The sequence below is a fragment of the Triturus cristatus genome, chromosome 6 (genome assembly GCF_964204655.1).
Source record: "Triturus cristatus chromosome 6, aTriCri1.1, whole genome shotgun sequence".
Classification (NCBI taxonomy): Eukaryota; Metazoa; Chordata; class Amphibia; order Caudata; family Salamandridae; genus Triturus; species Triturus cristatus.
In genome coordinates this window covers 38,272,594-38,416,772 of record NC_140589.1, presented here as the reverse complement: position 1 = coordinate 38,416,772, position 144,179 = coordinate 38,272,594, and the positions used below count along the sequence as shown (strand labels likewise).

General features: G+C 47.6%; 1 protein-coding gene across 1 annotated transcript; it reads left to right on the top strand.

Moving 5' to 3' along the window:
* Positions 1-81,264: 81,264 nt before the first annotated feature.
* On the top strand, positions 81,265-133,790 carry LOC146813710 (uncharacterized). The gene is made up of 3 exons (XM_085609489.1): positions 81,265-81,634; positions 129,375-129,593; positions 133,109-133,790. The coding sequence occupies exons 1-3, from the start codon at positions 81,265-81,267 to the stop codon at positions 133,723-133,725; spliced, it is 1,206 nt and encodes a 401-aa protein (XP_085465615.1). The 3' UTR covers positions 133,726-133,790.
* Positions 133,791-144,179: the final 10,389 nt, after the last annotated feature.

The window sequence follows — 144,179 nt, the reverse complement described above, 5'->3', positions numbered from 1 at the left end:
GAATAAAGAAGAAATATTCATGTAATCCCACGGCACTTTTCCCGCCTTTAACGTCTGCAAAGTCCAAGCAAATTGCATTATCGAACGCAATTGATTTTGACCATGATACAACACAGACACATCATCCTGGACAATATCTACAACAGATGAAACAATGTTATCCAATGTATATATTCTTGAAGATAAGGTATTAATACTATTATCTATTACCGCCAATACTTTTTCCATATTGGCTTGGTCAATAGCACGGAGCCTGGAAGCAGCCTCAATCTGCGACAACTTCCAAACCTCGTTGTAAACAGCATACACCCATCGTTTGGATCTTCCCAATGCGGGACCTTTAACAAAATCATTCAAATCAATTTTGTCATGCAAACGGGACAAGTGAATTTTAACTGAATCTAATGTGGAATGTTGCAACCAAGACTGACACAATTTACCTACCGAGTAGGTAGTGACAGTGTGTGTGGACAAAAAACGAGGGTCTACCCTATCTTGTATGTACCCGGGAATCAACCCTAAAAATCTACGTTGGCAGGTATCCGAACTTTTCTGCCATTCCAACCAACCTTTAGGGTCCAATGCACTAATATTAAAGGTGGAATTGGAAATAAAAGACTGCAACATAGTAAGGGACAGATCTGTGTGATTCTCCCAACCAGGATAAGCACCCAGATCCGGGATCGAGGGGGAATTTAATTTTTTAGAAATAGCCAATCCAAAACAGGTTGTCTGAAAAATTGTGGAATTTAAAAATAACATGTGGTTTGGGATTAGGCAGGCACGATGTAACGCTTCTGTGCCCTGTACTTGCCAAGACTATATCAATCAATAGCATCTTTCCAAACGTCATACCCTCCAATTGCCAAATCGTCCATGAAGGACTTGGAAAACAACAATTTAGTGTGTGTCAAACACACCTTTGAAATAGGTTCGTCGCTAAGCTTAAAATAAAAAGATGCATTATTGGATACACTGAAATCCGAAAAATACGAAAATTTTTCGATCAATGTTTTTGAACTACCAATCTTCGGGGCTGGGCAATGTTCCCACTGCGTAAAGTTGACTAAACTACGAAATGTGTTCGCCCTATGAAGAAAATGTGTGCCATAATGTTGATAACAAAACTGTTCTGCATAGTTTTCATTATTCAAATACAAATCCTCAGCATCAAATGCGGCATAGTATTTCAAATCAGAAAACAGTGTCTCTATAGTTTTAACATCCCAATCATCAGATCGAATGTCTTGCTTCACTACATCACCCATAGAAACACGATATACAGATGACACATTAATCACTTCCGTGGGCCCATGAATTTGAAATTTAACTGCATCCCATGCTATCCCATCACGGACAGGCCAGGCGGTGATATTTACAAAAGTCAGGTCCCTCTTCATGATGTGCGACGAGGGATGCGGGGCCAAAGTTCCATTAATTAATCTAATTGTAGAACGTTCATCCAGGTAGTGTCCATTTATCAGCCTAAAAAACACTACCACAAAACCAATGGACATGAACAAAAAAATGCAAACGAGCACCAGCCAAATGTAAATCCAGGGGGGAACCAAAAATTGTCTCTTGAACCAGGCAAACAATTTTGAAAATTTGGAAGGGGCAGTGGAAGTCAATGAATCAGTTCCAAAGGAAGAATTAGACTGGACAATGTCTGTTGAATGCAAAAGGGACAAAGGGACATCAGCAGGATAAGAATACTCAGCATCATCAGGCAAAGCACCATCCGCAGGTGAAACAGCAGAATCAGAAAGCACTTGCATTTCAATGGCAACCTCAGGCACGATGTCAGATGGTGGAACCACAACAGAACTGCGCATCATCGAAGGGCAAGAAACTGAAGGTGTCAGACTATGGAGTATCGGCCACCCTGTGTAGCTTGACATTGTCAACTGAAATGTACCTGTTGTCTCTGTGACCAGGAAGTGGAGGCAAAACAATTGTGCGGGTACCCTCAACTCCAAGCACCGGCACTGGTGCACGATAAGAGGGGCCAAACTCCTTCTTCTTCTCCACCTTCTCACGGACCAGATCACCAACTCTGGGTAGCCAGCCGACTACCGGAATCTGAAGTCCAGCTTCGGTCGCAGAGGATATGTGCTCTTTTGCTAGAGTGTCTCTTGTTTCTTGAAGATTCTGTAAGACAGTACAGTGGTCATCTAAGTCAAAAGGCGCGGCTGCCGCCGCCATGTCGAGACCCTCAAGGTCAGGGACAAACATTCGAACTCCGAAGAGCATCATGTACAGGGTCCTCCCACCCAGAGACCTTCTAGGGAGATTATTAAGTGCACGTTGGACGTCATACAAATGGGCTAGCCAGTTTTTGCCAGTACCTAACACCCTGGCTGTCAAAGATTGCTTTAGGTCACGGTTCATTCGTTCCACAACACTATTGCCCTCAGGCCGGTATGGAGACGAAAATTTGACTTGGACCCCCAAACTTCTCATAGCTTCTTTGTAAGCCTTAGAGGCGAACGCAGGGCCCTGATCAGAGTGAAGGGTGCCACATGCAAAACTCCCTATAAAGACACACAATGCTTTGATGACAGTCCTGGCATCAGCACTCCTGTGTGGCCACACCCAAAGAAAACGTGTGCACGAATCTACTGCAACCAAGATATACTTGTACGCAGTGTCCGAGGAAAAAGGACCGCAGTGATCTAAATAAACACACGCTAGTGGTTGATTAGATATATTCAGCTGCGTTTGTGGTGGACGCGCCACCGTAGATGGCTTTATTTGTTGGCAAATCCCACAATTGAGGACATAAGTCCGTGTATGTTTGTACAAACCGTACCACCAATAACGCTGTTGCAACAGTGACACAGTTGCGGACACTCCGGCGTGCGCAGACGCAACACCCTCGTGCGCAGCTTGTACCAATGCAGGCCTGCAGTCCGAATTGGGAATAACCCTATCCCCAACATCATTAATCCTCACTAACGGGACATTATCAGGACTTAAGTGATAATGGTATCGAGAAGGGAAACCTCTAGGGAAGTTCGTCCCAGTCTCTGATGCAGCAATAGCTGCCAAGATGTCATCATCGATCTTACTTTTGGATCTTGTAACTGCTGCTACTAAGTATGTTGCCACTGCTGTTTTAGCTGCCTCGTCAGCCAAACTGTTACCGACAGCATGGATGCCAACTCGTTGGTGACCAAGAGTGTGAATAACATTCACAAGGGTTCGACTGCATTTTAGTTCAGCCACCCTAGCCCAAAGCGTTTTATGCTTCACTGTGCTACCTTTTGAATCACGAAATCCATTCGCGATCCAAAACATCAGATTGTCGTTGTAAGATTGTACACAATAGTAAGAATCACTCACTATAAGAGTTGTGACTCTGTAATCAGCAAACTCCAGTGCAAGCACCAAAGCTCTAAGCTCTGCCAATTGTGCGGTACAATCACCCAAAGTCTGCGTATGCACCGCATCCTGTATGAATTCTCCATTCACGAAAGTACCAACAACAATTGCGCAAGCCGCTGAATAAGCGTGCCTTGATCCAGTTGCGGGCTGCGCGGACCCATCAGTGTATATGACACAATGGAACTCCTCCAACGGGCGCAATGTAAGTGGAGCCGGATGAAATAATTCATACTCCAAACTCTCCTGAGTCTGAAGTCCTGCGTCAAAGATGTATTCGACATCAGGCGAGGCTAAGGAGGTCGCCCATTGTATCCACCTTGGATGCAAAGCTTTATAATTCGGCACACTCGCTTTAGTGACTGCCTCCAAGGCAGGAAATGGTGTTACCACCATCATGCGCTTCCCCTGTGATAGCGCTCGTTCTTTCAGGATTGCCATCTGAACTGCTGTCAAAACTTTTTCGACAGTGGAGAAACGCATTTCAGCCGAAGTATATAAATGAGATTTGTAAGCAATGGGGACAGTGTCTCCTTCATTGTATGTTAAGTACGTGAACCCCTCCACACCCGGTACAATTCTTATGACCAGGTTTGTGTGGTTATCACGAGTTTGTAAATATTTCGCAGTAAGAAGGTCAGACTGCAAAGAGTGTAATGCAGCCGAATGTTTTGGCAGCCAGCAAGATTTGGTAAAAGTAGGTTGCACCAAGGCATATAGTGTCTTGATACGCTGGGCATATACAGGAATGTAGGTACGACCGAAATTCAGAAAGCCCAGCAATGATTGTAGTTGTTTCAGTGTCGTAGGGATACGAAGGCGTGCGCATTTCTCAAGGAACTGCGGAGCCAAGCCTCGGCCCTCATTGTTGAGTTCGTACCCCAAGAATAAAACTGTGTACTCGGCAATGTGGGACTTCTTAAAGTTAAATTTGTAACCAAAGTCCGCAAACATAGTAATTATGTTGTCCACGCGAGCAAGGTGTGGAAGCAACTCGTCGTCTGTTAAGTAGATGTCATCAACGTACGAGTACGCCTCCGGGTCTACTATCTCTAAGAGAGAGACCACACGGGCAGCAAATACCCCAGGACTATTCTTATAGCCCATTGGTAGCCTTTTGAACACTTTTTGTTTACCACCCGAAGTAAAAGCGGTCCACTCATAACTATGAGGGGATATGTTATGGCAATAAAAACCATTGGACAAGTCGAGTGTGGTTTTGAACCTTTTTCTCACAAGACTATCAACGAGAGCTGAACTATGGGTATTTTGCACCGCACAATTCTGGCAGTGCGAGTTTAAGTGCCGGTAATCCAAAACTAGGCGGTACGATCCGTCAGGCTTCGTTACAGTGAATGAAGGATTATTCATGGATGACACACACGTTTCAATTACTCCCTGATATTCCAATTGTTCAAGGATAGCCGCGACGTGAGACCTAGCCTCACGACGCATAGGGTATTGGGGCTGAGGCTGGGGGTCGGACCGCAATGGAAATTCGTGGAGGGTAGAACTTTTATCCCACCCCACCTGATTACGATACAACGCAGGTGCAAGCACCCGCGCCCACTCCTCGGCCAACTTCTTAGACTCCTCCTTGGGCACTACGTGTCCAAAAGAAGGAAGAATGACTTCTTCCCCCCTTGGAGCGTTTAGAACGAAAGCCGGGGGCCAATCTTTCTCCGCCAATAGTATATCATAGGTGGTCGTTAGATGTTCCCAAAATACCGCGTTAATTTTTCTTTGTATGTCACCCTCAATATTGAGGACTATGTCAAATAATCTCTCAGGGGGGGCTACGCGAGTATCAGCAGTTTCTACTGTTACATAGATTTTAGTTGCTGTCGCCTCCAGAAACGGACGCAGTGCTCCCCGCACTACTGTAACCTCCGCCGCGCTGTCTAGCAGCGTCAGCGCCCATTTCATGTTCAGAAGCTGTGTCCGCACCATCTGAGGCATACTTCGCTGAGATTGCAGCAACCTTTTTTTTCTGAAACGGAGGACGTGGACGTGCAGAATCCTCCTGCTTGCCTTTTCTGTCCTCCTGTCGGGGCTGGTCTCGACCTTGAGCACCCCGGCCTCTCCCACGGTCTCCTCCACCAAAGTGTGAAGCCGCCGTTTCCTGTGAAGAACGAGGAGAGCACTGGTCAGGAACTTGAAACCTATCAGGTGACTTAATACGAGAACGATCACGCAAATCATAAGCGCGTTCAACATATGCCTGAACTGGGGACGCTGGACGAGTCTCCTGTTTCTGTTGCTGTTTATCTTGTTTTTTAGCTCGCCAATTTTGTTTTGGAAAGTTGGGTTTATCGTCTTTTGTAGACGAACTCACTTTAGTGTGCTGTACTACATCAGGAATTTTGATGACGGGTTTCACGCCTAGGGCACTACGTCCAACCATCCTATAGGCTTTCGCAATAACTTTTGCAAACTCCCTCGGCTTATCGTCATCCGCAATAAGTGCCATCATGTTTCCCACTTGAAACTGCATGGCATCTCCTTTGAGATTTCCCATTATCATGGAACATACTATATCGAAGCTGTCGATAAGCCGCATTCCTAATTCAATAGCTGCTTCCGCCCCATGGTCCTCCTGGACTTTCTTGATAACGGAAGGTAGTACCGACATAGACTTAGTGCCGAAGCACTTCGAATAGGTCGCGGCAAAGACCTTGCCCCAATTGTCACAATCGACAATGTCTGGGACTAGTTCTTTCGGCAAAGTAATAGTGAGTATCCTGTGTTTATCCACAGGACTAGTGTTAGGAAACACGGCTTCTAGTTGATCGAATTTCTCTGCAAGCCAATAAGGATACTCATCCTTATTCTGGGGGCGCTTGCCAACAACCGCGTTTACCATTACAGGACTGATCACCACCGCATGATGGTGATCAGCCCCGTGTCCCGCAACTGCAGGTGCCCCCACCTGTACAGTGCGCGACACATACTGCACTAACGCCCCATGGACCGTAATCAGGGTCGTGTGTAGTATACGTAAGCTATCCACTCCTACCGTCAGGTAGCGTGGATGAGGTGTATGTCCGGCCAGCACCGGCCAAGTAGCTCCTTCAATTGACAAAGGACCCAGTCTCGCCGGGGTGACCGTGTGGGGGAGGGCGCCATTAAACCAAATAGTGTGCTGCCAGGTTGAAATAGGAATTTCTAAAGCCATATATGGGGTATAATGTAGAGGCACCGGCGTGGCAGTGTATTTGTGGAACGTTTTATCGACATCTTCCACCGCCTCAAAGGTAACCCAAGAGTAAAACAACTCATAAGGGTAAGTGGCACTTGCACTAACGACAAATACCACTGCCATCCCGTCATCGGGCACCCCATACGTCCTCAAATGAGCACGTAGAGACAGCCTACTATGAGCGGGAATTTCTCCGCCATTAGGACTAAAAAGAAGATACAACGAGATCTTCAGTAGCACTTGGGCTTAGATTAGTGTAACCTTTTTTATTATCAAGCTTGAAAGAACCTATAGCCTAAAACCTAGGTAGGTTAAACCGTCACTCCCGTTATCCGGAAACCAGAGTGAGGGCGTTGTGGACTAATAAAAGCACTACTAAGGCATCTCAGATATTAAGACCAAACGTTAGGTGCGCCATGTTGTAGGGATTCTGCGTATGCACAGAACTATGCGCAGGAAACCAGAACCTTAGAGAATTGTGGTGTACCAGAAACTCCCCTCAGAACTAAGAACCCCTTATCCGACTAGCTTAGTGTCACATTCGTTATCCGAGATTTAGCTCGGCGGTCCCAATGTATAGACAACCCAGAACATGCGACTTAGTTATTCTCAGGAATGGTGGGAACCCGAAATACCCGTTTGCACATATATATATTAGTCCACAACAGAATAACTAAGACACCGTAAAGTTTAAAGAATGTATTCATAAACCTCGAGTGCTGTTATACAGTACTTTGGCTAACATAAGTAGACAAATGGTTAAGATCATTACCATTAGCATTGTTACAATACCATAGAAAATGAAAGGAGCGATCATATTACTAATGACAGTGGAAAACAACCACCCTCCTTTCTCTAGCAACTAATAAAATATTATTAGACTATTAGAAGGTCTCATAGGCTTGCATAGGGGACCCCATACCGTATAGATCAGCTTTGGTGTATCACATCACAGGATCAGCTCAGTGTTCTCTGCAACAGCTCTTCTATCGAATGCTCTAACAATATGCTGCGCTGTGATATTAAAGCCCACGACATTCTGGTATTTGCGGCTGCGTGCATGTTGTGACTAAACAGTGGTACGATCACCCTGAACATAATCAGCCGGCACCGTCTAGTGTCCTAGAACAGTTCTTTACTCGATGTACAGACCAAGGGCACTAGCAACTGTTAAGGATGTATAAATAACATTCACTTGAGACGAGTCTGCCTTTCTCAAATGAATAACATGTAACAACAGTGTCGGGTGCAAAGGCAGCAAAAGCAACAAGATGTTTTTCCAACAGCTAACGTGATTGAGCTAACTTAGCACTGTAAATAGGGAGTGGCCTAAAACCACGTGACACTGCCGAGGGAAGATCTGCAGTGTTGTTTAGCCTTTACAGTGCTGCAGAGAGAAGGCTTCCAGTAAAGTGAAGCTCTAGCAGTGCGTGCTGAGGGAAGGCATGCAGTGTAGTGTAGCCCTCACTCTGCGTGTGGAGGGAAGGCCTGTAGTGAGGTGTAGCGCTCACAGTGCACGCAGAGGGAAGGTCTGCATTGAAGTGTAGCCCTTACAGTCCACGCAGAGGGGAGGCCTGCAGTGAAGTGTAACCCTCACAACGTGTGCAGCGAGAAGGCCTCCAATGAAGGGTAGCCATCACAGTGCCTGCAGAGGGAGGGTCTGCAGTGAAGTTTCACCCTCACAGTGAGTACAGAGGGATGGCCTGAACTGAGGTGTGGCCCTCACATTGCGTGCAGAGGTAAGACCTGCACTGAAGTGTATGCCTCACATTGCGTGCAGAGGGAAGGCTTGAAGTGAAGTGTATGCCTCACATTGCGTGCAGAGGTAAGACCTGCACTGAAGTGTGTGCCTCACAATGCGTGCAGAGGTAAGACCTGCACTGAAGTGTATGCCTCACATTGCGTGCAGAGGTAAGACCTGCAATGAAGTGTATGCCTCACATTGCGTGCAGAGGGAAGGCTTGAAGTGAAGTGTATGCCTTACATTGCGTGCAGAGGTAAGACCTGCACTGAAGTGTGTGCCTCACATTGCGTGTAGAGGGAAGGCCTTCACTGAAGTGTATGCCTCATATTGCGTGTAGAGGGAAGGCCTGCACTGAAGTGTATGCCTCACATTGCGTGCAGAGGTAAGACCTGCAATGAAGTGTGTGCCTCACATTCCGTGTAGAGGGAAGGCCTGCACTGAAGTGTATGCCTCACATTGCATGTAGAGGGAAGGCCTGCACTGAAATGTATGCCTCACATTGCGTGCAGAGGTAAGACCTGCACTGAAGTGTATGCCCCACATTGCGTGCAGAGGGAAGGCTTGAAGTGAAGTGTATGCCTCACATTGCGTGCAGAGGTAAGACCTGCACTGAAGTGTATGCCTCACATTGCGTGCAGAGGGAAGGCCTGCACTGAAGTGTATGCCTCACATTGCGTGCAGAGGTAAGACCTGCACTGAAGTGTATGCCTCACATTGCGTGCAGAGGGAAGGCTTGAAGTGAAGTGTATGCCTCACATTGCGTGCAGAGGTAAGACCTGCACTGAAATGTATGCCTCACATTGCGTGCAGAGGGAAGGCCTGCACTGAAATGTATGCCTCACATTGCGTGCAGAGGTAAGACCTGCACTGAAGTGTATGCCTCACATTGCGTGCAGAGGGAAGGCCTGCACTGAAGTGTATGCCTCACATTGCGTGCAGAGGGAAGGCTTGAAGTGAAGTGTATGCCTCACATTGCGTGCAGAGGGAAGGCCTGCACTGAAGTGTATGCCTCACATTGCGTGCAGAGGTAAGACCTGCACTGAAGTGTATGCCTCACATTGCGTGCAGAGGTAAGACCTGCAATGAAGTGTGTGCCTCACATTGCATGCAGAGGTAAGACCTGCACTGAAGTGTATGCCTCACATTGCATGCAGAGGTAAGACCTGCACTGAAATGTATGCCTCACATTGCGTGCAGAGGGAAGGCCTGCACGGAAATGTATGCCTCACATTGCGTGCAGAGGGAAGGCCTGCACTGAAGTGTATGCCTCACATTGCGTGCAGAGGGAAGGCTTGATGTGAAGTGTATGCCTCACATTGCGTGCAGAGGGAAGGCTTGAAGTGAAGTGTATGCCTCACATTGCGTGCAGAGGTAAGACCTGCACTGAAGTGTATGCCTTACATTGCGTGCAGAGGGAAGGCCTGCACTGAAGTGTATGCCTCACATTGCGTGCAGAGGTAAGACCTGCACTGAAGTGTATGCCCCACATTGCGTGCAGAGGGAAGGCCTGCACTGAAGTGTATGCCTCACATTGCATGCAGAGGTAAGACCTGCACTGAAGTGTATGCCTCACATTGCATGCAGAGGTAAGACCTGCACTGAAGTGTATGCCTCACATTGCATGCAGAGGTAAGACCTGCACTGAAGTGTATGCCTCACATTGCGTGCAGAGGTAAGACCTGCACTGAAGTGTATGCCTCACATTGCGTGCAGAGGTAAGACCTGCACTGAAGTGTGTGCCTCACATTGCATGCAGAGGGAAGGCTTGATGTGAAGTGTATGCATCACATTGCGTGCAGAGGTAAGACCTGCACTGAAGTGTGTGCCTCACATTGCGTGCAGAGGGAAGGCTTGAAGTGAAGTGTATGCCTCACATTGCGTACAGAGGTAAGACCTGCGCTGAAGTGTGTGCCTCACATTGCGTGCAGAGGGAAGGCTTGCAGTGAAGTGTATGCCTTACATTGCGTGCAGAGGTAAGACCTGCACTGAAGTGTGTGCCTCACATTGCGTGCAGAGGGAAGGCCTGCACTGAAGTGTGTGCCTCACATTGCGTGCAGAGGGAAAGCTTGCAGTGAAGTGAAGAACTTAGTGCGTGCAGAGGGAAGGTCCGCAGTGAAGCTTATTCCTCACACTGTATTCAGAGGGAAGGTCAGCAGTGAGGTGTAGCCCTCACGATGTGTGCAGAAGGAAGGCCTGCAGTCAAGTGTAGCCCTCACAGTGCTGCAGGGGGAAGGCCTGCTGTCAAGTATGACCCTCAGAGTTCTGCAGAGAGAAGGACTGCGAAGAAGTGTAACCCTCACAGTGCTGCAGAGGCAAGGCCTGCAGTGATGTGTGACCCTCACAGTGGTGCAGAGAGAAGGCCATATCAGACTACAGGAGGTAGACCATACACCCTATAGAGACCGGGGCGAACATCTATAACATACAACAATGTCGCTCAGGGTATTAGTTAGTAGTCAATTTTAAGCAGCACAAATAGTTGCTGGGAGCAGAAGGAGAAACCAGGGAGACAAAAATACAATTTGACAACATACATTTTTTTCACTTGAGCCTGGTATCCATGTCGAGTAGACATTCTGTGGCTCTCTAATTAATCGGCTACTCTTCTTATCTTCCCCGGTTGTCCTACTAACTTCCATTCGTGATAGCCTTCCGCAGTTTCACAGTCACCATCCCAACTATGCCCGTATGGCCGCCATACCACGCCAACGTTACACATTTCTACTTACCTGCATGTGGCCATACCTCACTCCCCTACCCAAATGGTACCACGATCTCACCCTGGTTTGGTACGTAGTTTCACGGCAATTTGGCCACGCTACACCAGACCTTAAAGCCTAGTACCATTGTCCATTAGACCCACCGTCACGGGGGTACCATGAATGCAGGATAGGTATACGTGACCGGTATTCACATCACACTCCCTTGACCTACGTACCTCCCTTCTTCCCCAGACTATCGACTCCAGCAGCCTTTCCTCACCTCGGATCCTTGCAGTAACCACTAGACCTGCTCTGGACCCTCTTCCAGAGACTATTTTACGCAATTACTTCTGACCCTTCCAGACCAGTGAGTTGTCCTCTCTCTCAGCTATTAGTTCCCACTGCCACCCCTGACTGGCGTACTTACCTTCTTCTTTCAATTCAGACTGATCCAACCCTTACCTGATTCATACAGGGACCCTGCACATCCATGATTGGAATTCCTGTCGCGTACTACGTGTAAGTCGTCGCTATTCCAATTGATAGCCTCTACGCCTCCACGCTCCTGATCACAGACAGGGACATATTACTTGCTCCCATATCTTTCTCGCTGAGCCTAGACACACGGTAATCTTCCAACACTTTCTCATGTGTTTTCCGCACTCTAACCTGTCCTCCTCTTCCCCTTGGGCTCATCCAACCCCTCAAAACTTCCCCCCTTTCCTTTTTTCTATACCTCCTCTCATAATTCTCACTCAACTCAGTCCACCTTTGAGTCTGTTAAGTCTTACCCACAGCACTGTTATAAAAATAAGAGTAACCTGGTCCTGATGAAGGCCTGAACACTTCAACAGGCCGAAACGAAGGCCTGTAGTGAAGAGTGGCCAACCCAGTGCGTGCAGTGGGAAGGTCTGAAGTGAAGTTTAGCACTCACAGCACATGCAGAGGGAAGTCCTGCAGTGATGTTTGATCCTCACAGTGCCTTCACTGTGAACGCTTGCAGTGTAGTGTAGCCCTCACAGTGCGTGCTGAGGGAAGGTCTGCAGTGATGTGTGACCCTCACAGTGAGTGCTGGGGAAGGCATGCAGTCATGTGTGACCCTTACAGTGCATGCAGAAGGAAGGCATGCAGTGATGTGTGACCCTCACTGTGCGTGCAGAGGGAAGGCCTGCAGTGAAGTGTAGCCCTGACAGTACGTCCAGAGGGAAAGCCAGCAGTGATGTGTAGCCCTCACAGTGCATGCAGAGGGAAATGCTTCAGTGAAGTGTAGGCCTCACAGTACTGCAGAGTGACGGCATGCAGTAAAATGTACCCCTCACAGTGCGTGAAGAGGGAAGGCCTTCAATGAAGTGTAACCATTACATTGGTGCAGAGCCAAGCCCTGCAGTGAAGTGTGGCCCTCACAGTACATGCAGAGTGAAGGCCTGCAGTGAAGAGTGTTGTCCTCACAGCACGTGCAGAGGGAAGGCCTGCAGTGAAGTATGTCCCTCACAGTACTGCAGAGGGAAGGCCTGCAGTGAAGTGTGGCCCTCACAGTACATGCAGAGAGGGAAGGCCTGCAGTGAAGTATGTCCCTCACAGTACTGCAGAGGGAAGGCCTGCAGTGAAGTGTAGCCCTCAGATTGCTGCAGAGGGAAGGTGTGCATTGAAGTGTAGCTCTCATACCAGAGGGAAGGCCTGCAGTGGAACTGTATCCCTCACAGTGTGTGCAGATGGAAGGCCTTCAGTGAAGTGTAGCCCTCACAGTGCTGCAGATTGAAGGCTTGTAGTGAAATGTAGCCCTCACATTTGCGTGCAGAGGGATTGCCTGCATTGAAGTGTTGGCCTCGTAGCAGAGGTAAGGCCTGCAGTGAAGTGTAGCCCTCACAGTGTGTGCAAAGGGAAGGCCTGCAGTGAAGCGTAGCCCTCACAGTGCATGCAGAGGGCAGGACTGTAGTGAAATGTGACCCACACAGTGCGTGCAGCTGGAAGGCCTACAGCGAAGTCTAGCCCTCACAGTGAGTGTAGAGGGAAGGGCTGTAGTTAAGTGAAGCCCTGACTGGGCCTGCAGAGGGAAGGCCTACAGTGATGGGTGACCCTTACAGTGCTGCAGAGGGAAGATATGCAGTGTAGTGTAGCCCTCCCAGTGCTGCAGATGGAAGGCGTGCAGTAAAGAGTAGCTGTGTGTGCAGGAGGAAGTATTGCAGTGTCATCTAGTCCTCAGAGTCAGTACACAAGGGAGACCTGCAGTGGATGTGTAGCCCTCACAGTGTGTTTAAAAGGGAAGGCCTGCAGTGAAGTGTAGCCCTCACAGTGCTGCAGAGGGAAGATGTGTGGAGGGAAGGCCTGTAGTGAAGTGCAGCCCTCACATTGCGTGCAGAGGGAATTTCTGCTGTGAAGTGTAGCCCTCACAGTGTGTTCAAAGGGAAGGCCTGCAGTGTAGTATAGCCCTCACATTACATGCACAGGGAAGGCCTGCAGTGGAAGTGTAGCCCTCACAGTGCGTACACAGGGAAGGCCTGTAGTGAAGTGCAGCCTTCACAGTGCTTCAGAGGGAAGGCCTGCAGTGAAGTATAGCCCTCACAGTGCTACAGAGGGAAGGCCTGTAGTGAAGTGCAGCCCTCACAGTGCTACAGAGGGAAGGTCTGTAGTGAAGTGCAGCCCTCACAGTGCTACAGAGGGAAGGCCTGTAGTGAAGTGTAGCCCTCACATTGCGTGCAGAGGGAAGGCCTTCTGTGAAGTGTAGCCCTTACAGTGAGTGCAGAAGGAAGGTCCGCAGTGAAGTATAGCCCTCAAAGGCAATTCAGAGTTAAGGAATGCAGTGAAGTGTGATCCTCACAGTGCTGCAGGAAGAAGGCCTGCAGTGATGTTTGACCCTCACAGTACTGCAGAGAGAAGGCCTGCAGTGAAGTCTGACCTTCACAATGCTACAGAGGGAAGGCATGCAGTGAAGTGTGACCCTCACAGTGGTGCAGGAAGAAGGACTGCAGTGATGTGTGACCCTCACAGTGCTACAGAGGGTAATGCCTGCAGTGAAGTGTAGCCCTCACAGTGCTTGAAAAGGGAAGGCCTTCAGTGAAATATGGACCTTACAGTGCTGCAGAGGGAAGGCCTGCAGTGAAGTGTAGCCCTCATAGCGCATGCAGAGGGAAGGCCTGCAGTGAAGTGTGACCCTCACAGTGCTGCAGAGAGAAGGCCTGCAGTGAAATGTACCCCTCACAGTGCGTGCAGAGGAATTGCTTGCAGTGAGGTTTGACCCTCACAATGCTCTAGAGGAAAGACCTGCAGTGAAGTCTGACCCTCACAGTGCATGGAGAGGGAATGCCTGCAGTGAAGTGTGACCCTCGCAGTGCGTGCTGAGGTAAAGCCCTGCAGTGAAGTGAAACCCTCACAGTGCGTACAGTGGGAAGGTCAGCTGTGAAGTGTGAACCTCACAGCGTGTGCAGAGGGAAGCCCTGAAGTGAAGTGTGACCCTCACAGTGTGTGCAGAGAGAAGGCCTGCAGTGAAGTCTGACCTTCACAATGCTACAGAGGGAAGGCATGCAGTGAAGTGTGACCCTCACAGTGGTGCAGGAAGAAGGACTGCAGTGATGTGTGACCCTCACAGTGCTACAGAGGGTAATGCCTGCAGTGAAGTGTAGCCCTCACAGTGCTTGAAAAGGGAAGGCCTTCAGTGAAATATGGACCTTACAGTGCTGCAGAGGGAAGGCCTGCAGTGAAGTGTAGCCCTCATAGCGCATGCAGAGGGAAGGCCTGCAGTGAAGTGTGACCCTCACAGTGCTGCAGAGAGAAGGCCTGCAGTGAAATGTACCCCTCACAGTGCGTGCAGAGGAATTGCTTGCAGTGAGGTTTGACCCTCACAATGCTCTAGAGGAAAGACCTGCAGTGAAGTCTGACCCTCACAGTGCATGGAGAGGGAATGCCTGCAGTGAAGTGTGACCCTCGCAGTGCGTGCTGAGGTAAAGCCCTGCAGTGAAGTGAAACCCTCACAGTGCGTACAGTGGGAAGGTCAGCTGTGAAGTGTGAACCTCACAGCGTGTGCAGAGGGAAGCCCTGAAGTGAAGTGTAGACCTCACAGTAAGTGCAGAGTGAAGGCTGGCATTGAATTGTGAGCCGTACAGTGTGTGCAGAGAGACGGTCTGCAGTAGTGTAGGCCAACCAGGGCGTGCAGAGGCAAGTCCTGTAGTGAAGTGTAGCCCTCACGTTGTGTGCAGAGGGAAGCTCTGCAGTGATGTCCTATTACTTACCTGTAATCTTCATTACTCCTGGTCCCATTGTCCTCATCCCATTCATAAATAGTGAGATATTACCATCTCACGACAGAAAAAAAGAACAAAGGAATGCTGGCCCTACTCCACCCTCTCCCCCTGGGAGAACGAAAGAGTACCAATCCCAGCATTCCTCCTGGAATACCAAGCCCAGATGAAGGCCGGCAAGACCGGGAGGGAGGGAGGAAAGTAATGACTGGGACGAGGACAACGGGCCCAGGAGTAGTGAAGATTAATGGTAAGTAATAGGGCATTACCTCCCAGGTCCCTCATGTCCTCGTCCCATTCATAAATAGTGAGAATACCCAAGCAAACACTGGCATTCATCAACAACAAACCACCCGGACAAAAACATACTGAAAACCAAGTGATTTATTGAAGAAACAGGTTGAGAAATTCAGGAGCACACAGACTGCAAAACCCCCAAACCAAAGTTAGCATCATCCCCCCAGCAAAGTCTGGATCCCATAATGCCTCACAAAAGTGTTAGAGGAAGCCCAAGTAGCCACCCTACAGATTTCAGCCAGGGACACCCCCCGAACCTCCGCCCATGAAGCAGCCACCCCACGGGTGGAACGCCCCTGAACACTAGCTGGAGGAGGGGCACCTGAAAGAGATTAAGCCAACATAATGACCTGCTTCAGCCAGCGACCAATGGAAGAGGAAGAAGCCGTCCCCCACGAGAGGCCACCCCACAAGAGACAAACAAAGAATCAGATGTTTGAAAGGAACCCGCAATGTCACGATGACCCGCAAAGCTCTGCACACATCCAGCAAAGGCCATGAAAGATCATCAGCCAACATAGGAGCAGTGTCCAAAGAAGGCAACACCAACTCCTGGGAACGATGGAACTGAGAAGAAACCTTGGGGACAAAGGCCAAATCCAACCGCAAGACCATACCATCATTTGAGAATGACTAAAACGGCTCCTGGGCCATCAGAGCACCAGATTCCCCAAGGGGGAGAGAAAAAGTAATGGGCACCAAGAAGACCACTTTCAAAGCCAGAAACGTGACGAGTACCTCAGACAAAGGCTCAAAGGGAGGAGCCACCAGAGCACACAAAACAAGGGGCAAATCCCACAAAGGAAAAGAAGGCCACTCTACAGGGTGGGACAACGAGAAACTCCGCAATAAGCGAGAGACCAAATCGTCCACATCTGCCAAATTACCCCAAGGGGAATGAAAAGCCTTAATAGCAGCCCACTGAGCCCTTAAAGTGGAAACCCCCAACTGCTTCTCAAAGCCTTCCCAGATAAACTGAAGCACTTCCGGCAAAAAGAACACAGAGGGGACAAACCCAGCACCACACACCAGCTCTGGAAATTCTCCCAATGACGCCCATTGATTTTAAGGTGGAAGGCCTGCAAGCCTGCTGCAAAGCCCAGGCTAAATGCTCAGGGAAACCTATACGTCGCCACCCCTGCCTCTCAACTTCCACACCGACAGCTGAAGCCATGGAAGAGACAACATCGGAGCCGACCACAAGTGGGACGGAAAAAGGTGAGAAACCAGGGACCCTGAACAGACAACAACCTCAGAGTGGGGAACCACAACCGACGAGGTCAGAATGGAAACACCACCACCACCCGGGACAGAGGCGATCCAAAAACCAGGAGATCAGAGCCAGAGGAGTAAATGCATACAGGAGGTGGGAAGGCCAAGGAACGGATAGCACATCCACCCCCCAAGCCACCTCCTGCCGAACCCGGGAGCAGAACCGGGGCAGCTGGGCATTGTGTCGGGAAGCAAAGAGGTAGTGATAAGGAAGATCAAACTTTCGTCACACAAGCCAGAAAGCCTCGGGAGTCAGAGACAACTCCTGGGAGGTGGGTAAAAACCTGTGGAGGGCATCCGCCACACCATAGTCCACCCCCCGAATGAGAACAGCCAAGAGAGACAGCAGATGCACCTCCGCACAACAATACAATGGAATCATGACTGCATTGAGAGACTTGGACCTCGAACCCCCCTGATGTTTAAGGTACGTCACAAACACCATGGTGTCCAAACGAACCACCACATTGTGACCAAACAACTGGAAGCATAAACCCATAACAGCTCGGGACACCGCTGTCAACTCCCTCCAGTTCGAGGAACGCCGCCCCTCCGGAAGTGACCAATGACCCTGAAGGGACCTGGCATCCATCGTCAGAACAGCCAGTGGAGAGGACTACAACAGCAGCCCCTGAGAAAAATGGTCTGACAACGTCCACTAGCGCAGAGCAGGAAGGATGGAAGGAGCCACCGGAACACGAAGAACCAGATTGCGGGACAACGGATTCCTATGGTCCAACAACAAATACAACCACAGAGGCCTGAGATGAAACAGACGTCGCCATGAAACCCAGAAGCCGTAACCACAGATGGTCTGGAACCTCCGAGCAAGGGAACATAAAGTCACTGCACGAGAAACCGATAGGAACGCCATCTTCAGATCGGTGCGAAAGTGCGCCCTGATAAAAACCAATTCCTGCTATGGTTCCAACTGACATTTGGGTAGATTGAGAAGAAACCCATGCGCTCGTAACGCAGAACACACCACCTCCTGATCAACCAGCAGTTGATCCCGAGAGGGAGCATGGACAAACCAGTTGTCCAAGTATGGGTAAATGAGGACCCCCTGCAGATGTAAGCAAGCCACCAGAGGAGCCACCACCTTGGTGAACACCAGCGGGGCAGACCTCAGGCCAAAAGGCAGCACCTGAAACTGGAAATGACGCCCCTGAAGGCAAAACTTCAAGAACTGATGAAAGGTAGGGTGAACCGGGACATGATAGTATGTGTCCTGGAGATTGAGGATGCACCAACGGAATCACCCGCTGCTGAGTCTCCATTCGGAAGGGCAGATGGACCACAAACTTGTTGAGAGCCTTCAAATTGAGGACCAGATGGAACCTCCCCGTCACATTGGGAACCAGAAAAATCAGAGAGTAAATCCCTCTCCCCAACTCCAGAGGAGGAACGTCCTGAATCGCCTCCTTCCGCACGAGAGACTCGACCCCAAGAGACAACTCCGACCTCTTGACCGGACAGGACGGACAAGGAGTCGGACGAATCCCAGACTCCAGAGGAGGCACCACAAATTCGATTGTGTACACTTGACAAACCATATCCAGAACCCACATGTTGGAACAGGACTGCAGCCAAAGCAGGAGAAAGAACTACAGCCGTTGGCCTACCAAGAATTCGGGAGCCCCGGCCATATAGTCAGGAACGAGGCTTGGGGGATGGGGGGATTTAGCTTTCCTATCCAAACCCTTACTTGAAGAAAAGCTCCTGTGACCCCATGAGAAATGCCTAGGAGATGGAGGGTGAAATAAAGACTTAGGGTTGGAAGAAGGAGGGGCAGCGGAGGGCTGCTTGACGGAAGAAGAGTGCTTTTTTTCTTTAAACAACTTATGCAACTTGCACTCCAATTCCTCTACAAACATTATAGTCCCCTGAAAAGGCAAGCGCAGGGCACATGCCTTTTTAGCACAATCAGTCTTCCAGTTCATCAACATCAGATTGTGGTGGGCTGCCACACCCGCACTGCTGGAAAGGGCCAAAGCCCTCACCACATCGAAGCATACATCCGACAGGAACTCAACTTGCCTCTCGATTTGCTCCAACAACCCAGAGCAGTCCAAAGAGTCATCCATGGATTCATACAAAGCCTTGATATCAGAGATCAAGGACTGAGAGATGTAAGTACCATAAATACTGGCCCTCAAAGCCAGATGAAACCCAGAGTACATCTTCCAGAGGGAGGCATCCACCTTTTTATCTACTGGATCTTGATCACTGCATACTCCACCAATGAAGTCCGTCCCACCAGGCTAGCTACAAAGGAATCAATCACAATCAAATCCGGCAATTCCTTGGACATATCCTGTAGAGGATACAGTTTTGCCATAAACCTAGGAAGTAAAATACGATCCGGATCCTTCCACTCCCTTTTCAGAACCTCACTTATGAAGGGGTGGACAGGCACATCCACCGCAGCCGAACACTGTAACTGCCGCAGCAAAGAATCCCCGAGGTGCTGGGCTCCTCATCATCAGGAAATCCCATGTTGGATTTGATATGTCTAAGCAACTCAGGCAACATGTCCTTGTCCACATTTTTGCCATTGCGTTCCGCACCCCCCAGCCATTCCTCCTCGGAATCCAATGAGTAAGAGAAGTGAGGAGGAAGAGGACCTTTAGAATGAGGCCCTCTCCCAATCTCACGCAGGATCTCCTTAATAGGTCTCTTTATATGATCATCACCCCCCCTCACTGCAGCGCTTTGACTGTGCCGGAGAAGGGGAGGAAGAAGAGCTGGAAGAAGAGCGGGAAGAAGAGGAAGCGCTCCACAGGCTTGCGCTTCCTCAAGTGCTTCCTTATCTCCAAAATGGTAACTCAACTCAGGCTCAAATAACCCCCACCCTGCGGATCACTGCAGCCTAGGGGAAGAGAGAGAAAGGTAGAACTCCCCTCGTGGAGCAAGTAAATTGTGACCCAGGCAGCAGTCACAGGATCACCGTCAGCAATGGATGGCAACATGTTAACCAACTGTGAAAATCCAAATCAATGAAATTGCAAAGAGACGGAAGAAAAGTACCATAAACAATCCAAACAAGCATTGGCATAGCCAATAGGTCTCGCTTTTGGGACCTTATAAGTGTTTAGCCATGCAGCACATTATCCTGGGTGCTGTGCCATTAGGGATTGAAGGACTGTACAATTGCTACACACTGGGTCGTGCAGTTCGATTCAGGAATACATCCTTGCCTCAGGAAACATTTATGGGATGGCCAGGTCTGAGAGACAGCGGTGGGCGAGAATGGTGAGACAGTGAGAGGGACTGAGTTTGGGAAGACCAAAAGGTGAAATGAGACCGCAGTGGTGTAGCCTACTACACTTGTACGGGGGAGAGGACGGGTGCACACCCTTCTGTCACTAAAACCGTTTAGCCTAAGGCCTAATAAATCTCCAAGATACACGAGTCTTGGGGGCCCTCGTCCCACTCTGCAGGAAGCCCATTATTTTGCATGATACCACTGCAGAGGGGTTGTGGGGGAGGTGGGAGGTGAGTCAGAAAGCTGGGGGGAGGCAAGTGGGAGACGTTTATGACATAGACAGGCATGTGGGTGAGCCAGAAGAGAGAGAGAGGACATCACAGTGAAAGATGTGTGGGAGAGCAGTAAAAGAGACTTAACAAAGTGAAGGAAACAAGTGGTGAGATAGAAAGAGAAAGGGGGAAGGGAAGCCACAGGGATAAGTGGGAATGAGAGAAATGTGGAAGAGGCAGCTGTATAATTAGAGGGAGAAACAGCTGACAGAAGAACAAAGCTTGGAGCGAGGGGAAGAGATGTTGTGGAGCGAGCTGCACAGCAACTAATAAACGAGCATTGGCATAGCCAATAGGTCTCGCCTTTGGGACCTTGTAAGTGTTTAGCCATGCAACAGTTGTTGTTGCACCAAAGAAATTGTGCTGCATAAATAAATACTTATAAGGTCCCAAAAGCGAGACCTATTGGCTATGCCAATGCTTGTTCTTTGTAAAGAAATAGATGCTTGTTTCTATTTCTTCACTTTCGCTATAATCGCGGCACCAGCGCTTTATTTTTAACATTAAAAGTAAAGCGCCGGAGCCGCGATTATACCAAAGGTAAAGAAATAGAAACAAGCATCTATTTCTTTACTTTCACTATAATCACGGCACCGGCGCTTTATTTTTAACACTAAAAGTAAAGCGCGGGTGCCCGATTATAGCAAAAGCGCCTTCATGAAGTACAGTACCCAGGAGACATATGGCGGCTGCGCGCGTTCACGCGCACATGCACGCAGGCTTTAGGCCAGCGGCTGCAGCACTTTGAAAATCCCCTTACAAAAATTCGAGCAACAGCGCATGCGCTGTTTTAGGCTTGACCTAAAAACCACTACGTGGTACTTATGTTATATGTCGATGAAAAAGCAGACTCACTGCCGACCGGCATAGCCATGCCTGACTTCCGGAACCCCTCCCCGACCGGAAGACAGGCAGTCAGAACCAGAAGCATCTACGGACCTCAACAGGAACGCCGTGCCACCCAGCGTGCCCGGCAAGGCAGGAGGAACAGACAGGAATTCCCCCTCAATCGTCACTCCATGAAGGACGGAATCCACCCGACTTCCCAAAAGGCCAGCAGGGAAGAAGACGGGACACATCACAACGCCCCCACCGCCCAGCAGCGGAGCAGGTAAGTAACCAGGATCTCCCGGCTCCTGCATCCTCGCCCCATTCTGTTGAAAGACAGAAAAAAAGAACAGGAGGAATGCTGGGATTGGTACTTGTTTGTACTCCCAAGGGTAGGGGGTGGGGTGGGGCCAGCATTCCTTCTTTCTATTTTCTTGTCGTGAGATAGTAATATCTCACTATTTATGAATCGGATGAGGACAGGAGGGACCTGGGGGGTGATGTGTGAACCTTAAAAGTGCTGCAGAGGGAAGGCCTGCACTGAAGTGTAGCCATCAGAGTCACCGTCTACTGGGGGAGCTGGTCACAGAGTACAGGGAGGGCTGGTTCCAGTGTACAGGGATCACTGGTCACGCAGTACAGGGAGGGCTGGTCACAGAGTACAGGGAGAGCTGGTCCCAGGGTACAGGGAGAGCTGGTCAAAGAGTACAGGGAGAGCTGGTCAAAGAGTACAGGGAGAGCTGGTCGCAGAGTAGGGAGGGCTGGTTCCAGTGTACAGGGATCACTGGTCACAGAGTACAGGGAGAGTTGTTCCCAGGGTACAGGGAGAGCTGGTCAAAGAGTACAGGGAGAGCTGGTCACAGAGTACAGGGAGAGCTGGTCGCAGAGTACAGGGAGGGCTGGTCACAGAGTACAGGGAGAGCTGGTCCCAGGGTACAGGGAGAGCTGGTCAAAGAGTACAGGGAGAGCTGGTCACAGAGTACAGGGAGAGCTGTGTAGTGTCGTACCACACTTCATCCAGGCAAAGAGGAATAATGCAGAGGTATAGTTATAGCTTCAACGTTTATTCCAAGTTACTGAGTACATCCAGAGATCAGCAGCTCATCCAGTATAACTGACACACAGTTAGAATACACACTCATACCATTACATTCCTATTACAGATGTACATTCTATCCTACTCACGAGCCTGCTTAAAGCGATACACCATCGCTACACATCTCCCTTCTTAATTATACTTTGTTCACAAATATACTTTCACAGAAACTCCCACACAACATTGTTACAAATAAAAGAACACATAATTTGCATAATACCTTACTTGAAAACAACAAAACTATCAAGTTTCCGGGGAGCTGTAATACACCAACCAAACCTGCTTACCCTGCCCCCAGTAGTACATTAATTGATAGGCTCTTTACTCTGTGTGATCACTTCACCACTTTTACCCAGAACTTGACCATCCTTTAACACACTACCTTCAAGGGTTTTCCCACCAATGTCAACACCCTCATCAGAGACAACTTCAGCAGCTCCACTTTGCTCCATCTGAAAACCCAAAGATTCTGTGGACTGTGCACTCACACCAAGATCTATATCCCCCCGTCTTTCATTACATTCTCCCCCCGACGGAAAGACATCCATCCACCAATAGTCTCTTCTACCCTCTGAAACACAATTTTTTGCAACACCTTGATCATTTGACAAATCAATGCGGCTCATGTGATGGACACTGCCATCATCAAGCTGCACTGTGTTCCTCATGACCTTTATAACGGTTTTAGGTTCCGAAAATCTGGGTTGCAATTTGCTAGATTTTTTTGCAAATTAAACCCTTACCCATTGTCCAACCTGGACACATGGTTCTTTTGTACCATGTTTTTTGTCAAAATACATTTTATTCTTCTCTTGTGAAGCCTTCATAGCTTCTTTTACACGTTCAGCATCCCGCTCATACTTTCTACTTCTGCCAATCCACCCAGGGTTAATTTTACAATGTGGGAATCTTCCCCGCATTATCCCAAACGGACTCTCCCCAATTGTGTCATGTGTTGTGATTCTATATGACCAAATCAACTTGTCTAATTCATCATCCCAATTCTTATTACCTTTCTTCGCCAGTTGCAAAACGCCTTTCAAAACCCTGTTAACCCTTTCTACCACTGAATTACCTCTAGGGTGATATAATGCTGTAAACTTTTGCTGAATACCAGTGTTCTCCATGAATTTTCTCATTAAGTCAGACTTGAATTGAACGCCATTGTCTGTAAGAATACGTGCAGGAAGACCTTCTCTAAGAAAGCACTTTTGTAAAAAACAAATGACTGTCTCTGTGTTCACCTTCGTCACCACTTCCACCTCAATCCACCTCGAAAACATGTCCACCAGCACCACCAGGTACTTGGTAACACCATCTTGCCATTCCACGGGACCCATAATGTCTAATGCGACTTCTTCCCAAGGCAACTCTGGACAAGACAATGAAGACATCGGGGGATTGAGTGTTCTCTGTGCTTTGTCCGAAGACTCACAATTGATGCACTCCCTTACAAACCGTTCAATTTCCAAGTCAATTCTAGGCCACCAATATAATGCTTTAATGTTCCTCTTAGTGCGAGAAACGCCTGGGTGTCCTTCGTGCCCAATCACAATAATTTTACTTCTCATACCATGCGGAGGTATAACTTTTCCTCCTCTACATACAAATTCCCCATCAAGGCTTAATTCATCGCGCACCTCCCAAAAAGCTCTCAATGCCAAATCCTGTTTGCACTCATTAGACCACCCTTGGATGACTCTATTTCTAACCGTTTCCAACGTTTTGTCCTTGTTACACTCCAAGTGCCAATCATCTTTACGCAACCCTGTCGTGTCGTCAAATACCCCAGCCACCGAGAATTCACACCAGGGATCTAGATCAATCTCTTTCATAGGTAACGGGAGTCTACTCAAGAAATCCGCTATAATATTCTTAGCGCCCGGTACATACTTCACCTCGTATACGAAATCTTGGAGTCGCATGGACATCCTTGCGATTCTCGCTGAGGCTCTAGACAAACCCTCTGTCGTCAATAGCTTTATCAACGGTTTATGATCGGAGCGCAACAAAAATTTCTTACCCCATATGAACTTCCTAAAGTGCTCCATTGCCCAAACACAGGCTAAAGCTTTGCGTTCTATTACAGAATACTTCTCCTCTGTAGGAGAAAGCGAACGAGACGCAAATGCTATAATCACTTCTTTACCATCATCCGATACCTGAGATAATACTCCTCCAAGACCAGTACCGCTAGCGTCAGTCGTGGCCACGGAGAACGCCTGTGGATCAAAGCCCTGTAATGTGGGAGCATGAGCAATTGCTTCTCTGATGGTGACGAATGCGCTCTGACAAGCCGGCGTCCAATTAAACATAACCTTATTCTTTAACAAATTTCGCATCTCATACGTTTTTTTCGCAAAATTGTAAACAAATTTGGAATAAAATTCCGCCAAACCAAGAAAAGAACGAAGTTCGTCCTTTGATTTGGGTGGGGGTGCATTAAGAATGGCTTCCACCAAACTGCATTTGGGCTTTATACCTGAACAACTAATCTCATGGCCTAAATATGTAACTGACTTCTCAGCGAACTTACACTTGCTGCCTTCAGCCACCAAGCCATTTTCACGGAGAATGGACAATACCTCCCTTAAAATCATGTCGTGGTGTGCTCTATCCTTCCCCATGATTAAGATGTCATCCTGGAAGACTGCCACTTCTTGTATGTGGTTAAAAAGGTTGGTCATGAGCCTCTGAAATACTGCAGCGGCTGATGCCAGTCCAAACGGCATGCGTTTAAATCTGTAACACCCAAAAGGGGTGCAGAAAGTGGTAAGGTGCCTGCTGCTCTTCTCCAAGACAACTTGATGATAAGCTGCTGACAGGTCCAAAGTGGAGAACCACTTTGCATTCCTAGTTACAGACAGCATTTCATCAATCCTTGGGAGAGGAAACTGGTCCACTAGTATGTTATCGTTGAGGTATCTCAAATCCACGCATAGACGGGCTTTACCGTTCGATTTGCGTGCTACGACTAATGGAGAAACCCACTCTGCAGCTTCTACCGTTTCGATGACATTGTTTTCTAACATTTTCTGTAACTCTCCTTTCACCTCATCTCTTACAATGAAAGGAATGTTCCTAGCCTTGTGAATTTTGGGAATAGCTCCTTCTTTTAAATGAATACGATGGGTAAATCCTTTTAACTTGCCCATGGTATTTGTGAATACTTCTGGAAACTCCTGTAAAACCCACTTCTTAGTGTCCTCCCCATCACACAAGACTAAAACTTGTTCCTTGCTATTTGGATTCAGGATGATATGTAACGACTTCTGATCTTTCCATCCCAACACTGGTGGGCCTTCTTTAGCTACATATAGTTTACCCACTGCTTCTCTTTCTTTGAACCTGAAGACTAACGTTCTAAAGCCTAACATGTCTATTTTGTCCCCTGTAAAGCTCTCAGCAGAGACATCATTGGGTTCCAACCACTCCCCAATTTTACCAATAAACATGTTGCTCCATATTTCTTGTGAAATTATGGTGAATGGAGATCCCGAATCGGCAGCAAGTTGTACTACAATGCCCCCTAACGAAATCATGCATAGTGGTTTAGAAGATGAACTACCCGTTATATTCAGTACCACCTTCTTTCTTTGGATGCAATTCACTTGAATATCTGCATCACTAGCAGTTGAGGAACTATCATCATCCTCTTCTTGAACACATTTCACCTTATTCTTAGCGTTCATTTTTTTTTTTGCGTCTGCACACTCTAGAGAAATGATCCACTAGCCCGCACTCTAAACACTTAGCCAACTTTGCCGGACACTTCTCATAGCCTGCAGAGTGTGAATAACTTCCACATCTATAACAGATCAGACTTCCCGACCTTCTGTTATCAACATTATCCATTTTTTTTTTGTAGTTAAGTCTGATTTGCCCTTATCGAATCGTGAGTTACTGTTATTTCTGTACACATTTTTCTTTTCACTCACTTTACCCACCACCTCACTAGTGGCAGCTTTATCATTCGAGAGCGTGGCTTTCGCACACCTCTCTGAAAGTTCACCTTTCTTAACAATAGCAATTATGTCTTTAAGACAACTCTCTCCTTCTATCCACAATTTATCTTGTAATGACTTATTCTTAGTGTACATTACAACCTGGTCACGAATAAGCTCGTCATGCAGTTGCGCAAACCTGCACTTACTCGCTAATTTCCTTAGCGCGGAAACATATTCCTCTACGGTTTCCAGTTTGTCTTGTTTCCTGTGGAAGAAAGCATGTCTAGTTACAGCAATGCATACAGACGGAGAAAAGTAATCGTCCAGATCTAATATGGCAGATTTAAACACATCTACATCCCCCTCTGATCTTTCAACCTTAACCATTTCATTAAAAATCCGTAAACCTTCGAGGCCTAATGAATACATCAACATCCTTTTCTTCCTTTCTGGAGAGAATGTTCCGCTAATGTCCTCTAAATTCGCAATATAGTTGATGAAGTACTCCTTCCAAACTAACCATGTTACTACTGGTTCGCCTGGAGTCGGTAAGAATTCTTTTGGCGAATTAATGTGTGGTTTTGCGAACATTCCATCGCCAGAAGCGGCATTCCTTGTATCCGAAGATGATGTGTCGGTCGGCATTTTTGTTGAAAGGTAAGGCAATGAGAAATCACAAACTGTAAATTAATGAAGTTCCAAATCCCGTAAGCTTGTGACTCTACACAACTTCCAGAATGTTCCTCTGGTATTTCCAGACGAAAAAAAACACCACATAAAGTTGTCACTGCTGTAATTCAGTAAATTACCACTTCAAGAAAACTCCCTGGTGTACTCAGCGAAAAGAACACAAAGAAAAATGAGCTGCTTCAAAGTCACACAACTAGATTCACATCCCCTGTGTTCGTGAGGATCACTCTTTACTCTTTGCCTTTGTTTTAAATAAAATTTTGTCCCCTCTTGCTCACCTCAAACTGCTTGCGAGACAAACTCCTGGTTACAACCAATCCTTCATCTGTACGCTTCACTGCGTTGTCTCGCTCCGTTCGTGAGGCATCGTCATGGCAACAGATTCGCTTTCCGACGGTGTCCTGTGAGTATTTGACCACGTAACGTGGTGACGTGCGCTTTGCCAGTACCGCGTGATGATACGGATGCAGATCAAGCGCGAGGCAATGGACTCGCGGAGCTCACCACCGTTAGGAGCGACATTTAAACGTGAGTTAATAATTTGAATTGTTGCTGTGTCCAATCTTTTAGAATCGGCTTACCGCAGCATAAAAGGTGGTCAGGGGATCACATCCAGGCCGCATAGAACTCCAGGTTCCTCGCGTTAAAGTGCGAGAAAATAACAACAACAAAAAAATGTTCGATCAGCCTTCTCCGTTGATCACGATGCCCCAGTCAATTAACTCCAGGATACATCTGTAATCATTGCTAGTTTGATTCCTCCTTCTCAACACAAGGATGCAGTCGTTAATGCGATTTGCATGCTTCTTCTTTTTTTTTCCTGCAGCTTAAAATTTTCAAAGACAGATCCCAAAGCGTCGCCAAAATTGTGTAGTGTCGTATCACACTTCATCCAGGCAAAGAGGAATAATGCAGAGGTATAGTTATAGCTTCAACGTTTATTCCAAGTTACTGAGTACATCCAGAGATCAGCAGCTCATCCAGTATAACTGACACACAGTTAGAATACACACTCATACCATTACATTCCTATTACAGATGTACATTCTATCCTACTCACGAGCCTGCTTAAAGCGATACACCATCGCTACAAGCTGGTCGCAGCATATGAGGAGAGCTGGTCACAGAATACAGGGAGAGCTAGTCACAGATTACAGGGAGAGCTTGTCAGAGTGTACAGACAGAGCTGGTCACAGAGAGAGCTGGTCAAGGAGTACACAAGAGCAGGTCAAAACATACAGGGAGAGCTGGTCACAGGGTACAGGGAGAGCTGGTCACAGGGTACAGAGAGAGATGGCCACAGTGTACAGGGAGAGCAGGTCAGAGGATACAGGTTGAGCTGGTCACAGAGCACAGGTTGAGCTGGTCACTGAGCACAGGGAGAACAGGTCACAGAGAATGGGGAGAGCAGGTGACAGAGAACAGGGAGAGCTAGTCACAGGGTACAGGGAGGGCTGGTAACGGGGTACAGGGAGGGCTGGTCACAGGGTACAGGGAGGGATGGTCACAGTGTCCAAGGAGAGCTGGTCACAGAGTACAGGGAGAGCTGGTCACAGAGTACAGAGAGAGCTGGTCCCAGGGTACAGGGAGAGCCAGCCACAGTGTTGAGGGAGAGCTGGTCATAGGGTACAGGGAGAGCTGGTCCCAGGGTACATGGCGAGCTGGGCGCCGAGTACACAGAGTACAGGGAGAGCGAGCCCCAGGGCTCAAGCACAGCCTGTGCTCTTGGAGAGCCGACCTGGCGTGAGTCCCCTGGGGTGCTTATGCTGGAGTATAGAGCACACATTGGAGGACCTGGCTTCCTTCAGTACAGGATGAAGAGGGGCCCTCCAGGCTCTGAAGTCCGGGCATCTATCTGCTGCCAGGAGTGTCTGAGCTCAGTGAAAGAAAGCTGGCTGCCAGCTGGGGGACGGCTGCCGGTGGGAGTGGTAGCAGGTGAGATGGTGGCAGTAGTAAAGTTGGCAGCAGAACAAATGCACGGATGGTAGAGAGGTATATAGCGTAGAGTATGGAGAAGTATAGAGGCTGGCACTCACCTCGAAGGGATCTTGGCATCTTGGGCGCTCTTAAGGCTTTCTACAGCCAGCTCTGGACTTTGGGACCCACCTCACTTAAGTCTGACCATGGACAAATGCATTTTAAACTTCATATTCTAAACAGGATATTTTTGTTCACTACTCTTACTTTTATGGATACCCCCACTTTATGCCTGGTGCTAAGCTGTTATTGACTAGTCTGACTGAGATCCTACTAATCAGGACCCCAGTCTATCTGCTTTCTCCCTTAAATTGTCATGTTCAGTACTTGGGTACATCCCAAATTGGATAATGGGGTACCCTTATCAGTCACTAGTATATGGTACCAAGGTACCCAGGGCATAGGTACCCCAGAGATCCCCCACGGGCTAAAGAATGTATTATGCCACCCATAGGAGATCATTCTAACTGTAACTACAGGCCTGACATTGCAGCCTGTGTAAGCTGGTGGGCTACCACTTATGAAGGATATAGGTTTCCTATATCTAGGGTCACTGCACTTAGAACCTATAAGTCACCCCTATAGCAGGCCTTATCAATCCTGAAGGCAGAGTGCTTGGTTCTAAGTGTGAGGTTGCCCTCTACAGCTTACGGAGTCCATTCTTCCGGGTTGTAAGTGTACTAGCCATATACCATATAGAGGGGCACCGCATAATTACGAGATGACCATTACAAAATCAGCTGCAATGAATCTTGTCATGTTTAGTATCAAACATGTTGTAATCATACCTCCACACCATATACAATGTGTGATGTATGATTCCAAGCACTGGAAGAGCCGTTTGTTAGGCTCACAGTGCTCCCAGTACCAGTCTTCTAGACCCGGATAGCACTACATGGCTGCTGCTGACCCGAGACTCGATTCTGCCCTCCTGCTGCTGAGCCAAGCTCAAGCAGGGGCAGGCAGAACAATAGGTATCCTGTCACAGGAAGGTGTGACCACCTCCCAGACAGGGTTTAGTGTACTGGGGCTGGGTGGGTGTGTAGGAGAGTAGGATCTGCTTCTTGTGGTTACCCCCACTTTTTGCTGCTAACACTGTTTTCGACTTTAGTCTGGCTGGGGCCCTGCTATTCAGGACCCCAGCCTAGCTGCTTCCTCTCTAAATTGATTCCATGTACTTTAGGTACACCACAGATTGGATTCTGGGGTGCCCGTATAGGTCCCTAGTATATGGTATACTATGTACCCAGGGCATAGGTACCCCAGAGGCCTACCAGGGGCTGAAGCATATATTATGCCACCCTTGGAAAGCCCTCCAAAATGACACCACAGGTCTGCTACTGCAGCCGGGGTAAGGTGGTGCATACACCCCTTACAGAGATATAGGTTCACTATATCTCACCTATCACTGCACATAGAAACCTATCAGTCACCCCTATGGCAGGCCTTATCAATCCTGAAGGCAGGGTGCTTGGTTTTATGTGAGAGGGTGCCCATGCATGAGCAGAGCCCCTCTGCAGCCTTCGGAATCTCTTCTCCGGGATTGTCTGTGATGCAGCCTGACCATGTACTCTTAAGTGCATTATAACCCAACGGTAAATGCTAACTTTGGACTGGCTGCACAGAAACATGTTGTGTTTGGTGTCAAACACCTTGGAATCATACCCCCATACCTGGTGTGGGAGTATGATCCCACCCTTCTAGAGGGAGAGACATGACAGCACCGGTATACCCGGTACCAACTTAAAAGAGCCCTGGCATCACAAAATGGATGCTGCAGCCACAGACATGAGCCTGGCCTCCTGCTGCTGACCGAAACTCCGGCAGGGGAGGCCTTAACAATAGATTTCCTGTAACAGGGAGGTGTCACCACCTCCCAGACAGGCTTTAGTGTATTGGGGCTGGGTGGGTGCACTCTGAGAGTGCTTTGAAGTCCTGCACTGGGGCCACATTTGGTGTCCCCGTGCATAGTCCAGCTCAAACCGGTTCAGGGGCTACCAGCCCCTGCTCTGGCGTGAAACTGGACAACCGAAATGGGTGTAACCATCCCTCTTTCCAAACCCTCCCATAGGTGAGTCCCCTGAGTTTGTCCAACCCCTTCCTTGGGTATAAAGTAGGAACCGCTGGCAACAGGACTTTAGATATCCATGGACCAAACTCTGAAACTGAATCCTGGAACTTCGATGATTTGTTCAACGCCAGATGACTGAAGAATCTCCCTTGGAGTAAAGGAGTTACTCCCCTGCTTGGCAGGCACCAAAGACGCATCTGTCCGGTCTGTATCTCCGAAGCTCCAGACTTCCCAGAGGCTGAACCATGTCCCCATCAAAGATGAGACCCGTAGCCCTCGTGGGTACCGTGGAACCGGAACCCCTGGACACCGTGCACATTTGCAAGTGAATCAGCTTCTCGACGTCTCCTGAGACTGTGCATTGGGTTACTTGTAGCCCAGACCCCGAGCAGAGAATCCACCGAAGATTATCGGCCTAGTCACCCGAGTGACCCATGGGTTGCCATTTTGTGATTCCTCTCGAGGTCCTTTCGCGATCCCTGGTCCGTCGACTGGTGGGTTCCTGTGAAGGTAACTCTGACTTCCTTTGGGCTTCCCTGGTTGCTCCAGATGTGCTCTCACTCCTCCTTGCTGGGGGAGTCTCTCAGACCTTGCTGGTCCGCACCGAAGCATCGTTCTCCTTTCTGCGTGGGTTGCTGTGGCCAAGGCTTGTTGTGTCCAATCTGGGCAACAACACTGCAGCACTCAACATCCTTCGTGGGACAGCTCCAATCCAGCTCCTGGTTGTCCTTGACGCCTCCTGATCCTTGTGGCTGAAGAGTCAAGCTTCACAATCTTCACCTGAAACACCCGACATCGGTGGGCATTCGTCTGTCGTGCCCCTGGTCACTGGCAAGTGACCAGACTCTGTCCCCTCTGCTTTCAGGTTCTTCACATCTACGATCCAGGCTTGGATCTTTTCGGACACTTTGCATCTTTCCGGCAGCAGCACATCTTCGCCAGCTTCCATTGAAAACGACGACGCAACATCATTTGACACCTATGCACCTGGCTTTCCTGGGTGAGGTAACTCGAGTACTCCGGTGCTCCTGTGGGCGTTGACCCTAGAACTGTCTAAGTCCAAAAGGGTTTGGTCCTAGTCCATCTTTAAGTGTCCCTAATCTTTAAAAATCGAACCGCGACTTTCCCCATAGAAGCTAACGGGAGCTCGCGGCTGTGCTCTCACACTGCACACGGCCCCCGTGGGTGCCCTGTGTCACTACCTTGGGTGGTCCCTTGGGGTCCCAGCGATTTTACAGGCTCTAGGCCTTGTGTCTAGTTAAGTCGTGGTTCTTATACCATATTGTAGTATATGGTTTGGTTCGGCCCTAGGGCCTAACATGTATTTGTGCTACTTACCTGTAAATATTTGAAGCGTAACTTATGTGTTTTGACCTCTAGCCTCATAAAGAGACTAGTAGGGTGTGTTTAGTAATAAATAGATATATTTTATATATATACCTGGTGTGGTTTCCTTTCATTTAGCCACTCAAGAGATTATAGACTGGTAAAACAAGCTGCTTTACATTGCTTCAAGACTTAGCCTGAAGGCTGCTCTCCATAGCTACCACTAGGATAGCTTTCAATAAAGGTTGTCTTTAACCTATCATCAATAAGGGGTTGTTTGGACTGGTGCCAGGTGCCCAGTATAACTAGTGGACAGCATATGCCAGGCCAACTTCTCACAGGGTGCGCTTGCCAGCACTACTCAGTCTTCATGAGGGGCACATTTGGTGTGCCTGTGCATAGTCCAGTTCAAACCAGCTCTAGGAGCTGTTGGCTCGCGCTCTGGCGCAAAACTGGACAAAGGACATGGGAGTAACCTCCCCCCTGTCCAAACCCTCCCCTGGGAGGGACCCCTGAATTGTCCCATCCCTTTCCTTAGGGTACTTAAGGGCATTCCTGGGTGTGGGTCCCGAGATTAATCGTGGGACAAGATTCAATTCAGACACCATTTCTACTTCTACCGTCTGGGCCCCCTAGATTTCGCTGGACTACGTTTAAGCTCAACTTTGTCCCCCTTTCAGTCTACTGCATCGTCTATGCCCATGCACCATACAGGAACCTTCCAAGGCCTGTGGGCATCCAAGAAACCTGAAGGAATCTCCCTTGAAGTGAAGGAGTCACCTCCCTGCATTAGCTGGCACCACAACTTAGCTAACCAGTCTGCTGATTCTGAGCTCCTACGGACTCCGAAAGGTTCTGCAACACAGGTGGTGGCTCTCCACAGCTCTCGTGGCCTGTCCTGCCCTCTCAATAAGTTTGAGGCCAGTATCCCTTGTGGGAGCCGCAGGGACCGCACCCCTGTGCACCACGTTGACTTGCAGTTGTAAAGACTTGTTGACTTTCTTTCACCAAGATATTTGGTCTCCAAGTAGCCCCAACCTCCCGCATCTTCAGTGATCAAAGTCTTTGTCCACATCGCATCATTTGCACTGTGGCCTGCTTTTTTTGGTGAGCTGCTCGAGGTCCTCTAGCGACTCCAGCGCCTCCGGCCGATGGGTCCTATTGAGCATCACCTTTTTTTATTTTGGGCTCCCCTGATTGCTAGGGGCCTGCCCTGACTCCCCTGCTTTTGGTAAGCCCCCTGGACCTTTCTGGTCTCCACATTGCACCTTCTTCGACTTCTACGTTGTTTGCAGTTGCCAAGGCTTGTTGGTGCTCCCACCGGACACCGACCCCTCAACTCTCTACATCCGACGTGGGACAGCTTGTGCACAGCTCCGGTCTTCCTTAGCATCACCTGGTCCTCACAGCTGCAGAGTCAAGTTCACCGTCAACACTCCCGCAAAACACACGACATCAGTGGGCATTCATCTTCCAGAACTCCTGGGCACTCCTGAGTGACATAGACTCAGTCCCCTCTGCTTGCAGGAACCTCTCAACTAGAATCCACCTTCAGATTCCACCGGACACTTTCTCCTTCTTCAACAGCAGCCCTTTCCTGAAGGGCTGCTGTTGAAGAAGGAGAAAGTGTCCGTCCATTGGGTTCGGCGGCGGTTTCGGACACCACTTCACAACTATGCACCCGGCTTCCCTGCTGTATGTAACATGGGTACTAGGGTATCCACTTGTGGGGTGGCTCTCCAACTTTCTGTCTTCCACGGGATTTCTTCAGGGTCCACTGGGAATGGTCCTAAATCTTTGAAATTCCAAACGCAACTTACACGTTGATTTGTACAGAGAACTTGGTCGTGTTCCCACACTGCACACGCTCTCCGTAGGGTCCCTATCTACTCACCTTGGGTCCCCAGCACTTCTACATCCTCTCAACTCTGTCTTGACCCAAGTTGTGTTTCTTATACCACTTTTTTAGTATATGGTTTGGTCCCTTCCCTGGGGCCACCGTGTATTTTGTGCTATTTACTGTGTTTTTTGATAAAATATTGTGTGTATTGTATTTTTCTCTGTGTTAGAGATATTGGAACGTACTTTGGAATATTATATTATAAATACATATTTTTATAAATACTTTGTGTGATTCTTTTTCACCTAATCTATACTATAAGATTAGATTCTGGTAAAACAAGTTGCTTTACACTCCTTCTGGACTAAGCCAGAAGTCTGCTCCTCACAGCTACCACTTAGAGAGCTTTCAAAGGTTGTCTAAGACCTCACAACAGGAGGGCTGTCTGGACGGGTGCAAGGTACCCACTTGCATTAGTGGACCTCATATACCAGGCCAGCCTCTCACAACTCTTTTTTGTCTCTCATTCTTAACCCTTCATCTGCAGAGACTACCCTAAAGGTCATCTGCTGGACTCTTGGAAAGGACACAAGACTCTTCTGCAGCCGCCTGCTCTGCACACCATGGGGACTCCATCCCCCAGCTAACCTCGAGGAAGGAGCCGCCCACGAACTCCTACGCACCAGGAGGCGTTTCAAATGCTGCTCAGGGCCACTGCGGCATGGGACATGCGCGGGCGTGCCTGGGCAAAGCCTGGGCCAGGGGCGGGCCCGTCTATGCCTGTCGGTGCCCGGAGGAGGCTGGGCTGGGCCACCCCTCTTGGCTGTAAGACTCTAATAAGGAACTCAAATCACCAGTGCTATTAAGGTACTCCTGTCTATTTGTTTTCCATTCTCACATTTATTGAAGTGTGTATATATTAGTAAGTCAGGCGAGCATGACAAGATGGGCAACAGAAGGCAAAGGTAGCCCTAACGGTGTGCTTAAACAAGCCAAAAGATCAGCGGGAAGTGCCGCTGCAAATTGTGTGGCAGATGACATTGACTCTTTGATTGAGGAAGTGGAGGGCTTATTAAACGGGCAGAACAAGCCTCCCAAAGAGGGCCCTAAAATGGCAGCTATTTTTGCACCAAGTAAATCAAAGAGAGAAGCCCCAGGGCCGGATCTATACCCTAAAGGCACAGCAGTGTGTGAAGTGCACCCTGGCAGTACAATAAGCCCAAATCAGCTAATGTCTAACTAAGTGGTCCCATCACTTGCCCAAGGATGCTCCAAAATGACGGTGGAGGGAGTAGTAGTCACAGATATAGTATGTTGCAACCGCTTCGATCCCCTTGCCAGAACAGAAGAACCTGCCGCTGAGGTTTACAACCAAACTCCAACAGGCCCAGGAATAGAACCGACCATAATTGGCACCAAACATGGAAGGGCTATTGTGAATAGTACTGACCCTTGTATCGAACTGAGCGAGCTCAAGTCCAACGTGAAAGATCTGACAGCAGAAGTCATGGTACTCAGGAGAATTGTAGGAACTTTGATAGACCAGTTGAATAATGTCCGCCCACATATGACACGGAGAGTAGGGTATAGGCCAGGACCTAGATACATGCATATGACCCACCAAAGCAATAAAGGGGTGACCAGAGGGGCGGACAGGGTGGAAAGGAGGGGCTCAAATAACTCAAGTCACCAGCATCTTATGGCAAGCAATCTTCACCAGCGTCAGTTTCCCCAAACCTATCCATCTGCTTGTACCAAGAAGGTTGAATTACTTGCCCAACCTACAATGTACCATAACCCATCTAACCAGGGTCACTACCAGGGTAGAGTACATGGTCTGGGAGAGAACATGGGAAGAACACTGAAAGGACTACTGAAAGGCTACAATGGTGTTCATGACAAATGTACCCAAATTAACAAATGACTTAGGCGAATTCTTGGGACGCTTTGGTAAACAAAGACACCCACTGGATAAGGCAGGTGAGACAGTGTCATTCAATTATAAGATCAGACATATTAAGTGCGAAGCTTTGTTCAACAAACAAAGATTCAGATCATATCATACTTGAATTGGCCTCATAAGATTTGGTAAAGGGATTAGTTAATTTGGAACAACGCATACTGCCCCCGATTAAATAACAGATCCAGATAAAGTTCACATCCCCAACTATACTCTTCTCCAATGATAGAAATCAACTGAGCCCACTAGATAGCCCTATTAATCCTATCCAACAGTGAGTGCCTGCAAATAGACCCAACTAACGGGTATTGGGATTGTTCTCCAGCAGCGCTTTGTTGAACACACAACAGGAAGGTAATGACCTACCTTTACCAAACGCCCTGCCGGGGTTCATATAACTAACGCTATGAGGGGACAGTCCCCAATTCAAAGCCTAACTCAAATCCAGTTACCCACACACTTGACATCTTATAAGGAGGGCGAACATCAGTCATTTCACGAACCCAGTGGGAAATTGAGACTGCTTTCTTGGAACATCGCAAGGATTAGTTCCAAGATCGCCTGTGAAGACTGGGGGAGATTAATAGACACCTACGATCTCTGCCTCTTTCAAGAGACCTGGGCAATCAATAAAATGTATAGAGCCAAGTTCACCCACTATAGCATGGCAGCTACCCCATCAAGGAAAGGCTGGCCAGCAGGCGGACTAACAATCTGGACCAAAACCAAAAGGGGGTTCACATTAAAATACTAGATCTAGATAGCCCCAATTTACTGGCCGTGATCATCGAAGACACAAGCACCAACCGGTTACTCTTATTGGTGAATGTCTATAATAGGTTCACCTCACAGCACCAGGCCTCACCAACCATCACACACTTAGATCAATACCTTGATACCATCACCTAGTCATAGCCGGGGACTTTAATGTAACTTTTGAGCCTCTCGAAGTAACTAAAAGTATCACCGATGTAGAAGACTCCGATCTAGGAATTCCTTCGCTCGGTCATGGAAAACCAGTGAAGCATGTGAAAGTAGCTCTCCTTGTAGCATCCTCCACCTATAAACACGGGTTGAGGGCTGTGAATGGCCATTCTATCTCTGACCTCAATTTACATTACACATATAAGAGGGCAAACAGCAAAACTAGAAAAGATTACATCTTGATTGATGTCCATTTATGGTCAAGTCTAGTGGATATGCAGGAGATAGAAAGACACACCAGTGACCATAATGCCCTCTCCTTGGAACTAAAAGATGTATCTTGCCCATCCCAACTACTCATGGAACGTAAATCTTGTTATTGTATTACCACTAGTAATATTAACAGAAAGAGGATTGAATGGCCACAAATTGTGACTAATGTAGAGACCCTGACACAAATATACACCGTAGTCAGTGACTCCTTGAAGATCCTAGACACTGTGAATATGGAGGAGTGATCCAAGGTAGATACATTTAAAATCTTGATTAGTAATATAAATAAAACAATTTACAAAGTATACACTGGAAGGGGGAAGATTAGGAACAAAACAAATGAGTGGTTCAACGAAAATTGTGTAAACTAGCATGGCAAGCATTGATGGGAGCAATTAAGTCCGGCCAGGGCGATATTATAGCCACGAAGAGGAAGGCCTACAAAAATTTACAAAATGAGGCACATAGGACCTGGCATATAGGGCTTTGGCAAGATCTATTAGCAGCGGCACATACTAAAAACAGCAAAGAATTCTGGCATTTAATTGCGAAAGGGATGAGGCACCTGGTGCTGGAAGATTTCCATATTCTCCCACAGACCTGGGAAGATCACTTCTCTAATTTCTATGTAGGGTTGGTTGACAATGGTGTAATGTCCATAGAGCCCCCGAATCTACGAGCAGATAATGGTTGCTTATCCTTTACTATAGATGAAACCTTAGAAGCAATTACAACTACTCAGCGGGGAAAGCTCCAGGTTTAGATCTAATACCGGGGAACCTCTACATATCAGAACCTCAAATATGTAGTGTCATTCCCAACCAAACATAAAATGCAATATTAAAAGGGGCAGAAATACCAGATTCTTGGTTAGGTACCAAAGTGGTCCCCGTTTATAACAAGCATTGGCATAGCCAATAGGTCTCGCCTTTGGGACCTTATAAGTGTTTAGCCATGCAACAGTTGCATAACTAAATACTTATAAGGTCCCAAAAGCGAGACCTATTGGCTATGCCAAGCTGCCGTGCGGCCGCGAAAGTGAAAGTAATCGCGGTAAAGAGCGGCGCGCGCGCGCGCGCCCGCACACATGCACTGTAGCTCTAGGCTGGCGCGGTAGCACTTTTTGGAGCCCTTTTAAAAAATCTCGCCAGACCAGTGCATGCGCTGGGTCAGGCGAGACCTAACAAGGGAGACAAAAGCAACCCGACAAATTACAGGCCCATAAGCTTTAATGATATTGGCTAAAAAATATTTGTCTGCCAAAGGTTAGGGAGAATAAACGATTGGATAAGGGAGGAGGACTTATTATCGCCACTGCAGGCAGGATTCAGAGGGAAGACAAGCACCTTAGATCAATTGCTTTGCTTCCTTCTGATTTTATGTAAATATGTAACAATTGAGAAGGGCACCGTAAACGTGGTATTTGTGGATCTCCGCGCTGCCTTTAACTTAGTACCCCGGGAAAATCTCTGGTCAGTACTGAATGAACCAGGGATTCCAATGAATCTCTTGCAGATTATTATAAGATTACACACAAACAACTATGCTCAAATCAGATGGGGGAAGGAAGGCGGTCTAACAAATTGGATTGGGGTGAGTCGCGGTGTTAGACAAGGGTGCGTTCTCGCGCCAACCCTCTTCACGCTTTACATAAACGGATTGATCTCCACACTAACAGGCTCTATGGGTGACCCTCCAAGCTTGCAGGACAAGAGGTGCCTACATTACTTTTTGCAGAAGATACCTTGCTCATCTCACGTTCACCGATAGGGCTCCAAAGTATAGTGGACAGGTTTGTGAGGGCCTGTATAGACCACGGACTAGAAATTAATATTCAGAAAACAAAATTCATGTTTATTAATCGACACCAGTCTTTTTACAGCAACATAAAACTAGAAGAAGTAAAACAATTTGATTACCTAGGATTGCGACTCGAATACTCTTTCATGGTCAGCACAACTACGAAAAAGCCAGTTGTCATTGCAACATGTGGGGATGGCTTCAATCAAAAAGAAAAGAAGTCAGTTTATAGACCACTCACCCCCGCAATCCAAGTATACCAAGCAAAGGGATTAGGAGGCGCACTTTATGGTGCGGAACTCTGGGGGCACACTAACGCAACCACTATTGAAAAAACAGAAAACAGTTTCAGTAGATCCGTGCTGGAGCTTCCTCGAAACACCCCATTAACACCAATGTCTTTAGATTTGGGCACGAGGAGTGTTGCCCATGCAGTTGCCCTACGGCCTTTCATTTTCTGGATATGCATATGGGTAAATGAGTCACCACTGTCAATGAAAGAATCATTACAAGAAATATTATCGTTGGACACTAAAGGTAGTGTACAATGGCTCAACCATATTAAGCAGTGGCTGTTCAAACTTGGCATGAGTGACTTATGGCTATCCCCTGGGAATATTACAAAAACAATTGGTAAAGCTCCTCAAAAGAAATATTGGAGCCAGGTACAGGACAACTGTTAGAATTGGGGATCTCTGGTTGGCACAGGTAGGTACTTGTGACAAGCAGGGACCCTCTCCTCTAGTCAGGGTAAGGCTCGATTTTCTACCATGTTCCCTGGGTCTGTTAGGATCATAGGATGTAACAATTCTAACAGCCCATTCTGGCCTATGGAGAACAGGGTAGCCTTACAATAGTGAAAAACGAAAATGGCTGTAATTCACTATTAGTACATGCCACACACATCAGGGCTTGTCCTACCTGATGCTTACAATGCACCCTGCCCTTGGGCCTACCATAGGAGTGACTAACATGAAGTTAAGAGAAGGTTTAGGAACCGGCAAGTGGGTGCACTTGCCAGTCAGCATGACAGTACCAGACTGCACGCAGGTTCTGCAATGGCAGACCTTAGACACATTTTACAAGGCTGCTTCTGTGGGTGGCACAACCAGTGCTGCAAGCCCACTAGCAGCATTTGGATTTACAAGCCCTGGGCACTCCTGGTGCACTTTACTGGGGTCTGACAGTAAACCAAATAAGCCAATCATGGAATCCAACCAACATATATATTTTACAATAGGGAGAGCATATGCACTTTAGCACTGATCAGCAGTGGTAAAGTGCCCAGAGTCATAAAACAGCCAACAGGTCCGAAAAATATAGGAGGAAGGCAACCAAAAAAATTCAGGGATGATCCTGCAGGAAGGGCCAAGTCCAACACGACCCCCTTCCAGCTAAAACGCAGGGTAGCCCAATCACTACAGTGATGGGCTTCCCTGCTTCGGGGGATAGAACAAGGACCTGGCCCACAACTGCAGGGGCAGACTCCAGTTCTACACCAATCTGAAACTATTGGAATCCCTCTGTCCACACTCTCAGGGCCCACCAAGCTAATCCATGGGGAACCCTTCTCCTCACCTGTGGGCACCACCTGTGCAGCTCCTAACCTTAACTGGCTCACAGGTGTGTCCCAACAGACAGACAGCCAAATGCCACAGTGGCCACTGACAGTAGTCAGGGATGAGACCCAGGCCGCATGCCTCTCAGGGCTCTCAAACCTCTGCGGTGCCAGGGAGCGGGGGCAGTAGCCCCAGGTGCTTGGCAACCTTTGTCCATTCTCCCTCCTGTCAGGTCAGATATGACATCCTGGCACTGACCCACCAGCCCCTGGCCTGTACCCGGCAGCTGGACCGAAGACTGGGGTGGCCTCTCCCACACCCGTCCTCCTCCTTGGGGCTCTGCACCCTCCCACTTGGAGTGGTACCCCCTTCCAGAATTGCCAGGGCACCTGCGGCAGGTGTCCTGCGTGATTCGCCCACCAGTTCAGGGGTTCCATCCTGCAACTGGGCGTCCCGGTCAGGGGGGACACCCTGAACCTGGCCCTCCAACCTAGGGTCTAAACCCTTCAGTTGAGCCGGGGTCAGAGGAGAGGACTCCTTCCCTCTGCACCCCCTTACAGATGGCTGTACCCTCCCACCTGGAGTGGTACACCAAGAAGCAACATGGGTCAGGATACTGACTACAGTTGTCCCGCCCTCCAGGTCAGACAGCACCTGAACCTGGCTTCCCAACCCTGGGACCAACCCATGCGGTTGAACGCTCGCCTGGCGCACCAGGACTTCCCGGGGAGCATGCATGCCCCCCCTGAGGGTGACACATAACTCCTGTGTCGTGTGACAGTCTGTCTGGCGCTGATCTCCCAACCCCTGTCCATCTGAGAGTGCGCGAAGATCCGCCAGGACAGAAGTGGTGACACCTAGTCATTCACTGGGGATGCAGCCCTTCTGGCTGGTCCCTGACCCACTGGTTCTTCCACTGGGGACTCTTTTCCCCTCTCTGTCATGAATCATAAGGCAGCCCTTAAGAAAGGGGCGTAATAAATCATCCCCGTTTAAAAACCCACCCCTATCCCGTGCTTCCAGCACTCCTTGTGTGTGTAATGATTTATTACTTGCAATTCTTTGATTGGTATTATCGTTTTCTGTAACATGATTTAATGGCCTTTTATATATATTCACCTTATAATATGTATAGTATGGTTAAGTATATGCAGAAAGTGCTATTACTTGCTTTTTGCGAATATCGTGAACTGATTTCAGGATTTCACAGTTTCAAGTGCAGAGTGAATGCGCAGCATGGAAGCGCTTGGGAAAGGCTTCCGATCCGGTCTCGAGATCGGAGAGAATCAGCATCGCGCTACGAGCGCAAAGAAGCATGCAAATGGATTCCGATCCGGTTTGGAGAACCGGGATCGGAAGAGAACGTCGCGCTACGTGCGCGTAAGCACGTGATGAGCGTCTGGGAGTGGCATAGGCATAAAAACCACACCCAGTCTTTCTGCACTCGCTTAGCCTTCCGCCTTTCAGCCTGGAGACTCACCTGTTCCTCGTCGAGTCCTGTCTTCTTTCTGGATCCACAAGAGGGCAGCTTGGCATCAAAGAAGGAACATAGAGAGAGAAAGAACAAGAAGAATGAGAGCTAAGTGGCAATAATTTGTTTTTGGCGCCCATCGCAAGAAATATTGAACATCTAACTTGTTAGGATTGTCAACAATTTAATTTTTGGAACCTTTTATTACTGAAAGGAAAAACAAAGACTTCAAGAACTTTTTGGAACAAAAGAACTTTATTTAATTATGTAACTTGGCATGCATATTTTTGTTTGTGTTATTTATTTATTTTCCTAGACATAGAGATTGGTTCGTATTGCAGTTGGTGAAGTTAAAAAACGTAAGTGAAAGAAGAAATTCAAAAGGAAAGGATATAAGGAAAGAAAGAGTAGAGTACAGTTTAAAAAAGAATTAAGAAATTAATTAGTGTTTTATATTTTAGATAAAAATCATTCAATCAAGAACACAATAACTACACACCAGCAACCCCATCTCAACGCCTTCACAAGACCACTGGACGCATGGCACGAATCCTTAAGAGCGCGGGTAGGAACTTTAGTAATTAGCATCCATGTTATTTAATTGACTACAAAAAAGTTCAAGAACTAGTTTCTTTAATAAAACACACATAGAATTTATCGCTTATACATATGCCTTGTTGCCTCGCAGGTCGACGACAGGACATCATCGTGCGTCCAGTATCCGGCCCTCCTCCCGGGGCTCTATTTCGTAGCCTAGAGTAAGAAACAAATATAGGTTATCCAGTAGAGTTCCTGGAAGTTGGCTCATAGCGTCTCTGAGAAAACATCGTCAAACATTCTCGAGGTAAGAGAGAGTTTGCGAACCTGACACTCTCACCCCTCACTCTGGACTTCTGCACCCTCCCAACTGGAGCGGTACTGCCAGACACCAGAACTGATAGAGGCTTGCTTACAGACACTCCCCGTTCACCAGACACTAGGGGATACCGGACAACGGGCAGCCCCTCAGGACAGACTAGGCTTCCCACCTGGTGTTCCCTTAAAGAACCATCCAGGCTCTGAGACTGAGGTTGGGCACTACCGGGACATAACCCATTCTCACTCCTTCCCCTTAAAGACAGGACGTGAGGCCCTACACCCCTCTCACTACTACAGGACCTAGTTGGGCTGCTCTGAGCCACTTCCACCACACTGGGTTTTAAGATACCTGAACCACTCATCTTGGGATCACTCCCCAATGCCTTTCCATACCCTCTGGACTCCACCAAAAGGTCTGCCTCCAATGTGAGCTCCCTGCGGTCAGAGAACTCACTCTCCCACAGGGGTTGGCATAGCTCTGGAAAACAGGGACTTACAATATGCTCTCCCATGATTGGATCACACAGCCCCCTAGCAGGGTTAACCAACTATCCTTCACCTCCCCATCCAGTGCCTCGCAAACGTACTCCACACTACTCTCCTGAGATTGGCGAGACAGTATCTGACTGTCCCTGTCACTCAACCCACACTCTTCTGGGCGGTCTTCACACTCACACACCAGGATTTCAACTATGGGGGAATCCCTCCCACCACTAGGACTATGAATCCCTGTGCCAGTTTCCCAATTCACCTCAAGAACACTGCACACCACTGGAGCTACCTCATATCCTTGAACCTCCTGGTGTAAATTAACCCCCTCCTTCAAGTTAGGCGCCACATCTCTGGGTGTGTGTACTACTCTCTCAGCACTAGAAAATTCAATACTGCTGCCACCATCTGAGCTGGATTCCTCCTCCCACTCAGCAAAGCTCAACTGAGCTACACACATTTCTTGTTGCTGGGCTGAGACACTCATGGTCTCAAGCCTCTCGAGCTCTAAGTCAAGTTTCCTCATAATCAAGTCATGCTCCATTTGCATTTTCTTTTCTTCCAGAGCCAGCTTTTTGCTTTCCAGCTCCAGTTGCCCATTTAATTTCAGCTTTGCCATCTCCATTTCGTGCATCCTACCCTCTCTTCTATCTGCCAACTCCTCTGGAGATAGACTTTTAACAGAAACACTGCTACCGGCAGGGGAAGGGGTTCTCCTTCCTCTTGGACCCAATGGCCTATCCAGCTGCTCCTCTGCATTCTCATCATCAGTGGCATTCCTTGCTTCTACCCAGGCCCTCAGCGCCTTGAGTAGATCTGTCTTGACCTTACATCCAACATGAGGAACTTTCAATTTTTTGCAGAAGCCCTTCAGCTGGGCCTTGGTGTAGCTCTCTAGTCTCTCCTCTCCCCATTCTACTTCTTCGCCTTCAGAGACTACAGATGGTGCTTTCTCAACAATGACTGAACAAGGCATGATTTAAAAACTGGAGATTTCTTGGCAAACAACAATCAAAAGGTATGTAGCTGCATTATGGTCTGAACTCACTAAGTGGTGTTCACCAATCACTGTACATGAATCACAAATGCAAATACAGGATCCTCACCGCTGACCACCAATGTTAGAATAGGGGATCTCTGGTTGGCACAGGTAGGTACTTGTGACAAGCAGGGACCCTCTCCTCTAGTCAGGGTAAGGGGTTACACTCCTAAAACAACCCCTGCTCACCCTCTAGGTAGCTTGGCGCGAGCAGACAAGGCTTATCTCAGAGCGTTATAGGTTAAGCATTTGTGACCAGTGAAAACACCACAAATGGACACCACAATAGATTTATATCAAAAATAGTGATCTTTTATATAAAGGATTAGCACAAGACCAAATAACGACAAAAATGACATACACAGTTCAAGAATATGATTTTAGAAAGAGTACTTAGGTTGTCGACAAAATCATTCACCTTAGCGTCCGTTTTAACCCACAGTACCTTATAATGCGATAAAAAGTTCCTAGCGGCACTTCAGCGTTGAAAATCAAGGTGTAGCTTATCCGGTAGAAATTTACTCGCTAAGGCACAATGCGACAAAATTCGGCCCGCTAACGAGTGGGGCGACAATTTCACCAGCGGTTATCTTGGTTGAGTCTGTGACGATTTCCGCAGCGATAAAATTACTCACGCTAACGAGCGGTGCGTTGATCTTGGCTTGTTCTGCGACGATTCCACACAGCAGCGGCAGGCTCTGTGACGAAGTTCGCAGCGATAGAATTCTTCCCGCTAACAGGCGAAGCATGGATCTTGGCTGGTAGCGATCAAATTCGGTCCGCTAACGAGCGGGGCGATGATTTTTCCAGCGCTGATCTGGCTCAGCGGCAGCAGGCTCTGCGACGATGTCCTCAGTGATAAAATTCTGCACGCTAACGAGCGTTGCAACGGAAATTTTCTCGCTAAGCCGGCTGTGCATAAAAACGTGGAGATCTTTGATTTCTTTCTTCTTGGCCAGCTTCCCAACAGCAGGCACAGCTCCCAGAGGCCCCAAAACTGGTTCCATTACTCTAGGAGGGGTAGAACTCACACAGCAGAGTTCAGGGGGAAGCTGAGGGTGAAGACCTTTTGTTCCTGGGACTTCTTAACAGGAGGCCAGCTCTACTCAGGCCCTTGGAGATCTTTTAAAGCACAAGTTGAAATGAAGTCTTTGTAGTCTTTCTCCTCTCCTTCAGCAGCAAGGCAACCACTGCAGGGCAATCTCCCAGGTCAGGGACAGTACTCCTCCTTACAGCTTTCCCAGTTCCTTCTCCTCAGGCAGAGGTTCTTCTTGTCAAGCAGGATCTAATTTCTTGGGAGCAGGGTCCCAATACTTATGCCCCTAATTCCTTTGTTCCTCTGGGGTAGAGGGACCTTTGCCCAGTCCAAACCAGTTCCTGAGCACTTTGTTGACATGACTCTGACTTTCTATTCAGGGTGCAGGGCAGAGACATCAGCCGCTCCACAGGAGGTGGAGCCAGCATTGTGGTGGCAGAGCACAGCCCTATTCAGAGTCCAGGTGCACTCCTCCCACCCATCTGGATGTCAATCTCTCTATTCACCACCAGGCTACCTAGCCCTGCCCCTCTGGGTTTCCCCAGCCCTGTCACTCACACAAACCAGACAGGCAGATACACATCATAGCAGAGGCGGCCTGAAATGGTTAGGCAAGCAAATGCCAACTTTCTAAAAGTGGCATTTGCAAACACAGAACATTAAAATAAACTTTACTAAAAGATGTATTTTATTATTCTGAGTTCAGGCATACTAAGCTCGATTTTCTACCATGTTCCCTGGGTCTGTTAGGATCATAGGATGTAACAATTCTAACAGCCCGTTCTGGCCTATGAGAACAGGGTAGCCTTACAATAGTGAAACACGAAAATGGCTGTAATTCACTATTAGGACATGACACACACATCAGGGCTTGTCCTACCTTATGCTTACAATGCACCCTGCCCTTGGGCCTCCCATAGGGGTGACTAACATGAAGTTAAGGGAAGGTTTAGGGACCGGCAAGTGGGTGCACTTGCCCAGTCAGCATGTCAGTACCATACTGCACGCAGGTTCTGCAATGGCAGACCTTAGACACACTTTACCAGGCTGCTTCTGTGGGTGGCACAACCAGTGCTGCAAGCCCACTAGCAGCATTTGGATTTACAAGCCCTGGGCACTCCTGGCACACTTTACTGGGGCCTGACAGTAAACCAAATAAGCCAATCATGGAATCCAACCAACATATATATTTTACAATAGGGAGAGCATATGCACTTTAGCACTGATCAGCAGTGGTAAGGTGCCCAGAGTCATAAAACAGCCAACAGGTCCGAAAAATATAGGAGGAAGGCAAACAAAAAAGTTCAGGGATGACCCTGCAGGACGGGCCAAGTCCAACAACAACTGGTTAAATAGGAATAGCATAGGGGCGTTAACAACCGTATTCCTAAATTTCAAGGACGAAATGCGGCGTGAAGATTTCTTGAACCGAATGGAGCCACCTCTCGCAAGATCTCTTTTTTGAAATGTAGGTATGGTATCCTTCCGGTTAACAGCTTTGTTAGTAGCTGGAAGGGTGTCGATATCCCGCCCAGCTGCCAGGGTGTAAGGATGCTCTTGAGTCGGAAGTCCATTTCTTGTTTTTCAGTCCTATGTACAAACGAGACGGACCTGGCTGATCCCAGTTTGCTGAATTCTGGCTGCCAATCGTCTAAATGAGATTGTCAGAATTTTGAAAAGCGACAGCACGGAATACCTTGGGGCAGATTTCTCAAGCCCCTTGCATCATTTTTGCGCTGCAGTTGCGTCACTTTTTGTGATTAAGCGACTTCGTAAAAATGCGGCCCATTTACAACGTGACACATCTAGGGAGATGCGTCACGTTGTAAAGCCCCGCGTCACAATATACCTGCGTCAGGGTTAATGTACGCAGGGTGGGCGTTCCAACTCAAAAAAGCCTCGAAGAAGTGACGCAGTGAAATCTACAAGATTTCACTGCGCCACTTCTAGGACGGCACTGCGCCACATTCTTACGCCTGCTTGAAGCAGGCGTAAGGAGTGACGCAGCAGAATGAGGATAGGCCTCATCTTGCATTGCCGGAGTTGCGTCGTGCTTGCGACACAACTCTAGCAATGCGTGACTTTTGCGTCAACAGATGCGCCAGAATTTCTGATGCATCTGTCAATCCTGGCGCCATGGTGCGCCGTATTGTAAATACGGCGCACCAATAGTGGCGCAAGGGTGGAGCAGGGAAAGTGACGCATCTTTACAGATACGCCACTTTCTTGTAAATCTGCCCCCTTGTCCTTAGCCTGTCCAGGTATTTGCTCCACGCGTGGACAACACGTTGTAGCGCAATGAAGAACCTCACTCAAGCACAGACAGGTTCATTCCAGGGGATCATAACGGGGAAGAGCTGGGAAATAAAGCAGGCTCACATTATTCCTTTTTTATCAATATCATGGAAACCTTTTATGCCTTTTTAATTAATCTACGTGTAAAAGTTCACAAAACGATTTTAGTAAGCAACGGCCTAACAAGTCATGCGCTATTTTATGGTTCGTTTGATATCTTATGCACTTGTGACGCTAAGATTAACTTTGTTATTATTGTGTATTTATGACTTGTCCATAGTTCTTCGAAAGTATAAGCACAATAGCGTCATTACACTAGTAAATAGAACACCATTATAAGGCCTATAGTATTTACAAAAAGAAACAGCAAGAGGGGAATGTTTTCATGTTTAACGGACTAGGGAAGGTGTCAAACAAAATGTATTTACTAGTATTCCTCTCTAGGGGCGCTGGCGGTGGAACTTGCCCCCCTGTCTCCTCCTCCCCACCACCTGACTGGAATATATCAACCAAACGTACTGTATACGAACGAGGGGATTTTATGATTTTATAATGATATCGAATAAAGATAATTATCGGGTATCGGGTCTAGAGATCATCAGTTCAACAAGTACTTACTTGCACCCACTGGGGTGAACCACTCAAGAACTCCATCAGAGATCATCAGTTCAACAAGTACTTACTTGCACCCACTGGGGTGAACCACTCAAGAACTTCATGTACCAGCTTCCCTTGGGGCGACCCGGAGGAGGAGCTAGCGGAGTGCGGTCCATTGCGGTTGTTTATAAAGATGGCTCCTTCGAGCTTTGGGCTGACGAGCTCCTGGACGACGCACCTGCGTGCCTGTGCGGGCACTGAGGCCCTTGACGGTTGTTTGGCGGCCCTCTCTTCCACCCCTAACTATTTTCTCTACTGAGGAGGGAAGTTATCCCGAAACCCGAGCCATGTCTTGGGCGATATTTTAAAACCCGGTACATGTATCGGGTCTAGAGATCATCAGTTCAACAAGTACTTACTTGCACCCACTGGGGTGAACCACTCAAGAACTCCATCAGAGATCATCAGTTCAACAAGTACTTACTTGCACCCACTGGGGTGAACCACTCAAGAACTTCATGTACCAGCTTCCCTTGGGGCGACCCGGAGGAGGAGCTAGCGGAGTGCGGTCCATTGCGGTTGTTTATAAAGATGGCTCCTTCGAGCTTTGGGCTGACGAGCTCCTGGACGACGCACCTGCGTGCCTGTGCGGGCACTGAGGCCCTTGACGGTTGTTTGGCGGCCCTCTCTTCCACCCCTAACTATTTTCTCTACTGAGGAGGGAAGTTATCCCGAAACCCGAGCCATGTCTTGGGCGATATTTTAAAACCCGGTACATGTATCGGGTCTAGAGATCATCAGTTCAACAAGTACTTACTTGCACCCACTGGGGTGAACCACTCAAGAACTCCATCAGAGATCATCAGTTCAACAAGTACTTACTTGCACCCACTGGGGTGAACCACTCAAGAACTTCATGTACCAGCTTCCCTTGGGGCGACCCGGAGGAGGAGCTAGCGGAGTGCGGTCCATTGCGGTTGTTTATAAAGATGGCTCCTTCGAGCTTTGGGCTGACGAGCTCCTGGACGACGCACCTGCGTGCCTGTGCGGGCACTGAGGCCCTTGACGGTTGTTTGGCGGCCCTCTCTTCCACCCCTAACTATTTTCTCTACTGAGGAGGGAAGTTATCCCGAAACCCGAGCCATGTCTTGGGCGATATTTTAAAACCCGGTACATGTATCGGGTCTAGAGATCATCAGTTCAACAAGTACTTACTTGCACCCACTGGGGTGAACCACTCAAGAACTCCATCAGAGATCATCAGTTCAACAAGTACTTACTTGCATCCACTGGGGTGAACCACTCAAGAACTTCATGTACCAGCTTCCCTTGGGGCGACCCGGAGGAGGAGCTAGCGGAGTGCGGTCCATTGCGGTTGTTTATAAAGATGGCTCCTTCGAGCTTTGGGCTGACGAGCTCCTGGACGACGCACCTGCGTGCCTGTGCGGGCACTGAGGCCCTTGAAGGTTGTTTGGCGGCCCTCTCTCCCACCCCTAACTATTTTCTCTACTGAGGAGGGAAGTTATCCCGAAACCCGAGCCATGTCTTGGGCGATATTTTAAAACCCGGTACATGTATCGGGTCTAGAGATCATCAGTTCAACAAGTACTTACTTGCACCCACTGGGGTGAACCACTCAAGAACTCCATCAGAGATCATCAGTTCAACAAGTACTTACTTGCACCCACTGGGGTGAACCACTCAAGAACTTCATGTACCAGCTTCCCTTGGGGCGACCCGGAGGAGGAGCTAGCGGAGTGCGGTCCATTGCGGTTGTTTATAAAGATGGCTCCTTCGAGCTTTGGGCTGACGAGCTCCTGGACGACGCACCTGCGTGCCTGTGCGGGCACTGAGGCCCTTGACGGTTGTTTGGCGGCCCTCTCTTCCACCCCTAACTATTTTCTCTACTGAGGAGGGAAGTTATCCCGAAACCCGAGCCATGTCTTGGGCGATATTTTAAAACCCGGTACATGTATCGGGTCTAGAGATCATCAGTTCAACAAGTACTTACTTGCACCCACTGGGGTGAACCACTCAAGAACTCCATCAGAGATCATCAGTTCAACAAGTACTTACTTGCACCCACTGGGGTGAACCACTCAAGAACTTCATGTACCAGCTTCCCTTGGGGCGACCCGGAGGAGGAGCTAGCGGAGTGCGGTCCATTGCGGTTTTTTATAAAGATGGCTCCTTCGAGCTTTGGGCTGACGAGCTCCTGGACGACGCACCTGCGTGCCTGTGCGGGCACTGAGGCCCTTGACGGTTGTTTGGCGGCCCTCTCTTCCACCCCTAACTATTTTCTCTACTGAGGAGGGAAGTTATCCCGAAACCCGAGCCATGTCTTGGGCGATATTTTAAAACCCGGTACATGTATCGGGTCTAGAGATCATCAGTTCAACAAGTACTTACTTGCACCCACTGGGGTGAATCACTCAAGAACTCCATCAGAGATCATCAGTTCAACAAGTACTTACTTGCACCCACTGGGGTGAACCACTCAAGAACTTCATGTACCAGCTTCCCTTGGGGCGACCCGGAGGAGGAGCTAGCGGAGTGCGGTCCATTGCGGTTGTTTATAAAGATGGCTCCTTCGAGCTTTGGGCTGACGAGCTCCTGGACGACGCACCTGCGTGCCTGTGCGGGCACTGAGGCCCTTGACGGTTGTTTGGCGGCCCTCTCTTCCACCCCTAACTATTTTCTCTACTGAGGAGGGAAGTTATCCCGAAACCCGAGCCATGTCTTGGGCGATATTTTAAAACCCGGTACATGTATCGGGTCTAGAGATCATCAGTTCAACAAGTACTTACTTGCACCCACTGGGGTGAACCACTCAAGAACTCCATCAGAGATCATCAGTTCAACAAGTACTTACTTGCACCCACTGGGGTGAACCACTCAAGAACTTCATGTACCAGCTTCCCTTGGGGCGACCCGGAGGAGGAGCTAGCGGAGTGCGGTCCATTGCGGTTGTTTATAAAGATGGCTCCTTCGAGCTTTGGGCTGACGAGCTCCTGGACGACGCACCTGCGTGCCTGTGCGGGCACTGAGGCCCTTGACGGTTGTTTGGCGGCCCTCTCTTCCACCCCTAACTATTTTCTCTACTGAGGAGGGAAGTTATCCCGAAACCCGAGCCATGTCTTGGGCGATATTTTAAAACCCGGTACATGTATCGGGTCTAGAGATCATCAGTTCAACAAGTACTTACTTGCACCCACTGGGGTGAACCACTCAAGAACTCCATCAGAGATCATCAGTTCAACAAGTACTTACTTGCACCCACTGGGGTGAATCCCTCAAGAACTTCATGTACCAGCTTCCCTTGGGGCGACCCGGAGGAGGAGCTAGCGGAGTGCGGTCCATTGCGGTTGTTTATAAAGATGGCTCCTTCGAGCTTTGGGCTGACGAGCTCCTGGACGACGCACCTGCGTGCCTGTGCGGGCACTGAGGCCCTTGACGGTTGTTTGGCGGCCCTCTCTTCCACCCCTAACTATTTTCTCTACTGAGGAGGGAAGTTATCCCGAAACCCGAGCCATGTCTTGGGCGATATTTTAAAACCCGGTACATGTATCGGGTCTAGAGATCATCAGTTCAACAAGTACTTACTTGCACCCACTGGGGTGAACCACTCAAGAACTCCATCAGAGATCATCAGTTCAACAAGTATTTACTTGCACCCACTGGGGTGAACCACTCAAGAACTTCATGTACCAGCTTCCCTTGGGGCGACCCGGAGGAGGAGCTAGCGGAGTGCGGTCCATTGCGGTTGTTTATAAAGATGGCTCCTTCGAGCTTTGGGCTGACGAGCTCCTGGACGACGCACCTGCGTGCCTGTGCGGGCACTGAGGCCCTTGACGGTTGTTTGGCGGCCCTCTCTTCCACCCCTAACTATTTTCTCTACTGAGGAGGGAAGTTATCCCGAAACCCGAGCCATGTCTTGGGCGATATTTTAAAACCCCGTACATGTATCGGGTCTAGAGATCATCAGTTCAACAAGTACTTACTTGCACCCACTGGGGTGAACCACTCAAGAACTCCATCAGAGATCATCAGTTCAACAAGTACTTACTTGCACCCACTGGGGTGAACCACTCAAGAACTTCATGTACCAGCTTCCCTTGGGGCAACCCGGAGGAGGAGCTAGCGGAGTGCGGTCCATTGCGGTTGTTTATAAAGATGGCTCCTTCGAGCTTTGGGCTGACGAGCTCCTGGATGACGCACCTGCGTGCCTGTGCGGGCACTGAGGCCCTTGACGGTTGTTTGGCGGCCCTCTCTTCCACCCCTAACTATTTTCTCTACTGAGGAGGGAAGTTATCCCGAAACCCGAGCCATGTCTTGGGCGATATTTTAAAACCCGGTACATGTATCGGGTCTAGAGATCATCAGTTCAACAAGTACTTACTTGCACCCACTGGGGTGAACCACTCAAGAACTCCATCAGAGATCATCAGTTCAACAAGTACTTACTTGCACCCACTGGGGTGAACCACTCAAGAACTTCATGTACCAGCTTCCCTTGGGGCGACCCGGAGGAGGAGCTAGCGGAGTGCGGTCCATTGCGGTTGTTTATAAAGATGGCTCCTTCGAGCTTTGGGCTGACGAGCTCCTGGACGACGCACCTGCGTGCCTGTGCGGGCACTGAGGCCCTTGACGGTTGTTTGGCGGCCCTCTCTTCCACCCCTAACTATTTTCTCTACTGAGGAGGGAAGTTATCCCGAAACCCGAGCCATGTCTTGGGCGATATTTTAAAACCCGGTACATGTATCGGGTCTAGAGATCATCAGTTCAACAAGTACTTACTTGCACCCACTGGGGTGAACCACTCAAGAACTCCATCAGAGATCATCAGTTCAACAAGTACTTACTTGCACCCACTGGGGTGAACCACTCAAGAACTTCATGTACCAGCTTCCCTTGGGGCGACCCGGAGGAGGAGCTAGCGGAGTGCGGTCCATTGCGGTTGTTTATAAAGATGGCTCCTTCGAGCTTTAGGCTGACGAGCTCCTGGACGACGCACCTGCGTGCCTGTGTGGGCACTGAGGCCCTTGACGGTTGTTTGGCGGCCCTCTCTTCCACCCCTAACTATTTTCTCTACTGAGGAGGGAAGTTATCCCAAAACCCGAGCCATGTCTTGGGCGATATTTTAAAACCCGGTACATGTATCGGGTCTAGAGATCATCAGTTCAACAAGTACTTACTTGCACCCACTGGGGTGAACCACTCAAGAACTCCATCAGAGATCATCAGTTCAACAAGTACTTACTTGCACCCACTGGGGTGAACCACTCAAGAACTTCATGTACCAGCTTCCCTTGGGGCGACCCGGAGGAGGAGCTAGCGGAGTGCGGTCCATTGCGGTTGTTTATAAAGATGGCTCCTTCGAGCTTTGGGCTGACGAGCTCCTGGACGACGCACCTGCGTGCCTGTGCGGGCACTGAGGCCCTTGACGGTTGTTTGGCGGCCCTCTCTTCCACCCCTAACTATTTTCTCTACTGAGGAGGGAAGTTATCCCGAAACCCGAGCCATGTCTTGGGCGATATTTTAAAACTCGGTACATGTATCGGGTCTAGAGATCATCAGTTCAACAAGTACTTACTTGCACCCACTGGGGTGAACCACTCAAGAACTCCATCAGAGATCATCAGTTCAACAAGTACTTACTTGCACCCACTGGGGTGAACCACTCAAGAACTTCATGTACCAGCTTCTCTTGGGGCGACCCGGAGGAGGAGCTAGCGGAGTGCGGTCCATTACGGTTGTTTATAAAGATGGCTCCTTCGAGCTTTGGGCTGACGAGCTCCTGGACGACACACCTGCGTGCCTGTGCGGGCACTGAGGCCCTTCACGGTTGTTTGGCGGCCCTCTCTTCCACCCCTAACTATTTTCTCTACTGAGGAGGGAAGTTATCCCGAAACCCGAGCCATGTCTTGGGCGATATTTTAAAACCCGGTACATGTATCGGGTCTAGAGATCATCAGTTCAACAAGTACTTACTTGCACCCACTGGGGTGAACCACTCAAGAACTCCATCAGAGATCATCAGTTCAACAAGTACTTACTTGCACCCACTGGGGTGAACCACTCAAGAACTTCATGTACCAGCTTCCCTTGGGGCGACCCGGAGGAGGAGCTAGCGGAGTGCGGTCCATTGCGGTTGTTTATAAAGATGGCTCCTTCGAGCTTTAGGCTGACGAGCTCCTGGACGACGCACCTGCGTGCCTGTGCGGGCACTGAGGCCCTTGACGGTTGTTTGGCAGCCCTCTCTTCCACCCCTAACTATTTTCTCTACTGAGGAGGGAAGTTATCCCAAAACCCGAGCCATGTCTTGGGCGATATTTTAAAACCCGGTACATGTATCGGGTCTAGAGATCATCAGTTCAACAAGTACTTACTTGCACCCACTGGGGTGAACCACTCAAGAACTCCATCAGAGATCATCAGTTCAACAAGTACTTACTTGCACCCACTGGGGTGAACCACTCAAGAACTTCATGTACCAGCTTCCCTTGGGGCGACCCGGAGGAGGAGCTAGCGGAGTGCGGTCCATTGCGGTTGTTTATAAAGATGGCTCCTTCGAGCTTTGGGCTGACGAGCTCCTGGACGACGCACCTGCGTGCCTGTGCGAGCACTGAGGCCCTTGACGGTTGTTTGGCGGCCCTCTCTTCCACCCCTAACTATTTTCTCTACTGAGGAGGGAAGTTATCCCGAAACCCGAGCCATGTCTTGGGCGATATTTTAAAACCCGGTACATGTATCGGGTCTAGAGATCATCAGTTCAACAAGTACTTACTTGCACCCACTGGGGTGAACCACTCAAGAACTCCATCAGAGATCATCAGTTCAACAAGTACTTACTTGCACCCACTGGGGTGAACCACTCAAGAACTTCATGTACCAGCTTCCCTTGGGGCGACCCGGAGGAGGAGCTAGCGGAGTGCGGTCCATTGCGGTTGTTTATAAAGATGGCTCCTTCGAGCTTTGGGCTGACGAGCTCCTGGACGACGCACCTGCGTGCCTGTGCGGGCACTGAGGCCCTTGACGGTTGTTTGGCGGCCCTCTCTTCCACCCCTAACTATTTTCTCTACTGAGGAGGGAAGTTATCCCGAAACCCGAGCCATGTCTTGGGCGATATTTTAAAACCCGGTACATGTATCGGGTCTAGAGATCATCAGTTCAACAAGTACTTACTTGCACCCACTGGGGTGAACCACTCAAGAACTCCATCAGAGATCATCAGTTCAACAAGTACTTACTTGCACCCACTGGGGTGAACCACTCAAGAACTTCATGTACCAGCTTCCCTTGGGGCGACCCGGAGGAGGAGCTAGCGGAGTGCGGTCCATTGCGGTTGTTTATAAAGATGGCTCCTTCGAGCTTTGGGCTGACGAGCTCCTGGACGACGCACCTGCGTGCCTGTGCGGGCACTGAGGCCCTTGACGGTTGTTTGGCGGCCCTCTCTTCCACCCCTAACTATTTTCTCTACTGAGGAGGGAAGTTATCCCGAAACCCGAGCCATGTCTTGGGCGATATTTTAAAACCCGGTACATGTATCGGGTCTAGAGATCATCAGTTCAACAAGTACTTACTTGCACCCACTGGGGTGAACCACTCAAGAACTCCATCAGAGATCATCAGTTCAACAAGTACTTACTTGCACCCACTGGGGTGAACCACTCAAGAACTTCATGTACCAGCTTCCCTTGGGGCGACCCGGAGGAGGAGCTAGCGGAGTGCGGTCCATTGCGGTTGTTTATAAAGATGGCTCCTTCGAGCTTTGGGCTGACGAGCTCCTGGACGACGCACCTGCGTGCCTGTGCGGGCACTGAGGCCCTTGACGGTTGTTTGGCGGCCCTCTCTTCCACCCCTAACTATTTTCTCTACTGAGGAGGGAAGTTATCCCGAAACCCGAGCCATGTCTTGGGCGATATTTTAAAACCCGGTACATGTATCGGGTCTATAGATCATCAGTTCAACAAGTACTTACTTGCACCCACTGGGGTGAACCACTCAAGAACTCCATCAGAGATCATCAGTTCAACAGGTACTTACTTGCACCCACTGGGGTGAACCACTCAAGAACTTCATGTACCAGCTTCCCTTGGGGCGACCCGGAGGAGGAGCTAGCGGAGTGCGGTCCATTGCGGTTGTTTATAAAGATGGCTCCTTCGAGCTTTGGGCTGACGAGCTCCTGGACGACGCACCTGCGTGCCTGTGCGGGCACTGAGGCCCTTGACGGTTGTTTGGCGGCCCTCTCTTCCACCCCTAACTATTTTCTCTACTGAGGAGGGAAGTTATCCCGAAACCCGAGCCATGTCTTGGGCGATATTTTAAAACCCGGTACATGTATCGGGTCTAGAGATCATCAGTTCAACAAGTACTTACTTGCACCCACTGGGGTGAACCACTCAAGAACTCCATCAGAGATCATCAGTTCAACAAGTACTTACTTGCACCCACTGGGGTGAACCACTCAAGAACTTCATGTACCAGCTTCCCTTGGGGCGACCCGGAGGAGAAGCTAGCGGAGTGCGGTCCATTGCGGTTGTTTATAAAGATAATTATCTATCTAATAGCATTTAAACATAAACCCAAAACATGATGTCCCCCATTACAATATTACCGCAAACGGAGAACCCCCTCCCCCCACACACACACTCACACAAAACACTACCCAGCAATATTCTAACCTTCAGTTAAAAGAAATCAAAGCATTGCTAATGACTGACACAGTCTTTCAGCCTCTCAGGGGGGCCGCATCTCGTCTGGGGTCCCCTGGGACTTTACACACCGGAAAACGACAAGAGAGTGAGGGGCATATTAACAAGCCAGGTGATAAAATTATCGCCGCGTTAGCGGCAGAAAATTGCCGCTAAAACGGCGATAATGGGCTTGATAATATGCTCCATGGAATTCCAATTGAAGCTCATGTTAGACGTCCTTCACATTTAACATGGGCTTCAATTGGAATTCCATAGAGCATATTTTCAAGCCCATTATCGCCGTTTTAGCGGCAGTTTTCTGCCGCTAAAGCGGCGATAATTTTATCGCCTGGCTTGTTAATATGCCCCTAAGTGCGCACCTCCGGGCCAATCACAAACTCCACCTCGCACTGCAGGCTTCTTTCCTCCAGGGATGACGCGCACACTCCATGTTCCGCCGGTTCGCTCCCTTCAGTTTCACTGCACTACTCTTCGCTTCGAAGCCTCCTCGAGGAGCTAAGATCCTGCTATGGGCCTTCAAGGGGGTACCAGTATCTTGCCTCTCACCAGTCCCCCAACAACTAACTACGTTAAGTCGGCGAGCATTGGAATCTGCATGCTGCGGCCAGGGCCACTGGAATTATGCGGCAGGAGGAGGTCAAATTATGTAGCAGGGTTGAGTAAAATATAAGGCAAGAAAAACCAAATTATGCGGCATTATGCGCCACATTGTATAATAGGATTACTTCATTATTGTGGGATTTTTAAACTTGGTAACACTGGGCATTGGTTGCACCTCATTAGTATCAATTTAACACCCAAAAATAGAAATAGGGAACAGAAAGGTGACCAGTCCAGCTTTGCAAAAGGCCTTCGACCATGGAACACGTGCCGCTGAAATGTTAGTAACTTTTGAACCGCTTGGCTAGAAGCAAATTTATTTTTATATCAATGGTCCCGGTAATATTGCTAAAAAAAAAAAAAAACAGACGTCAATCTTCAATTTAAGTCCCAAGGGGCATATTATCAATAGACGGCGATAAATATCGCAAAGCGCGCTTAGCGCTTTTTTATTTATCGCCGTCTATCGCTGGAATTTATTGTCCCGGTTAGCGCGTTATTAACAATCGAGGCGATAAAAATTCCAGCGATAGCCGGGGATATCGCCGTTTTCCATGGAACAACGCTGGTTTTCCAGCGATGTTCCGTGGAAAAAGGCGATATGGTTGAGGATAGCGCCCTGTGGTCTTAGCCCCACAATCCACCTCCCATGTTAGGTACGCCTTAGTCAGGAATTTAACAGACGTTAAATTCCTGCATTAAGGCCAAGTTAGCGTGAAAAAGATCAGCGCTGCACCAGACGGGACCGCGTTGTAAATATCGCAAAGCCCCGTTAGCGATATTTTACACTGAAATTTTACGAGGCATGCCTACCTTGCATCTCATTAGCGATGCGAGGCGAGGCGGAAAGAAACCGGGCGCTAAGGCAAGGAAACACGTGCTAGCGTGTCCTTGTTAATAAAGCGATAAAATTATCGCCGCTTTTCGCCCGAAAACGGACGCTAAAGCGGCGATAATGTTATCACCAGCCCTTGATAATATGCCCCTTAGTATCAGGGCTGCAAATCATACGAGACGGAAAGTGTCACTGCTTCCTTCGTCTGTCTCAATGCCCAATAACTGAAAAGGCTCTCTGACTCCTACTCTCCCTCGCGCAAACTTGGCGTCTCTCGATCCGGGTAGATTTTTTTTAGCAATATCGCCGGGCCCGTGATGTGTGGGGTCCGCCGGTGGATGGCAGGGACCTCAGAGTATCCCTCAGTATCAGTTCATAGATGGGAATAAGATGATTGCGGCTGCAGCAGGGATTGGACACAATCATAGATACCTCTCTCTGCATTTCACGTTCGCGAGATGTATGAATGAAGTTGTTTTTTTTTTTAATACTCCCTACGGGTGATTGTAAATAATATTTGGAGGGGATTATTCATGTAGTCCTGAAGAAGGTGGTTTTATTCAACACAGCCCACCTAAACTCGTCGACGCTTTGGGGCATATTATCAAGAATGGCGTTAAAATTATCGCCACTTTAGCGGCAGGAAACTGCCGCTAAAGTGGCGATAATGGGCTTGATAATATGCCCTTGTGAATTCCAATAGAAGCCCATATTGTGGTGTGAACCTGGGCTTCTGAAGGGCATATTATCAAGCCTATTATCGCCGCTTTAGCGGCAGTTTCCTGCCGCTAAAGCGGCAATAATTTCAACGCCGTTCTTGATAATATGCCCCTCGGAGTTTTGTTAAATTTGTGGAACCACAATCACATTTTGACAAGAAATTGATTTTTGCAATTGGTTGTTTTATAGACTTCTACAAATTAAGCAGATTATATGACAGATGTAAATATCTTGCATGTTTTCTCTCCTCTTTAGTACTGTATTTACTTAAGCTTGGTATAGGGATTTTAACATCTGGATTGAATTGTATGGAACATGTGGAAAGAAAAGAATCTTTTAATGAAAGCTGAAGCTTTATAATTTATTTTTGCAGCACTCTGCTAGTTCAAGACTGAGAGATCCTGTGGGTGAAGTTGAATTCAGGTGATGTTTGCTGTGGAATGAAATTCCAAATGGTCGCCAAGGGAATTATTTGTGGTTATTTTGTGTGTATCGAAGCCCTGTCCCTTGTGTGTGGGGGGCCTCTCTCTTTGCATTTGATGTGCACAGTCTTACACAATCCTACAAAAGAAAGGGAATTCAAGAGAGAACCTACTGATTTCCATTAGAGTGTACCTATATAATACAATAAACGTATCTCAATGTACCTGGTTCTCCAATCTTTATATATTTTAGTATGTGTATAGTGTTGTCATTCTTGCTTTGGGCACAGAAAATTTGGTGCAGAGTATGTAATTTATTATAACATCATCTATATCATAATTCCTTCCAAGAATCAGATCTTTTATGGCCCTAAAATTAAACAAGACCAAAAAGGATGACACCCCAATTTTTTTCTCTACTGAATTATCCTTGTACCCCCATGTTAGAGCTGGCATCCTTGGAGTGGTTTCCCCAGACTTTTTGCCTCTTGACTTCCTGTTTGCCCACATCATTTTTACTGGCCTTAGGCCTCTGCACACTTTACCCACGCTAATGGGTGCTACAGTACATATGCTCTGTACTCTCAACATGGTAACATTGGCTTATACCCAATTGGTATATTTAATTTACTTATAAGTCCCTAGTAAAGTGCACTATAAGAGCCCAGGGCCTGTAAATTAAATGCCACTCGTGGCCCGCAGCAATGATTGTGACACCCATGTAAGTAGCCCTTTAAACATGCCTCAGGGGTGCCACGGCAGAGCCTGTGTGTCCAGTTGGAAACTGCTATTTCAAGCTGTCAAGTTAAACTAATTCAAACAAAGAAGCGAGATTACCAAGGTGTACTAGACGCGGCACGCACAGCTCATGCCCGAGGGCTTCATAGTAAACAGAATCAATCCAGATGTGCCAAATTGTAAAAATGATGCAGTGCAATGAGCGTTGAGACACATAATGCACTTATGCAAAATTGTTACCTATAGGTTTGTCGTGTTATTACGAATATTACATCACACTTGTAGACGACGAAAGAATAACATTCTCAACTCCAGAGGACGTTCATGGTTGAAAAACATGACCCAATGCATTTAGGGTGGGAACGCCCTTCATCAGGGGTAACTGTGTACTCGATAAAGAGAGAGGTTCAATGATATTACATAAAAAGAGTATATTCAGGTTCAAAATCAGAACAATTGTTTTATAACAAGCATTGGCATAGCCAATCGATCTCGCCTTTGAGACCTTATAAGTGTTTAGCCAGAGCTGTTGGAATAGAAATAGGGAGGAGCTAAGCTCCAGATCTGTGTGTTTGGGTGTCTTAAAAAAATAATTCAAAGAAGTATTTTTGTTTAACAAAGAAGCTTTGACAGCTGTAAGCACGGAGATGTGCACTGATATGCATTTCTCGTCACTGTCATATGAACTGAAAAAGAAAGTATAGAATCATACACTGGTAAGTGGTCTCCTGTTTCTTGACACGGGCTTTGCTACTGGTAACAGCATACCTTTGGAAGAACGCCGCCCCATATTGCAGCGGTCCAAGAAAGCACTGACTTAGGTTTGCACATTTATAACCAAAGCTCGAGTTGGGATTAAAAAAAAGAAATGAAATAACGAGCTGGAAGGGATAATCTAGTGGCATTTGTTCTAGATAACTACTCTTCATTGGAGTTATGTGGTAAACCGTGTGTTTGCAAGGGAAACAGCGTTGACAACGCTGTTGGTACAACACGGTGACATTACACCGTGGTCAGTACAACGACTGCGTTGTTACCATGCATACCATTACAACGCACGTCATTACAATGACTTGCTGTAGGGGGCTTTAGGTATTGGATTTTAAATCCAACAACTTCCCTACTGTTGCACAGACTGAAGTTGGAATAGTAAATTATACTATTCCAAACTCCAACCCCCCCTAAAGCAAGTCGTTGTAATGACTTACGTTGTAATGGTATGCGTGGTAACAACACGGTCATTGTACTGACTGTGTAGTAAAGGCATGCGTTGTAAACGCATGTGTTGTAACATCATATATTAGTGTGTAATTATGCAGACGTATAACAGTACTGCATTTGAACTGTTTTAAAGTTATTAAACTAGATTCCATGGTACATAGCTGTCCGGAAGACAAGGGCTCTGTACAGTAAATATAGTTGTACCGGAGAGCTTACTGCACTTTACATCGCTACTTGATTTCTGCTGTAATTAATACTGAGGGCAGTGCATTGCAGTAATTTATAATTGGGGTTCATTAAAGTGAGTGCTGGTCATGAGGCTTGGTGTATAAACCATGCAACCTGTGCTGGCTTGGCGTGTGGTGACAAATAAAGCGGTCGACATGTTATCCGCAGGAAAGATATGCAACATAGATGTAGATGGCTGAAAGCCCATTCGAAGTGAAACTAAAAGTAAGAAAAACACTGGAAGTGGTGAAAATGGTTTTAAATATAGGATAAATTATGTGAAAGTAAAACAGAGGGGATATGTGCAAGGAAGTGACGGAGAGAGGCGTTAGCCTTCCTGGCTTAACGCCTCTCTCCGCCACTTCTGAAACGCAAGGCTACACCATATTTACAAGAACGTGGTGCAGTCTTGCGTTTCCGCCTGTGGTGGAGCTAAGTTTAGCAACTTAGTGCCAACGCAGGCACCCTTGAAATGGTGTCTGTGTGCAGGGGAGGATTGGCTTTGAGTAGGAAGGTGTCCCTTTCTGCACATAAACAATCCTAAAATGCCAAAAGAACAGAACCCAACGGCAGACTTGTCCAATCTGCACCTCATGCTAGTTTAGTTTTTTGTGAAATGTCCTGCGCACACTCCTCATCCGCCGTTGTAGGGTGCCCCTGTCCTCCAGATCTTTAATCCATAAAACAATAGGAGGTGCGTCAGGTGATGAAGTCAAGGTAGGCGTAGTAAATTTTTCAAAAACCTTTATTCATTTTCTATATTTCTCATGTGTAATTCCTTATTACAACAAAACAGCTCAGCCAATGCGTTTCGTTCCCAAGTGTGGGAACTTCATCAGGCTTACGAGGTAAAATAAACAATCCTAGTCCGAAAGGGAACAAACAATGGTATTCTAGATCCAGAGCGTAAACCGAGGAATGCTGCCTCTCAATATCATTACCCAAATCATCAAAGTGAGGAGAGGTATCTCCGTCTCATTGCGCCCAGGGTGTACCTTGATAAGTCATGGGCATGTAGTCCTCCGTTGATCATTGTCCCGACATGTTTCCCTTCAAGCAGCACACATGAAAGTCACAAAATGGCATTTTTTGTAAAGGATTGTTTATGGATAGCGAGGGACTCCTTCCTGTACATAGGCAATCCATGGCATTTTGCGTTTACCATGTTTGCTGCACAAGGCATCACACATGAAAAAAGCAAAAAACTAAGAGAAATAATGCATTTCTCCTCGTTTTGCCAACTTAAGACCTTAATTTTGGAACTACCACCTATGTACGCCACCCTTGTACATAGGGGACAGCTTAAAAAACAATGGATGTAGCGGTGGAATGCCCACCGCAATACCCACTGCCCACCTCTTTCACGCTGACCATAGCGTGAAAGGGGGCCTTATTTACAAGGCAGCGTTAAGCCACGTTAAATAACTTAACGCCGGCATGTAAATAAGGCGCAGCTCCTATCGCCACCACAACGTGGATATAAGTGACTTGTAGTGGTGCTAGGGGCTTGTACATATGCTCCTAAGTGTTAATTACTTGCTTTACATCTCTGGGGCCAGCGGCAGATGGTGAGCTGATAAGGGATCTGCTATCTGCTAGAAATGAGACAGACAGAAGAAAGAGGAAGGGATAGGGGGTGGGGTGACGGGGCCAGCACACAGAGAAAGGTTGGTGGAAGTTGAAATGAGTAACCGGCAAAACAAGTTGACAAAAGTAATGTGCTGATTAAACAAAAGCAGCGCGTGCTGGATTTAACGCAGATGCCTGAACGCATATCATTAGTAAACTCTAAAATCTATTGTAAAGGTAGTATTCTACAGAAATGAGAAAGTCCGACAAGAACAAAGAGGGGGTAGGCGGTGGGGTGATGGGGACAGCCCACGGAGAAGCGCTGAGTGTGAGGGGAAACCAGAAACAGGCAAAACTGCATTTCATTACAATGGTGTGCGGCGCCAAACTACAAAATGTGCAATAACTTGTGCGTCACAAAGGGTGAAAAGCTGCAGTGTGCCTCGCAACCGACGGTCTTGTAACACCCTTACCTAGGAGCATGGCCTGCACGAACTCAGTGACACGCCTGCCCGACAGGAAGAAAGCAGATGGCGCTGGCTGCCCTCAAGTGTGTGTGTGTCCAAGATGCACGCAGATGTGTCGCTGAAGTGGTCGGGTGTGGGTCTAATTCAGTCGGTGGCTTTTAGGAGGCTAGATCATGATGCACAGATGTGGGGTGTCACACTCACTGCACACAGATGCCAGCAGACTATGTGTATTGTTCCCATGTTAGATGCACGCCTGGGGCAAGCATGCTCTATGATCCTGCTCCCCCTCCCCCCCTCTTGGGCTGTACAGCTTTTCTCGGTGTGGTTGCTCCTGATGGGGCCCTTTCCAATGTACACAACCTGAGTGCCTTTAAATAGGAACGCAGAGGACTAGGTTTATGGCAGCCAACAAGTACTGCGCCGGGGGATGATGAACGGGGACAGGAAGCCGTCATTGCTCTGAGAGTAGCAGTGATAGAAGAGGGGCGGGGCGAAGGCAGAGGGGATGGTATGGGGAAACTTGCCTCGGAATAAGCACGGTTTGTTTCCCAACCCCAAAAAGTCAACAAACCAGAATCCACAGCCAAAACAAAGTAAGAAAATAGTCCCGCCAAAGTAACCAAAATGTCCCTTCGAGTGATGAGACAGATAAAAGGGCCTGTCGCCATGGGCGTGGACCAAACCGGAAAGGAGGGACTAATGGGAACCATTAGCCACACAAAAGAAACGGATTTAGAAAAGCACTGAAGGGAACCAATATGAAGCGAGGGCATGCGAGAGGCGTGCCAAAAGTCCATACAGTAGAGACACCAGGTCTTGCAGAGCAGCGCAGGCGTGTCGACTCTAGGCCCGACCTAAAAAGGGAAGAAATACAACCAGCCAAAGTAGTAAAATGCATTATCACATACAAGTCAGCAGAAAATGTCTGTGTGCATCCAGGCAGGCACGGCAGAACGAAACAATGAGAGATGGTTAGTGCGGCATAGCTTATCCTCATGAAGAGGAGAGATGGTCATTGGTACAGGACAGCTTGACCTCATGTGCAGGAGACCTGGTCACAGTAGACAGAATACCTTGTCCACATGGCGAAGAGAGCTGGTCACTGTGTTCAAGGATAGCTAGTCACCAGTACAGGACAGCTTGTCCTCGTGGAGAAGAGAGCTGGTCACCAGTTCTGGATTGCTTGTCCTCATGGAAAAGAGAGCTGGTCACTGTGTAGAAGGAGAGTGGGTCACCAGCACAGGAGGGTTTGTCCCCAAGGAGAGGAGAGCTGGTAACTGTGTACAAGGCGGGCAGGTCACCAGTACAGGACAGCTTGTCCTCATGAAGAGGAGTGCTGGTCAACAGTACAGGATAGCTTGTCCTCATGAAGAGGAGTGCTCGTCACCAGTACAGGACAGCTTGTCCTCATGAAGAGGAGTGCTGGTCATCAGTACAGGACAGTTTGTCCTCACAGAAAATAAAGGTGGTCACTGAGTAGAAAGAGAGCGGGTCACCAGCTCATGGAGAGATCTAGTCACTGTGTACAGGGCGAGCAGGTAAGCGGTACAGAGCAGTTTGCCCTCATGGACATGAGAGCTGGTCATTGTGTGCAAAAAGAGTAGGTCTCCAGCTCAGGGCAGCTTCTCCTCATGGAGAGGACAGATGGTTACCGTGTATAAGGAGAGCTGGTCACCAGCACAGGACAGGTTGTCTTAATGGAGAAGGGAGGTCATCACTGACTACAAAGAGAGCTTGTCAGCAGTACTGGACAGCTTGTCCTTGTATAGAGGAAAGCTGGTCACCGGTACAGGAGCAATTGCCCTCCTGTAAGGAAGAGGTGGTCACCAATACAGGAAAACTTGTCGTCATGGAGAGGGGTGCAGGTCACCAGTACAGTATAGCTTGTCCTCACAGAGAGGAGAGCTGGTCATTGTCCACTAGGAGAACTGGCTACTGTTAGACCTGGCACCTTGGCGTGAGTCTCCCTTCCACTTTTTGTCGCTGTGCCTCATGTGTTTTTATGGTGTTGGCCGCTCAGAGCACAGTGCAAGTGCTCCCTATGTAAAATGTATATGTTGATTGGATTCCATGATTGGCTTATTTAGTTTACTATCAGACCCCAGTAAAGTGCACTAGGAGTGCCAGGGCGTGTAAATGCAAATGCTGCTGGTGGGCTTGCAGCACTGGTTGTGCCACACACAGAAGCGGCCTGGTAAAATGTGTCTAGGTCTGCCATTGCAGAACCTGCGTGCAGTCTGGTACTGACATGCTGACTGGCAAGTGCACCCACTTGCCAGTCCCTAAATCTTCCCTTAACTTCATGTTAGTCAGCCCTATGGTAGGCCCAAGGGCAGGGTGCATTGTAGCATAAGGTAGGACAAGCCCTGATGTGAGTGGCATGTCCTAATAGTGAATTACAGCCATTTTCGTTTTTCACTATTGTAAGTCTACCCTGTTCTCATAGGCCAGAATGGGCTGTTAAGATTGTTACATCCTACGATCCTAGCAGACCCAGGGAACATGGTAGAAAATCGAATTTAGTATGCCTGAACTCAGAATAATAAGGTACATCTTTTAGTAAGGTTTATTTTAATATTCTGCGTTTGCAAATGCCACTTTTAGAAAGCTGGCCTTTGCTTGCCTAACCATTTCAGGCCGCCTCTGCGTGATGTGTATCTGCTGTCTGGCTTGTGTGAGTGACAGGGCTGGGGAAACCCAGATGGGCAGGGCTAGGTAGCATGGTGGTGAATAGGAAGATTGACATATAGATGGGTGGGAGGAGTACACCTGGACTCTGAATAGGGCTGCGCTCTGCCACCACAATGCTGGCTCCGCCCCCTGTGGAGCGTCTGATAGCTCTGCCCTGCACCCTGAAAGAAGAAGCCTGCATCGCATAAACAAAGTGCTCCAGAACTGGACTGAACTAGGCAAGGGCCCCCTGGCCTGAGAGAACAAAGGATTTGGGGTATAAATGTAGTAGCCCTGCTCCTAAGAAACTAGATCCTGTCCTGCCAAGAAGAAACATCTGTCCAACCTGAAGGAACTGGAAAAGCTGCATGGAGGAGTACTGTCCCTGACCTGGGGGATTGGCCTGCAGTGGTTGCCTTGCTGCTGAAGAAGAGGAAGAAAAGACTCAAGAAACTTTTATTTGACTTGTGCTGAGAGATCTCCAAGGGCTTGTGAGTGAGCTTGCCCCTGAACAAAGTCCCAGGACCAGTGGACTTCACCGCCGTGAGATCGCCTTGGAAAACGGACCGTTTCCCCCGCATCTTCGACTCGAACTGCTGCGTTCGTTTCGCTGATCGCAGCGTACCCCCTGAAAGCTGTTAACCCACTGCCCGGCCCAAACAACGTGACTAAGGCCCCTCTATGAGCCGTAGCTCGCACCGCAAAGGAAGGTATCGTCCGGCCTGAGCAACGCGACTAACAGGCCCCTACGAGCCGTAGCTCGCACCGTAACGGAAGGACTGCGAACCGTACTTGCTACTATCCCCTACGAACCGTACTGCCGGCGTACGCTCCGTTCCCTTGCTTTGGAAAGGCTGCGGTGCGTACGGTAGTTGCGTACGTCTCCCCTGTGCGGAGCGTACTGTTCGCTTGTATCCAGCGCTTCGAATCAAGATTGCCGATCTCATGGTACGGCACGAACGCCGCGACGAACTTTGAACGCACCGTACTCACGCACCGTCCCCTGAAGCCCGGCACGCCCAAGATCTAACATACCGTAGTACGCATCGCACCAAGAGGTCAACGCACTGTACATCGCGCTTGATGCCACTGCAGCATCCATGACGAACTCACCAAAAGTAAAGGTACTGTGCCTGTTCGCACGGTAGGGTGTACGCTTCATCCCGAAGCGCCTACAGTGCGTGTGAGGCCCGTTCCTAAGCAGTTTTTACCGCGTACGAAGCGTACGGACAGGAACGAAGCGCACAGAACTTTAAAACTACGCTAAAACCAAGAACTCTTTGTCTAATAAGTATTGTGGGCCGTTTAAACGTTATCTGGTCTTGTGCTAAGCCTAAACTATATATATAAAGTATTATTTTTTATATATCCCAGTGTGGAGTCCATTTGTGGGGTTGTCACTGAGTTACTGTGTGTGTGTTCACAAATGCTTAACCTGAACGCTCTGAGATAGGCCTTGTCTGCTCGCGCCAAGCTACCTAGAGGGTGAGCAGGGGTTATTGTTGGAGTGTACCCCCCTACCCTGACTGGAGGAAAGGTTCCCTGCTTGACACAAGTACCTACCTGTGCCGACCAGAGAACCCGGATTCTAACATTGGTGGTTAGCGGTGAGGATTACGAATTTGCATTTGTGATACATACACAGTGATTGGTGAACGCCACATAGTGAAGGCAGACCAATAGCACAACCACTTACTTTTAATTCGCATATTTTGAGAAATCGCCAGTTGTTAAAGAAATCATGCCTGGTTCAGTTGTTGTGGAAAGGGCAGCATCCCTCATCTCTGAAACTGAAGACGTGGTATAGGAAGAAGAGAGATTAGAGAGCTACACCAAGGCCCAGCTGAAGGGCTTCTGCAGAAAATTCAAAGTCCCCACTGTTGGATGTAAGCTCAAAGTAGATCTTTGCAAGGCGCTGAGGACCTGGATGGAGTCAAGAAAAGACTCTGATGAGGTGGAGGAAATTGAGCGGGCAGAGAGCATCGCTAGCTTGGGCAGAGGCCTGTCGCCAGAGGAGTTGGCCGACAGGAAGGAAACCAGAGCTCATGAGATAGAGATGGCGAAACTAAATGGACAACTGGCAATGGAAAGTAAAAGGCTAGAGATGGAAGAGAGGAGAAGCCAAATGGAGCATGAGATGAAATTGAGGGAGCTGCAGTTGAAAGCCCAGGGCTTGGGAAGCACTCCCTCTGGTGGCAGCACACCTCCAGTGCAGGTAGAGTCCAGAGTGTACATACCCAAAGATGTAGTGTAGGAATTTTTTTTAAATGATGACATAGGGCAGTGGTTCAAAGCCTACGAAGTAGCCATGTCCTCCCACCGGGTCCCTGAGAAGGATTGGGGAGCGGGGTTGTGGGGGCGGTTCTTGAGTGAAGGGTGGGACACACTGCTAGATTTGCCCTCAGATGTGTATAACTCTTACCCCCATATGAAGGATGCTTTAATGGCTAGGTATGGGTTAACTCCTGAAATGTATAGGCAGAGGTTCAGGGGTTGCACTAAGATTCCCAATAGTACGTATGTGGAGTATGTGACCTTTTTTTGCAGAGCACTGGATGGTTGGGTAAAGGGTAGCAAGGTTGATAATTTTCAAGGGCTTCTTGATTTAATGGCATGGGAGCACTTGTCCAGTAATTGTTTTCCTGAGCTACACCAGCACCTGATTGATAGTAGGCTGACTAACCCTAGAAAGCTTGCTGAGGAGGCGGACCGCTGGGTCAGTACCAGGGTCCACAAGGGTCACGTGGGAGACTCCGCCAAAGGTGGGCAATGGTCCCCAGCAGAAGAGCGAGGGGGACAAGGGTAAACAGAGGGAGTTCCAGAAGAGGCCCCAAAGTAATCCCCAAGGGAACCAAGGGAAAGGTTCTCAGCCTCCCCCACCCCAGAAACCGACCGGGGCCCCGACAGGTACCCCTGTTCAAAGAGGGCCCCCAAACTGTTACAGATGTGGTGAGCTGGGTCATTTTGCCAATGATCCCAAGTGTCGCCAGTTTGGTAAACCAGCACCCACTGGTGCAACCCCCCGGCAGACGGCTAGTGTAGCCCTGGGTGGAGAAATGGGTGTCCAAGGTGGGTGGGGTTCAGTAGAAATGTCCCTGGTCTCATTAGGAGACCGTGAAGTGGTCCCCAAAACCCAGCTGCCTCAGAACACTAAGAAATACAGGCAGTGAGTGACCATAAATAGCCATAGGGTTGAAGCTCTGAGAGATACAGGAGCCAGTGTGACGGCTGTCAAGCGCCACCTGGTGTCTCAGGAGCAGATTGTCCCAGGAGCATTCTATCCGGTTGTTGCCGCTGACAACACGGAGAGTCACTGCCCGGTGGCTCAGGTTCCGTTTGAGTGGGGGGAGGGTCTCTGGTACTCTTCAGGTAGCTGTGAGGCCCGCCATGCCTGTAGACTGTCTGTTAGGGAACGATCTGGAGAGCTCACCTTGGGCTAAGGTGGAGCGGAGTACTCACCTGGAGATGTTGGGTATGCCTGATTGGGCGTGTGTCACCACACGGTCCATGGCAGCCAGTAGGGGTGCTCAAGAGGACCTGGAGCCTGAGAGGGAGGCCCAGGAAACGGCCTTAGGGAGAAGAGGCAGGGGGCGCGGGAAACCGGCCCCCGAAGTTCCCACAGTCCAGGAGGAAGCAGACCTTGAGGGGGATGCCCTGGAACCTACAGGGGAACAGATAGCTGAACTGGGGGACCTGCCTGAGCTGACCCATTGGCAGCAAGAAGGAGGACCCTCCAGGGAAGAATTCTGCAGTGAGCAGAAAGAATGCCCTTCTCTCGTGGGTATGCGGCAGCAGACTGCAGACCAGGCCAACGGTGATCAGTCTGAAACACATTTCATTTACTGGGAGAACGACCTCCTGTATTCTGAGCCTAAGGTTGCTGAGCCTGGGTCAGCCCCTGTGCTGGTGGTACACCAGCGCTTCAGAGCCTTCCTACTGGGGCTGGCTCACGATGTGCCATTGGCAGGACATTTGGGGCAGGACAAGACCTTTGAAAGGCTTGTCACCCACTTCTTTTGGCCCCAAATGCGCAGGAGTTCAGACACTCACTGCAGGACCTGCCAGACTTGCCAGGCAAGTGGAAAGAGTGGTTGGAAGCAGAAGGCTCCTCTCCAACCATTCCCTGTGGTCAGTACCCCCTTTGAGCGAGTGGGGATTGACATTGTGGGGCCACTGGACCCCAGGACAGCCATGGGCAACAGGTTTATCCTGGTCCTGTTGGACCATGCCACCCGGTACCCGGAAGCCATCCCTCTGAGGACAGTGACGGCCCCCGTGGTGGGACGTGCACTGATGGGAATTTTCTCCCGAGTGGGATTCCCGCTAGAGGTGGTGTCTGACCGGGGTACCAATTTCATATCAAAATATATGAAATCCCTTTGGCAAGAGTGTGGTGTAACCTACAAATTCACCACACCTTACCACCCTCAAGGAAACGGGTTGGTTGAGAGATTCAACCGAACCCTGAAGGGTATGATAATGGGTCCTGAGGAACCCATGAGGTGTAAGTGGGACGTCCTCTTGCCATGCCTTCTCTTTGCTTACAGAGAGGTGCCCCAGAAGTCTCTAGGGTTCAGCCCCTTTGAGCTTCTGTACGGCCACCCAGTGAAAGGACCTCTAAGTCTGGTCAAAGAAGGCTGGAAGCAATCTCCCAGAAAACCTCCCCAGAATGTATATAGCTACATGCTGGCCTTCAGGAACCAGACTAGGCGTTTCAGGGAACTTGCTGAGGCAAACCTGGAAGCCAGCCAGGAGGAGATGAAGCGGTGGTACGACCAGAATGCCACTCTGGTAGAGCTTCAGCCTGGACAGAAGGTGTGGGTCTTGGCCCCGGTGGAGCCTTGTGCGCTCCAGGATAAGTGGACCGGTCCCTTTGAGGTTGTGGAGTGCAAGAGTCCTGTTACCTATTTGGTGGACTTGCGGTCTCCAAGGAACCCCTTAAGGGTCCTTCATGTCAAGCGCCTCAAGCCCCACTTGGAGAGGTCCCAAGTGGGCATGCTCTTGGCAACAGATGCTGGGATGGAAGAGGAGACTGAGCCTCTTCCTGACCTCCTGTCAGCCAAGGAGCAAGATGGGTCAGTGGATGGTGTCATCCTCTCTTACACCCTGACCCCTGAGCAACAGAATGATTGTCGCCAATTGTTGGGGCAATTTTCTGATCTGTTTTCCCTGGTTCCCGGTAACACTGATTGGTGCGTCCATGATGTGGCCAGCCCAGTGGTCTTGGTCCCAAAGGCTGCAGCGCCGGGAGCCACACCCGAACTCCGGTTATGTGTGGACTACAGAGGACTCAATTCGGTCACGAGGACTGACGCACACCCCATCCCCAGAGCTGATGAGCTCATAGATCAGCGAGGGGCTGCCAATTACCTCAGCACGTTTGATTTAACGTCTGGGTACTGGCAGATCGCCTTGACTGATGGGGCCAAAGAGAGGTCAGCATTTTCCACCCCTGATGGGCACTACCAGTTCCGAGTTATGCCCTTTGGGATGAAGAATGCCCATGCCAACTTCCAGAGGTTGGTCAACCAGGTGTTGGTTGGACTGGATTCGTCACTGCAGCCTACCTGGATGACATCGCAGTGTTCAGCTCCACTTGGGAGGAACACCTGCGCCACCTCTGGGAAGTGTTGATGGCGCTGCAGAGGGCAGGCCTCACGATCAAGGCGAGTAAGTGCCAGATCGGGCAGGGTTCCGTGGTGTACTTGGGGCACCAGGTTGGGAGCGGCCGGGTGGCGCCCCTTCAACCCAAGATAGAAACCATCCTGAATTGGGAGTCGCCCAAAACCCAGACAGAGGTGAGAGCCTTCCTAGGTCTCACCGGGTACTCCAGGAGGTTTGTCAAGGGGTATGGCAACATTGTTGCCCCCTTGACAGCGCTGACTTCTAAGAAGCAGCCCAGGAAAGTGATTTGGACTGACAACTGTCAGAAAGCTTTTGAGGCCCTCAAAGCTGCTATGTGCACGGCGCCCGTGCTCTTGGCTCCCAACTTCTCCAAAGAGTTTATCGTTCAGACAGACTCTTCAGAGCATGGTGTGGGGGCTGTTCTTTCACAGATTAATGAAGAGGGCCTAGATCAACCTGTAGCCTTCCTTAGCAGGAGGTTACTTCCACGGGAACAGAGATGGAGTGCTATTGAGCGTGAGGCATTTGCTGTGGTCTGGGCGCAGAAGAAGCTAAGACCCTACCTGTTTGGGTCTCACTTCCAGGTTCAGCCAGACCACAGACCCCTCAGATGGTTGATGCATATGAGGGGTGAGAATCCAAAGCTGTTGAGGTGGTCCATTTCCCTACAGGGTATGGATTTCACGGTGGAACATCGCCCTCGTACAGATCACGCCAATGCTGACGGTCTGTCTAGATTTTTCCGCCTTAGTGATGAGGAACTCCCTGGGGTAGGGTAGTTCTCCCCACTTTTAAGATGGAGGGGACACGTGTTAGAGCTGGCACCTTGGCGTGAGTCTCCCTTACACTTTTTGTCACTGTGCCTCATGTGTTTTTATGGTGTTGGCCGCTCAGAGCACTGTGCCACTGCCAACCAGTGCCACAGTGCAAGTGCTCCCTATGCAAAATGTATATGTTGGTTGGATTCCATGATTTCCTTATTTGGTTTACTACAGATCCCAGTAAAGTGCACCAGGAGTGCCAGGGCGTGTAAATACAAATGCCGCTGGTGGGCTTGCAGCACTGGTTGTGCCACCCACAGAAGCGGCCTGGTAAAATGTGTCTAGGTCTGCCATTGCAGAACCTGCGTGCAGTATGGTACTGACATGCTGACTGGCAAGTGCACCCACTTGCCAGTCCCTAAACCTTCCCTTAACTTCATGTTAGTCACCCCTATGGTAGGCCCAAGGGCAGGGTGCATTGTAGCATAAGGTAGGACAATCCCTGATGTGTGTGGCATGTCCTAATAGTGAATTACAGCCATTTTCGTTTTTCACTATTGTAAGGCTACCCTGTTCTCATAGGCCAGAATGGGCTGTTAAGATTGTTACATCCTATGATCCTAACAGACCCAGGGAACATGGTAGAAAATCGAGTTTAGTATGCCTGAACTCAGAATAATAAGGTACATCTTTTAGTAAGGTTTATTTTAATATTCTGCGTTTGCAAATGCCACTTTTAGAAAGTTGGCCTTTGCTTGCCTAACCATTTCAGCTCGCCTCTGTGTGATGTGTATCTGCTGTCTGGCTTGTGTGAGTGACAGGGCTGGGGAAACCCAGATGGGCAGGGCTAGGTAGCCTGGTGGTGAATAGGAAGATTGACATATAGATGGGTGGGAGTACACCTGGACTCTGAATAGGGCTGTGCTCTGCCACCACAATGCTGGCTCCGCCCCCTGTGGAGCATCTGATAGCTCTGCCCTGCACCCTGAAAGAAGAAGCCTGCATCGCATCAACAAAGTGCTCCAGAACTGGACTGAACTAGGCAAGGACCCCCTGGCCTGAGAGAACAAAGGATTTGGGGTATAAATGTAGGAGCCCTGCTCCTAAGAAACTAGATCCTGTCCTGCCAAGAAGAAACCTCTGTCCGACCTGAAGGAACTGGAAAAGCTGCCTGGAGGAGTACTGTCCCTCACCTGGGGGATTGGCCTGCTGAAGAAGAGGAAGAAAAGACTCAAGAAACTTTTATTTGACTTGTGCTGAGAGATCTCCAAGGGCTTGTGAGTGAGCTTGCCCCCTGAACGAAGTCCCAGGACCAGTGGACTTCACCGCCGTGAGATCGCCTTGGAAAACGGACCGTTTTCCCCGCATCTTCGACTCGAACTGCTGTGTACGTCTCGCTGATCGCAGCGTACCCCCTGAATGCTGGGTATCCCGCTGTCCGGCCCGAACAACGTGACTAAGGCCCATCTACGAGCCGTAGCTTGCACCGCAAAGGAAGGTATCGTCCGGCCTGAGCAACGCGACTAACAGGCCCCTACGAGCCGTAGCTCGCACCGTAACGGAAGGACTGCGAACAGTACTTGCTACTATCCCAGACGAACCGTACTACCGGTCGTACGCTCCTTTCCCCTGCTTTGGAAAGGCTGCGGTGCGTACAGTAGTTGCGTACTTCTCCCCTCTCCGTGGAATTTTTGCTTGTTCGCGTTCTCAAAATGCGTGTTCGCGAGATATTTCTCCCCGAGCACGCAAACAGGAAAAAAGCATCGCGAACAAGCAATTCCGCATGTTCGTGGAATTTCTGCGTGTTCGCGGAGATTTTTTACCGTTTCGCGGAGATTTGCGTAACACGATTACGCAAATTCCGCCCACCCCTTCTTTGAACGCACCGTACTTACGCACCATCCCCTGAAGCCCTGCACGCCCAAGGTCTAACGTACCGTAGTACGCGTCGCACCAGGAGGACAACGCACCGTACATCGCGCTTGATGCCAGCGCAGCATCCGTGACGAACTCACCAAAAGTAAAGGTACTGTGCCTGTTCGCACCGTAGGGTGTACGCTTCATCCCGAAGCGCCTACAGTGCGTGTGAGACCTGTTCCCAAGCAGTTTTTACCGCGTACGAAACGTACAGACAGGAACGAAGCGCACAGAACGTTAAAACTACGCTAAAACCAAGAACTCTTTGTCGAATAAGTATTGTGGGCCGTTTAAACGTTATCTGGTCTTGTGCTAAGCCTCAACTATATTTATACATTATTATTTTTTATATATCCGAGTGTGGAGTCCATTTATGGGGTTGTCACTGAGTTACGGTGTGTGTGTTCACAAATGCTTAACCTGAATGCTCTGAGATAGGCCTTGTCTGCTCGCGCCAAGCTACCTAGAGGGTGAGCAGGGGTTATTGTTGAAGTGTACCCCCCCTACCCTGACTGGAGGAAAGGTTCCCTGCTTGACACAAGTACCTACCTGTACCGACCAGAGAACCCGGATTCTAACAGCTACCAGTACAGTACAGCTTGTCCTCATGGAGGTGAGAACTGTTCACTGAGTAGAAGAAGAGCAGACCATGGGTAGCTTGTCCTCATGGAGAGGACAGATGGTCACTGTGTACAATGAGAGGAGGCCACCAGCACAGGCCAGCTTGTCCCGAAGGAGAGAGGAGATGGACACTGTGTACAGGGTGGGGAGGACACTAGTACAGGACAGCTTGTCGTCATGGTGAGGAGAACTGGCCACACTGTACAGGATAGCTTTCCCTCATTATTTTATATTATTTATTTGGATGTTTTATATCGGGCGCACAAGACCACATGGGTATCAAAGCGCTTTACCGATTGACAGTTACGAAGGTACAGGAAGTGGAAACAATAGCACAACCGGACAAGAAACTGTTGGACTTGGCCCTTCTGGCAAGTTCACCCCTAAAACTTTTTGCATTTATCCTAGCCTGTTTCCTATGTTGTATTACTGGTTTTAGGCCTCTAGGCGCTTTTACACTGTGTCCCAGTGGAAAGTGTGTGCGCCCTGTGTATCTTTTAGTGAGACTGACCTGCCCTCCCATAGGTATGCATGGGGGATCTGAGTGACCATGTTAAGTTCTGATGTGAGAGGAGTGCAGGGTCGAGTTTGGTATGTGCGAACTCGTGAGATTGAATGCTGCACGATGATGTGTGCGGCGTTACTGTGTCTAGTGTAGAAGTGCCACTTTTAGAAGCTGGCATGTCTGTGTAATAAATGTGAAGTGACTGCCTGGCTTGTGATTAGCTGGTGTGCCTGGCTCCAGGAGTCAGAATGGGTCTGCCCCGGTGGTGAATGGAGAGATCTGCATGTTGATGGCAGGGAGGAGTACACCTGGGACCTGAATAGCGCTGGGCTTTCCTTCCACAATGCTGGCTCCACCCCCTGTGGTGCATCTGATGTCCCTGGCCTGTCCTGTGAATAGGGAGAGGGGCTGAGCAAAACAAAGTGCTCAGGAACCAGTTGCATCTGGTTCGCCCCTTCCCTGCACCTTTGGAGACAAAGGATTGTGTGTATAAAAGAGGGGCTGTGACCCCATGAAAATGTTCTTGTTCTGTTCTTGAATTGAAACTACCAGGGGCGTGCTGCTGCTGGGGCCCAGTGGAAGGCTTGCCTCCCTGGGCCCTGCCCAGGCCCTGAATGCCAGGAGGACTTCTTTTTGGGGACCCTTCTGCCCTTAAATCTCTACAGGAACTTTCTGCTGGATTTACTCCTTATCCTACAGGACTTTTTGCTGTACTGGCGCCTTGAAAGCACTTTACTTATTCTGGGAGCGCTTGATTTTCTCTTTGGAGAAGGAGCGCTTTTGCATTCCACTGCAACGCTGAGCTGCAGCGTGTTGGGAGGGAATCCTGACGTGGGGATCCCCCTCCCTATCGATGCTGAGGATTGCGGGTGCCCACCCCGCTTATTAATTTATTTTAGTGGTGGGTGCCCACTCCACATGGCCGCCTTTCTGTTGAATAATGATGCGGGGGCCACCCCGCGTTTTCGACGTTTACGGGTGCCCACCCCGCATCGGAGCCGAGAAATTATCACTGCTGCTGCCCAGGCGAAAACCGGAAGCCAGGCACGTCTGCCTGGGACAGGGGCAGGGCCTCGCGGACGTCATTTCCGCCCGACCGGGAGAAGGCGGCCCGGAAGACTGTGCAGGCCTCGCGGGGCTCCCATGAGTTGAGGGAGCCCCGCGTATGTCCAGACAGTCCCGGGTCCCTAGAGGGGGCCCGGATGAAGTGGGGAGGCAGTGTCCACTTAAGCAGGGCTCCCTTGTGCCGGTGGGAGCCCTGCATGCGCCCCTGAAGCCCCGGGTCCCAGGAGGGGGCCTGGGTGAAGCTAGAGGCGACCGGAGGAGTCCTGCCCACAGCCGGTGAGTGGGGCTCCGGGTTTTCTTTGGTGGAGTGCCAGGTGCCTGGTGGAGGCACAGAATCAGAGCGGCCCCGTCTGATAGCGGGCCGCTCCAACAAGGGGGGCGAATTTGTTGTCAGAGCCCTGGAGGCTCCAACATGGGCCATGTTTGTTCAGAGCCGATGTGGCTCCAACGTTGGCCTCATCATCCTTAGAGCCTAGGGGGCTCCAACAAAGGGGGCATGTTTTTGTTTACAGAGCCTACGTGGCTCCAACGATGGGGGAAAATTAATTACTAGCCCCTGGGGGGGCCAGAGGGCACCGTAGTGCCAGGCCCCGATCTCCCTTCACAGCTGCCCCGCTTGCTAGAGGGCAGCTGCCACGTTCTGGGGCATGTTTATTCTCAGAGCCAGAGGGCTCTAACGCTGAACACATTGGATTTAAAGGGCCAGAGGAGCCCACATTCTTTCCCACGTTGCCCCATCCTGTTCAGAGCCTAGGTGGCTCCAAGGTTTGGCACATTTGTTTCAAGGGCCATGGAGAGCCCATGCCGCATTTTAACTTTTCCAGCTGCCCAGCAAGTAGTGGGCAGCAGCACCATTTAGGTCTTCCTTCCTAAGGTCTTGCTTTTTGTGAACTCAGGAGTGGGACGCACTCCTTCGCCCCTACTTTGGCCTTCCACAGCTGCGCAGCACTTAGTGCCAGCTGCAGCGATTAGGCCCTGTTCTTGTCCCCAGCTGCCCAGCAAGTAGTGGGCAGCTGCTACGTTTAGGTTCTGGCGCAACCTGGACCCTAATGTGATTTAGGTGCTATTGTGATTTATATACTAATGCAGTGGTTCCCAAACTTTTGACTTCTGGGGACCCCCACTTAATCATTACTGGAAGCCGGGGACCCGAACTGAAACATTATTCGAATCCAGGGACACCCCCACGAGTCATTACTGGAAGTTGGGGACCCCGGCCTAAGCAATGTTGATGATTTGAACCACAAACCAATACACAAAAATACAAAAAAGCATTCATCAAACAAATACACGAATAACACATTTTATTTAATTAGAAAACATAAATAAAGAAGAAATCAAAATGTAATTTTAATAGAATGGTTGGAGCTTTTCTAAATTCAATTGAGGCCGCTCATCATCCATACTATATTCAGTTTGATGCACTTGCCCTGCTCCCGCAAATCAATCTGAGGATACAAATGTACTTTTTAGCCTACAGTTTCAAATTACTTCACATTTACAGTATGTTTTAAAATGTTCAATTGTACATTTAGCCTCTTTATATATCTACACTTTATTGATCTGTTAATATTATTCGATTTTCAAAGTAGTCGCGGACCCCCTGAGGAGGCTTCAGGGACCCCCAGGGGTCCCCGGACCCCAGTTTGGGAACCACTGTACTAATGCTTTGGGTGTTAGGAAATGTACCGTGTGTAGTATGTTTTGCGCACCCTGTGTTTTATACCTCTAGATATGATTTCTGCATAGGAGGTTGCTTTACCTGTTTAGGTTTATGTTAGGGAGATTATACTTCCCTGTGTGATGTAGGTCCCTAGTGTAATTATACTTAGGAGGTAGGGTCTAATGCGTTAGACTTGTGAGAGATTGCATAATGTGTTTATGCCCTTGTGATGTATACAGGATAGGTTTTATACCTGATTCTATTGTGATAATGCTGAGGTCATTATTGCGCCAGTAGTTACTGGTTGTGCTCTACAGTTATAATTTGTGTTACAGTTGGTATATGTTCTACATTTACAATTGGTGATTTGTGCTAATTCTGACAGTGGTCCATGTGGCCCTGTCTTGTGTAAATAGTCCCCTGTAAAATTCTGCCCAGTGCCAGTTGGCACAGTGTAAATTATGTGATTATCATCTAATGTGTTTATTATAATACAAAGGCTATTTTTTATATATAACCTTGTGTGGAGTTTCCTTTGTGGTGGGCCTCGGGTGTTGTTGCTGTGCGCGCGCGCAAACGCTTTACACATTGCCTCCGGGATAAGCCTGACTGCTCGTGCCAAGATACCAAGGGGGTGAGCAGGGGTTATCTTGGCGTGTAACTCCCCAGCCCTGACTTAGAATGGTGGTCTTTGCCTGGCTTTGGCGCAAGCCTTAGCCACCAGAGATCCCATTTCTAACAGAAACGAACAAAACAGATCATAAACATCATCACAGTTCAATAAAGACAAGTGTAAAATAGTGAGTCCTAGGGTGTCTGGGGATCTAGCCGAGAAATTTCTTCTGCAGAAACTGTTTAACTTCCCTTTTGAAGGAAGCCCTGGAATTATTCAGGCTTATTTCTGGTCGCAGGGAATTCCAAATTCTTGGTGCAATACCCATGAATGCTCGATTGTAGGTTTTCTTTTTATGGAATTTTTGTGGCTTGAGCAGTAAAGTACTTGAGCCCCTAGTGGATCTGGAGCCCCCAGAGAGCTCGAGTTTTTGTGCAAGATATATTGTGGTGTTGAAGTGTGAAGCTTTGTGGGTCATGCATGCAATTTTTAGATGTATCCTTGCTTCATAATTGAGGGACTTCATCTCAGGCGTGATGCGATGATAACGTTTTGAGCCTGTAATGAGCCTTGCAGCAGAGTTGGGAGAGGCCCTAATTGGTGCCGTCTTCAATCTAGGAAGGCCACAGAGGGTTGCGCTACCCTAATCCAGTTTAGAGATCACTAGGGCTTGCACCGCAATCTTGAAGTCGTTGTGGGGGAGGAACGGTATTATTTTCCTTAGGATGCTCAATTACAAGTTTGCTCCTTTAATGGGAGTACTAATGTGCATCTGCATGCTCAGGTGCTTATCAAGCATTTTTTCTATAGAGCTCGTGGAATCAATGATGTTTGGAGTGCAGTTCAGAGCTGTTAGTTGATGCAACCATTCTACAATGTCTGGAGACTGTTTGGCTCGGGCGATGAGGAGGAATTCTGTTTTGAGAGCATTTAATTTCAGGTGATTGAATGTCAACCAGCTTTGCATTTCCTGAAGTACTGAGTTGAGGGACCTGATGTCCTCTGGGGAGGATCCTTTCAGGCACAGTTGAGAGTCATCAGCATACATGTGATAGTGGATGTCGGACAATTTCAGGATTTCTGTTAGAGACTCCATGAACAGGTTGAAGAGAGTGGGAGCTGGACACTATTACTGGACAGCCTGTCCTTATGGAGAATAGATGGTCCACATGTACAGGACCTCATGGAGTACAGAGATGGTCCCTGAGTACAATGAGAGATGGTCATCAGTACTGGACAGCTTGTCTTCATGGAGAGGACAGGGGGTCACTGAGTAGAAGGAGAGCTGGTCACCAACACAGGAGTGCTTGTCTTCTTGGAGAGGAGAGCTGGCCACTGTGTTCAAGGACAGCAAGTCACCAGTACAGAACACCTTGTCCTCATGGATGGGAGATCTGGTCACAATTCACAGGACAGCTTTCCCTCATGGAGAAGAGAGTTCATCACTGAATACAAAGAGAGCTGATCACCAGTACTGGACAGCGTGTCCTCTTGGAGATGAGAGCCAGGCACTGTGTACAAAAAGAGCAGACCACGAGTGAAGGACAGTGTGTCCTCATGGAGGGGACAGATGGTCAATGTGCACAGAGAGGACAGGTCACCAGCACAGGACAGCTTGCCCTCATAGAGAAGAGAGATGGTCACAGTGTATAGAACAGCTTGTCCTCCTGGAGAAGAGAGCAAGTCACCAGTACCGGACAGCTCGTCCCCACGGAGAGGAGAGCTGGTCACCAGTACCGGACAGCCTGTCCACATGGAGAGCAGCAGTGGTTGCACTGTACAGGTCCTCTTGGAGTAGAGAGATGGCTACTGAGTACAAAGAGAGCTGATTGCCAGTACTGGACAGCTTGTCCTCATGGAGAGGATAACTGGTCACTGTGTACCAGAAGGGCAGACCACAACTAAAGGGCAGCTTGTCCTCATGGAGAGGGCCGATGGTCACCAGTACAGGACAAAAAGTCCTCTTGGAGAAGAAAGGTGGTCACTGAGTACAAGGAGATCTGATCACCAGTACTGGAGAGCTTGTCTTTATAGAGGATACAGCGGGGCAACAGTAATGAAGAGCTTGTCCTCTTGGAGAGGAGAACTGGTCACCAATAGCGAAAATCTTGTCCTTATGGAGAGGAGAGCAGGGCACCAGTACTGGACAGCTTGTCCTCATGGAAAGGAAAGCTGGTTACCAGTACTGGACGGCTTGTCCACATGGAGAGGAGAGCTGGTCAACAGTGTGTAGTATCCCACAGGAACAGAAGACAGGAAGAGTCGTCGTATGTAATAAGACGTTTATTCTTACAGGAGCTGCCGGAGAAAACGACCACCCAGACAAGCAGCCAAAGTACACCGTCCCAATTAGAACGGTGCAATGCTAAAGAAGACAGAATTCCACATTCCAACATTAATCTTGGTCCTTGCTCCCGCTCATGTTAGGACCAGAGATTGCTGTTGGGATGCTAGGCAGTAATGAACAGCTTGTCCTCTTGGAGAGAAGAACTGGTCACCAGTAGCGGAATGCCTGTCCTCGTGGGGAGCAGGGCACCAGTACAGGACAGCTTGTTCTCATGGAGAGGGCCGATTGTCACTGTGTATAAGGCCATGCACTGCATTGCTAAGTATAAATAGACGCTGTACCGGCTCCAGGCAGCAAAGTGGAGTCAAAGTGAATTACCTACTACTTATCCTGAGTATGCTATGCAGAAACAAACAGTGCATACCCGACTGTCCCTCTGCTCTTTCAAGCACATGCAACCTCCTCTTGTGCGCTTGCTGCTCAGCCGCCACACTCTGGGTACCAGTTGGCTCTGGTGCAGGGATTATCATAACTACAGGTAAAATTAAATTTTGCCATTTCGATATTCACTTTTCCCTTATGACATGCCAATTTTTAGTGCAACTCCGCGAGCTCTGCCCACGCTCACTTATTAAGCAGGATGCTAAAGGACCCGTTAAGGAAATATTTTCCCAACTGGAGTACCAGAGAGTAATTGAACCCTGTGTATCTCAAATGAATAATCCCCTTCATCTGGTTCTGAAACCAGATCATTCCTATCACTTTGTCTTAGATTATAGATATTAAAATAGTCTTTCAAGCACCTTTGCAGTAAAAAATATGAACAGTAAAGCACTCAGTAATAATGTAGTCCACAAAAAGTATAAAACTACCTTGGACATTTCCAAAGTTTTTTCAGTCACAATTTAGCTCCAGAGAGCCGAGACTGGTCCTCGTTTAGTGTTGTTGGTTTTAAGAGGTGCTACGCCTGACTTCCAATGGGCTAGAAGAACAGACCAGGAGTCTTCGCGACCCAAACTATGTTGATTCTTCATGACATCGACCCTGACGCTCTGTCCTATGTGGATGATATTAACTTAACTGATGATGAATTGAACCCTCTTTTAGCTAGAGAAGATCACACAATATTGTGGTTTGCGGACCTTGGTTACAAATGTAACTTAAAAAAATCTTACATTGCTTTTCTCATTGCCTTTTTCTTAGGATATGAACTGACCAATGAGGGAAAAAGCATAGCCCCTCATTTTCAAGAAAAGTGCGCTCAGTTACAACCACCAAGTACACTTAAAACTTTTCAAACTCTGCTGGGATTCTTGAATTTTAGCATGACTTACACTTGATTATGCCCAATGTATTAACCTTCTTTATGCCCTAATGCGCTCAGATTTTTCCACTTCCTGCTGGACATCGGAACATACTGAAACAATACAAATGTAGTCATTTAGTTCTACCTGGTACAATTGGATTTACATATGTCACCTATATTGAAGGTGAAACAATACCCATTGCAGATACATCGTATTTGTTTTCACCTTCAGAAATGCATTCTAGAGAAAATTCTAACTGCTGTGCAGATGGCCATCCTTAAGGTACGCCCGCTTGCTCTAGGTAAATGCTTTATTGTTGTTTCCACTGTGCCTACATTGGACGCTGTAACAAAAGCCAGCGTTTCTACGGCAAAAGTCCTGCACACTCGTTGGATACAGTGGGCTATGTCCTTAACAGCTGTGGATGTAAGCTTTGTCTTTGACCCTTCTTTGAAAACACAAGACATTTTACAATATGAACATGCTTATCCTTTTCCTTCTTCAATTCTGCCTCTTGACCAATATAAGTCCATCATTCATACTGATGGATCAGCATAACCTGCTAATGGTTCTAAGTAATATTCGGCTGCATGCGTCATCGTTCTCGGTACTATGTCTGATGGCGTATTCCACCCCCAAATAACTTGCACGCAGTCTCTTGGAGACTGCACTGTGCAGTTAGCTGAATTGAAGGCTTTACTTCTCGCAGTTGAAAATGCAGATCTTAAATTCCCCACGCTTATTGTGTGTCCCTCATATTAATGAGTCCAATCTTTTAATTATAATTTACATTTTTGGAAACAAAATTATTACAGAGACTCTAAGGGTGGCACACTCAAGCACACGTTGGTTTGGATTAAAGTGGCAGGGTTTAAGGATAATTTGCAACAAACTCATGTTATACATACTTTGAGCCATCAACGGGTGGGAGCACATGCTGTAAGGAATTCTTTGGCTGAAGAAGCCGCCAAATCTGCTGAAACTGCTGGGATAACTCACTCTGAGACGCGCATCGACAATTATATTTTGGTTGCCGTAAATGCTTATAAAACCAGCACCCCTTACCAAAGGGCTTTCCTTCTAAATATTCCTATAATTTAAATGACCAGAATGTTCCTTTTGTAACTATTCCTGACATTGGTGATTGCATGATTCCCAACGCGGACCGCAGACATCATTTAATAGTGGTTTGCATGAAGGTATAGCTTCTGTGCATGCCGATTTGGCTGCCACCATTTCACTCTTGAAGAAAATAATTTGGTGGCAAGGTTTATATCAACAAAGCAAAAAATATGTTTTATGTTGTGACATATGTCAACAGATTCAATGCTCTGTGTCTTGTCCAATGCAGACACAATTGTTTAATTCCAACAAGCCTTTTGACTGTATTTATTGAGATCACTCCAGTCCTCAGATTTCTGATACTGCTTTCAAATGTATTTTGGTTGCAGCTGATTATTGCTCTAGATTCTTCTGGATTTGACCACAGCCCTCGACTAACGCTCAAACTGTTATTAAAGAGTTGCAAGTCTTCATCTGGACTTATACCTGTTGTGCATTCCATTCAGACCAAAGTCTGGCTTTCGCCTCTAAGGCGTACCTTTATTCCATGAAGTCCATATGTGTGTAAGTGCATTTTTCTTCTGCGTAGAGACCTGAATGTTATTCTGTTGTTGTGAAGAGAATGAACAGTCCTTAATAGAAAGAATATTAGGTACAGGGCGTGGTGGTTGAACCATCTATAAAGGGTTCACCGAGCATTAAATAACTTTCCTAAGAGATCTCTGGGTGGGCGGACCCCGTACAAAGTACTTTTTGGCATCAAGATGTATGTTCCGCACCTTGAGGAACCAGACGTTGTAGCGGCTGCCGCAACTTTTGACATAGGTAACCATTGTGCTGTCTTACAAGACCTCCAAGACTTCTGTGACGCTAACTCACACATAAATTTGCCTTCATCTCATCCTTTGACTTCTGATGGTGCTCTTCCAGTTTATATCTGGCTTCCAAAAATTGGAGATCGGGTTCGAGAAAAGGTCGCCATCAAAAATAAATTGGCCCAACATACCTTGCTGCTGTTCCATTCCTTGGTCTTCAAGGTAACCAAACTGTGATTTTGCCACCACTTTCTAGTTACAAAGACAAGCACTTTGTCTCCATAGAACATGGCAAACTACACTATGTGGCCGATACTTTATAGTATGCCATGGGATAGTTGTTCTTTTGTGCAAGACTTTTTTCTGCCGTCTGTAAGCTGCACTGTTGCTGATACTTCCCGGCTGAGGGAGGTGGAGGTTGAGTCCTCTGCTGACAATTTTTCTGACATATTACTTGTTTCTAATACCAAGTCTTCAACAACAGATGTCGTTTATAATGATCCACTGTTGGCGAGTCCATCTGAGTTGGCTTTTTCAAGTCCTACTGCTGAGTCCTGTATTTCAGCTGAGTACCTCTTGCTACTATATGGATTAAGATAATTTTTCTTCCAACAGTTCTTCTGTTGTGTACACACCTTCAGCATGGATTTGTATTTTTATTTCATGGTTAAAATGTTATTATCTAGTCCCTTTTTGGATATATGTCTGGATCACACTTTTCTTGCTCATGTAGATTGGATATGTGACTGTCTTTTCCTACTAGTCAATGGCCATTACCTCTGAGAACGTTCTGATACAGTACTGGTCAACGGTGTATTGGCCCCTCATTCTTCATCGCATAAAATGAAAAGTGACTTGTCCTTTGTACACATTCCAGCCGTTCCAGTATCTTTTGGAATTGTTTCTGATAAAGTTCCTTTCGACATATTTGGTCCAACGGAGATCCTGCAGATACCATATGTCTTCAAGGTTTCTATTGGTGATGTAGTAGTGGCCGGGTTCAGATGATTGGTATGTTGACACTGTAAATTCTATGCTTTCTCAATTAGAGTATTACACTGTTTTTGAATCAGAGGGTCTGCATCTTAATTCGGCTTTCTATGCTGATATGTTCTGTTACCCTCATTATGGAAACCATCTTCTGCATAGAACAGGTAGACAGCTTCACCAGTTTCATTATACACAGTGGGAACATTGTTCAAATCCCCCTCCAGAGAGTTCCAAAAAGCATAAAAAGAAATATACCTATTTCATGGAATATGACCCTTCAGACCCCATGTCATATTATTTTTAATGAACTCCAACAGCACCAAAGAAATATATGCTTACGCAAACTAAGCTTATATATATACTACTATGGGGCATATTATCAAGACAGGCAAAAAAATTATCGCTGTTTTAGCGGCAGAAAACTGCCACTAAAATGGCGATAATGGGCTTGATAATATGCTCTATGGAATTCCAATTGAAGCTCAGGTTAGATGTCCTTCACATCTAACATGGGCTTCAATTCGAATTCCATAGAGCATATTATCAAGCCCATTATCGCCGTTTTACCAGCAGTTTTCTGCCGCTAAAGCGGAGATAATTTTATCGCCTGTCTTGATAATATGCTCCAGAGTTTGTCAATCGGTTGGCCATTAAAGGGTATGATTACTGGAAGGACACCATTGATTTGAAATCAATTTTTGGTATGAAATCCTGACAGGTTCAGGGCATGGAAACCTTATTTTGGTCCTGTTTACCTGCCACACAAATGATTTTCTTGAAGGAAACAATCCCGCAGACTACTTGTGTGGGATTGGCAAAAAATAAAGAAATTAATGCCTGACCATTCCTACTGTAGCCTGCTTTGATAATTGGCAGAGTTTGCCAAATTACACAGAAGAATAATTAAATAGCAGGTTGTAGAATGGTACGTTTAATTCTTTGTTTTTGGGTACTGGTGGGTGGTTATTGTGGCCAGTGGGCCCAAATGGTTGCAATGCTTGTTTTCTTAATGCCACCCCTGGGTTTAAGTCAAGCAGACCAGATCTACAGTCAGCACATTCTGGTATTATTACCACATATTTGGTGGGCAAGTTATGTCAACAATGGTTGGAACATTCCACACTGTCTGCAGAGAAGCAGCATCTTTCTCTCCTGTCTGAGGACATGAATTTATCTGATTTAATTTGGGTCCAAAATCCCCCATTCTAAAAGATTTATATGCTACTGGTAATGAAATTTGGAAATTATCTCAGATGGAAGTTGTTGCACGTTTAAGACAAATTGACTAAGATAATTTGGACAAAGTGCTTGCTGTTATTGATAATAGTGTTAATGCGCTGTCATCTCATATTTACAACTTAAACAACATTGTTTTGTTTGTTAGTGATATTGTGCAGAGTGGCATGCCAACATTATATCATGGGCAAAGTCAATTTAGAACTATTATGCAGTTTAGCTTGACGCTCCAAACACTCAAAAATCGGCGCATTCCATGTCATTGCTTGAATTGTACTGATATATTTTCACCTTTTAATTTAAACATGTAAACAACAATTGGTGCCCATGAAAGACGCGACCTACACAATGTTGCATTTTGAAATATTAGAGCAATTCCCATTCACTATAGCTGAAATGCCTTTGGCAGTGTGGTTGATACATAGTTATTTCACTGCCTATTTTGACATTTTAATTCACAGCTTGCATTAAACATTTTCCTGTAGGTAGATGCAAGCCCTTAGGTAGCAGTTACATCCATGATTTATGCTCACTCCTCCTTACTTACAGTTATGAAGAATGTGACTCTACTGTCATAGATTCACTTGTTTGTAAACACGTAAAAATCCACTGCGCCTGCTATACTTTAGTACCCAATTTGCCTTGTTATTTAAAAGGAATTCCGGTTCCCGCAATTCTCCCTTTCAATACAGTGCTCTCCAAGTGGAGTTATCTTATTCTTAGTGATCAAGACTGTTGTGGGATGTGGGCTGGAGTCTTATATTTTGCCATTACCCAATTAGTCACTTGTTGCAACAGCATTTTGGGCCCGATTCACAGAACTAACTTAAGACAAAATCCTAAACTTACTACTTTTGGTATTCACAGAAGGCATTTAGTAGCAGTAAAGTTAGGATTTTGTCTTAAGTTTGACTTAAGACAAATATAAGATAGACTTAAGACAGACTTAAGACAGACTTAAGTTAGGATTTTGTCTTAAGTCTGTCTTAAGTCTGTCTTAAGTCTGTCTTAAGTTTGTCTTAAGTCTGTCTTAAGTCAGTCTTAAGTTTGTCTTAAGTCTGTCTTAAGTCTGTCTTAAGTCTCTCTTAAGTCTCTCTTAACTTTGTCTTAAGTCAAACTTAAGACAAAATCCTAACATTACTACTACTAAATGCTTTCTGTGAATACCAAAAGTAATGTTTAGGATTTTGTTTTAAGTTAGTTCTGTGAATCGGCCCCTTTGTTTTCCCCTCCGCATGGGATTGTAGATGGCTTACTGTGGCCTTCCATTCCAACAATGAAGGCAGACTTCAACAAGCTAAGCAGACTCAACGCATTGTTGTTTCAACGAGAAGTAGCTCTTACATCTACTCGCAAGACCTTCAAATTGCAGGTGGCTAGAACTTGCAGTGAAATACAGTCACTGTTAAACACTAACTTTCCCCTGCATTTCGGAGAATTAGTGCATCAACTCTTTAATGCCTCTAGTACGGTCAGCCTTGCCCACTTTTTTAGTGTTGTAGGCTCTGGCCTTGTTAGTTCTTTTCAGACCTTCTTTGGAGTAAATCCAGCCTTTATCCACTCCAATTTCTCAAGTGTATTTGGAGGATTCCCGTTGCTGTTATTCCTCATTTGTGACATTCTCATCCTGTTCTTGCTCCTCTGCAATGGAGGCTCCTTTTGTGGGTGCTCTGGAACCGGCATCGCTCTAACACTACCATGAGCGTATGAATCATATCTTTGGAATGCTTCTACTACAAGAACTGGATCTTGATTAGTCTTTGACATTCCGGCCTGCCTGGATTACCTGTGTGCAACCCGTGTTCCACTGCATCTGGTGTCCCTTCGAATGGGCACTAGAAATATGCTTGACGTTGCAGACGTTAGCGACCCTTTGTCGTTTGGGACTTTCCTTTGGGCCTGCGACTTCTTCACAATGCAAGGTATGAGCCTTTGGCCTATGAGGAAACATGTACATCAGCACATGGATCACATGATACAGGATCTATTAACACGGTTGCAAGGTGCACAGTAACTGTCTCAGCATTGGCTGAGAGCATGTTTGTTCTTTAGAGCTTGTGACTTGGGCTGTTGACCAATCATCATGTGCGGAGTCGGAATCCTTTATGGAGAATTTTGCCTATGAAACGGCGAGTAACATTATGGATTCCCCCAAAGCACCTTAATTTGACAATTTTTCTAAATTGACTTTTGCTTCTAATTTTAGTTTTTTAGTCATGTACATTTCAGCAACAGGGCTTTGGGTATGTTTACTTTTTAATTCAATTATTTATACCTATAAGCCTTTTAGTGCTATTGTCCTGACCAAGGAGATGGTGTTGTGTTTTTCCTGAATGGCCCTTTGTAGCTTTCCCTATGTTAGCCTAACTGTACACGTTGTAGTCCTCATTTGCACACGTTACTATATAAACATGCTTGCTTTTGTGCCACATTGTACTTTCACACGGGACCTGTGTAATGTTTTCACATTCTGTTATTTTCCTGGTATTTAGTCTGAACACCACCGACAAGGTCAAATAACAATGTACCTTATTATTCGTTCTGGCCAGACACTAGCACCTAGACATAACACAAGAAAGCAGCTGTTGTTTATGCGTGCACATGTCCTATCATATAGATGTAGACATGAGCGGCAAGAACACACATGGAACAAGAGTTCTGAGAGTAGCTGGAGAGGGGGGTTTAGGTCCCTCTGTCCTATAAAAGGACAGGGCTTTTCATGGTATATGGATAATTAACCATATTAACAATATTTTTTATTATGCATTTGTTTTCTTATTGTGGCATGTATACTGCATTTCAGAGCACAATAGTTTAAATAAATATTCTAAGCTTTCTTCATGTCTCCTGGTTATTTCATTTTGGACAAGTACGAGTTAGAGAGCGAAAGGGTGCGTTCTGTTACCGCAATCCCTGAGAGGGTCGAGAGTGTTGTGTTCTGGAGTGCCCATTCACTTGTTTCTCAGGTAAGGTTAAGAAAGTAAGGGAGCCATTATAGCTAGTCAGACTCATAGACACTGACGTAGTATGGCGACTCAGTCCTTATATGCTAATGTTCTAAGGCTCCAAGCATAGTTCTGTTCTAAGAGCAGAATCCCTGCAACTCTGCATTCTGCAGCACATGTAGAAAGAGGAAAATGCCGCTCAATATTGATTTTCTGCAGAAAGGAGTCTCTTCCTACACAAAAACAATCCTTCCTACAACGCAGACAAACCTGCACAATGGTTCAAGGGTGCCTGTGTTGGCGCTAGGCAGCCAAAAGTGTGCCAATGCAGGTAGAGGCAGGAATGCGCTGTATAAGGTTAAACACTGCACATTCCTGCCCTTTCCCTTTCATGCAGCGCAGCATGGTGACTTGCTGCGTTGCGCTGAGTGAAAGTATGATAAGCTTGGGCCTAAGTCTGCCAAGTTACCTGCAGAGAGCACATACACAGGGTAAATGGGCAGATCTTTTGGAGCCGCTTGCACCTTAGAGGGCTTATTTACAAGAGGCCTGCACCACGGGAGCTTCACTTATTTTGATGCTCTGGTGGTGCAGGCCTCTCAATCATATATATGAGGCGACGCAAAGCCACCCTGCATGGCTTGCCATGACCTCATAGATATGGAGTAAGACAAGGCAGCACAAAGTGCTGCGTTGCGTTACTCTGCGTCAAGGAGGCGTTTCATGGGCATTACGGTGGGTGTTCCCACTCAACGCACATGGATTTTTACACTGCACCAGATTTACAAAATCAAGTAAACCTGGGGCAGCTCCAGAACCGTCTGCCTTCCAAAAAGCAGGCGTAACAAGGAGAAATGTTTACATTTCTCCGCGGTTTTTCATCTTTCCATTTGTGCTGCATTCTACAGCAAACCTAGAATGAGGAAAACGCCTCTATAGATGGTTTAGAGTAGGAAGGTGTTCCTTCCTGCACAAAAACAATCCTGCCAACAACGCAGACAACCCTGCACCATGGTGCAAGGGTGCCTATGTTGGTGCTAGCCACCAAATTGTGCACCGGCGCTGGCTGATAGGACAGGACTCTCGTATCTCGCAAATGCGGTGCATATTTTCCCTTTCACATTGGTGTAGGGCAGCGCAGAAAAATTACTTGCGGCGCTGCTGTACGCCCATTCATTAATGCCCCTTGATTCGTAACTTTAGTACTTGTTGACTAGTTTGTGTGTACGTTGCTTGTAGATTGTGTAATTTGAGTACAGCTTACAATGCACACCTTGGACACATGTTGTGTGCCTGCTGTGTGCAGTGTATGGCAAGAATTTACCTCCATGTTGAACCAGAGTCTGTTTACAAATCTGTGTTCATTTGTAAGCATGTGTGCAGTTGCGTAAATGTGAGGTGAGGCTCTTCATAATTTCTGCACTGGTGCACAGAGCTTGTGTATAGGATGTGTTCACAGCCAGTCTACAATCACGTATAGCCTGTGTACGGGTCGTATGAAATGCAGTTGAAGGTGTTATGCAGAATTTGTGTCAGAGAATGTGTTTGTGTGTGTGCTCAGCTTTTGTATATGTCAGGGGTATATGCTGCTGGCCGAGGCACCCACAGGGGGCCACTAGAGAGGTCAGCACTCTAGTTTTGCCTGGGCACCCCACACCCCCCGCTCCCTTCAGGGGCAGGGACTCTGGTTGTAGTCCCCCCTCTCCAGCCTGGTTGCGGCGCACGAGGGGCATCACTTCCTGGGCGCCCAGGACTTGGGGGAGGGTATATAACCCTCCCCCACCATTTTGGCGACCTCTTTTGATCGCCGCTCACGGCCTTTATGAGGAACATCTGCTGGCACCATATAGAAACAGGTCCAGAGATACACTGGGGGGCATTCCTCTGCAACCAAGGGCAGGTTTCAGGCCGCTTCAGTTAAGACATAGTTACCCGCGCGTTAGCCAGGGCGGTAGGTGGGTGGTGTAGTTGTCATCTAACAAGTGAGCGGCGTGGTAAACACTACGTTAGAGCCATATGGGTAATTTTGACCTTTCGGAATTCTCAATATTCAGGAAAGGGCAGGTATTTGCACAGAATGTTCCCATCTGGTTCCCTCAGATTTGCCTGCCCCCTGGGTTATCCTTCTAGGGGTTAGAACCTGATACTTGAAGGGGCGTCTTCTGCTCCGGTGTCCCAAATACGTTGATAGTCAAAGCTGGAGTAGATTTACCATGAAGGGCCTGATTACTACTTGGGTTTTCCCTAAGTTTTGGGGTCAAACTAGGTGGGAGGATTAAGTCTACAGTCCTTAGGAAGCATCCAGCATTCCTTTTATCCAAGTAAGGTCAGTAGCGATAGATAAGTACCAGCGAGTGGGTAACAGACACCGGCTCTTCAGCAACATCGTGCCCCGGGGGCACGCGCGCTGCACAAACACGGAGCTTCAACCACAAGGGTGCCAAGTACCAAAAACCAGTAAATAGGTTTAAGAGGTGTGTCTCTGGCCTTACAGCTGTGTGAAGCCACCATCATTCAGAGGTTCGCCCAGGTGTGAATTGGGTGCTTCTTCAGCTTCTCATGACCAATGCGGTTTGTGGTATCTCCCAGTGGATCCACTGGAAGTGTACTGCAGCTAGCATGAAACTGGGAACCTGGGATTCCGACACTTTTACCACGCTTGGTGGGGATGCGGTCAGTCAACATAGTGTGCGCCGTCCCAATAACTGGGGTAACAAGGTGTCAAGCACAATGGGCTACTATGCCAATAGAACATTGGGCACGTTCACTGTGCAAAAAAACTAAACTTTAACGGGGCAGGTAATTGCTGGGGATGGGGATGGGAATGCTCTGGGTTGTCAGTGGGTATCCCCCCCGCCACCCCCTATCTGGGAGTATTCTAGGATGGGGCAAAGTAGGACTTAGTCAATCCTTAATGTTAGGCACCACATTGCAGACAGTGCGCTCTGCTTAAATCAGACAGATTCTCTAAGCTGGTATGCCTAGGGGTTTTCACCACAGTGTGAACTGAACGAGCTAAATTCCCATAAGGAATAAGGGATACATGGCAAGAGCAGGAAGTCCACTTGACCATTGTCACACACTTCTAGTTATGAACACTCCTGTGCGTCATGATTTAGCGAGCAAAGAGACTGTTCAAATGTTAAGGATAATCCTTCTCGCCCAAATAGCCAAGGTAGGCAGGCGGGTTGTGGGAAGGGTCACCTGGCAAGTGGGCTGCTGTCCCATAGATGGGGCACGCAGGTGTTCAGATACACACGGTGCTAGAAGGATGGCAGCTAGGTGAGATGAGCAAATAGTTGGGGCAATGTGAACCATGGTGTCTGCATTTGTCCCGCCCAGAGTTGGCACGGGGCTGAGGCATGTGATGCAGTGGGACTTTCCCGCATGAGAGTGAATAGGGTATCGCGCGGGGAGGGGGTAGCGCAGGGTTGGGGGAGGTTTAATTTAAAATAAAAAAAGTACCTTCACCGGCCCGGTCCTGCGTCGTTGGTCCCGCGTCGTCCTCTGCAACAGGAAGCAGGCAGCTTCCCTTCCCTCCCCTAAGCCAATCACAACGCTGCCATGTCAGCATTGTGATTGGCTGGCATGCTGACCGCCCAGGTGTTTATGGGGAGGCCATTTTCTCCATGTAGGCTGCATGCAGCAGAGTGCACATGACTGGTTTAGTAGCCCCAGAGGGCCGACCGAGCAGTCAGGTCCCACAGCATTGGGCAAGCCACTCCTCCTCTGCCCTCGAGCAGGCCCGTCCCCAACCAAACCCTTCTGCTTTCTGATCAGTGCGAGACGCAGAAACATAAAATGGTATTTATAATACCATGTTATGTTTCTACTTCTCACACTGCGTACATGTCTGCCTTCAACTCGAAGGTAGAACTAAACAGCAATGAAAAAGGGTTGCCTTGACCACTCTGTCTAATAACTTCTGACAACATGCTGAAAAAATAATGTAATGCATTAGTGATTAGGTCCTGTAGATCAGCTCTAACTGATCCAAGGAGTACAATGCTCTACATTCAATTGCTACAGGTCTTGGACATCTTTAAATCCCTTGCCAAAATGGATCCTCAGGCTCAGGCGGGGGTCAAGATGGATGGCTAAGAAGGGCCTTGATGAGAATCCTTGAAATCCACCCAAATTATAGCGGACTGCTAGGGACAATTTAAGCTTGTTGGCTCCCTATCCTGCCAGGTTGGATATCAGCCCAACTCTATCCAAACTGTTCTTATGATTAAATATTTGCATGGCTGCATGTTTTGCATAATTTTGCACATATTACAGGCATCTACCAGCTTTATTTATCAATCAATCAGAGAATTATGAAGCGCGCTACTCACCAGTGAGGCTCTCAAGGCGCTGGGGCTGGTGGGGGTGCAGCTCCGAGTCAGCTGAAAAGCCATGTCTTTAGACTCTTCCTGAGGATGTGCAGAGAGGGCGATTGTCTGATGTTGATCGGGAGCTCGTTCCAGGTCTTTGCTGCGATGTGGGCGAAAGCTCTTTCACCCGCTCTGGTTCTGCGGATGCGTGGGGTTTCGGCGATGGCGAGGTCGGTGAATTTGGAGGTTTCTCTTGGGTACGTGGAAGGAGACTCTTTTGTTGAGGTATTGGGGTCCGGTGTTGTGGAGGGATTCATAGGCGTGGGTGAGTAGTTTGAAGGTTACTCTTTTCTCGACGGGGAGCCAGTGGAGGTCTCACAGGTGCTGGGTAATGTGTTCATGTCTTGGGATGCCGAGGACAAGTCTGGACGCGGTGTTCTGTATGGTCTGGAGCTTGCGGAGCAGGGATTTGTTGATTCTGACGTAGAGGGCATTTCTGTAGTCCAGTCTGCTTGTTATGAGTGTGTGGGTGATGGTCTTTTTGGATTCAGGGGGGTCCATTTGAAGGTCTTGCGAAGGATGCGGAGGGTGCTGAAGCAGGTGAAGGCGACGACATTGATCTGTTGGGTCATGGTGGTGAGGGAGGAGTTGAGTATGATGCCGAGGTTTCAGGCGTGATCCATGGGGGGGGGGGGTTGCCGAGGGCGGTAGGCTACCAGGTGTTGTCCCATGCTGAGGGGGTTGGTCCGAAGATGAGGACTTCTGTTTTCTCTGAGTTGAGCTTCAGACAGCTGCTGCTCATCCAGGATGGAACGTCTGTCATTCCTTCCTGGAAGCTGAATCTGGTGGTGTGGGGGTCCTTAGTGAGGGAGAGGATGAGCTGGGTGTCATCGGCGTAGGATACTATTTTTTTAAACACAGTTTATTCATTTTCTGCCTTTTAGTCAAAGGTACAGTAGTTCCGCAGGAAAATACAAGTAAACATTTAAACGAAACCAAGTGTTTACCACATCACAATTTATCTTTAATTTGCTGTTCGGTTCTGAGTTAATCAGTATTGTGTTTGCTCACGCACTACTCATGCTGTCAGTTGTTGTTAATCCTGCTGTTACAATGATAGGATTGCAATGTATAAAAATCATTATATAACAATCTGAACATTTCAAATATCCCCCCACCCTCCCTGCTGACGGCTTCATAATAATGAATAGGCTAGAAATACAACATAATAGATAAAGTATAACTTGATAAGATTGCTACAAATATACTCAATACTATGTATTAGTTGTTGTTGTGGGGTACTGCGCAGACTCGTATGATATACACTGGTGCCAGTACTTTCGAGTGTTGCTAAATTCTAAGATTACATCTATCATCTACTAGGTGTGTTAATTTCCAGGGTTTAGGGTATCGGCTGGTTTGGAGGCTGCCAATATAGTGTCCCAACTCATGGCAATGGGATCCGTAGTCCTCTGCTTTCTTCTTCACGAATGGCTATGTCTTCTGAAAGTCTCCATTTTTCTACTTCCTCCTTCCAATCTCGTAATGTAGGAGTTATTGGGGATTTCCATCTCCTAGTTATGCCGTGCTTGGCTAACAGCAAAGCTAGATCTGCAAACTCCGCCTGTACCTCTTGGCCTTTACTTCATTTACATAGACCTAAAATACACGTTTCAACTGTATGGAATCTACCATCGCTCAGTATTTCTTCTAATATCGTGTATATCCCCTCCCAGTACTCTCGCAGTTTACCACAGGTCCACAGTATATGAGTCCGTTCTGCATCTTGCTCCACACATCTGGGACAAGTTGCATTGGCATTTGGATACATAGAATTTATTTCATGTGGTGTTAAATATGTCCTTTGGGTTATCATATATTGGATACATTTAAAATGAGTGTTACGAGACACTTGTTTAGGGTACTCAAGTATAGTGATCCATTCCTTGTCCAGTAATGGTCTATTTATGTCTCGTTCCCACTTGCTGCGCACTAATAGTTGCGGGGACGGTTGGTGCGTACGTAGCCCTTGATAAAACCATCGAGTAAGGTGGCTTCCTGTTCCCATAAGGTACATTAAATGAACAAGTTCATTTGCTTTGGGTTCTGTTTCCTGAGGAGCTCGTTTTCTCTTAATGTAAGCTGTTAGGCTTGCGTGAGTTAAGAATAGTACTTCTGTTACTCCTCGTTCATTGGTGAAATCAGTGTGCCTTAAGAGTGTCCCTTCTCCAAAGAGATCGCCCACTGTGTTCACCCCGGCTTGTGTCCAGTGTTCGAACTGTCGACTAGTTACCGTCCCTGAGTTAGTGGGGATACCTAATAATGGTATGTTGGGCACGTATGCGTGGTGTTTACTGTGTATTTCGATGCTTATTTCCAGTAATCTATTGCTATTCTGAGCAGCATTTGGGACCGGCCGCAGACATTGTGTTGTGGCATAATAAATGGTGTAATTTACCTTGTGTGAGCATTTGCGATGTGTATGCTATTTCTTGTAGGTTTCAACCTGCTACCCAATATGATAGCCATTGTAGTTGTGCGGCAATGCAGTATGCATAGAAGTCTGGGGCTCCCATTCCCCCCTGCATTTGATGGGAGTTGCAGTTTCTTTAAGCTCAGTCGTCGCCGGCCTGTGCCTCATATAGGCTAGTTAATAATGTATTCAGGTTATTAAAAATATTTTTGGGGTCAGTACTGGCAGGTTCATGAAGAAGTATAATAGTCGCGGTAGCATTACCATTTTTGTGATTGTCAATCTGCCTGCGACGTCCAGAATGCGACTTGTGCTCTTAACGAGTTAATTGCCCTCTGGAGGTTTCCTTCAATAATGTCTTGTGGGTTCCTTATATCTGTATGCCCAAGTATCTAAAGGTAGTGTGTGCTACTGTTATACTCCTGTTTCCAAAAGGGATCGTCTGTGCGTCCACCTCGTTGGCAAAAGGAAATGCGCAGGATTTTTCATCATTTATGGCCAATCCTGCAATAGATTCGAATTGTGCAAAGGTCTGTGACGTAACAATTATGTTGTCTTGTAGGTTACTAATGTGCAAAATAATATCCTCCGCGTATAGTGATAAGGCATGGTGTGTGCCATCCGGGTGATTCTGCTCGTACCTTGTGAGCTAATGGCTCTAGTGCTAGGGCAAACAACATAGGCAAGAGGGGACAGCCTTGTCTTGTGCCTCTTTTTATGTCAAGAGGCTTTGATATATATGATCCGGTACGTACCCTGGCGGTTCGAAGGTGATATAGGATTTGTAGTCACTAAAAATATTCCTGGGGGATTCCGAATATCGGCATCACAGCTAACATGTACTCCCAGCTTAGTGTGTCGAAAGCTTGGGTTATGTCAAGTGAAATACACCCTGCTTCTGGTAGGTCCATAGTGCAAGAAAACATAATATTGCTAAGTCTGTGTATGTTAAGGGACGTATTACGAGTTGGGATGAATCCACATTGATCGATATGAACTAGGCCTGTTAGTAGAGGCTTTAGTCGATTTGCTAAAATTTTGCTAGAGATTTTATATTCAGTATTCAGTAACGATAGTGGGCGATATGCATTTAGGGTGGTGGGATCTCGTCTTGGTTTGGGTAACGAAGTCATTAGAGCCTGCGCGGTTGAGGGAGGTAGTTTGCTTGTTTCATATGTTGCTTTATACAGTTTCTTAAGTTGAGGAGTCAATTGTTGCACATAAGTGACATAAAATTCCGCTGGTAGGCTATCTAATCCAGGAGTCTTATTTCTTGGGAAGGTTTGTTATCGCTGCGTTTATTTGTCCTGCTGTAATGGGACTGGCTAGGTTTTTTCGAGCATCTTCAGTTATTTGGGGTAGTTTTACTGTCTCTAAAAATTAGTGGCGTTCCTCCGGGTCTGCTCCCGAGGAGCCATGTATAATGCTTGATAATGATTGTAAAAGGCGTCATTAATGTCTGCCTGTGTGGTTGCTCGAGTATTGTGCGGTGTTATAATTTCTACTATTAGTGTAGGAGGCGGGAATCTCTAATAATCTGTGTCAGCAGTGTGCCAGGTCAGTCCGCTTCTGTGTGTGTTCTTTGTGTATAAGAACGATAATCTATAACACGCAATTGTTCTAATAACTCTGCGTAGTGCATGCGGGCTTCTTGCAGTACCGGTTTTGCAGTGGGATCTAGGGCCGCTTCTGCCGCCAGAGTGCCTAATTTATCCTCTACTTTTTTCAAATCCCTATTGGTCTGATGTCGAGCTCCTGTAATGGCATTAATGGCAGCCCACGGCAGTTCCAATTGTAATGGCCGTGTCAGAGTTTTCGGTAAAGTAATTTGTAATAGTGTTAGTTATTGTATCTTTGAATACTCCGTCCTCAAGGTGTTGTGGATTCAATCTCCATGTGGGAACTGGGGTTGGGACATGTCTCCACGTAAATGTCATTTCGAATGCGCTATGATCTGAGAGTGTTTTGCCCACATATGAGGAGTGTGTGGTTTGCGTCATAAATGATGCGCTACAAAATATATGGTCTATCCTGGTATGCAAATCATGTACGGGTGAGTACTAAGAGTATTCCCGCATCCCCTTATTATGACTGCGCCATGTCTCTATGAGGAACCGACCCTGTGCCCAGTTTTGCAGTAAAGTGGATAGTCGTTTCGTGTGTGCCCCGACTAGGGGGGATGGGATTGGTACAGTGTGATATCCAGGACTGCATTATAGTCGCCGCCCGGGATCCATGGGTATTCTGTCCAGCCTGCAAGTAAAGAGTTCACCTGAGTGTAGAATGGTTCTTGGTCTGAGTTAGGGGCATCTAAACTTCCTATCTTCCTATCACCACGGCACTACCATTGAGTAAGCCCCGCAGCAAAACGTATCTGCCGCCTTTGTCTATTCGTTTTTCTTGCAATTCAAAGGGCACTTCCTAACGTATTCACACTGTTACTCTGACAAAAGCTTTGTAAGTCATACTATATTTTTCTCCTCTCCGCTTTTTTTGCAATTTTGTAATTTCTACTGTGTTTAGGTGTGTCTCTTGTAGCAGCACTATTTGTGCCTTACATCTCACTTATTGGGCATGTATGTCTTTTATGTGGCGATCCCATTTCCCTTATGTTGGAAGCCGGAGTCCCAGTCCCGCACCACTGTCACCAAATGCGAGACCAGGGACCTCACTCAACGTTAGGCCAAGTAAGGACACCGTGTGAGATAGCCCTGCTCACCCCCTTAGTAGCTTGGCACGAGCAGACAGGCCTATCTCCAAGGCACGAGTGTACAGTATGTGCAACCACACTCACAGCAACCCACTCGTGACACCACAAATGGACTCCACACGAGTTTGATAAAACGAGTATAAACTTTATATAAAAAGATATACGATCAGACCACACGATGCAAAAGCCAACATATATTCGTTCCGGCTGGATGGTAGGTTCAAATCCCAACCACCGCTTTCCAAATGCTATTCTGGTCGTAATGCTAGAATCACACACGTTGCAATGGACAAACAATCGTGCACTGCGTAACGATACAATCCTGTGCTGGGCAAAGGAGAAATAAAACAATGCGGAACGATACACCCCGGTACCTTGCAATGGGAGAAATAATGCAATGTGCACAGCTACAATCATGTACTGCGCAATGAAGGTGATGGACGTGGATAAAATATTATTGAACGGTTGGCCGAGTGGACAAATATTAAGGAGTTGATTACGATGTCGTTCGAAAAGGCTCTGAATCTGATTCGGGTCTGCCAATTGGATTCGGAAGCATTGTTTCTGACCTATTCGGAAACCTTTCCGAACGAGTGATTATGATGTTGGGACTTTCTGAATCGGTTCTGGATCCGAACCGGACAGCATTCAAAAAGTCCAAGTCGTTCAGAGCCGAATCGTGTGTGTCTACGGGCCGCATTTCTGAACGACTCGGAAGCTTTCCGACCTAGCGATTACAATGTCAGATTTGGGGAGCCTTTCCGAATCGGTTGTTGCGACTCGGATCGACAGTCATATTCTGAGTTTGGGGGCTCGTGAAAGGCCCCCTTCACCCGGAGCCTTCTGAATCGGTCCGGTGGGGGTACCCAAGGGACCACCCTTTCCAACCATGCACAGTGTGCCAGGCACCAAGATTTTTCCCAGCCACCCCTTTTTTCAATGGTAGCCTGTGTATTCAGTCAGAACACAGGCTCCCATTGAAGTCAATGGGAGTCCAACCGAATCGTATCCGGAAGCATCCGGATGCATCGTAATTGGTCGGTCGGACTCCCAGGATCCAATTCGGTCAGAATGCTTTCCGACAGGCATCGTAATCGACCCCTTAGTGATTGAGTTGAGAAGTGGGGAAGATGTGTCCTTCCTAGATGCAGATCAGGACACCTTCTGGGGGCTCAAAAAGCATTTTTTACAAGCATTTTAAAAGCCACACTCATTTGGAAGGCCAGAGCAGAATATGAAGAAACAGATGTAAAATTTTGAATTTTTAATGAAAATTTGGCATTAAGCTCTAGGTCTGACGAATGTATGATGTTACAACGCATACTTTTACAATGCATGCCTTTATAATGCAGTTTTTACTTCACAACATCCTTTATCAAGGGCTACGTACGCATTTTCAGAAACTACCTTTACAACGCATTCCATTACATCGCATTATACCTTTACAATGCATACCATTACAATGGATACCATTACATCGCATTTAAGGCAAGTGATGGATAGTATAGGGGTAATAATTACTATTCTAACTCCAGTGAGGGCAACAGTAGGGTAAGTGTTGGATAGTGTAGGGGTAAAAATTACTATTCTAACTCCATGGGGTGCAACAGTAGGGTAAATGTTGGCTAGTGTAGAGATAAACATTACAATTCTAACTCCAGTGAGTGCAACAGTAGGGTAAGTGTTGGATAGTGTAAGGGTACTATGCGTTGTAATGATATGCATTGTAATGAGTTGCGATGTAATGCCTGCATTGTAGTGACATGCGTTGTAATGACATGCGCTGTAGTGACATGCGATATAATGGCTGCGTTGTAATGACATGCGATGTAAAGGATGTTGCGATGTAATGACTGCTATGTAAAGGTAGTGCGATGTAATGACTGCGTTGTAAAGGTTGTTTCCCAGGTCTGACTAGATGTGTAAGCTCAGTTCTGAAACAAAAATGTACATTTCCTGCTATGACAGTCCCAGTTGTCCCTTTATTCCAAGACATTTATGTTATGTAGTATATTTGTAAAGTGGTTTGTTACCTCGATATGCACATTGCGCAGCAATCAAAAGGCAAAGGGTGCCTGACATGCTTAAGTTCCTCAAGGCAGGAGGAGAGCTGGCTTTCAGAGATTCCTGAAAAAATAATAACTGATTGTGAGCTGAAAGGTAGAGTTCCAAATCTTAGCAACTGTTCTGGAGAAAGCTTGATCGCAGGACCACACACCGCAAATCCTGAGAATAACTAAGGGATAGGGAATGTACAAAGCTAATTTGACTACATAAACGGTCCGATTAATAGAATCAGACTGTTTATGACAGCAGAAATGATTTTTGGGATGTACAAAGCCCAAATTGTGATTCGATAACTTTTTACTGAATCCTAATTTGGGTTTTGCGATTCTGTATTTGGAAGGGGCGTGTTGAGGAGGTACCTTCCTGATACCGAATTGGAATGGTATGTATAAATGTTTTGCGAGCGAAATGCAGTCACAAAACTTTTTCAATTTAGCGGCAATTGAAAGTTCGTGGTAACCCATTTGCAAATGAGAGGTGGTCCCAAGGAACCCCTTCCCCTTTGAGACAGGTTTAAAAAATATTTTTCAAGAGCAAGTAGTGGTCCAAGGGACCATCGCCTACTCTTAAAAATGAAACGTCAATGTTGAATTTTTTATTTGCAAACACATCCCATTTTCCTTTAAGGAAAAAAGGCTGCATAAAAACATAGGGGCATATCAACAACAACCGGCGATAATTATCGCTCAGCGCTCTTAGCGTGAGGATAATTATCGCCGGCTAGCGTGAATTTTTATCGCTGAGATAGCGTGCTATTAGCAACGCTTATCTCAATAGCGATAAAAATCTACACGCTAACAGGCTAACGTGAGATTATCGCTGGAAACCCAGCGATGATCACACGTTACCTTGTTGATAGGGACAGGCAAACTTAGCCATGATATCCTCCTTCCATAGGATATCATGGCTAAGTCTGAAAATTAGCAGACGTAAAAAAGCAGCGTTAACCGCGGTTAGCGCTGCTTTTTTTGTCTCTAACAGGGTTAGCGACATTCTTGATAATAGGAGAAATGTCGCTTAGCGTCATTTCTCCTATTATTTTACTCTGGAACGCCCCCTTTGCATCTCATTAGAGATGCAAGGGGAAGCGTAGAGTAAAAGGGTGCTAACATGCAAATTTGCGTGTTAGCACCCTGTTGTTGATAGGGTGCTAGTTGTATCTCTGCTTTTTTGGCTTTTAAAGCCAAAAAAGCAGAGATAAAGCCCTTGTTGATATGCCCCATAGATTGCTTTACTTAAAAGCAATCACAGGCATGGTGGTCTGTAGGAACCCAGCAGACCACCATGTCTGTGATGGCTGTGATTCCTAATGGGTTGCAAATTGCGACCTACCTCATTAATATTCATGAGGACAGTCTGTTTGCGACCCACTAGAAATTGCTAATAAAACTCAAAAGAGTTTCATGCATTAAAAAAAGCGATTATCTAATTCTTATTGGCAGAAAATCGAATTAGGAAATCAGTATTCATGACTTTCGTACATCTAGTCCTAAAACGTCCTGTTGCTGATCTGAGCTGCGAGGCGAGTGGCAACATGTTTGCGGCACAAAAATGGGCCTTTGATGGTGAAGGCCCTAAAACCATAACCTGGATTTGGAAATAAGGCAGAAGTGGCATGGGCCACACTGAACGTGTGGAAGAACGTATGTTGGGGAGCCCAAGTAAAGGGAGTTGTAGCCCTCGAGCTGACTTAGAATAGTGGCTTGGATCTCGAGTCACGAGTGGAAAGTTAGGGACAGCAAGAGTTTATACAGGAGTCTCAGAAAAAAACAGGTGGTCGTCCGTATCTTGCCTCCAGGTCGAATATTTGATTATTTCTCAATAGCCAGTTTTAGGGGGCATTATCCACCTTACATGTGCTGTTGGTTTGCTCATTTTATCTGCACTCTCTGTATTAAAGGTAACATTTAACTAAGAATTTTCAAACAAAGAGATATATAAACCAGTCCACCTCTGATTCTGAAAGTGATGCATAGCCTGAACTATACCTCCTCTTCATCCCTTGGTCTCCCCCTGTACCCCCTCAGGCATCCTCTGCACACCTTCAGGTTGTGGTATGTTCCTCCATTTGTTGTGTCTGCTTTGCACCCCTTTGATGTTGATACCCTCTTTTGCTGTGCTGGGTAATGCTGTGGATGCAAGGATTTCCTATGCCACCGGGCATGTGCATGACATGCAACCGAGCACACTGGACGTGACATCATAACTGGGTTTATAAACCCAATCCTTGCAAGGAGCCTTGCCCCTTCATGGTTAAATCTTGCAGAGTATTTTGGACAAAGCAGGAAATTGAAGTAACTTCAGTCCTAGCAGACAGAAGTTTGCATCCCTGTCCCTCACACAAGGTTTCTGAGGTTTGTGCTTTGTACCCCTGTATCTGACGGGAGACATCGTTTACCACGCATTCATTTCAACGTGGTACAATTACATCGTGGTTTTCATACGCAAGCCGATACATCGACTTGCACTGGAGGGCGCTGTAGACTAAGGAATAGTGTAAATTACTGTTTCCAACACCTTCCCTGCTGTATGTAGACTGGAGTTGGAATAGTAATTCCCACTATTCCGAAGTCCAGCGCCCCTCCAGCGCAAGTCGATGTAACGACTTGCGTAGTGAAAACCGCGATCTAACAGACCGCGTTGAGATGGCCCTCGTTGTATCGTCATACATCCGTCTCTGACACTAAGGGGCATATTATCAAGAAACAGAGTTACAATTATCGTCGGTTTTCTGCCGCTAGAGCGGCGATAATGGGCTTGATAATATGTCCTTGAGAATTCCCATAGAAGCCCTTGTTTTGGTGACAATATGGGCTTCTATTGGAATTCTCTGCGGCATATTATCAAGGCCATTATCGCCGCTTTAGCTGCAGTTTTCTGCCGCTAAAGCGGCGATAATTTTAACTCCATGCTTGATAATATGCCCCTAAACCCTTTGGTCTGTACCCTGTCTCTGCTGCAAAGTCCCCGTGGTCTGAGGTTTGTACCCCTGTCTCTGACACAAAGTCCCCGTGGTCTGAGGTTTGTACCCCTGTCTCTGACACAAAGTCCCTGTGGTCTGAGGTTTGTACCCCTGTCTCTGACAAAAAATGCTCAAGGTCGGAGGTTTGTACCCCTGTCTCTGACACAAAGTCCCCGTGGTCTGAAGTTTGTACCCCTGTCTCTGACAAAAAGTGCTCATGGTCGGAGGTTTGTACCCCTGTGTTTGACACAAAGTCCCCGCGGTTTGAGGTTTGTACCCCTGTGTCTGACACAAAGTCCCCATGGTCTGAGGTTTGTACCCCTGCCTTTGACACAAAGTCTCAGTGGTCTGAGGTTTGAACCCCTGTTTCTGACACAAAGTTCCCGTGGTCTGAGGTTTGTACCCCTGTCTTTGACAAAAAGTTCCCATGGTCTGAGGTTTGTACCCCTGCCTCTGACACAAAGTCCCTGTGGTCTGAGTTTTGTACCCTTGTCTCTTACACAAAGTCCCCGTGGTGTGAGGTTTGTACCCCTGTCTCTGACACAAAGTCCCTGTGGTCTGAGGATTGTACCCCTGTCTCTGACAAAAAGAGCTCAAGGTCGGAGGTTTGTACCCCTGTCTCTGACACAAAGTCCCCATGGTCTGAGGTTTGTACCCTTGTCTCTGACACAAAGTCCCCGTGGTTTGAGGTTTGTATACCCCTCTCCGACACAAAGTCCCAGGGTTTGAGGTTTGTACCCCTGTCTCTGATATAAAGTACCTATGGTCTGAGGTTTGCGTCTCTGTCTCTGACACTAGGGGCCACATGTATAAAGGTTTTTTGCGTTCGCAATTCGACCGATTCGCAGAATTGGCCTTTTTGCAAACACAAAAAAGTATTTTCTAATGTGCCAACCTCCTTTTTTTATGATTTGGTAACCTGTTACCGAATTACAAAATGTGTTTGCAATTCGGTATTTGGAAGGGGTGTGTTTAGGGCATCCCTTCCAAATACTGAATCGCAGCGGTATGTATGAATGTTTTGCAACCAAATACTGGTCGAAAAACAATAACCATTTACCATTAGATTCAATCTGATGGTAACCCATTCACAAATGGGACCACTTCCCATTGTGAATGGTGGTGAAAATGTTTTTTAGGAGCAGGCAGTGGGCCCATGGACCACTGCCTGCTCTTAAAAAATTAAAAGAAAACTTTTCATTTTTTTCTTTTAAATGCAACTCATTTTCCCTTAAGGCAAATGGGCTGCATTTAATTAAAAAAGGTTGTTTTGTTTAAAAGCAATTATGGACATGGTGGTCTGTGGACTCCAGCAGGTTAACATCCCTGTGATTTTAGCAAATCATAATGGTTCGCAAATTGTGACCTACCTCATTAAAATTAATGAGGTAGGCCGATTCGCGACCCCATAGGAGTCACTAAATGAAACTCATGGAGTTTCATACATTAGGAATAGCAATTACCTATTTGCGATTTGCATAAATCACTATCCCTAATATTGACACATGTGGCCCTAAATCCCATGGTCTGAGGTTTGTACCCCATGTCTCTGATACAAAATCCAGGGATCTGAGGTTTGTACCCCTGTCTCTGACACAAAGTCCCAGTGGTCTGAGGTTTGTGATTCCTTTCTGAATTAATCCATATGTTGCTTATTTTGATTAAAAATCAGTCCCAATCGGTGGGATATGAATAGTTATCAGCTCATATTTATTTTGCAGGTAGTGAGCAGTATCCCTTTGGTGGATTTTGATGTCAATTTGAGACAAAACAAATGTAGTCTCAGGAGCATCTAAGGAAATCCAAAGATTTTGGAGTAGATGCCTCACCCACTATATAGTGGCATGTTTTATTATTGGTACCTCTCCACACCCTGGTAGAATGGTACTACCAGGGCGTACTCAACCATAAACAAGAGTTCTTATATAAATCACGACTGGATTTAAAGGAGGGATCTAGAAGAAATTCAATAAAAATTGTCCTGAGGAATACCAAAGAGGATTCCTTTATTATTTGATTACCCTAGACAGAAATAAAAACAAGTCTAGGGATCTATATGAGTATCAATGACTCAATTGCCCCTATATGACACAACATGTTTTGGCATCATTTAAAGCTTTTACGGGTCGTGGCCTTCGTCAGGGCTGTTAGCATCCCTTCCTATCTTGTTAATCCTACCATGCGTACATAGGAGGCCTAAGGCTCTCACTTTTTTTTGGAAATCTTTCAAAGAAGAAAACTAATTCTGGGTGGTTCAGGAATCCTGGTCATCTGGCAGGAGATAGGCACCTTTAGTCAGACATTTGTCAAGAATGATGCGCCTGCTTCTCCAAATTGTCTCTTCCCATATGTGAGTATCAGTTACTCTATCGCCCTTAAATAAGCCAACATGTTTCGGCCATCATTTAAAGCCTGTGCGGGTCTGTGGCCTTCGTCAGGGCTGTTAGCATCTCTGCCTATCTACTCAATTGTACCATCCATACATTGGAGGCCTAAGGCTCTCACCTTTATTTTGGAATGCTTCAATGAGGAAAACCCTAATTCTGGGTGGTTCAGGAATCATGCACGTCTGGTGGGAGGCACATTACTATAGTCAAACATTCATCAAGGCTGATATGCCTGCTTCTTCAAGGAGAAGGGCATGGCACAGATTTTGTATGGGTGCTGGGGTGCTTTAACTCGTCTCAGCACGAGGAGGGATTCTTCAAATTTGTTTTTGTGTTAGTGTTTATTGGCTTATTTAGGGGCTTGCAAGAGAGGCAGGCACATTAGGGGTGATGAATTTTTGATTATAGGTGCGTGCTTCACGCTGAATGCGTAAGATTCCTGAACCGCCCAGAATTAGGGTTTTCCTCATTGAAAGATTCCAAAATAAAGGCCTCCTATGCATGCATGGTAAGATTGCTTAGATATTGAGGGATGCTAACTGCCCAAAGGCCACAGACCAATATGGTCTTTCAATGATGGCCGAAACATGTTGGCTCAAATAGGGGCAATTGAGTCATTGATACTGATATACGGGGAGAGGCAGGTTGGGGAAGCTGGCACATCAGTCTTGGCGAATGTTTGACTATAGGCGTGTGCCTCCCACCAATGCACATGATTACTGAACCACCCAGAATTAGGGTTTTTCTCATTGAAAGATTCCAAAATAAATGTGAGACTCTTAGCCCTCCTATGTATGCATGGTATGATTAACAAGATAGGCAGGGATGCTAACAGCCCAGATGACGGCCATAGACCCATAGAGGTTCTAAATTATGGGTGAAACATGTTGATTCATATAGGGGCAATTGAGTCATTGATACTCATATAGATCCCATGACTTGTTTCCATCTGTGTATATGGTACTCAATTAATAAAGGAAATTCCCTTTGGCATGGCCTAACACATTTTTTACTGAAATTTCTTCTGGATGCCTGCTTTAAAAGCAGTAGAGATGTATACAAGAATGCTGGTTTAGGGATGAGTACGCCCTGGTGGTAGCATCCTACCAGGGTATGGATAGGTGCCGATGATGAAGCATACCACTATATAGTGGTTGAGGTGTCTACTCCAAAATCTTTGGATTTCTTTTATGACTATTTGTATAATAACCTAACCTAGTTGCCCATTTGTGTTTGATGTTGTGTCTGGGAGGACGCAAAAAGGTCTCCTACCCTCCCACTCTCTCTTTGTGAGGAAACAAATTGTATCAGTTGCTACCAACCAAGATCTCCCCAGATTTATCGATGTTGGGCGGTTAAGGGCTCTACAGACTTCAAAAACATATATCCTAGATTTTGGGGAGTCAGGATTAGCCCAGGAGATGTTGTCATCGAGTTCAGTCGTCTGAGCCTTTTAAGGTGCAGTGGGAGCACAGTGCGAGGAAGTTGAGCCAGCATTCATAGAAAGAGGGGTGATAACAGCCAGGAGGTGGGCACGGCACAGATTTTGCATGGGTGCTGAGGAGCTTTTGCTCCCCTCAGCACGAGGAGAGATTCTTCAAATATGTTTTTGTGTTAGTGTTTATTGGGTTATTTAGGGCAACGGCAGCTCCTTCGCTATGACTTAGGAGCGTCACCCCACCTGTCAGCAGCCAAAAAATAAAACAATAATAAACCATTGTATATTAAGATTTTTTTTTTGGGAGACAAGGCTTGAGTGTGGGGCCAGGGTGATGAGAGGAGGAGTGGTTGCACTGCTATTCAGCATGCATGGCGGTCTGGCCGACCGTCTCCTGCCGGCCAAACCGCCATGCGGACTGAAGATTTCTCCAACACGAGCTGTGTTGCCGGGTTGGAGAGAGCGGGCACTGGCTCCCAGTCTAACTGGGGGCGCAAGTTGGCTGCGCTCAGGCCGATCCTGACGCTGCTGTCAATGCCATGTGTTATTGAGAGGAGTGGATTTATATGGTGTGGACTGGAATTATGTGTGTTGGATTGGAATTTTTCGTTGTGGAATTGTCTGGCGTGTAATTGTGTGCTGTTGAGTGGAGTTATGTGTAGTGGAATTATGTGGATAGTAGTCCTGTATGTAATACGGACCGAGGACTGTTGCTGTTTTTCAAGGTCTGACATGTAGGCTTTTATTTCATATTGGAATTTCAAATTTCTCTGTCTTTATAGCCACCCTTGACAATTTTCACGAGGTATATTTTGGTATGGCAAACCCACCAAAATCTACCTGAGAAAATGCCTGGTAAATGTTAATACATGTGGAATTTGGTGCCGTAAGCAGAAAGGGGCAAATTTACGAGCCCCTTTGCATCCCTCTTGCAGCCATGAGTGTCCTGAGTGGCTTCATAAATCTCCAGTAATGCAACACAACACAACACAACACAACACAAATGGCTGTGTTGCATTCATCTGCGCCAGGGAGGCATCTTATGGGTGTGGTCAGTGGGTGTTGCCACACAACATCCATGAATCCATATGCAATTATATGCATTCCCAGATTTATTAGAAGTGGTAGTTCTGGGATTACGCACAAAACGTACCTAAGTGTGGCTTAGCAAGTAGAAATGTGCTTATTTCTTCTTGTTTATTTCCCTTTCTATGTGTGCTGCTTTCATATAAAGATGAAAAAGCCTCAGGGGATTGTTTATGTGCAGGAAGGTGCCCCTTCCTGCTCAAAAACAATCCTCCTTACACCGCAAGCATGCTTGCACCACGGTACAAGGGTACCTGCGATGGCAGTAGGCACCAGCGCAGGGGAACGGGCAGGAATGTGCCATATTGACATAAATTCAGCTCATTCCTGGCCTTCCCCTGTCACGTAGTGCAGCACAGCAAGGTGACTTGCTGTGGTGCACTGCGTGACTTGGCCATGAACATGGACCCAAACCCATAATATGCCCCATTATCCCCAGTTTCCTCCGGTGATGTTCGTATTTACCAGGTGTGGTACCTAATTCACATCTGCCTCACGTGTGACCTTGGCCTTAGAAATCGAGTTGAGGACATATTCGATAGTGAGTATCTCCAGGACGTCTTGTGTTTTTTTGTGCACTTCTTACTCTCGAGTCTGATAGAGTCCTGGCTGCAGATGTGCTGAGAACCACCAGTGATGGTGAGCGTGTCAGCAAGATAAATGACTATTTTACAGAACAAGGGAACCCAAAGGAATTAAGACAGGGACCTTGGGCAATTTCATGTTATAGAGAACAGTGGTCCCTATTCAGGAGGAATACAGTGTGATAGATATCCATACACTTAGAATAGAATGTATGTCTTTTGTCCAGCCGGACAAGAATTTATTTTCATAGTATTTTTCAAAAGTAGTATCAAATAAAACATTCAAATGACAAGTGGGCACAGCCGTGACCAACAGAACACAAGACAGAACAATGAACACAGAATTGGCCAAAAGGCAAGCCAAAATGGGTCTGTACAGTTGTTCTCAGTATAGACAGACACAAATTAATCATTTAACACCATTGCACAATGTGTTATAGCTTCAGTCTAGTGCATAGGGTGTTTGGGTGTCGACGACGTTTCGATGCCACATTAATATAGGGCATCATCTTCAGGACAAACAAATAATGCACTGCTGTCTTGATAATATATTACACCTTTTTTACAATTCTTTACATACAAAAAAGGAGCAAGGGGAGAAAAAGGGGGATAAAAAATGGAAAGGAAGAATTTTAATCACATTTGACACAATACTAGGCATGTTTTCAGCATAACGTTTGTGGCTTAAGTGCTTGGAGTTGCGTGAACAATGTGGATTGAATTTCATGCAGAGGTGGTGACATTCAATCCTCACTCAGCATAAACTAGAGAAATGTCACCACCTCTGCATGAAATTCAATCCACATTGTTCACGCAAGACTGAAGCTATAACACATTGTGCAATGGTGTTAAATGATTAATTTGTGTCTGTCTATACTGAGAACAACTGTACAGACCCATTTTGGCTTGCCTTTTGGCCAATTCTGTGTTCATTGTTCTGTCTTGTGTTCTGTTGGTCACGGCTGTGCCCACTTGTCATTTGAATGTTTTATTTGATACTACTTTTGAAAAATACTATGAAAATAAATTATTGTCCGGCTGGACAAAAGACATACATTCTATTCTAAGTGTATGGTTATCTATCACACTGTATTCCTCCTGAATAGGGACCACTGTTCTCTATAACATGAAATTGCCCAAGGTCCCTGTCTTAATTCCTTTGGGTTCCCTTGTTCTGTAAAATAGTCATTTATCTTGCTGACACGCTCACCATCACTGGTGGTTCTCAGCACATCTGCAGCCAGGACTCTATCAGACTCGAGAGTAAGAAGTGCACAAAAAAACACAAGACAGCAGGCCTGTTCCATCTATGCACCCAGGGGCTCGAACAACAACCTTGTATCCGTCAGGTCCTCGCCAACGCTGCACCAACAGAGATTTGGTACGGTGTAGATATACATCATACCAACATGTAAGAGCGGTGAGGGTCAGAACTTGTGTGCACAGGTGAGTATTCAAAGTGATTATTTCTGGGGTGAATATTCAGAACAACTTTTAATGCTCACTTCTAATGATACAACCCCCAAAGGTCATCTGACAAAAGGTTCAATGTCTACAGAAGGAGCATACAATTATTATAATTTTCTCCACAAATAGTTATCGAAGTCCATAAATAATCCAAGTTCCAATGCAAGCTTCCTTGTTCACGTGTCTTTATTGACACTTATTTATCTCAGTTGACACTTGTTCCAATATCTTCACAATACAGATCAATCAGAAATTTCTATAGAGCCAGCCTACGCGTTTCGTCCCCCATGGGACATCATCAGGGCTAAATTATTTTCTTGTTATTATTCTCTTTTGGAGTTCCAATGCTGTGTTCCAACTTTATGCGACCTAAATTCTTATTCTTAATTAAATCTCAGAAGAGTTCTTTATCATTTTTACTACCAGCCATAGATGGCAATTTTAACAATCTTTATTTTTGATAGGTTGGTGTCTTCTATTGGCATATGGAGCTCCTCTAGGAAGTTCTCTCCTCGCCCGCCTGGTCCCATAAATCCCACATGACTAACCACATGCATCATATTTCTTGTGCTTTTATGGTCATGTATTCAACTGAATAAAGATACTTTGAAGGACTGACAAGTTGAAGCTTCACCTATTTAAAGACTCTACATCATGATATAGTAAAGATTGTCTTCTCTCGGAACCCAGCCACCTGTCCTGTGACTCACTGACTCTAAAACACGGCTAGGATGGTGCTACACATATGTCACACACATGCATACATGAACCTCAAGGGCCTCTGATATTCGGACACTATGCAGTCTCGGGGGGGGGGGGGGGGGCACCACAAGGAGAGGGCCAGCCCGGTGTCTGAGCCCCAGGTTCGCGCGCATCCTGAGGCTCCACTTTACAGAGTTTTTAAATATAAAAACAGAAGAGACCATGTATATGTTCCCTCTTGATTCATGTAACGTGGCAACACCATTAGGTGGCGCCAAATACCATGTATTCTACTTTCCACGATTCTGTCGTAATCCTTTGATAAGCACCGAAGAGAGACCTCACAAATAAATTGGTCCGGACACACGAAAGCTTCTGAACAGCCGGTTAAAATTGCTAGCAATATTATAATGCTTTTGGGGAACGTTTTATGGAAAGCGCTATATTAGTAAGCATATACAATACATTACAATTCTAGTTCTTGTTTTAGCCAGTCTTGGCAGTTCACTTATCTGCCCGTGGACACTTTACTGTGCAGCCGCTAGGTGGCCCTCTTGGCTAAGGACTGCAAACATTTGTCACAATCTCGTATGCTTTGATTGTGTCCTGTCATCACAGGCAATAATACTACAGTGTACTGTTATGCTAAGTGCCGTAAATAACAGGTGTTATTACTCTGTGCACTAAAGCAAACCGAGTACCTATTATATTGGGTATTGTTCACTGTTATTTACAGTGTTTTTGTCATAAAAACAAGTGTTTATTAGCCTATGATAAGGAACAGCAATTCAAGCATTAAAGACTTTGGGTGAAAATTGTGAGCTATTAGTGACCTCAGAAGGATGGAGGGCAGAGTTGACCTTGTGGGATTCAGACTGGTGATAGTTTACTACATAGTGCACCAACAGCACTGAGACAAACCGCTTTTTGTTTATGCATGTACCACCGGTCTGCACGCTCACCTCACCTGCATGAAATAATTCAGCGTCTGTGTTGGGCAGTGGTAATTGTAAATTGTATTTGCACTGGTCTCTGATGAGGCGCTGAAGCGCTTTACGCCAAGTCGAATGCTGCTCCGGAAACCTAGTTCAGTGGTTAGTCCAGCATGAGGTATTTGTGGCTTTGAATGGGCCGGTACTCACAGGTACTGAGGACCGGCACTTCTTATTTTTATCACTCTGAGTAGCGGCACTTCTCTACTGCCGAGGAGAGTGCCGGTACTCATGAAGGGTAGGCGCATTGGCCTCTAGTGGTGGTTGCCTGTCTCTTTGACAGCCAAAGCACTTTTATAGCCCTGAGCTGAGCACCCGCTGACTATTCCGAGCGGGCTCCTTTGCATGATATCCAGGTGTTCCCCGTCACGCTGTGTTGCAAGGAGTCAAGGCAGCCCAGTGATAGCACAATGAGGAAAGCCATGGGAGGTTAAAAGGGCGTTAATCCCACCTGATGGATTAAAATGGCCCCAAACCCATAATATGCCCCATTATCCCCAGTTTCCTCCGGTGATGTTCGTATATACCAGGTGTGGTACCTGATTCACATCTGTCTCACGTGTGACCTTGGCCTTAGGAATCGAGGTGAGGACATATTAGATAGTGAGTATCTCCAGGCCGTCTGCACCTCTGCCGGATGATGGACCCGCGCACTTCCCCACCTCGGGGTTTTGTCCAATGCTCTATGCAGTTTGCTTCTTCCCAAACTGCAAGGCTTTTTGAAGCAATCACAGGGGGGTTAGCAATGCCTTTCAAAATACCAAATAAAGCTACTACTAATAATAAATAATGTGCCCCAGGGCCCTCATTAAGGCAGTCCAGATGCCCCTGGCTCCCCACTCTGTCCATGTGGCCCACTTATCTTGCTGACAAGGTCACCATCTCTGGTGGCTCTCAGCACATCTGCAGCCAGGACAGACTAGAGAGTAAGAAGTGCGCGAAAAAACACAAGACATCCGGACTTTTCCATCTATGCACCCAGGGTCTGGAACAACAGCCTTGCACCCGTCAGGTCCTCGCCAACGCTGCACCAACTTAGTCATATAGAGAGGAGGGCAGAAAAGTGAGATCACGTGACATGACTTTAGTCCTCTGTTATATGCCATTTTTTACCACCTGAGATACGGAACCCCACTTACCCTGGAATCCGAACCCCAAACACAGGTTTTATCTCACTAGCTGACTAAACAAGGCCCATTTTCTAGTTGTTTTTTCCCCTGGCGGGCGCTTGATATGCCTCCCTTCCATGCTGCCCCTGTGATGCTGTTTCTCTTCAACCCACTATGCACTTTATGCTTTTCTGCACTTCGTGTCGTACTTTAAGCGTTATCTTTTACATCCAATGTTATTGCATAAGCGTTTTACTTCCCATAAAGAAGGGCTGAGTTTTCTTCAAAGTTTTGCCTCATCTGTAATTTATTCTGCAGTGCCCAGATATATTGGTGCTACTATGAAATGAAGAAAGAGGTGCGCTTTTTAAGTGCAAATTTTGTGCGTCTTTCTTTTTAGAATACAATTATCTGTTATTTTAAGGAATTATTTTCTCATTGCTGTTTTTATGACTAATCAAATGTATCATATTTCTTGTGCTTTTATGGTCTTGAATTTTACTGACTAAAGCTACTTTGACTGACTAGTTGAAGAGTCGCCTATTTAAATACACTACATTATGATACAGTAAAGATTGTCTTCTCCCAGAACCCAGCCACCGCTCCTGTCACTCACAGCTCTCTGATGCATGGCTAGGATGGTGCTGCACACATGTCACACGCATGCATACATGACCCTCAAGGGCCTCTGATATTCGGACACTCTGCAGTCTCAGGGCCATCACGACGGGAGGGACAGCCAGGTGTCTTTGCCCCGGGTGGCGTGCACAGCGAGGCTCCGTTCCCCACTTTACAGCGTTTTAAATATCAAAACAGAAGGGACCATGCGTTCCATCTTGATTCATCTATCGTGGCACCGCCGCTAGGTGGCGCCTAATACCAAGCATTCTGCTTTCCACGATTCTGTCTTATTCCTGTGCTGCACCTTTGATCAGCACCGAAGAGAGACCTCACAAATACATTGGTCCGGCCACACAAAAGCCTCTGAACCGCCGGTTGAAACTGATAGCAATATTATAAGAACATTACTTTTGGGGAGCGTTTTACGTCTCACAAGGGGTATGGAAACTTGTAAGCATATACAATATAATACAATTCGTATTCTTATTTCAGCCAGTCTTGGCAGTTTATTTGTATTCCCGTGGATACTCTACACAGCCGCTAGATGGCCCTATTGGCTGTGAAATGCAAAAAAAGTGTCACTCTCGTATGCTTTGATTCTGTCCTGTGATCACAGGCAATAACAAAATACTACACTGTACTGCTATGCTAAGTGCCTTAAATAACAGGTGTTATTACTCTGTGCATTAAAGCAAACTGAGTACCAATTATGGGGCATATTATCAAGACAGGCGATAAAATTATCGCCGCTTTAAAAACGGCGATAATGGGCTTGATAATATGACCTTGAGAATTCCGTAGAAGCCCATGTTGACACCAGAACATGGGCTTCTAATGGAATTCTCCAGTGCATATTATCAAGCCCATTATCGCCGCTTTAGCGGCAGTTTTCTGCCGCTAAAGCGGCGATAATTTTAACGCCGTTTCTTGATAATATGTCCCGTAGGGGCATATCAACAAGGGCTTTATCTCTGCTTTTTTGGCTTTAAAAGCCAAAAAAGCAGAGATAAAACTAGCGCCCTATCAACAACAGGGTGCTAACATGCAAATTTGCATGTTAGCACCCTTTTATTCTACGCTTCCCCTTGCATCTCTAATGAGATACAAAGGGGGCATTCCAGAGTAAAATAATAGGAGAAATGTCGCTAAGCGACATTTCTCCTATTATCAAGAATGTCGCTAACCCTGTTAGAGACAAAAAAAGCAGCGCTAACCGCGGTTAACGCTGCTTTTTTACGTCTGGTATTTTTCAGACTTAGCCATGATATCCTATGGAAGGAGGATATCATGGCTAAGTTTGCCTGTCCCTATCAACAAGCTAACGTGAGATTATCGCTGGGTTTCCAGCGATAATCTCACGTTCGCCTGTTAGCGTGAGGATTTTTATCGCTATTGAGATAAGCGTTGCTAATAGCACGCTATCTCAGCGATAAAAATTCACGCTAGCCGGCGATAATTATCCTAGCGCTAAGTGCGCTTAGAGATAATTATCGCCGGATGTTGTTGATATGCCCCTAAGTGAGATATTTGTGGTCATTACATTAGCAGGGACGTGTGACACATGCATGCGCCTGGTGGCATCAGTGGGTGTGTTGGAGGGGGTCGGGTATTGTTAGGCTGCACCTCACCGAACCGGAACACAATCAGCCGAGGACCGGTTTCCCCCGGATAGGAAGGGCTCAACAGCCAGGTATGGTCTGGATTGCTTGTGTTCTGGATCAGGGAGGCCTTTCCTGGCCTGGAGTCCGGGCTGGACCGTTCCCAGTGGAGCAGGGTCAAGACTGATTTGTATATGGCTGGGACCAAACTGAGATGGCGTGGTGAGAAAAGAACCAGGGGTTGGGATGTAGCCCAAGCGATCGCCAGTGGTTAGAGAAGTAAGCAGTCTCCCTTCACCTTTTGTGTGTTTGAGCCACATGCAGAGCGCCCTCTATTGGAACAAGAAATGCATAGTCTGTTAAACCCGAGAATGAAGACGCTGGTCATGGGTCTTTGCCTAGACAATTCAAGACTGCCGATGAACGCCCATTAAAACAGCACTTGAAAAAAACCTGTTTTTGCAACCAAGATTTTTACAAATCCCTCTTTTGGGGTTACTCCAATAATGCCTTTGACACCTACAGGAAGACATTCTGGAGACCCAAAGAAGTTTGTGTTTCACTTAATAAGTATCAGTTACACCTTATGAGGAAACCCATGTTTTTCTAGATGGTCACTCTAAGGTGGATTTTGTTTTGTTTATTTGAATAGAAATGCAGTAAACTGGAGCATTCATTCCGTTGCTAGAGAGAAATGTTCTTTTCCTTTACAATTTTCTCCCTTCTGTTATCAGCTATAGAAATTGTATAACAGGAAACACACAACTTTTCTTTAATTAATATCTTGTTAACTGTGAAGCAGAGCCATCAGGATGTATTTTGTGCATCATGTGTTAGTTGCAAAAGAACTGAAGGACGCTCTTGCATCAGTGGCGACCTATCTTACTAAGTGTGATGAGCATATAGAGTGGTTGTCCAGTGGGAACAAACTTTAGCCAAACGCCATTCCAAAAAGCCACAGACTTCTTGGTTCAGCCGAAGCCAGAGGAGGATAGTTACAGAAACCTGTGAGCCTGATTAAAGAGGCAGTGTGAGAGAGCGCACATATCCAAAGCCAGAGACAAAGAAGACCTATACATAGCTTATGCTTGGAAGGTAGATAAGACATTTTTATAAGAGATTGTAAAAGTTAACCAGGGAATTAAAAAAAATATCAAGTGTTGTATTCGTTGCCCGTTGCGAGGATGTAGTCCAGAGAAAACTGGGTTCTTCACCCATGAAATGAGCCGCCTTGTGGAGTGAGGAAATCAAGTCAGTTTCCAGATAGGCAGTGAACACTATGCAGCAAGCTGTGGTACTTATGCTTAATCTTTGCAAATTCCTGTAATTAACAGAAATATTCCTGTAAGTGGCACATTTGTTTTCCTCAGCTCCAGAAAGCTTTACACACACAATAATTTATTTAGTCTATTGTTAGAAATCATCCTAAAAGTTATTTTGATTTGATCAAAACCACTCTGTTCAAAATAATCCTTGGAATGCCTAGATTGACCTTAAATGATGTTGATATTGATTGGGCTTCTAGGACAGTGCAAATTAATTCAGATTGTGAACCCATCTAAAGTTCTTGCAAAATTCGGTATTTTGCTACCATCCTGTTATAAAGAATTTAGTGACAAGAAAAAAGGCAAATTTCATACCCACCCCATTTTGCATGTCATCCTATTAATTAGATTAATTAATTAATTATAATCGTACTAATGGTTTGGAGTGATGTGGAAATAACTAACCAACCTTATTAATGATCGAAATACACGTGGAATTTGCATCTGCATGGCCTAATTAATTACGTGAACTAAATTTCGTCCGCACACTAATGATAGATAAATAGAACGTTGCATGATATATGTTGCTTTAGTGATGTAATTGTGATTCGTGCTTTATTTTGTAAGTATAAATCGCATTGAGTGTTGTTTTTGGCTAGATAAATACACACACATATGGGTATTAGCGAGGAAATAACATTTTATTAGTCATTTCTATGAATTAATTACGTTTTTGTGTTTCTTTGCTTAAGTTGACCATTTTGACCTGCCGAAAGATGGCTGACTTTGGTGCCTAACCCGACTGCCAACGCTGAACAAGGCTTGGGTGAAGTGCACATGCATCACCATCAGCAGCAGTGGCCTTCCTGTGACCCTAACGCAACTGTGCCTACCAAGGTCGTTCTGGGCTGCAAGCCAGATGCCCTGAAAGAAACAATAAGAAGATACTTTGGACCGGAAAAATTATGAACTACATCTAAAGAGACATTTACCGCATGGGAACCCTGGTGAACAAATTTGACTGACCAATCAGAGACATTCTAAAATAATATTCGATACTTTTGGAATGTGATTTTACTATAAATTATGGTAGAATAGAGAGGTAATGAGATTCATCAGATCGCGCTTTTCGATTTCCTGATGATATGCTGACGGAGAGGACGGTGACACTGCAGGACAGCTGTTAGCCTGAATCTTTGACAGACTGAATTAATGGCCAAAATCCTGATGAACTTAACTTGCTAAAATTGATGGGCATAGATATGCGAGACTGCCAGATTTGACATAGAGGCCGACTTTAGCCAGAATAGTTAAATATGAATGGCAACTTGATCAAATGAATGATTTAATTTGCAATATTAATATAAAATTGAAATTGAATATCTACAGAAATGAGTTGGGTTGTTTATTCATTGAAATGTGTTAATGTAAAGGTTAATTAGAGTATTAGAGTATTAGTATTTCACTTAAGCCGCAACTAGCAGATCCGTCCCGGTTATGAGGGTAATACCAAATGTGGAATCTAGGGCCTAATGAGTATAAGAAGTGTTTGTAGGTTTGTTGCTCATTAGGGTAAAGTGGTATCTTCCTCCCTCATTATTCAGCGCTTAGGAGGATAATTGCCTCTCGCACGGACTAATGGTAAGTGTGTGTTGGTGTTATGGGCCCCACCAGCGAATGTATGGATAGTGTGCGTGTGTGAGATCATTTAGTCCGTGACAGTAGGGAGGGATTTTGCACTCCGCGCTGCATCACATTGATTGAAGTCCTGGTCCTCAAGTACCCTGTAGTCAAGTGTATGATCCCACTGAATCAGAAACATAATATCATTAAAAATATTTATAAAAGGTTTAGGCTAACGGGTTCACAGTCTCCTGTTTCTTCTCCGCTATATTTTGTTCATACAAAAGGGGGGTGAATTGAGAATTTGTATAGACGATAGAGCTCTCAGGAGGATCACAGTGAAGAATGGTTGCCAATTATAATTAATAACTGTTCTGTTAGATCAGATAAGAAACACAAAGATAGTCACAAAGTTAGATATCAAAGGAGCTTACCGTCTAGTCAGAGAGTGAGAAGGTAAGGGCAGTCAAATGGTATTCTTCAATAAGTTTGGGTTGTTCGAATGCTGGTTCATGGCTTTATGACTTTTCAATGCTTCTAAAATGTTCCAGTATTTCATTGATGAAGTACGGAGAATATTTTTGTATGTGTTCTGTTTCATCTATTTAGTTGTCATTGTTATCTATTCATACTTGTTATAAATGTATGTTAAGTAGGGGTGAGCATAACTCGTGCAATTCCATGTAGTGAAATCTCATGGAATTACCTAAAAACTCCATGAGAATACGTGGAACAACGCAAGAAGAGTATTTCTGCACTTAGTGCTATTTTCTTAGTGCAAAAATGCCCCTTGTGTCAAAAATAGCTCAGAAATTGTGCTAGTCGTTGCTAGGTGTCCCTCAAGTCAAATGCTTTTGCATTTGACTCATGAGGGACACCTAGTAACGACTAGTGGAACTGCAGCTTCATGAAAGGGTTTCAATGCTTTGCATTTGACTCGTGAGGGACACCTAGTAACGACTAGTGGAACTGCAGCTTGATGGAATAATTTCAATGCTTTTGCATTTGACTCGTGAGGGACACCTAGTAACGACTAGTTGAACTGCAGCTCTTTGTAGAACTATTTTGATATTGGATACTATAATATTCACTGCTCACTACTAATCTCGTCCCATAATGCTTTGCAGGGCCTTTGGTTGGGATTGTATTTTTGCCCATAACTGTGCTTGGAGTGGTCCTAAAAAGATGGGACCACCAACGAATCGTTCAGCAAGATGTGCTCTTTGTTTTCAAGGCATCTGCTTGGTTATCTCCCCGGGTTAGGGAGGATCCCCAAATCATCACATCTCTAACTGCTTGCTAAATTTGCAGTTTCACTTTTGTGAAATGACTATATGCTTTTAAGCATGTAAAGACAGAGATACTTGTTATTATGCCATAAGTATATGAGGTCTCTGTTTTATTAATTATGAGTCTGACAGGAAGGAGCGGAACTCCTTACTATTGATTTAATTAATGTGAATCCATTCTTTATAAAAATACCTACAGAACAGTGATTAAAGAGGCTTAGTTAGGGGAACAATATTGCTGTGAAAAAGATGGTTTGTTGTATGAAGGGGAATTCATAGCCTTACCTTCAGTTCAGTGAAAATAGACGGTGAATTAGCTCTGTGATTTAAAGGTGTCTGAAAACCTCAAATAGCTAAGAATTAGTCTTCAATTAAGAGATATTTCTGCTGTTCCCTTCTATTTGAAGACTTTAAGAATTATGTACAAACATATTCGATCTGTGCTCAGATTAAGAGTTCAAGTAGTAAACCAATGGAGTTGAAGAGACCTTTAGCCCATTCTGCCTGGTCTTTAGCTTGTAATGTCAATGGACGTTATTGTAGAGTTGTCCAAAAGTCATGATTGCCCAGTAATTCTAGTGGCTGTAGACCATTTGACTGAGATGGGTTATTTAATATCCCTGCATGGGGTGTCTACATCTAAACATAGATTATTGCACAACCCACTGCCTAGTTGGATGGTGTTCCTCGCACCCTAATCACTGAGAAAGGATATCAATTAATTGCAAAACCCTGGTCTGATTTGTGTAAAGAGCTATATATGGAAGCTTGTCTACCAGTTTCCATCCTCAGATGGATGGACAAATTAAAAATTTGAATTAGTGTGTTGAACAGTATGTGAGCTATCAAGACTTGCTACAAAGGGAGCATTAATTTGTTGGAATGTCACCCTTCATTTGTTTTATGCATGACCATATTTTCCATTGCATATTTATTTAGGATCTGTCCCTATGTATATAATTTCCTTTTGTAAAGGAACACTTAACTGAGTAGACAGATATTCACAAATAAGCACAGGAAGCATTGGAAAGGGCTAAGGATGCTTTTAAAATCTATGCTGATGGAAAGAGAAATTCAGTGCCTCAGTATGTTGTTGGTGAGATGCTATGCTTACTCACAAAAAGTTGCATCATAAAAAAATCTTCTAAATTGCTACTTTAGTTTGTGAGTGCTTTTATTATTGAACATATTATGACTCCAGTTACTGTACAACTGAAATTACCTCATCCTATGAAAACCCACCCATTTTTTGTTGAACCCATGTCATGCAAAAACACGTCTTGCTTCACATGCTATGCCAATCCAGGGTCATGCTGAACATGGGTTTGTGGTACATAAGATTTTAGGTAGAAGAATTGTCAGAAGTCAAAAAGTATGGTTTTTGGTAGATTGGAAGGGTTCTGGCCATGAGGAGCAATCATGGAACCCGCTTGTAATCTTCATGTCCCAAGTTTGTTACAAAAATGTTATGATAGGTATCCTGACAAACCAAGAGCTCCATCACCAAGATCGAAGCCTTTCGGGACGGGGTGTTGTCAGGAAGCTTGTTCACAGTCTGTCTCAGGGAACAAAAGACTGGAGGTCATTGCACAGAGTCAGGGCTGGCTGAAGAGGGAAGAATGTTCTATCGACACTGCCTCAACAACAAACTACAAGCAGGCCAAGTACTCCCACACACCTTGGAGATGCAGCCATCTTGGATTTTGGATGTAACTTTCCTCGAGGCCCACAGCGTCTTCGCTGGCCAGTTGTGATAATATGTGGCTGCAGCTAGAACCTTACCACAGGGACCTAGGAGTTACTTTACACACTTTTGTTACTTCCTATTAGAGATGTTTGAAGGACACCAAAGACCCAGCCACCGCCAAAACCAACCTCCAGGAAGGAATGAAAGACGTCGCAGAATGGATGAAGCTCAGTCGCCTGAAGCTGAACTCAGACAAGACGGAGGTCTTCATCCTCGGACAACCCCCATCCGCCTGGGACGACTCCTGGTGGCCCACAGCACTGGGCTCCGCGCCGACACCCTCGGACCACGCACGCAACCTGGGATTCATCCTGGACTCCTCCCTCACGATGACCAAGCAAGTCAACGCCGTCTCGTCCTCTTGCTTCAACACCCTGCGCATGCTCCAGAAAATCTTCAGATGGCTCCCCACCGAAACCAGAAAGACCGTCACCCTGGCCCTCGTCACCAGCCGACTGGACTACGGAAATGCCCTATACGCAGGAACCACCGCCAAACTTCAGAAACGACTACAACGCATACAGAACGCCTCCGCACGACTCATCCTCGACATCCCTCGCCACAGCCACATATCCGCCCACCTGAGAAACCTGCACTGGCTCCCCGTCAACAAGAGGATCACGTTCAGGCTCCTCACCCACGCACACAAAGTGCTCCACTACATGGGCCCCGAATACCTCAACAACCGCCTCTCGTTCTACACTCCCACCCGCCAACTCCGCTCCGCCAGCCTCACCCTCGCCACCGTCCCACGGATTCACAGAACCACCACCGGAGGAAGATCGTTCTCCTACCTGGCAGCCAAAACATGGAACTCCCTCCCCTCACACCTACGACTGACCCAGGACCATCTAACCTTCAGGAAACACCTCCAGACCTGGCTGTTCGAGCAGTAGCAGCACCCCCCCCTCCCTTCAGCGCCTTGAGACCCTCACGGGTGAGTAGCACGCTCTATAAATGTTTTGATTGATTGATTGGCAATACGGAGACACAATCTGAAAATATAGGCAAGTTGTGAAAATGTGCACTGCTCCTGTTGGATTTGGAATGCGAGGTTGGTGCTTTTTGACAGGCAAGAGATGCGTCTGATGAGAGTCAGTTGTTTGACACGTTGGGAAGTGAACCAGCCACATATACCTCAGGATGGGTTGGATCTCTGCCTCCAGTACACAAACAAGGTCAGAAGGATTGTGGGCAACAGGGCAGCAAAAACATGAGTTTGGGAATCCCCTTGAATGGCCTTCGACCTCGAAAGCGCATTGGGTAGCGCCTTCTACAATTCAACATGATGTTACGTCATGTTCGGCGCCACAGGCAGGGGCCGTCATGCCGTGCGCGCCACAATAAAAATACGACTTCCGATATCGCTCTCGACCCGATCGGAGTTGGACCTCTGTGCTCGCACCCTGTGCTGACCCCAAGGTGCCTGCCCACTTCTAGGAGCATACGTTCTTCTGAGAGGTAACCTTCCTGCCTCACCGCCCCAGACTCTAAGCATCTACACCTCAGTTAAAACTTCCAAAGTCCTGTCCACCCTGCTCCCCTGGACCAGCAGCGCCCTCTTCAACATGTTCACCAGCCAGCAGGGCCAGCACTTCCATATCGCGAGCTAAGGCTATAAGGCACCAACTAAAGTCTCTGGCAATTTACAAAAAAAACGCCTGGAAAAGGCCTTTTTATCACTGTATGGGGAGCAGCCTAGCAGGCAAAATGCTGTTTTGCCTGCCATACAAATCCAGCCTGTGCGCCAGTTTATCCTGTCAGTCCTTGAGTGATCAGTCACTCTTTCTCTATGAACCTCCCTTTGAGCGTTCCATTTGTACCAGCGACCCAACGAAGGGCTTTACATACAGACCCCTCTTGTTCTCCAAATAAAGCCCATCCCCCACCCTTTGGTCTCCGCAGCCTCATCTTTAATCGACTAATTTTTCACTTCTCTCACAGCCTGGTCACTCTCCATCACTCCCTCTAGTGTTTCCTCCCTACTGCTGACCATCATCACCTCCCCCCTGGACACCATCCATACCTCTGTGACCCTTGGGGTCACAGGGCCAGCCATGGACTGGTTCTCATCCTACCTCACTATTGCAGTCATCTCTCTCCACTCTTTCTGCTTCTCGTAAATTCACATGTTCTCACTTTTCACTCACCCCTTTAAGACTCCTGGCACTGAATGTCTTGTTGGGTGGCTCATGCTGAGCAGTAGTCGGGCTCCGTACCAGGGAATATTCACCCTTCTGCTCGGAGGGAAAGGGGTGAGAGGGGTCAGCAAATAAATGAGGGGAGGCAATGCAGAGTCTGGTTGAGAGTCAAAGCACATGCTGAGCCATCCACCAGCCTGTCCAGTTTTCAGTGTTTATTTTGTTGTGAATTTCAGTGGTGTTTTATCAGTGTTTTCCAATATTTTGAAATCTATGCTTATCAGTGTTTGTTGAGGTGCCAAACCCCTAAAATAGACAACAACTATGTTTTCGAAAAAAAAAAGGTTTTTTTTGCAGTGATTGTTATAAAGCTTGTATTCAAAGGAGAAGTAATGCGGGGTATGTAGAGCCTAGACTGTTTTATAGCATAGACAGCCGGTGGCTTCTTAAGTTGTTCGGTAAATAATGTTGTTACAATTTTTTAATGCAAGGGGGGAGAGAGTGATGGTAGTAAAAGAGAGGGTGCGGCATTTTTCAATTCTCGCCTAGGGCGGCAAAAACACCTAGAAACGGCACTGGTGGGCAACAAACGAAAGGGGAAAGCCACGTAGTAGGGCTGTTCTGAAAGTGGTGGCGCAGGAAGGATTTAAGGGAGAAGAATAAAAGTTCTAGATGGTAGGCATGACTGGGTTGTGCAGCGCTGGATGGTAAGTTAGCAGTGACCAATTCCTGAGAATGCAGATGTTATAGCAGTGGTGTAAATTAAAACAAGCATTGGCATAGCCAATAGGTTTCGCCTTTGGGACCTTAGAAGTGTTTAGCCATGCAAGTTGCATAACTAAATACTTATAAGGTCCCAAAAGCAAGACCTATTGGCTATGCCAAGCGGCCGTGCGGCCGCGAAAGTGATCGCGATCAAACATCAAAGCGGCTGTGCGGCCGCAAAAGTGAAAGTAATCGCGGTAAAGCGCGGCGCGCGCGCCCGCGCACAGGCACTGTAGCTCTAGGCTGGCCTGGTAGCACTTTTTGGAGCCCTCTCAATAAGTCTCGCCAGACCAGCGCATGCCCTGGGTCAGGCGATACCTAAAAAGAGGTGAGAGGGAGACATGAGAGATGCCTTTAAATACTGCAGGGGCAAAGACACAGTAGGGATGGGAAGGGTAAATGTCAGGGAAACCTTTGAGAAACGCAGGGGTATAAAGGTATAAATGTAGACGAGCTAGAGGGGCGGTGTTAGAGCAATACCTTAGGAGAAGAAGAAGAGGGGAGAAATGAGAGGTACATTTAAATGCATCTGGGTATACAAAATAGGGGACAATGGAGAGGCGGATATAAGAGAGAACTTTAAATACATTGAGGGGATAAAGAGAGGAGAGAAGTTAGAGGGGAGATATGACAGAGATCTAAGTACCTCAGGGAAGGAGGAAGACGGGAGGTCTGAGGGACCATTAAAGACTTATCTGGTATTAATGTAGGACAGAAGAATGTGGCGTAATGGCCGGTGCTGCCGACTTTGGAGCTGGGGAGCCAGATTCGATCCTCGGCGTCAGCTCAACATACAGTGATTCTGGGCAAATTATGTAATCTCCCCCTACAAAATGTGTTTTTAAAGTGAATGTGTTGTGTAATGTAACTGGTGGTCATGAAAATCTCTTCAATACCTTCAGGTCGAATTTGTGCTATTAAAAACTGCAAAAAAGGAAAAAAGGGTGAGAGAAAATCTACTCAAATGTAGGATTTTTATGAAAAATGATCATAAAATATACTATTTACAAAAAAAAAAGTCCGTACTAAGAAACTTCGTGGGAAAATAGTTACTGACAGTTTTCCCCCCACAAAATATTCTTTAGAAGATGTTTTCGCCTGCTTCAGTTGAAAAATAAAACCTTCAATAACAAAAAAACAACTTCCAGATGCAGGCTAGACTGACTAAAGAAGTCATAAGTTTGTAAACACTCACGGACGTGTCCAGTGCCCTTTCACTTTCACTTGTACACTTATCTTTGCTAAAAAGGCCTCAACTCTTCCGTGGATTCAGGAGGCGTAGAATAGCAGATTTCCCCTCCAGGAATAATTGTGAATAAATGCAGGTAAAAAAGGTCACAGGAAATATGCCCCTCGCCTCGAGACCAAGGTAGCAGATTTTCTATAAGCAGACGTGGTATCATTTTGGGGTTAGGAATATGCAAGGAAGTCGTTGAGTCTGAAAATACTCAGGCACAATTTTATAGATTTATGTGAATTCATAAAAACCAGTAGCTTCAGCAAAACCTTGGGCCGAAGTCTGTAACTAGTAAAGATTTTAATGTTTTCCTGTTTTGTGAATTGGAGCCACAGGGGGTCACTTAGTCACCGGTTTGTTTGAGGACTGCTGCCCCCAACCCCCCACCCCACCCCACCCCCGGCATCAGACTGCAGCAGGCCCACATCCTTTGCTTCCAATGGTCTGCCCCGGCATGCACTCAGTGCGTATTTAAAGGCGTCCCCCATGTGTGTGCCAGGGCAGCCTCTCGTCAGCTGCGGTGGCCGGGTGGGACCCTTCAGCTGTGCCAAGGAGTGGGGCGCGGGGGGGAGGGGGGGTGACTAGGGCAGCCCAGGCTTGCCCACCCTGGGGATGCCTTTCTTAGAGCCCTCTGCGCCCAGCTGTGCCGAGGTTTCAGCCGAGAAGAATGCCCCGGTTGTGCTGTGGGCACCCACTCAGCAAGTGTGGCAACAGCTGCGACCAGCTGAGCTCTGGGCACAGCCCCCCTCCCTCAGGCCACCCCCACCCCTTGCAGGCGCCACTTTCTCTCTGTCATTCTCGAGACTCCATCCTGTGTCTCAGCGGTCGGGGGCCATTTTCAAAATATGTGAACTGTGACGCTGAGTGCAATGGGGGCGGGGTGAGTGGGCGTGGGGGTGAAGTCAAAGGGTGGATAATATATATATAGAGAGAGATATTCTGTCACTATTTTTTTTGTTTTTTCACCTTCAGGTGAACACATTAAAAGAGAAATAAAGACAAGTTAAGTTAGTGAGAGGGAAACGCACAGTTGTTACGTTATGAAACCTCTTTCGGTTAATGCGACCTGTGTGTAACCAGAGACACAGAACGGAATCGTGATTTCTGCAATGAGGAATAACGGCGTGTGCATTTTTAGTGCTGTGAGGCATCAACCTGTGACAGAAAGCAGTGTGAACGTGCAAGTCATTATTTTAAATGCCGGGCCCCGGGGGAAGCAGAGTCGCAGAATTCGCGCGAGGGTAGGACCAGGTAGGGTCAAGGGGTGGAGTAAGGGGGTGGGTATATGAGCGCAGAGGAGGAAGGCGACTTCCTCTTCCTGCGCTCGGCACCATCGGGAGGGTTTAGAAAAGGAGTGTGTGTGGAGTAGTGTAGGGCTAGGCCGGGGACGATTTCTTGCGGGTCAGCGGTTTTTGTGTACGGCGGGCGTCGCGGTTATGGAGCGAGACGGCTGTGACGGGACGGCGGCATCGGAGGAGGTGAGGCGGGCGTTGTTGGTCCTGGGGCGGGCCGGGAGGGAGGATCTTCTGCGGCCCGGGGTGCTGGGAGAGGCGTGGGTGGGTTATGAGAGGGCTCCGCGGGCGGCCTCGGCGGGGGTGGCGGCGGCGGTACTGGCGTGTCAGGAGGAGCCGCCGCCGCCACCTCTGTGTCTCTCGGGTCTGCGGGGGAGGGGGCGGGGTGCGGGCCGAGCGAGCCAGGCGCGCGGAGGCCGGCGCAGGAGCCTGCCTCCGCGTCTTCGTTTTCCCCAATTGACGTTCCAGGCCCACGAGGCGGACGGGGGCGTGGCGTCGGCGTTGGCCGCGGAGGAGCGGCTCCCGGTGATTGCGGCTGTGGCCGGGCGGGCCGGCGACGTGGAGGGTGGGGCGGGTGGGGGAGTGGGGGGGCTAGGGGATGAGCTCGTGGCGGCTGGGGGGGCGAGGTGGCGGAGGTTGTGGCGGGGGTGGGGGCTGGGGCCGGCGTGTGGGGCGGTGGACGTGTTGGCTGGTGTGGAGGGAGTGGGGGTCTTTACAGTCTGAGGGGCCCCTTGATTTGTCTCGGGGGGGTCCCGGGCTTCGACTCCTGGTGTGTCGGTTGGAGGCACGGGGCGGCCAGGAGGGGGGGTTTCCGCGGTTCCGCCCGGAGTGGTCGTGCCGTCGGTGGGGCTCGGACAGTCTGCCTCAGGGATTTTGGATGGGGGGTCTTTGGGTACCCGCCCCCCCCCCACGGCTACCGGGTTGGTGCGCGTGGACTTGGGAGGATAGGCTGCGGGAACAGCGCCTTTGGGCGCAAGTGGAGGATGCACGGCGGGCTGAGCAGGAGGGGTGGGTGGGGGCGGTGTGGGAGGCCGAGGCGGAGGGGCCCCCGTCGCCCACGTCGGAGGAGGAGCGGTGGGCGGAGCAAGAGGAGCGGGGGAGGGCGGAGAGGGCGAGGGGGCGGGTGGGGGGGGCTGTCAGGGGTCCGCGGACGCAGGCAGGGACGGCCAGGACGGCTTTGAGGCCCGATGGTGCCGGGGCCCGCCCAGGTTTGAGCGACCTGGGGGGCGGGGGGATCCAAGCCGGCGGCTGTCGGCAGAGTTAAGGGGAGTACGGTGGGGCGCAAGACGGCCCCTTACCGCCGTCAAAAAGCAGTAGGGCGGTCCGCGGCGGCCATCCCTCCAGCGCGGGAGCGGGCAGTGGCAGCGGGGGGGAAGGGGTCACGCATGTCTGGTGAACTGAATGGCAAGGGTGTGAAGAGAGCGGCGAGAGAGGTGTTGTGGGTGCCTGGAGGTGTGGAGGCGGATGTGGAGTTGGACTATGAGGCAGAAAGTGATGAGCTGGAGGACGGGGAGGTGCGGGATGACTGTGACGAGACGGGCGCAGGCAAGGACAACAGAGAGGTTGGTGTGTTACAGGTCCCCCGGAGATCGGCGGAAAAGGAGACAGTAGAGACGCGGCGGGCGACCCCCTCCAGAGGACGGCTCAGCGAGCGACAGCCGACTTTGACAGGTGAGCGGGTTTGGTGGTCGGTGTGGGACGGGGGTCCCAATGGGGGAAGGAAGAAGGCTTGTAGGTCGGTTGGGGTGGGAGACGGCTCTGTGAGGGAGGTGGTGGAGGCTCCCAAGGGTGGGCTCCCGAGTGAGGACAAAGCGGTTGGGGGCAAGGCGGTGGCGTCGGCGGGGGTGCAGACAGAGAAGGATGGGGGTAAAGAGGAGGCGTCGGGGAGTAAGCTCCCGAAAAAACTGCCCTACATGGGCCTGGCTATGCCGTTGGGGTCGCACTTGTCCGACAAAATAAAGGGAAAGATCTGGAAGCATGAGTACGTGGACGTTTTTAAATTACTGCATAGGGAGGTGCAGGCCAAAGAGGGCTCCAAGGAAGAGGAGTGGGAGCTGACTAGGCGGCCGAGGGTGCCGGTGAATATGGAGAATTGGACCTCGGCCTTTCTCATTTACGCGAGTATCTATTGCGAGAAGCATCCCGATAGGGCAATCGCATTGCTGAAATACATGGATATCATCCGGAAGGCTCAGATGCAGTTTGGGGGTTTCGCTTGGTTGAGTTACGATGAGGAGTTCCGGGCGCGGGTCAGTGCGAACCCCGAGAAGCATTGGGGTGAGGTGGACCAGGAATTATGGATGCAATGGATGGCGTCTACGCATTCATCCGCATCAACTCACACGGCGAGTGGTTTGCCGGTCACGTATCAGTCTTTTCAGTCGCGTCCCGCCCATTCTGGGGCGGGGGGGACCACAGCACCCACAGGTGGGGCCGGACAGTCTAGCAAGCCCGGCACTTACAATACCGGGGCCTGTTGGAGTTACAATAGGGGGTATTGTTCCAGGTGCCCGTGCAAGTTCAAGCACGAGTGCTCTAAGTGCGGGGGGAAGCACCCCCTTACGCAATGCCTTACACTCACCACTCCTTCCGAACAATGGCGGAATACCAAGGGGAGGGGGCAGACTGGACAGAAGGGCCCCTACACCGGTTAGGGTGGAGGCGATGGCCCCGTGGCTCTCCCTTTACCCGGACAGGGAGGCCGCCTTGAAGATTCAGTGGGGCTTTACGGATGGTTTTCGGGTCGGGTATCAAGGTCCCAGATCACGGAGATGGGCCGACAACCTCAAGTCAGCGAAGGAATTGCCGGGGGTGGTGGCGGCCAAACTCTTGAAGGAGGTGGAGGAAGGGAGGATTGCGGGCCCCTTTTATGACTGGCCGATGGAGGATTTGATCGTTTCTCCACTGGGGGTGGTGCCCAAAAAGGAGGAGGGTAAGTTTCGGATGATTCATCACCTATCGTGGCCAGAGGGGCAGTCAGTGAACGACTTCATCGCGGAGGAGGATTCCCGGGTGCTGTATGCGTCGGTGGACGATGCGATCCGCCTTGTGCGGGTGTGTGGGCCGGGGGCGGAATTGGCAAAATGTGACGTGAAGTCGGCTTTCCGCTTGCTGCCTATACACCCGGCGGATTTTGCGCTCCTCGGGATGCAGTTCGGGGGGGCCATCTTCGTAGACAAAGTCTTGCCCATGGGGTGTGCGATTTCTTGCGCCTTGTTCGAGATGTTTAGCACCTTCCTGCAGTGGGCCTTCACGCAGCGGACTGGGCACCGGGATGTCACGCACTATCTGGATGATTTCCTCTTCCTGGGGAAGGCAGGTTCGGGGGACTGTGGCAGGGCTCTGTCAGGGTTCCAGGAGTTGGCGGAGGGATTTGGGGTTCCGTTGGCGCCCGAAAAGACGAGTGGGCCGGCTTGCGTTCTGACATTCTTGGGTATTGAGCTGGATTCCATCCAATGGACAGCGAGGCTCCCGGTCGCGAAGGTAGAGGAAATTCAGGAGTGCCTCCAGTGGGCGATTGGTGAGAAACGGATTGCGCTGCGGGCGGTGCAGAGGCTGCTGGGGTTCTTGAACTTTGCGTGCCGGGTAGTCAGGGCGGGGCGGACGTTCTGCCGACGGCTCGGCATGGCCATGTCGGGGGCAGTGCTTCCACACCACAGGGTCAGGATCTCCATGAGAGTGAGGGCGGATCTGCGGACGTGGTTGCTGTTCTTGATGGATTTCAATGGGGTCTCATTGGACTTTGTGGAGGAAAACACGGTTTGGCAAATCCAAATTTACTCGGATGCAGCTGGGGCGGATGGCTTTGGCATTTTCTGGGACGGGAGGTGGTGTGCAGAGACCTGGCCGGAGCACTGGAGGAAGCAGGGGAGGAGCATTGCCTTTTTGGAATTCTTTCCTTTGTTGGTGGCGCTGGAAGTGTGGGGTTCTGAGTTTCAAAACAGGGCGGTGTTGTTCCATGTGGACAACATGACGGTGGTCGAGTTGGTCAACCGGCAGAGGGCAAGGGACCTGAGGGTGTTGCGCTTGTTGAGGAGTTTCATGCTGAAGTGTTTGCGGCTGAATGTGACTTTTCGAGCCAAGCATGTGCCAGGGGCGAATAATGACATTGCGGATGCTTTGTCTCGTTTGCAGTGGCAGCGATTCCGGCGACTGGCACCTGGAGCGGATCTGTGCAAGACGGGGCTGCCGGATGGCATTTGGGCCCTAGGGGAGTGAGGGTGGTTGACCTAGTTGAAAATTCTGTTGCTGTTACCACCAGGCGGACCTACAGACGGGCGTGGGCAGAGTTTGTCACCTTTATGGGTTGGAGTGGGGTTTCTGAGGCTGGGGGACAGGTGGGGGTGGAGCGTGGAGTATTACAGTTTGTGCTGCACTGCATCGATAGGGGGTTGTCGGCGGCAACCATTTCAGGAAAACTGGCGGGGGTGTCCTTTTATTGCTGTCTGTTTTTTGGTTTTGACCCTACAAAAAGTGTGATTGTTAGTAGGGTGTTGCGGGGTTGGGGTAGGGAGAGAGTTGGGGGCACTGTGCCACGGGAGGCCATAACGTTTGAGGTGTTGGTTCGGTTGGTTGCGGCGTTGCCGCTCTGTTGTTATGATGAGTTTGAGGTTCGGATTTTTCGCTTGTGCATGGTCTGGATGTTTTTTGGGGCTTTCCGGGTGTCTGAATTGCTGGGCACGCGGGCTGGGGAGGGGCGGAGGTATGAGGACGTCAGATTGGATGCGGGGCGCCTGGGGATTTGGCTCGGTCGGTCGAAGACAGACCAGTTGGGCCGGGGTAAGTGGGTTTGGCTGAATGAGAATCAGGGAGGGGGTGTGTGCCCGGTGGCTGAGTGGCAGGCGTTTGTGAGGAGGGTGAGGCAGCTTGGGGTAGGGGAAATATTTTGTCACGTGTCTGGGGCACGAGTGACGGCTGGCCAGTTGTTGGCGGTGTTGCGCATGGCGTTGGTGCGTGTGGGTTTGGAGCCGGCGGGTTTTGGAACTCACTCCTTTCGGATTGGGGCGGTGACAGCGGCTGCCCGGCTGGGGTGGTCTTGGGATAGGATCCGACAGATTGGGAGGTGGAGGTCAAGGTGTTGTGAGCGTTACGTGCGAAAGTGACAGGGTGGGGTGCAGGGTGTGGGGGGTTGGATGGAGCGGGGTTTGGCTTTCTTTGTGCGTCTCTAACCTCTGTTTCTCTCTTAGGTTGCGTGGGAGGCCCTGGGGCCAAGACGGTCACATGGATCGTGGGGCATTCTTTTGTGCACTGGGCGTCGAAATATGCGGAGCAACAGGTGTACGGCCGTAACCTGGGACTCAGAGGACAACTTCACGAGGTGTACTGGTGGGGAAAAGGGGGAATGCGATGGGGGGCACTACTGCCCTGGCTCGCGAAGATGGTCCCACAGAAGGGTTGCCCGGATCTGTTGATTATACACTTGGGGGAAAATGACTTGGTTCGGCTGTCGGGTTTGGCGCTCTTACAGCTGATGCAGAGAGACTTGGAGGTACTAAAGCACAGACTGGCAGGGGCTTGCATTGCATGGACGGAGTTTGTTCCGAGGAGGATCTGGAGGGGAGCTGTTAAGCATGGGGCAATTGAAAAGGCGCGTCGAAAATTGAACAGAGCAATGCGAGTTTTTTGTGGGGAGAAAGACATTAAGGTGATCAGTCACCCGGGACTACGACTGGAGGAACCACTGCTATTTAGGGATGACGGGGTGCATCTGTCTAGACTGGGGAACGCCTACTATATGATGGAGATGAGGGATGTGGTCAGCAAGCTCTGGAATGAGGCAATCTGGTGTCGCAGGGATGTGTGAGGGGTCCTGGCCTAGGGGGTGGGGCAGGTACCCGCCCTACAGGGGGCTACCTGGTTGGCGGTACTTTGGAGGGGTGGGGGGAGTCATTAGCGGGCACACCCATCCCTCGGGGGGGGGGAAGAGTGAACGAGGTGGGGGTATTGGAGGCGTGAGTGAAATGGCCGAGGAGAGCCGGGAGGATGCAAGGAGGTTTGTGGAATGGTGAGGAACGGAAGGGGCATGGAGTGGTACAAAAGGGGAGTGTGGAGTGGGTGAAAGGAGTGAAGGATGGTAGAGTGTTGGGGGAAAGTTTATTCATATAATGTTTGGTTATTGTTTAATGTTGTGCAGCCTGGTCCTAATAAATGGCCTTTTACGCTAAAGACACGGTGTGGTCTGTTCATTGCGCGATGCCGGGCCCCGGGGGAAGCAGAGTCGCAGACTAGTCTTCCCCCGGGGTCATTCGCGCGAGGGTAGGACCAGGTAGGGTCAAGGGGTGGAGTTAGGGGGTGGGTATATGAGCGCAGGGGAGGAAGGCGACTTCCTCTTCCTGCGCTCGGCACCATCGGGAGGGTTTAGAAAAGGCCACCCACCCGCCCTGCAGTTGAGGGTTGGGTTTCCAGGGTTGGCTACAGCGTGCCAGTTTAGGACAGGCTGCGGGGTGGCGGTACTTTGGAGGGGTGGGGGGAGTCATTAGCGGGCACACCCATCCCTCGGGGGGGGGAAGAGTGAACGAGGTGGGGGTATTGGAGGCGTGAGTGAAATGGCCGAGGAGAGCCGGGAGGATGCAAGGAGGTTTGTGGAATGGTGAGGAACGGAAGGGGCATGGAGTGGTACAAAAGGGGAGTGTGGAGTGGGTGAAAGGAGTGAAGGATGGTAGAGTGTTGGGGGAAAGTTTATTCATATAATGTTTGGTTATTGTTTAATGTTGTGCAGCCTGGTCCTAATAAATGGCCTTTTACGCTAAAGACACGGTGTGGTCTGTTCATTGCGCGACTTGCATTGCAGACAGTGAAAGGCAGGCTGACGCAAAATACGCAAAGTTATTTAGGTGGAAGATAAAAACGTGCTTCCAAAATCGAGATGTTAGTAATAAGCAGACTGTACCTGATACAAACATTTTATAGAACTGTCAAATAGAAGGAGGCACTCCACAAATCAGCTGGTAACACTACATCCTTGCAATACCTCTCAAAAATATTATATTTGTTGCAGTTTCGCATAGCGTGAACTCGACCTGATGGTATTGGAGCGCTTTAATTGAGCATTACACAAGTTCACATTATTTTTTTTAGATAAGGGGAAATTGAGAGCCTCCTTTGAATCATGGTGGGTGGAGCGTCCTCCGCCAGGGCGCCAGAGTCAATTTCCCTGTCGCCCTGATGGAGGCGCTGCCCACCGGTTCTAGAAATATCCGCTGGCCCAGCGGACATTCCTAGCAGGGTAAGCATCGCTCTGCCAACATGACTAAGCCGTAAGTCAAACTTATAATTTTTTTTTTATTTACAAAAAGAAAATCTCAAAGCAGCATTTTCTTTTTGAAAATAAAAAAAGCAATGCCACCCTCACTATGAGGGTTTCCTCCCATAGTGACGAGGGCATTGTGCACTTTGAAGTGCTGCTTACCTCCTGGCGGAGACGGGCATGGACAAATTGCTGTACGTCTGCCCATCTAAATCAGTGGGGCATACATCAGTGCTTAACTTGTAAAAGAAAAAGTGCCAGGGCTCTCCTAAGTAGGTCACTGCAGTGCGCACCGCACATTGCCCCCGCCACGCTACCAATGAAAGTAACAACACAACTACTGACCATCACACTCCTGCAAGTGTGCCTGTTCAGGCGATTCCAGGCCCCCAAAGCTATAGGAAAGGCCTGGGGAGCAGATAATAGTCATTTTAATGAATATAACATTAATAATTAACTGTTGTTGTGGTCTTCTCTAAATTACCTAGACAGCGCCACCTTGTGGCAGGATGTCTCAAGCACCAGTGTTGACAATTAAGTGCTGGTGCCAAGCACCGGAAACCACCGGCTCAAATTAAGCAGTGGCATACATACAGCCAAAGCTCAGATGCCCTTATTCTGTCAGGTCATTGGAGTAGTTTGACCTTGGCGAAGACGAAGTAGTCTCTGGTGTCATCAAACTATGTTTCACCCGAATTTAAATCAGGCGGGTGGACCATAATGTTGGTGGGGAGGGAGGGAATTGTAATGGAGTTCCCTCTGCACCAAGATTTAAAGGAGGCCCTAAGTGATTTTGAGCCGACGCTGAGACTCAAATGTGCTTCCCCAGTTCGAAAGTCGAAAGCTCGTGCCATAAGGTATAAATGTGTCATCACAGAGCTTCAATTAAAGACAATACTGGCTTCCAAGCAGCCTTTACATTTGCAGATTGACCAACTGCACATATCTACATTTCCTTCAAGCAGCAGGCACTCTGGTTGAAAAGGCTTGTTTCTTGTTTAGATGTCTGTCCCTCCCTGGGTTCACAGGACAGGAGACTCCACCCCCCCCCACACTTCAGCTGTGGCAGCTCCAGTGTTGGAATTTACTGTCCCAGAACGGTTGTCTTTTAACTAACAGTAGGGGAACTGAGGGCCATATCAGCAACGGCCAGCGATAATTATCGCTGGCCGTGCTTAGCGATAATTTTCTTATCACTGGCTTTCTCTGCTTTTTATCGCCCTGGTAGCACGTTATCATCAACGTGCTGCTCCAGGGCGCTAAAAATTCCAGAGATAGCGATGATATCGCCGTTTTGCAGGGAACATCGCTGGTTTCCCAGCGATGTTCCCTGCAAAAGGGCGATAACCTTGCTGATACGACCCTGTGGTCGTATCAGCATAATCCACCCCCAATGTTAGGGGTGGTTTAGTCAGGATTTTAGCAGATGTTAGTTTTTGGAGAAAACAGCAGTTTTCTCCAAAAACTAACGTCTGCTAAAATGCATGGGCATCCTTGCTGATAGCGCAAAGAAGCGTTATTGCTCTCCTGACATGTAGTGTATGTCAGGAACACCCACTGTGCATCTCATTAGAGATACAAGGTTAGGCGTAATGAAAAAGGGTGCTAACATGCAAATACGCATCTTAGCACCCTCTTGCTGATAGAGCGTTGGTTTTATCTCCGCTTTTCTGGCTTTTAAAGCCAGAAAAGCGGAGATAAAGCCCTTGATGATATGCCCCTGATTTTGGTAAATTTAAAAAGCACGTTGTTGTACCCCACAGATCCAGCCCACTTTGCAGCTGATGCACTCCGTGTTTGGGATTAAATATAATTTATTGGAAAGAAAGAAAAGACCCCACATACCCACAGTTAAAGGGTCTGTCTGCAAATGCTGCACTTTCCTCACTACTAAACTAATGTGTGAAATTACAAATGACATCACAAATCAAATATGATAACACAGAGCAGCTAACAAAGTGCATCCAAAATATGATGGGAGCTGTGATCCTGAAGGCAAGGGCAGTGGGGTCAGTAAGAGGGGGGAGGAGTCAAAGGCGTGGCTAAAAGGAACAAAATATTCTGTAACTATTTCATCTTTCACCTTCCCATAACGGCGTAAGAAATAACACAGACCTTAAATGGAAAATGAATAGACGTTAAACCAATTGGTGGGACACGCAATATTTTACATTATGAAACCTCTATAGGTTAATGTGAGAACTGCAGAAGTCTGTGTGTACACACTGGCTGCACCCAGTGTTTCCTGCACCATGACAACAAATGTGTCCTACACCCTGTCAGAGCCATTCCTCCTGCATCCTGCCTGCACCCAGTGACCCCACACTAAGAGCACCCAGTGACCCCACACTAAGAGCACCCAGTGACCCCACACTCTGTCAGCACTCCTTGTCAGACTGATATTATCTGCACCCCCACTAGCACATGACCCTTCGCAAAGCCCACTCAGAGCACTTGTGTGCACCCACCTTCCACACATACTCACGGTAGGACGCTGGGTACTTGTTGCAGTCCCCTACCCCCATGCTTTGTTGACTGGTATTTGATGCACCTTTGACTGAAGTGTACTCGGTTCCTGCTAACTAGGTCCCCAGTACCAGTGTTCTTTCCCCAAATTGTACAATTGCTCCACAATTGGCACAACTTCAGCCCCCACGTAAGTTCCTAGTAAATAGCACCCCTGGTACCTAGGGCACTGGGACTGAAGAAGGCCGCTAGGGTTGCAGCATGAATTGTGCCATCCTAGGGACCTTTCAGCAAGACCATGCGAGCTGCCATTGCAGGGTGCGTGTCTTGGTGCAGACAAAAACAGAGTCCGTTCCTGTGTGCCATGCCTGCAGACACTGTATGAGGGAGAAGTAAGTCACCCCTACAGCAGTCCTTACAGCCCTAAGGCAGGGTGCACTATATCCCGTGTGTGGTCATATCTAGGGGTGGGCGGAATTTGCGAAATTCACTTTCGCAAACTATCGCGAAAATGTTAAAAATCTCCGCAAACACGCAGAAATATCGCGAAGTCGCAGAAGTTTTTATCCCGCCCGTTCGCGGTATTTTCTGCGTGGTCGCGGCTCGCCAACTTACCCATGTGGTTGCTCACGGGCGCGGCCATCTTGTTTTCACTTGTCTCGCGGTGCATGATCGCGAGAAGAAAGACGTGATCTCGCGATGAATGACATCACTGCGGGCGCGAACTGTCGCGAGACAACGCAAATGGCTACCAACAATCCAACATCTCGTGGAGAACGCGACCAGATCGGGAAAACTTGTTGGTGATAGCGGGGATTCAGGTAAGGCGATCGCGCGCACGCGAGAATGTATTTTTTTACAGCGCAAGCAAGCAAAAAATTTCCGGTACGATGCGGATTGCGGAAATTTTGACATTTTCGCGCTCTCCGCGGAACGAGAAAATGCCAAATTATCGCAATTTCCACGAGCAGAACAGAATTTTCACCCAGGCCTAGTCATATCTGCCTGAGCTGCTATGACCCTGCAATATCTGAGCCATTTTTAGATATTGTTAGTGAACAGGGAGGCCATAAACAGGACGTGGGCTGGACACTCATCACTATGAGTTTCCTAGCTCCCTGAAGGCTTCACTGTACCCCAAGATGTTTGATAAACCCACACTGCTGCCCGTGTTAGATGTATTCATAATTGCACTTAGATGGCACCTTAGAGGCACCCCCTGAAGGATGTATGTCGTTACAACGCACACTTTTACAACGCATGCACTTACAACGCATTTTTTACAACGCATAATCCATTACAACGCATGACATTACAACGCATGACACTACAACGCATTTTTAAAAACTACCTTTACAACGCATTTCCATTACAACGCATACTACCTTTACAACGCATACCATTACAACGCATAATATTAAATTGCATTTAAGGTAAGTATTAGATAGTATAGGGGTAAAAGTTACTTTTCTAACTCCAGGGGGTGCAACAGTAGGGTAAGTGTTGGATAGTATAGGGGTAAAAATTACTATTCTAACTCCAGGGGGTGCAACGGTAGGGTAAGTGTTGGATAGTATAGGGGTAAAAATTACTATTCTAACTCCAGGGGGTGCAACAGTAGGGTAAGTGTTGGATAGTATGGGGGTTAAAATTACTATTCTAACTCCAGGGGGTGCAACAGTAGGGTAAATGTTGGATAGTATAGGGGTAAAAATTACTATTCTAACTCCAGGGGGTACAACAGTAGGGTAAGTGTTGGATAGTATAGGGGTAAAAATTACTATTCTAACTCCAGGGGGTGCAACAGTAGGGTAAGTGTTGGATAGTATAGGGGTAAAAATTACTATTCTAACTCCAGGGGGTGCAACAGTAGGGTAAGTGTTGGATAGTATAGGGGTAAAAATTACTATTCTAACTCCAGGGGGTGCAACAGTAGGGTAAGTGTTGGATAGTATAGGGGTAAAAATTACTATTCTAACTCCAGGGGGTGCAACAGTAGGGTAAGTGTTGGATAGTATAGGGGTAAAAATTACTATTCTAACTCCAGGGGGTGCAACAGTAGGGTAAGTGTTGGATAGTATAGGGGTAAAAATTACTATTCTAACTCCAGGGGGTGCAAAAGTAGGGCAAGTGTTGGATAGTATAGGGGTAAAAATTACTATTCTAACTCCAGGGGGTGCAACAGTAGGGTAAGTGTTGGATAGTGTAGTGTAATATTATGCGTTGTAATGGTATGCGTTGTAATGGAATGCGTTGTAAAGGTAGTTTTTAAAAATGCGTTGTAGTGTCATGCGTTGTAATGTCATGCGTTGTAATGGATTATGCGTTGTAAAAAATGCGTTGTAAAGTTAGTGCGTTGTAAAAGTTGCGTTGTAAAGGTTGTTCCCCCCCCTGAAAACCTGCCGAGTACTAGTGTGGATACTGACTGATCTTAGCCAGCCTGCCACCACTAGACATGTTTCTGGCATACCGGGGTGAGAGTCTTCTCTCTCAGAGGCTGGGAACAAAGCCTGCTGTGGGCAGAGGTGTTCACACCTCCTCCAAGCAGGAATTGCTTTCCAGGCTGTAAAGCTTCTGCTGCCTTTGAAATGTGACCCAAGCCTCTCCAGTTAGTGGAAGATGCCAACCACCCTCTCCAGACCCCCACATTTGGCAGGGGATAGGTGGAAAAACAAAAAAGATTAGGTGGTGCGACCACATCCAGACAGCACCCGTACTAAGGTAGAGGTGATCTGGACCACACTTTTTAGATTCCTCCATCTTGTGTTGGAGAGGAGTAGCCTATCAGGGTAAGAGTTATGGCCACTTCCCAATGGAAGTGGTCATATGAGGGTGTAGTCACCCTAAAGGTAGGTAGCCCATTGGCTACTACCTGTCACTCCCTTCAACACACCTATATTCAGTATTTAAGTGGCACCCCTTGACCCAGAAATTCAGATTTGATGGACCTAAAGAGGAAGAGAACAAAGAAGAGCTGAGAACTGAGTGTCTGCTGTGACATTTTGGCGCAAAACCCTTGCTGCCGCTTCAAGACTCAACAATCGTGTTGAACTGTCTCGTCCTGCTGCTGTGTGACCTCTAAGAACCCCAGAGGGCTACCAGCTCTTCGTATATCACACAAGAACCCCCTTGGAGTAGAGGAACTACTCCCCAGCAGCCCGCAGGCACCGAACCCACAGAGTCCAGTCCACCGACTTGCAGCTCCCGGTCCAACCGACGCCACAACCGCCCAGGAGCAGGTACTCCTACATACTCTGGAGGTCAGATCTGTCTCTCCACCAAGTGGGAAGACACCAGGACCTACCGGAGCCCTACAGCACCAATACCTGGGTTACCGGATGCCCTGCAATAAAAACCAACAACAAGAGTCCAGGTGGGACTGCAACTGTCCAAGAGGCAGGCAGCCACCGAGGTACATCCGTACTCCTGAGACCCACTCAGAGAGTGGCCCTGCAGTCCTGATTATGCGCCTGCCAGCTGTTTGCCTCTGACCACGAGGAGCAGCTAGAAGGACAGGGCCTAGCCAACCTACCTACTCTGCCCCCAGCCTGCCCGGCCTGGGTAACAATGAACCGGCTATGCTGCCTTGTCCCGAAGGCTCTTGCAACCCCAGCCCCCAGCTGGGAGCTCTTGGGTTCTTGAACTTGTCCCCAAATCCCCATGAGCAGCCTGTTTCTAAATGGGCCCCTTCTCATAGCTCCTGCTGCCAACTCCGCCAACACCCTGCTCTCGGTCGAATTCAGGACCCACCAGATGAACTGTTGGTAGAGCTTTGGACCTTGGCTTACTACTACTCCGTATCCAGAAGGTGAACCCCTGAAATTGTCTGTACTGATTTTGATGCATGTATGCTTTTCCCTACCAAAGGATTGCATTGTGCATAAAAGGGCACAACTTTGAATTATTTGCTTATCCTAATAATTCCTATGAAAAACAGTACTTACCTTTGAACGAAGTTCTTGGTTTGAAATTATATATAAAAAGAGTGCTATGTTTCTGAATGGGTCTTGGATTTATCCTTGAGTGTGTGTCTCATTCATTGCCTCAGTGAGTTCAACAGATGCTTTGAACTACCCTCTGATAAGCCTAGCTGCTCGCCCACACAACCACCAATAGAGCGTTAGTGTTATCTACTTAACCTCTGTAAATCAATTTGGGAGAGCCAGCTTCCTGCACTCACAAAGGACACTCCTGTCATAACCCCATGCGCCATACATTACACCCCAAGAAGCCTGAAGTGTAAACCTGAGCCTCCACCTCCATGTCAAACCCCTGACCTCCACCACTCCCAGGAAACAGGGCTCGCTCTGGAACACTCTGTCTGCAGTGCGCATGTGCACCCACTCCAATGCAGGGGTACCTCTGTCAATCAATCAATCAGGGAATTTTAAAGCACACTAGTCACCCATGAGGGTCTCAAGGCGCTGGTGTAGGGGGGGGGGAGCAGCTCCTGTTAGTTGAAGAGCCAGGTCTTGAGGGTCTTCCTGAAGATGTGCAGGGTGGGGGTGCGTCTGAGTTCGATCGGGAGCTCGTTCCAGGTCCTGGCTGTGATATAGGGGAAGGTTATTCCACCTGTTCTTGCTCTGCGGATCCGCGGGGGATCAGCGAGGGCCAGGTCAGCGAATTTTGTACCCTTTGACATTATACGAAATGGAAAAACTGTGGAATAAATATGAATGAACTTGGACAAAATATGGTTGAGGTGGATTAATTTGAACTACAGTGTTTGTAAAGCTGTGCAACTCGCTGACCCGCAAAAAGTGGGTCATATTCTGTTATTTACCCAAAGTGCTTTTGAACGGAGCATTAATCGGGTGCATGCACGCTGAACTATATTCATTTAAAAGGAACTTTACGGATAAAAGGAGAGGGTGTGCTTCGGGTCATCGTTTTTCTGGATTTATATATGCCGTTCCAACCCCATTAGCACCCCGTGGTGGGAGAACAATGAAGAAACTGAGGACTTCAGATATACGTCAAAGGATGCTTCTTAAAAGGATGGCTATGGCGGATTTACTGAAAACCATTTTCGTTTTTATGATTTGTTTCGGACACTGGTTTATTATATGGTCACAATATCGTTCACAAAGTTATATTTGCACAGAGAGTTAATTACACAATTTGGTTAGTATATAGAGAATGACGGTGGCAATTTAAATGTTAAATGAGGATGTGGGTTAAGAAACAGGAGGGGCTGACATTACACGTGACATTTTTCACCAATGACATACGAGTGAGTTGGAGAAAGTGTGTTTAAATAACATGCGTTGTGCACTGGTTGGGCAATATGGAGAATAAGCATGCACGAGGAGAGTAGCGCGTGGCAGGTTTACATCAGGTACGTGGAGGGAATGATGTAGGCTATGTATGTTCTCGAGGGAGATTAGGATTGGGTGGTTTTTGTTTTTTTTAAAAACGTTATTTTGTTGGTAATGGCGGAGGGGACTTGGAGAGTAGAACTGGGGTCACTGTAAATCTTTGTTTTTGGCATAAGGCTGAATAAGTATTTAGATTACCATGAGGTAGGAAACATTTCTATTGTACATAATATTTGCATCACGGGAAGGGTTACGAATTAAGACGCTTTCATTTAGGAGAAAAGGTTATGCAGGTGGTTTGAGTATGGGTGGGATTATGAAATGTAGAGGATGTTTATTTATTTTTTCAGGGAAAAAATAGGACAATGTCACAGAGATAAATTTTATATTATGTTGGATGTTAAACAATGTGGCTGACATGCATTTTTTAAATCATAGATACCCCTGACGAAGGCTAAGGAGCCGAAATGCATTGGGTGTGATGTGTGGACTCTTCGGGAGCATTCAAATTCTTGAACGGCGCACTGATAGGCCTGGATGGGCAATCACGGAGCAAATAACATGCATAGGAATAACACATTTTGTACCCTTTGACGTTATACGAAATGGAAAAACTGTGGAATAAATATGGATGAACTTGAACAAAATATGGTTGAGGTGGATTAATTTGAACTACCGTGTTTATAAAGCTGTGCAACTCGCTGACCCGCAAAAAGTGGGTCATATTCTGTTATTTACGCAAAGTGCTTTGGAACGGAGCATTAATCGGGTGCATGCACGCTGAACTAGATTCATTTAAAAGGAACTCTACAGAAAAAAGGAGAGGGTGTGCTTCAGGTCATCGTTTTTCCAGGTCAGCGAGGGCCAGGTCAGCGCATCGAAGGTTTCACTTGGGAACGTGGAGGGAAATTCTATCGTTGAGATATTGTGGTCCGGTGTTGTGGAGGCATTTGTAGGCGTGGGTGAGTATCTTGAAAGTGACTGTCTTCTCAATGGGGAGCCAGTGGTGGTTTCGCAGGTGTTGGGTGATGAGTTCATGTCGAGGAATGCCGAGGACGAGTCTGGCAGCGGTGTTCTGTATGGTCTGGAGTTTGCGGAGCAGAGACTTGTTGAATCCGGCATAGAGGGCATTTCCGTAGACCAGTCTGCTAGTTATGAGTGCGTGGGTGATCTTCCTTGATTCGGGGGGATCCATTTGATGGTCTTCCGCAGGATGCAGAGGGTGTT

Bases quoted from the DNA above. Each gene is read 5' to 3' on its own strand.
- LOC146813710 (XM_085609489.1), top strand. From the start codon at position 81,265: ATGGAGAGGATAACTGGTCACTGTGTACCAGAAGGGCAGACCACAACT. The intron at 81,635-129,374 runs GTGTGTAGTATC...GGGTGCCTGGAG, and splicing joins GAGAGGAGAGCTGGTCAACA to GTGTGGAGGCGGATGTGGAG. The intron at 129,594-133,108 runs GTGAGCGGGTTT...TTTCTCTCTTAG, and splicing joins GCGACAGCCGACTTTGACAG to GTTGCGTGGGAGGCCCTGGG.